The 144,179-nt window shown below is 39.3% G+C and overlaps 5 protein-coding genes across 6 annotated transcripts in view; 1 reads left to right on the plus strand and 4 right to left on the minus strand.

Annotated features, from left to right (window-relative positions):
* The first annotated feature begins 3,565 nt into the window (after nucleotides 1-3,565).
* LOC117485686 (obscurin-like) lies at nucleotides 3,566-47,683 on the plus strand. Its single transcript, XM_034134327.1, has 32 exons — nucleotides 3,566-3,846; nucleotides 5,287-6,393; nucleotides 7,584-7,853; nucleotides 8,656-8,916; nucleotides 9,059-9,370; nucleotides 9,451-9,717; nucleotides 9,918-10,193; nucleotides 10,908-11,183; nucleotides 12,063-12,335; nucleotides 15,834-16,109; nucleotides 19,348-19,623; nucleotides 20,218-20,496; nucleotides 20,684-20,959; nucleotides 21,194-21,469; nucleotides 24,076-24,351; nucleotides 24,810-25,082; nucleotides 25,596-25,871; nucleotides 25,953-26,228; nucleotides 26,514-26,789; nucleotides 26,873-27,148; nucleotides 27,266-27,535; nucleotides 27,654-27,920; nucleotides 28,027-28,296; nucleotides 28,871-29,137; nucleotides 30,204-30,470; nucleotides 31,085-31,197; nucleotides 31,857-32,010; nucleotides 34,750-34,911; nucleotides 35,088-35,192; nucleotides 35,754-36,020; nucleotides 39,557-39,826; nucleotides 46,385-47,683. Exons 2-32 carry the CDS (start codon nucleotides 5,391-5,393, stop codon nucleotides 46,393-46,395), a joined length of 8,397 nt encoding a protein of 2,798 aa, XP_033990218.1. The 5' UTR covers nucleotides 3,566-3,846; nucleotides 5,287-5,390; the 3' UTR covers nucleotides 46,396-47,683.
* LOC117485687 (carboxy-terminal domain RNA polymerase II polypeptide A small phosphatase 1-like) lies at nucleotides 47,641-77,296 on the minus strand. The gene is made up of 7 exons (XM_034134328.1): nucleotides 76,913-77,296; nucleotides 64,494-64,642; nucleotides 60,102-60,203; nucleotides 53,545-53,601; nucleotides 51,864-51,956; nucleotides 50,394-50,579; nucleotides 47,641-49,409 (listed from the first exon to the last, which is right to left on the minus strand). Exons 1-7 carry the CDS (start codon nucleotides 76,983-76,985, stop codon nucleotides 49,281-49,283), a joined length of 789 nt encoding a protein of 262 aa, XP_033990219.1. The 5' UTR covers nucleotides 76,986-77,296; the 3' UTR covers nucleotides 47,641-49,280.
* Nucleotides 77,297-80,432: 3,136 nt separating this feature from the next.
* On the minus strand, nucleotides 80,433-128,553 carry spegb (striated muscle enriched protein kinase b). The gene is made up of 41 exons (XM_034134632.1): nucleotides 127,529-128,553; nucleotides 117,191-117,274; nucleotides 116,632-116,698; nucleotides 114,981-116,470; nucleotides 114,669-114,812; nucleotides 114,372-114,554; nucleotides 113,474-113,640; nucleotides 113,173-113,261; nucleotides 111,103-111,278; nucleotides 110,722-110,982; nucleotides 109,752-109,910; nucleotides 109,382-109,571; nucleotides 109,019-109,248; nucleotides 108,441-108,560; nucleotides 108,241-108,345; nucleotides 107,461-107,667; nucleotides 107,241-107,364; nucleotides 103,339-103,511; nucleotides 102,498-102,610; nucleotides 102,231-102,399; nucleotides 101,986-102,082; nucleotides 101,456-101,656; nucleotides 101,174-101,231; nucleotides 100,976-101,053; nucleotides 100,687-100,859; nucleotides 100,580-100,606; nucleotides 100,292-100,444; nucleotides 99,784-99,826; nucleotides 99,581-99,649; nucleotides 96,786-99,468; nucleotides 96,520-96,669; nucleotides 94,435-94,551; nucleotides 91,745-91,912; nucleotides 91,467-91,589; nucleotides 91,004-91,168; nucleotides 89,386-90,229; nucleotides 85,990-86,229; nucleotides 85,693-85,916; nucleotides 85,156-85,231; nucleotides 84,742-84,891; nucleotides 80,433-83,398 (listed from the first exon to the last, which is right to left on the minus strand). Exons 1-41 carry the CDS (start codon nucleotides 127,944-127,946, stop codon nucleotides 83,143-83,145), a joined length of 10,764 nt encoding a protein of 3,587 aa, XP_033990523.1. The 5' UTR covers nucleotides 127,947-128,553; the 3' UTR covers nucleotides 80,433-83,142.
* Nucleotides 128,554-132,985: 4,432 nt separating this feature from the next.
* Nucleotides 132,986-136,300, minus strand: LOC117485558 (C-X-C chemokine receptor type 1-like). Of its 2 annotated transcripts, none has more exons than XM_034134138.1 (2): nucleotides 136,226-136,300; nucleotides 132,986-134,906 (listed from the first exon to the last, which is right to left on the minus strand). In XM_034134138.1, the coding sequence occupies exons 1-2, from the start codon at nucleotides 136,230-136,232 to the stop codon at nucleotides 133,858-133,860; spliced, it is 1,056 nt and encodes a 351-aa protein (XP_033990029.1). In that variant the 5' UTR covers nucleotides 136,233-136,300; the 3' UTR covers nucleotides 132,986-133,857. The 2 variants fall into 2 exon arrangements, with proteins under 2 accessions (XP_033990029.1, XP_033990028.1); XM_034134137.1 differs by having other exon boundaries at nucleotides 132,986-134,933; nucleotides 136,226-136,287.
* Nucleotides 136,301-139,575: 3,275 nt separating this feature from the next.
* nabp1a (nucleic acid binding protein 1a) overlaps nucleotides 139,576-144,179 on the minus strand; it is a 5,293-nt gene continuing 689 nt past the window's right edge. The window contains exons 1-6 of the mRNA XM_034134504.1: nucleotides 143,851-144,179; nucleotides 143,387-143,525; nucleotides 143,133-143,204; nucleotides 142,631-142,715; nucleotides 141,398-141,449; nucleotides 139,576-140,744 (exon numbers count right to left, since the gene is read on the minus strand). The exon at nucleotides 143,851-144,179 is cut by the window's right edge and continues 689 nt beyond it. Coding sequence (XP_033990395.1) covers nucleotides 140,548-140,744; nucleotides 141,398-141,449; nucleotides 142,631-142,715; nucleotides 143,133-143,204; nucleotides 143,387-143,525; nucleotides 143,851-143,944 — 639 coding nt within the window. The 5' untranslated portion in view covers nucleotides 143,945-144,179 and the 3' untranslated portion in view covers nucleotides 139,576-140,547. The remainder of the gene's footprint in view (nucleotides 140,745-141,397; nucleotides 141,450-142,630; nucleotides 142,716-143,132; nucleotides 143,205-143,386; nucleotides 143,526-143,850) is intronic.

Here is a 144,179-nt window from a genome sequence, read left to right on the forward strand (position 1 = left end):
GCAACTAAAATGCAGAATGTAAATTATATTAGCAAAAATGTATGAGAAAAATATATTAAAAAATATGCACAATAAAAAAGTTGCAAACAATAAGTGAGAAGTGTAGGAGCATTGTTTTTAGTATTTGCCCAGAAAAGCATAAATATCTGCTGTGGCAAGTTGCACTTACACAAGATGACCACCAGAAGGCGCAGATGGTGTTCTTTTCTGCAGAGGAAACATTTGCTTATAGTCTTTTATGATTTTTAAATGCACTGCTGTCCCACTACAGTATACACTGTTGAGGGAACTTGGTTGTATCTCTCTGTGTCACGTCTTCCCCGCATCTGTGTGGAGTTTGTGATGCTGAAAAAAAGAACAGCAATAATGATGCTAAAACCCCAATACCTTGTTAAAAATCCTGAAAAAGTGTGTTGTTAGTCTTTCAGATGGATTTGAATGTTTTTAGGTCAGATACACCAAACCAGGACAGAAAGAAAAAGAGGATGAAGCTAAAAGTAAGCACTGTTATATATATTAATCTCAGTTTTTTGCCACAAACCACAAAAACGACTTGATGCCGCAGTTCTACGCATGCGCACTGACATGTACTGTTTGTGTACTGGTAATTTAACACATGGTTTCAACAATGTAACTGTACGTAAATGAACCAGGTATATCCTTGGAGTGAATAAGGTGAGTTTGGCCTCACAGGTGGAGGTGTTGGTTTAAGTGCTCTGGCTCCATGCTGCATTAGCTCTGTGTGCAGGCTGCTGTCTGAACAAGTCCTCAGATCTGTGGATGTCTACCTAGCTCACATTCCAATGTCAGGGAAAAGAAAGGCAAAATTGTCAGTTAAATGCTATGTTGCAGGGCGGGACTCTTTCCACAGACTAATATTATATATTGCCAACTGTAGCTCTATAATGAAAACATAACTTCAGTTATTATCATCTGAGGAGCAATGTGTCACAGCTGTAGTCATGCTAATTGTTATGTCCTTTCCTACAGGACGCCGGAAGACTTGCTACCGTACAGTACATGATCATAGGGTATTAAAAGTAACATTACAACTTATTTATTGATAAATGATATAGTCAAGATATATACTAATTGATAACTTGAAATACAAAATGATAGGAAAGCTAGAAAAACATGAAATAATATGGATACCTCATATAAACTTTATTGATTAAACCTTGTAAAAAGGGTCTGTGAGAGGGCGCAGTCGTCTGACTTTTAGGTCAAATCTCCATGCTGTCAGATTCATGTTTTGGAGAAAATAAGAATTGTTTTTCGTTTTTAAATGTTTACATTACATGAATTGACCCTCTGATTTTGCAGTTAAGTGCACCCACCCATTTAGTTCTGGCTCAGAAATGATTGCATGTTATTCTTCCTCTCTTGTTAACATATATTATATATATGTATTTCCTCAATGGAAGCTTTTCAATAAATGCACTTAATTCATTGTAAAATAAATATGAAATAAGGAAAACAAATGCTCATCATCCAATGCCACTTTAGTTTCAGGGTCAAACTCCACTTTGATGTGCTCAATATACAGAAACAGAAACAAGCTCGAAACTTCAAACTCAGGGAAAAGGGATATGTTGTTTTGTCTTTACCTTACCATAAAGTACTCATCTGACATATAACTTAATATTTACAAGAATACTTGCCTCAATTGGTTGAAGAGTCCAACTATGAATTCATGACTTTGTTCTTAATGGACAACTTGGCTTTAGAAATACAAAATAGAATAGGTCAGTTTGAGCTGACTTTCAAAACACTTTTGAAGTATAGAAATATGTTGGCATTGTTAGATCTTGAATGGCAAAGCACCAACATGTCATATTGCCTCTGTTCTTCCAGCAACCTTGACACACTTATTGATCCCTTCCATATAAGTTCACAAGCTCCAACAGACTGTGCTGCTAAATGGTGCAGATCCTGATGGCCGGATTGAACCCGCTGTATTTACTTGGCAGAGTCTTTGTTGATGGAACAGTGTTCGTAACCAGGTCGTTCTGCTGATCCTGTCGACACTTTTCACATTTAAAAGCTTCACACCATTTCCAAGTCCAATGATTTACTGCTCTTGTGATAGCTTGACCCAACGTTGTTTTCCATCATAACTTCAACAAAGCTTTTTTTTCTATTTGTTTATCAATCAACTGTTTCAACTCAAGGCAGAAAGCATTGTCAGCAGTCCTTTTACTTAAGCTTTTAGCTTAAAGACCAACAATTAAAACATCCCAACACTTTTGTGTACAAACCTGAGAATAACAAGAGAGTTATAATTATATGCAGATCTTTTCGAAATATTTTAGCCTATTTAAAAAAATGTACATTTAAATGTGCCCTGAGGACATTATAAAGAATACCATCATCAGCAAACTATGAAAAAATTAAATAAATAAATCCACAACCTTTTGGGTTCTTGGAAGTCTATGATAGCCATTCAATAACATATTAGCTGGAACTGATACAACGTGGTGCAACATTAAACACTTGAATCAGGTTTTTAGTTCAGGATATGCAATGTGCTGATAAAATAACAACTCTTTAAGTTGTTGTTCAGTCGTTGTCACGAAACGTTTCATAACCAGCTTCAGGGTCTGAGTTATATCGGATTACTTCCAACAGCTGAAATCAGGAAAAGGGGGGTGTGGGGCTGTGGAGCCAATAAACAGCTGAAGGGACACCGCAGCCCACGCTGAGACTCACTAGCACACAACAGACTCACACCCAGGTCCACGTGTTGTCCAAGCCCCTCACCACAAGGCACAGGATCAAACACTGCCCGTTGGCTCCTGCAAAAGACGGAAAAGTCAGGTCACACTGCATAACACTGATACTGGATTGAGAAATACAAAACCCATGTTGGCCCCTTGACCCTATACATTACATACTGTAAATAAACTCTTTGGTTTGATTCAAACTCAGTGGTTTAATAACTTGACTGCAGCTTATTAAAAAAAGATCCTTCTAGGCACGACATTAACCTTGAAAAATCACCAATGAGTTTTTCCTCGTAATTATTCAGTTATACGAGGCTGGACTTATTTTGGAACTTTACATGCCAATAAATATAGAAATGGTCTTCAAGAATCATGAAACAAGATCAGCTGATAATTGTAGGAGGCTGCTTTTTTGCTACTCTTCTGAGCTTTTCAGTATCTGGTAATATCTACAACCCTAATGAGAATGCACCATAAGGTGAGCCATATCTATCCAGTTTACAATCTCTGTTTCAAAAACATTTGCTTTCTCACTTTTCGACAATGTACATTTTGAACAATTTATGGATTGAACAAATGTTGAAAACGTATTAAAGATGAGCTTTAAAATATTTGGAGACGAGAAGTGTGTTTCTTTCCTTGGAATGTATTGCAAAGCCTCAAGTAAGCTAAGCAGCCTGCCATGCACTGGCCACCTGAACTATCTTTAGCCCCTGCTGGCAAGTGAATGGAAGTGCCTGACTTATCTTCACTGCTGTCATCGAGGCAGCCAGTATTTTTAGGGGACAGCAGCAGCTGCAAAAGCATTTAACGGTATTCCACGAACAATGACACTTGGGGTGTCTAAGGCTTCAACGACAGAGATTGGGGGAACACTGAAGTTGTTCAACAGGAAGCTTGTGTGTATACTGAAGTTCTCTTTTCTGTTCCTCCTACTGGCACACGTCTATGAAGATGACCTGGAGTACAACTTGGGACCCTTGAGGAGAGCATGTTTCTGAATCTGAAGTCAACTTGGGACATTACTCAGCCTTCAGGAGACGGGTGGCATTGCTTCTTACCTAGAAGAGAGATTGCAAGTGAGGAATGTATGTTGACGGTCGTTCCCGGCGACTGAAGCGAGGTAGGTCATGTGAGGGATACACGGCACAGCTTCACAAGGGGCAGAGGTCATTCCAATTAAATCAGACAAGTAAACACAGGGGTTAATCTCCTCTCTTTAAACCTCCGGAGGGAATATTGAAGACACTTTCAACACAATGTCCAAACTGTGCTAATTAAACCTTTTGCTCCGTGAAAAACAGTTTTTAAGCAACGTAGCAATTGTAAAGATCGAATTAAGATGAATATAATATTCAAGATTGACACAAACAATGTTTTCAATATTCAGTTCAATTTTTAAGTTAACAAACGGTGTTGTTAGGTTAATCAATACTATATTAAATTCAATGTTACCTATATTGTACATACCTACAAAGTTTAGGGTAAGCTGAACAAACTATAAAGAAATAATAGCTTTATTTCATTTTGAGTCTGCATGCATAACACATAAAGATGATATGACAGTTCTTTAAAATTGTCAAAAATACAAGAAACTATTGCTCAATTTTCCAGTATTTATTTGACCAAGAGTATTTTATTAACAAATGAACATTAATATATTGTTTCAGTGAAAAATATCCTTCAAAATAAACTTAATTTAATAGTATACGATGAACAATTAAGTGGCTTCATAAACATCCTAAGATTACATTTTTAAAGAATTGAATCCTTGTTCCCTGCATCCAAGAGGACTACGTTACAACACTCTAGGGGGTCTGTCCTAAAACACTAAAACTCAGTTTACTTGTGAATATATTTTTCCAAGTTGAGAGGCTATCCAAGGAAACTTTCAAATTGAGATTACACAAAGACAGAAAGAGCTGCCAACATAAATGTGATTTGGGGTCTTTTAAAGAAACGTATCTTTGAACTTCAGTGTTAACATTTTAATATTTTTTAAATTAAGATAATTTTAACAGTGACATATGCTCAACATATTTTGACTACAAGGCCTCTGGGGTGGTAGACTGTTATTTCGGCCTGTGTTTGTGTGAGCACGCAGGTTTCAGAACCTTCTTTGTGATACCTGACACACACTCCATCGCAGGTCTTTATTTAGGGCATACTATATTAAGCACTTTCCCATTGAAATACAGCACCAGCTGTACTTGCTATGTGTTGTGGCTGCTGTTGCAATAGGACTAGGCTTTCCCCCCTCTCACTGCTCGCCTCATGCAGACAGATCTAATTCAATTAGCCCTAATATTCATACCATCCGTTTGCGCTGAAACAGATGCTCATAAAGGAGGCTGAGGGGTTGTCCATTAGGGTTCATTTTCTTTATACAGGAAGTCTCAAAGTATAACTTTATTGCATACTTTATCTGATTAATCATACCGTTGAATGATAGTTACATTTCTAAAACAAATGACAATTTAGTTTTATTGTTTTACATTTTCTCATTTAAATCTCATGAGCCCTTCGATATTAAAGTAACCCATCTGTTGTTTCTTTTTTTTAGAAATTTGCAGTGCAGAAGTTGGACCGTCTTCCCCCAGAGAATAACTACCACCTATTACTCTCCTGGACTGCTAAAGGTGTAGTAAAGCTGACAACAAAGTAGAAATGGATGTATTTGGCGGTGCACCGCGTTTCTTCGCCTATCCAAGACCTGTTGTGGTCCAAACTGGAACTGATGCAGTCCTAAAGTGTCAAATTGGTGGTGATCCAAGGCCTGCAGTCATCTGGGAGCGAAACAATGAAAAGATTGAACCACAGGGGCGATACAGGATCTTTGAGGACGGAAATGTTTACAATCTCATCATTTCAGCTGTAACCATAGAGGATAGTGGTCAGTACATATGCAAAGCAAAGAACAGCATTGGGGAAACATATGCAGCGGCCACATTAAAGGTGGAAGGTGAAGCACAAGAGTTGGAGTTACGAGAGGAAAATAAGCCACGATTCCTCATCAAGCCCCTCTCCACTCGCGCCGGCCGTGGGGAAGATGCAGTTTTCTCTTGTAAGCTCTGGGGAAACCCACGACCAGACGTTGTCTGGGAAAAGGATGGGAGAAAACTCAATGAAATATTTGAAAGCACACATTTCAGTGTGGGCTTCCAGGACGGTGGATGGTTCCAGCTCAAGATCTTTAAGACTCGCGCTCCAGACGGTGGTGTATATACGTGCAAAGCCAGGAATGAGTTTGGAGAAGCGTTGGCAGGAGCTGTGTTGCTGGTTGATGCAGGCCCAGGACATGAGGAAGAGGGAAATCGAAATAGCTACACAAATGGCCAATGGAAAGCTCACCAAGGAAAACAGAGGAGACAATTGCCAAACCGGCTCAAAGACGACACAATGTCAACTAAAGTCAAAATGTTTGCAGTGACAGAGGGTAAACATGCCAAATTTCGCTGCTTTGTGACTGGGAAACCCAAACCAGAAATCATTTGGAGGAAAGACGGCAGACTGATACTGTCTGGAAGGCGTTATTTGTTATACGAGGACAGAGAAGGATACTTCACACTTAAGGTTCTGTACTGTAAGCAGAAGGATAATGGAGTTTATGTTTGTGCTGCATCAAATACTGCCGGGCAAACCCTCAGTGCCGTCCATCTCTCTGTAAAGGGTAAGTCAAGATCATTTTCATTAAGTTCGAATCTTTTTAAATGTAGGCACACTTAAAAGCTGCATGAGTAAAGGAGTGAGGGAGGGTGTGGTGTGTTCTTGGATCAGATTTCTATCCATGTGATGCTAGAATGATGTCAGTGAGATATCTCCAAAGATGTACTCTGAGATCATTTATTGGGGTAGGGCCAGACAGAGAAGGCTAAATTAAACGCTGAAAACGTTTTATGGCGGTAATATGATGCTTTAAAAAACTGCTATTTTTTTCTACTGATATTGATAAGAGAAATGTCAAGTATATGGCTGGTATTGTCATCCAGTTGAGCCACAAAAAGAAAATGCAGATCCGCAGGCCAGTGAGCTTCACATAATCAGTGGTAAAATCATATCCAACTGCGTAAATGTAATTCAATCCTGGTTCACTGGAGTAATAATAATATGAAATTCAACCTGAGAAATATCTAAACAGGCAAAGTTCATCAGCTTGAGGTGGATTCCAAAGGCAGTATGATGTCTGCAAAGCCACTTAGCTTTTGAAAGGGGTGCGTCCATGTGATCGAAGTCTTTGGGAAGGGGATCATGTTTCTCACATGGCCACATGAGAAGTCCACACTCATGGCACCAACAGAGAGTATTGTACTGTGTCTGTCAGACATACACTTTAATATTGGGAAAGGATATCAGTGGTGGTTAGTGAGTAGATTTGAAGGCAATGTATTTATTGTCTATGTGTTTGATTGGACTAAATCATTGAGGAAATGTAGCGCTTTCCACACAGACTACTAAATACAGTCCACATTCTGTTGTTTACAACTGTCTGGTACCGTCTGGTGGTGTCAGTGACAAACACTTTATTTCCTATCTAACACCCTATGTGTTAATGACCTTATCATTCCTCAACTAAATGAGCCACTTGTCTCGTGATTTTGCCAATTGTGTTTGCTTCTTTGGAATTTACTGCCAAATATATTTCAATTTACACTGTGAACTAAAAGCTCATAGATGATGTGCTGTGTTTTCGGAGGGTCGTCTTACCTGAGGAATTTATAAAGATCAAGTAACACTAATGTGTCTTTATGATTAGAAGTAAATAGGAATATCTTAAACTAGATTTCCTTTTTTTTCACATTTTTAATTAGGAGATGTGATATAAGCCTATTCAAACTTTTGTTTCCTCCTTTTTGTTGCCAGAGCCGCCTGTGAGGTTCAAGCAGCCTCTCATTGATCTAGAAGTATGGGAACGAGATTTGGCTGTTCTCGAGTGTGAAGTTCCAGAGGACTCTGTTTCCATCACATGGTATCTGGAGGATAGACGACTGCAGCCAGGAGCCAAATATGGAATGGAGGAGTGGGGAACAAAACGGCGACTAACTATCCGTGACATTGATGTTGACGATGATGGGATCTACCTCTGTGAGATGCCAGATGGGGGCAGAAGCATTGCAGAGGTAGCAGTAAAAGGTAAATCAGGTTGATCAAATCAAATAACTGTGGTACTTTACGATATTGTTTGTAGGAGACATTTACTGTACATGTATGCTTAGGATGATCAGAAACAAAGCTTATCAGTTCTGGGACAAAAAACCTGCACTACCCTCTGGCTCTCCAGTTTCATTCCTTTTATCTCCCCCCTCCTAGCTGGTCTTGCACCTAAGAGACAAAGTACATATTTTAAGATGAAAATTGTATTAGCAGTGAACATAAAGTCTGTGTCTTCATTTTTGTCAGGTAACTTGGGGAACCACTCATTGTGTGTTTGGTGTTACATGTAATGCTTGTTTTAAACAGTGCCATTTAGCAAACACTATATTAAAAGGTCCAAGTCAATTATGACTCTTCTTCCCAGAGAAATGACGGCATCAGTTGTTTAGGAAACAACAAATGTGTATGTTCAAGTGAGAAACTGTGCAGCGAAGTGGAGGAGATGAAAGTTGTTAGACATGTCAAAAGACATGTCAACAGTGTTCATTTTAACTGTGACCAAAATCATTCCTGAACCCTAACACAGTAGTTTCTTATTTAACCATGATAATGAAGGTCACTTTATATTAACTATTTAAAGTTGTTTTTAACAATGCCGATTCAAGATGATTTTGGGAATCACTTAAAAATGATGTCCCGACGATGTGTTGTTCCGACGGTCAAATGACATACAGTATATTGTTGTTTAGTTTGTCGTGTCTTTGTCTTACATTAGATAACCAATATCCTATATATGGTAATGTGCTAAGAAGTCACTCACTTTCTACGTGTTTTCTTGCAGGGACAATTTTGCGGAAGCTACCAAGAAAAGTGGATGTATTGGAAGGCGAAAATGCTGCCTTTTGTGTTGAAGTGGAGAATGAAGAAATGGACATACATTGGTACAAAGATGCCCTAGAGCTGCGTGAGACACATCAGACCATCCTTAAGTCCTTTGGTCGAACTCACATCCTGGTTTTTGTCAACACAATGCCCCAAGACTCTGGCCTTGTGACTTTCCTTGTAGGCAGATCCAAGACATCCTCTCAGCTAAGAGTGAAAGGTAGGGTATTACAAAATTCCAAATACAGTATTTGCAAAATAAATATTTAGATTGATTAATTCGTTTTGGTATTAAATCAACATTCATCAGTTATTCCAGTCCAAAGAGACATTGATGTAGTATGGGTTTTCTTCTTTTTCAGAGGCAAGACATTGCCCACCCAGTTGTCCAGTGAGTGTGCAGATCAACACAGAGCGTGCTAATGCAGCTCTTCTCTCATGGGCTCCTGCTCAAGACTCCCGAAAGAACCCTCCATCTGGATATGTACTTGATCGACAGGAAGTGGGCACTGGTTCACAGGAGTGGTTACAGTGCCTGACCACTGACTCCGCAACCTCTGTGGAGATCCTTGGTGACAGTGTACCATGTGAAGCCGATTATCGATTTCGCATCTGCAGTGTAAACAAATATGGGAAGAGTAACACTGTGGAATTCCCTAGAGCTGTTCATTTGGGTAATTGCTTAAGTGAATTCATCACATTGTTTGTTGATATTGCTTGCTAAAATCATGTATAAACATGATTATCTTTCCAGTTCCAGTTGCCAGAATCCAAGCTCCCTTACAGGATGCCTTGGTGCCCGAGGGACAAGATGCCCTCTTCTCTATTGAGCTCTCTGCTTCAATAATCGGGACATGGTTCTTAAATGGCGCTCAGCTTCAGGAAGATGAACGATATTCCATGCGTCGTTCACGAACACACCAATCTCTTCGCATTCGAGGAGTACGTGATACAGACAATGGAGCTGAGATCACATTTATTGCCTATAGCATTCGGGATTCTGCTGCATTGTACATTCAAGGTATGTATGGGTCACTGTCATAATTTGTTCATAAGTATGTATTATGCAACACCTCAGATGTATTCCGTTTTTTCTTTTGAAAAATGTGAAAACATTGTTTGGCATCAACTATGTGAAACGAAACTAAAGTACTGTATCATTCTGTTAATTGTCCTAAATAACAAGACTCAAAACGTCATTGTTTTTTTTAACATTTGCAGCTCCACTTGTCAAGTTTTCACCAATGTCAGAAATGGATCGAAACAAATTTGTAGAAATTGGAAACCCCATTGTGCTCTACTGTGAGCTGTCAGACCCTGCAGTTCCAGTCCACTGGTACAAGAATGGGGTGGAATTACAAACAATGGAGGGTCTGCATATCCAATCCGAGGGTACCATGAGAAGAATTGTCATCCAATCAGCAGAATTCTCACATTCGGGAGTGTATTGCTGTGATGCCATTGATGACGTCATCAGATTCAATGTGGAAGTAGAGGGTGAGTGGAATGAGTTTTTTTACAATGCTGGTGTCTTTCACTTACCTTATCTTTATTTGTATGCCCATTTTCGTTTCTTATTGAAAAAATGTATTTAGTCTTCTTTTAAGTCAGATGTATCAAATGGTATGGCATTTACAACTGAATGAACCATTGAAATATGTAAATATCCATAGCCCCACCTGGGAGGTTTTCAGCAGTTCCGGATGGTGAGAAGAACAAAACATTTGAAATCGGCTACCCTATTGTTTTAAGCTGTGAGCTCTCAGATCCTTCTGCCCAGGTGCACTGGTACAAAGATGGGTCAAAGCTCCATCCTCAAACTGGAGTAGATATTCTAACTGAAGGCTTGGCAAGAAAACTGATTGTCCATTCAGCAGAATTGTTCCATTCTGGATTATACTGCTGCAAGACAAAGGGTGACACCATCTCGTTCAGTGTGGACATCAAAGGTGATTTGTTGTACCTTAAGCAATGTAAATCAGTAACAGGCTCATCCTTAGCAAAAGCAACTAACTCCGATTCCCTTTTGTATGTTGTCTATTGTCTTTCTTCATAACACTCATTAGAAGTGCAGCTAAGCTGTCGCCTTTTCTTTGACTGCATTACAGCATGTTAGCAATTTAGTTATCATCTAATAGATTAGTATGAATAGGCTTAAGGGCTGTCATGAGGTTGATATAAGGTTGACTTAAGATCTAAACATATCTATAGCTCCACCTGTGAAGTTCTCAGCAATCCCCGAAGAAAAGAGGACGAGGTCGATCGAAGCAGGCTGCCCTATTGTACTCCAGTGTGTGGTGTCGGATCCTGAGGCCCATGTTTGCTGGTACAAGGATGAAACTCAGCTCATTTCAAACTCTGGATTAGAAATCCAGTCAGAGGGCAACACAAGAACATTAGTTGTTCAGTCTGCAGAGCTGAGCAACTCTGGTGTGTACAGATGCACCACAAAGGATGATACCATGGAGTTTCAAGTGGAGATCAAAGGTGACTTTACACTTTTTATCTTGTGCGTTAATATTATAACCCCACATCCTTTTTTCTAGATGCAACTAATTATCCCGCTTGTACTGTATGTGGTTTGAAATACTGTTTTGTGCACATAACCTTAAAGAACTGTTAATGGACTAGGTCATTTTTAGTTTTAATCATTTGTTTTGCGACTGCTATACTCTGAATTAAGTCTCCAAATCCCCTTTTGTTCTGCTCAGCAGTCACATTTTTGCAAGGTATTTCCCCAGTCTTGGTTTTATTTAGCTGTCCTGAATTCCCAATGCTAGCTATACCAGTGACGTACTCTACTATCTTTGACGTTGAGAGAACCAAGTCACTTGAAGCGGGCAAACATTTGGAGCTGGAATGTGAGGTTGCAGACTCTACTGTGCCCGTCTGCTGGTATAAAGATGGTGTACAACTCTCCCTGCAAAATGATTGGGATATACAGAGTAAAGGCACATTGAGGAAACTCATTATCCCATCTGCTGAGTTCTTGCACTCAGGGCTATACAGCTGTGAAACCTGTGATGACACTTTTCACTTCACTGTGGATATCAAAGGTGATTTCAATTTAAATTGATTCAATCTTAATGCAAATCATAGAGCGTTTTGATGACTAGATGCACCTGACACTTACAAAATGCATATCTGTCTGTCTGTCTGTCTGTCTGTCCGTGTTTTGTAGTGTTTTGTGTGAACTTGTAACAGTTTCTTAACACATGGTTAAATTAACTGCTACTGACTAAATGAACATATCTCTGTATTCCTTGAAAGTTTGGTTCCCTGTTTGGGAAAGCTGAACCTATAACCCCTTTCTTTATCAGAGTGTTAATATGCACTGTCAATTATAATATTAATCATCATCTTCAGCTCCAACGTTGCGGTTGGCGCCCTCACCAGATGTTGTGGAGACACAGTCACTTGAAGCAACCAGCCCATCTGAACCAACATGTGAAACCTCAGAAACTGCTTTACTGGCGTCTTGGCAGAGGGACAAAGAACATGATTCTAAAAATGAGCCTGATTTAGAAATGGGAGGCATCAAGAAGACCCTTGTTATTGAACCAACTCATCCTTCAAACTCTGGAACATACTATTGTGCAACAGCAGACGATGTTGCACAATTAATAGTAAACAATCAAGGTGATTTTGCAAATGTGTTTTCAATTTGAGTTATGACTAACTCTTTGTGTAGCTTTCTGTTTGTCCTATGTTTGATGTTATAATGCAGTGCTAATATCTGGGAAAGATTTGACAATATCACTTTGAAGTCACGTTTTTAACATCTAGAATGATGTACACTGACATTATCCCTCAAATGATTGTCTGTAGTGTCACCTCCGACATATCTGCTTGCTCCAGATGTTGAGAAGACTGAGTCTGCTGAAGTGGACGGCCAAATTGTTCAACAATTTGAGATTTCTGATCCCATTGCCAAAGCCTGTTGGTTCAAAGATGGAACCCAGATCTACCCAAAAAGGGATGCTGACTGTGAATCACAGGAAGACAGCCAAACAGTGCCCCTCCAGTTACATGACTTGTCTGGTGGGGGGAGGTTTGGTTGTGAAATATCTGCTGATGCACAGTTCAATGTTCACATGAAAGGTGGTGTTCCACATGGTACCTGCACAATTCAGAATCAATTATTTGGTGACATACGTGAAGCTATCACCCAGCTCATTGTTTTCTTTTTGGCTTTGTCCAAACAGCAGAGCAGTGTCACTATGGTGACGAGATTGGTGAGATAGCTGATGCCTCTGCCCAATACACTGTGGATGTCAAAGGTGATTTGATATATTTCAACATCAGTCATCCATCTTAACCCAGCACATAAATACCACTAACAAAAGTGGTGTATTTTATTGTTCCATCATTTGAGGCATCTGCATCTTTTTTCCTTTAGCAAAGTGCTTTTTTCATATTGAATCCAGATCTCATGTCATTTCATGCAGTGATTGGCTGTTAATCAAACATGTGGGTGTTACATAGCTGAGTAGCTGCTCTTCATACTAACATATGTTTTGTTTGTCAATTAATTCTTCATTGTAACAGCCATCTTTGCTTGAACAAGCAGCTAACCTCTCTTAAGTTCATCTTTGTCTTATTCATCACCAGATCCTCTCATTCACATTGCTGCCCGAACATCTCACCGTTGCAATGACAACGAACTCTTATCTAAGAAAGTAAATTAACTGTTTAGGTTTTTAAGACCTTAGTAAACATACTGGTGGTATACCAGTTGTAGGAGTCGGTTGAAAGGGGAAACATGGGAACTCAATCTCAGACCAAACCTGGTCGATCTTCTTGTTTGTCTTTGCAATGAATTATCCCATAACTCCATTCTAACCCACACTGATGTAAAATTCTGTTATGAGAAGAAGTATTGAGACCATCAACCAATGAAAACCTTTCTCTGTGTACATCACAATGCTTATAGCTACATCGCCAAGGCACTCTTCTGACCAAGAAAAGAAGTCCAATGAAGAGGCCTATCCTGTTGAAGTTGACTGCATGTCCTCAAAATGCAATTCTGGTAGCTGGGACGAGAGAGGAGATACACAGACAAATGAAGAACATTCCAGGCATATGCCAACTTCTCAGTCAAAATATGAATATATGACTGACTGGAATACGACTAAACAGTCAAAGGAGCTCTACGGCAATCAACGAACATCTCCAGCTTTCTGTAACTCTGTAAAGCCACCAATAACACAATCTGACACACACCATCACACTAATAAGCCCACAGAATCACAAGGTGAGGATTTCATTTACTATCTTCAGCATGCAAAAGCCCCATCTGAAGAGCTTGATCATTCCAAGCCGACAGCTGTCCGAACAGATGAGTTCTGTAATTTTCTACAAACTGCAGCTGTTGGATCAGAGGAATGCCCAGTCAAGACTCTATCTGTCCAGTCAAAAGGGCTACATAGCCCAATACAGATGCCAACTGTCCAGTCAGAACTAGGTAATCCCCAACAAACTTCAACTGCCCAGACAGAACACATTACTAACCACCAACATATTTCAACAGTCAAATCGGAAAAGTTCTGCAACTCCTTAAAAACTGCAATTCTGCAGTCAGAGGAGCCCTTTAAATGCTCACACAATGCAACTGTCCAACCAGAGAAGCTATATAAACATTCACACACTAACGTTTTGCAACCAGAGGAGCCATTTCAATGTTCACACACTGCAATTGTCAAACCAGAGGAGTCTTTTAAATTATTACACACCGCAACTGTCCATCCAGGTGAGCCCTCTAAATCTTTTCATACTAGAACTGTCGAATTAACGGAATCCTTACAGTCCTTACATAGTGCGATCGTCCAATCAGAGGAGCCCTATGCATCTTCACATATTGCAACTGTCGAACCAGAAGAGTCCTTTAAATCCTCACATACTACAACAGTCCAACCAGAGGGGCATTCTGAATCCTCCTATATTGCAACTGTCAAACCAAAGGAGTCGTTTAAATCCTCAAATGCTGCAAATGTCCAATTAGAGGAGCCCTCTAAATCCTCCTCACACAATGCAACTGTCCAATCTAATGAGCCATCTAAATCTTCACATACTGCAACTGACCAAACAGAGAAGCCTTTTAAATCCTCACAAACTGCAACTGTCCAATCGGAGGATCTTTGTAGATCCATACAGATGCCAGTCCTGTCGGAGAAGCTTCTGCATTGCTTACAAACTGAACTTGTCCATTTAGAGGAGCCCTGTTACTCCTTATGGACTGCAACTGACCAATCAGAGGAGTTGAACAGACCCTTACAGACATCAACTGTCAAGTCAAAGAAGCTCAGTGGCCTTCCAGACACTGTATCCCCTCAATCACTGGACTTGTATAACTATAATGAGGCAGAAACAGCACAAGCCAAAAAAGGATACAACTTGCAACAATCTGCGCATGACGGATTGGATGACCTCACTCAAAAGGAACAATCAATACCGAACCATTCAGAGGTTTTGTCTCATTCCATGCAAGCAACAACAGTACAAGCAAAGTGTCATCTCAACATGAAGGCATCAGAAGACGAAGTAGACATCAGAAGTTACTCTGGGCAAAGATCACCTCTTCAGTTTGCAGAGCCTCAATATATCAAGCAGGCATCTACTTTCCAATCGGAAGAGATCTATCTATCAAGGACATGTGACAGTCACTGGAGTGACAGTGTCAGAGCAAATAAGGTGGCGGTTGAAGGTGATTTAAATGGTTAGCATTATCAAACCAAAAATGGACGGGCACAATGTTGACATTGTGTAAAATTAAGAGATTGCTTTTGCAATCCTTGACATTTTGACAATTTCTACATTAACTTAAGTAGTTTTTGTATGAACAAACTAAAGTAAGTAGTCAGTGTAAAACTTTGAGCTTGAGTGGTCTGTGAGGAATATTAAAGAAAAGTATGTTTCAAATCCTAACTTGAATGCCTAGTTATCTCAAGTCTAACCAAAGATACCTCTAGTTAGATTACTAATAATGAAAAATACATATATTTTATTATTACTTATTTTAACTGTTAAGATTTATTGGCATGACTAATCTTGATTTGAGACTTTGCTCTGTTATTTTCGCTGTAGTCCGTATTAGTGATGCAATTTCTTTTCTCTTGATGTTACCTCAAACATCCCCAGCTCCACCCGTGAGAATTACAACACTTTGTGAGGCTGAAAGGAACAAGTCTGTTGAAGTCGATGAACCCATAGTGCTGCAATGTAAGATATCAGATCCTAACGCTCAAGTTAATTGGTACAAGGATGGAATAAAACTTCTTGAAGCATCTGGGCAAGACATGCTGGTGGAGGGTTCCATAAGAACGCTGGTCTTCCAGTCAGCGATGCCGTCTCATGCAGGGATTTACAGCTGCACAACAACAGATGATGCAGTGCAGTTTCATGTGGATGTTGAAGGTGACAAAAGTTGTTTTCATCTGTTCTGAAAATAGATTTTTGTCAGGTTCTGTGTAATTCAAATGCATATACATTGCTTAGAGAAAGTAAGTCCTCATTATTTTACTTGGATGAAGAATAATCTACCTCTATCAATAAACAGAAAACCAGCATTAATTAAAACACTGCCATAGCGTTTAATACATAACATTTTCATTTAGTATTTAGATTACATCAGTTTAAGGTTGAAGTTATTACATGACATCTGTACAGACTAAGAGATCTTAGGTACATGCTGCTATTTCAACACAGTCTCACGGCATTTCGTGTTATAGTCACGAAATTAATCTATTGATTCGTGTTCACCAACACGATTTTCGCATTTTTTTCGTGTCACACAGAACGATTTTAAAAGCAATGTAAATAATAACAAATTTGAAGGAAAAAGATCTAAAAAAAGTTACAGATTTCAGTATTCTGACACAGAACGATTTTAGAAGCAATGTATTTCTATTGGTAGTATATTTCGTGCCTGCACCAAATAATAACAAATTAGAAGGACATTTAAAAAAATAAATACAGATCTCAGTATTCTGAGGCTCTTTGCCCCATTTATTTTCCTCGCGGACGGCAAAAAAACTCCGACATTATACAATTTAAAATAAAAGGGTTAGGGTTAGGCTTAGATATTGAGTAAGACATTTTTTTTATGAACCACACAGCTTCTGATCTTCCAAGACCCGACCGGACAAAAAGACGTGTTGCAGGCACGAAATATACTACCAATAGAAATACATTGCTTTTAAAATCGTTCTGTGTGACACGAAAAAAATGCAAAAATCGTGTTGGTGAACACGAATCAATAGATTAAATTAATTTCGTGACTATAACACGAAATGCCGTGAGACTGGGTTGGCTATTTGTGCGGTTTGCACACCAAAATTAAAGTGTTTGAGTATTATAACAACTTATAAACAATGACAAAGAGCTATAAGTGACCACTTGTGAAAGTGTGTAAAAGACTGCAGAATCGTTGCTCGCTAGCTCAAATATCTAAATCAATATACCCCTCCTGACCGCAGGTCCCTAGCTAAAATCGACCTACATACTACAGTAAAGACATTATAAATTAAGCTAATCACCCTAGCTGTGGTAAAACATTATGCTGCGTTCACACCAGATGCAATGCGAATATTCGCTTCGCTCTAATCGCTCCTATCGCATCGCTCTAAACGCTCGAGTTTCACCGCGGCTGCCAGCTGTGTTTACTCACATCATTCAAAAGAGACGCGCTGTCTGATGAACATATTTTACCGTGATTAAATTGTAATACACGTTTCTAAATTATGCCGAAGTAACAACATACTGATACCGGTTAGTAAAAACCATGAATTAATGCTTGACAAGTCTGCAGACAAGACGGCAGGCGAATAATCTTTTAAAATGCTTGTTTTCTGAATGAAGATCGGGTCGACCAGGCTAAGCTAACGTTGTATATGCTCATTCCACACTCATAACAACGACTTACAGACATAAATAAACCAGCGACTGTATTCGCCATGACACAGACAGTCTGTGGTTTGTACTTGTTTAACTTTTGTCCAGTTTCTGAACAGATATGAGGAGCTGTGAGCTCTGAGGGCTAACTGCTAACAGCTAACGGCTGATGTTGTGTGGTTGAACGTCAGTGACGGCAGGCTGAGATCCTCACCGCTGATTGGCTTCCGCGAGAACGCGTCACGTGAATTTGACGCTCGAGTTGAAAAAATGGAACTCTCGTGTTTAATGCGGCACCGTTCAATCGCTTCAATCGCGTGATTCGCGCGGCGTCCACCGCTTCATGCTCGCCGTCGGAGCCAATTCGTGTCTGTCCGCGTCTCTGCATTGACTTTACATGTAATCGCGCCGCCCCCAAACATCGCATCGCGTCCGGTGTGAACGCAGCATTACACGAGACTGCATTGCTCCACGTATTTTCCCGTTTTTGTGTCTAAAAGGTAGCTATTTAGGAAGCTTGCAATGATTCTCACTTGGCAAGATAATTAGTATGAGGGAACAACTCTGGTTTCTGTTGTTAAAGTGGTCATTTTCTGAGAAACAATCATGAATTTGATCAGATATTGAAGTGGTTAGTTCACAAGAAAGAAAAAAATGTACGATAAAGAAAAGTTGAATATTCCCAAGTCTATTGTCTATATCATTATTTTTTAGACTATACAATTATAATTTTTTTGTAAAATCAAACATTCTCTGAAATTGAAGTCACAGATTTACGAGAAAAAGTACCTTTACCTACCTTACCGAATAGGCAACTTGGGTGAAGGTATGACTTGCAATATGCTGCTCCTTTTGACTCCTACTTTCGTTAGTTGGATTTGTCGGTTAAGGTTAGACATGCCGGGTGGGATTGGTAGGGAGAAATTCAGTCAGAAAAACTGCAGATTGATTCATGCCCTCTCCAAAGTATAAAAAATAAGTTTTCAGACAAGGTAGATTTGTTAGTCCTAATGTGCTTCTGTTTGTGTTGGAATGACATGCTGTTGGACAAATGGGCTTTTGGTCCAATGGGACTTATTTCTGACAATTTGGGTTTTGGAATAATAGGCTGTCGAAAAAATTGCATGGCACTGAATTTTCTTCTTGCGAAATCCGATTGTGAAATATACTTTGACTGTGAACTTTGACCAGGTAGTGGTGTCTTCCATAGCGAAGTGTTCACTGGTCCAACTGTTGCGTGGCAAAGATGCCGATCATTATATGCAAAAAGTTTACAGTGTACCACACTCATTGTGCACTGCATTTGTCCGTACTGTACTTCGTATTTGGACGACTTGTGCACTCAAAATAGCAAATGTGAGTTCAGATATATATGAATTGAGACGCAGCAAAAAAAAAGATCTCAGAATATTACCCACTTCCCGGTTTTAAAAATGTATATATATTTTTTTTTACGCCTTACATAAGAAATCTAGGAAGAAATGTTTTATTTTTTCATTAAGAAATATGTGCTGCATCATCCTACAAGCAAATAACCAACATTCTGTATCTTTTACTTTGGGTCTACCAGGAATTCAATGTTTGTTAACTGAAGAAAATATAATTTAAAAGCTAATAAGGTATACACAAAAGATTTGTACAATATTTGCAATGGTTGAACATGCTGCTTAAGCATTTAGCTTCAGGCTTGTGCTTTGCTTCCTTTCGCTGATACCAGTGTCTGTTTTATTGACCAATTCTATTTTTACATTCAATCCTGTAGCTCTACTTCTGAAGTTCTCAGCTTTATCTGAGGGTGACCAGAAAAAGACGGTCATGACGGGCTCTCCCATTGCACTACAATGTGAGCTGTCAGACCCCACTGGACAAGTCAGTTGGTACAAGGATGGAACAAAGCTCCTACCTCAAAATGGAGTAGACATCCAGTCAGAGGGAAATGTCAGGGGTCTAGTTGTCCCATCAGCAGAGCGGGCTCACACTGGCATATACCGCTGCGAGTCAAAGGATGATGACATCCAGTTTGCTGTGGAAGTAAAAGGTGATGCTCAGGAACTCTGTAGCGCTTTCACTGTCTTGCACGGCCAACTTACTGTAACAGCAGGTGATTAAGTCACAATTGTCTAATCATCTAATAGAAAATGGTTATCTAATTTGGTCAACTAATTCCTAAAATCTATTGCCCCTAATCAATGTTTTAACAGTGTGAAATGAGATAATATAGGACTCCTCTCCAAAATCTGTTGAAGATGAGCAGCTTCACAATGCCGCTTCTGAATATGCATGTCCAATATCTGATGGAAAGCTTTCGTCTTTTTCATTTAAGACACTAACGGAAAACTTTATCACAAACAATCCCATTTTTGTTCTTATATGTGCTGTTTATTCTGTAATGTTTATGTAAGTCTACAATTACTGGATATCTTGGACATTCAGATATCGATTCTTGCTCTTCAAGCACTATGAAATGTGTTTTACTCATTGTCCTCGTTTGTGTTTCTGTTGTATGTTGTTGTGTCATTTTGTCTTGAAACTCTTTCTAATTGAATACAGTAGGTTGGATATTTAATGATCTCAAATAATAACATTCATGCAGTTATTAAGACACTCTATTTTCAATATTTGAAACCTATAGCACTACCTTTGAAGTTCTCAGAGCTTCAAGAGAAGGACAAGAGCAAGTACGTCCAAGAAGGTTCTCCCATTGTCCTCAGCTGTGAACTCTCTCATGATCCTTCTGCCCATGTGGATTGGTACAAGGATGGAATGAAACTCCTACCACAAAACAATATGGAACTACAGTCAGATGGTCTAACAAGAACTCTACTCATCCACTCAGCTGAACATATGCACTGTGGCACCTATGAATGCTCAACTTCAGATGACACCATCACATTTAAAGTGGACGTAGAAGGTGATTTATGTCCTTCCTTTCTATCTTCTTATCATACATACCACATCAATCTTGTTCTATGGTGTGAGTGTTAAACAATTTGTCGAGTTTGTGTTGAATGTTCTGGAGAACATGGTATGACTGTCTGTTTTGTCCACTGTTTGAGTTCAACTCTTATTCAAAACCCCTTGTTATTCCTTTCTCTTAGGCCGATCGCCAAAGATCATGCCAATCCCCCTGTCAGAAAAATACAAGATGATTACAATGGGTGGTCAAATTGTCCTTCAGTGTGAGGTCTCAGACCCTGTCGCCCAGGTCTCCTGGTTTAAAGATGAGGTTGAGCTTTTTTGCAAAACTGGCCTTGATATGAAAAGAGATGGCAGTCAGAGAAAATTAATGATCCATTCTGCTAAGGTCTCTGACTCTGGTCTCTACAGCTGTAGCCTCGCTGATGATGTTGTGACATTCCAGGTGGACGTTGAAGGTGATTTTCTTGAATTGTGTTCAGTTTTAAGTAGAGCTTCCAGGTTTTTCCAATTGCCTTTAAATGTGCACTACTTATTTGCTCAATTACATCCAACTGTAACTGTCTTAAAACACAGAACTTTATCAATTATCTATACTGCGCTAAAATAACCCAAAAGTTTGATGAACAATACTTAAATGATGTTCTGACAGCATAACAACAGTGCTTTGCAAATCTTATTTTACCCTCCAGCCTCTCCTGTGAGGTTTTCAGCACTTCCAGATGTTGCAAGAAACACATTTGTTGAAGCAGGCTGCCCACTTAAGCTGCAGTGTGAAGTTTCAGAGCCAACTGCGCAGGTCTATTGGCACAAGAATGGCAAACAGCTACCTCCAAAGAGTGACTGTGAAATCCAAACAAAAGAAAAACTCAGAGCGTTGGTTATTGCATCAGCAGAAGTCAGACACTCTGGGGTGTACAGCTGTGAGGCCGCAGATGACCATATAGAATTCAAGGTGGATGTTGCAGGTGATCCAAGTATTTTGAGCTTTGTCAGAATCATTAACTTCTTTTAGTGAATGCTTGCCTACTAGATCAACTTATTGAATTATAATGTTCTAAGATTGGGTGTACTGATGCTTACATTTGTACTTCATATGATTTGGGGGACATATAAACCCTAATAGAAAATATGTGACAGCTTGCCTAAATGTAATATATTATAATAATGGATATGTTCATTGGGGATCAGGCATTATTTAATGGTGCCAATTGTTTTTATAAGCAGCAGCAGTGATACGTAGCTCAATGTAGTTCTTGCTCTAACATGCTAATGCTTAAAGGCCATTTAGACTGTGCAAATCCAAAATGTTAGATTAACAGTGGATCAAATACTATGTGCAAAAGTGGTAGAGGTAGCTGGAAATAGCAAACTATAGCAAGTTTCAACCAATTTTGTAGTTTATCTTGGCCCCACACAGCCTTTTAGTGTTTTTCGGCACATTGTTTTGGTTTTACAACCAGAAGCTGTATCGTTTGGCTGTCTCACTGCCCTCATCGACCCTGTTGTAAAATGCAGCATGCAACTATTTAAATAACAATCTTTAATACAACGACTTAATGCTATTTGCCTGGCATGGGAGGCTAGCTTAATAGCCTGATATTGTAATCAGGAATTGGTGGAGACCAAAACAGAGCTAAAAGGACGACCAACACAGTCTCACGGCATTTCGTGTTATAGTCACGAAATGAATCTATTGATTCGTGTTCACCAACACGATTTCGCCATTTTTTTCGTGTCACACAGAACGATTTTAAAAGCAATGTAAATAATAACAAATTAGAAGGAAAAAGACATTTAAAAAAATACAGATTTAAGTATTCTGACACAGAACGATTTTAGAAGCAATGTATTTATATTGGTAGTATGTTTCGTGCCTGCACCAAATAATAACAAATTAGAAGGAAAAAAAGATGACATAAAATACAGATTTCAGTATTCTGAGGCTCTGAGCCATTTCTTTTCCTCACTGACGGCAAAAAAACTCAGACATTGTACAATTTAAAATAAAAGGGATAGAGTTAGGCTTAGGGTAAGATATTGAGTAAGAACATGTTTTTATGAACCACACAGCTTCTGGTCTTCCAAGACCCGACCGGACAAAAAGACGTGTTGCAGCCACGAAACATACTACCAATAGAAATACATTGCATTTAAAATCATTCTGTGTGACACAAAAAAAAGGTGAAAATCGTGTTGGTGAACACGAATCAATAGATTAAATTAATTTCGTGACTAATAACACGAAATGCCGTGAGACTGGGTTGGGACGACGGGCCAAAAACGCAACTCCTAATGAATAATACATTTGCTCTGTGTCTACTGCGTGTGTTAATATGTAGCTGTTTGCTAACATGTTTGCAACTTTATAAGATGATAATATGTGAACTTAAATAATGAATGCTGATTTAATAACTCAGTGCACGGGATCAGCAGTGGCTCCTAATTTTTGACCCTCGTCAAACTGTACCCCTTGTTGCAGGAATCAGAGCAGATTGTTGCGTTTTCCACTGTGTGACTATGGCAAGACTTGGATGAGTTGCATGCACTGCGGACTTCCTGGTCTGAAAGTGCATAAAGGCTGTGCAAGTTCTTTGTTAACAACTCAAGTTAAATTAACAAATAGACAAGTAGCAAAAAACTGTTACTTTCAGCTGACTCACTGTTTGCATCTGAGTCCATGACTCTATTACTGTTTGAATACCTTTGTCAACCTGTGTACGCAAAATCTTTAACATACCAAATAAAAGGTCACAACGTCTGTTCAACTTGGACTAAAATGTTACATTTTACAGCCTTCAGCATGAAAATTCAAGTATTACATAGAATAGCCAATCTGATTACTATCTGGTTACTGTTCAATGAATTGGAATTCCTATAGCACCAGTTTGATTCTCAGCTGTTCCAGAGACTGAGAGGAGCAAATCTGTTGAAGCAGGCAGCCCGACCAATCTGCAGTGTGAGACCTCAGACCCCACAAGCCAGACCTGCTGGTGTGAGGATGGAATAAAACTCTCACGGAAATCGGGAATAAACATCGAATCAGAGGGCAATAAGAGGACACTTATCAAGTCTGCATCTTCTTCATGCTCTGGAGGTTACAGTTATAAAACTGATGATGATTCAGATTTCAACGATTTCTATGAGGAGGTTAAAGGTGATATGCTTAGCTTTTCTTAGAAAGATGTTGTCATTGCTGAGTCTACACCTTCATCACCTCTAATATCGAAAAAGGAAGCAAAACCTTATCATCGCCATCATCATCATCATCATATTCATCATAGTAGATTTGCTTCTAAGTGTCCTAATTTCATTCAACATTTATTTGCTTTTCCTATGTGCTTCACATTTAATAGCATGTCTTTTGATGAGTCTAATGGTTTGTTCAACACAACTGTGGTAACAGCTTTTCATCAGTGCACTGCTTTAATAATTAATTTCACTTTGCTTCAAAAGTGGATTAACATTCACGTGTCTGGGCTGTGAAATCCGATGGACTACTACATGCATGAGCATATAACAAATTCTACCTTCAAGCAATGACTTACTCCTTTTGTGTATTGTTTTTTTGCAGAGCCACCGGTAACGTTTGCTGAGATCCCAGAGGAGGACCTTTTCAAGAGTGTTGTGGAACAAGAACAGCTTGTTTTGTCATGTGAAGTATCAAGGGCTGGCAGTGTTGTCCAGTGGTACAAAGATGGAGCTCAAGTGCAACCATGCGACAATATCACAATGCAAGTAGAGGACACCAAAAGGAATCTGACAATACATGCAGCCCAACTGTCCGATACAGGCACATACACATGCCGTGCAGGAGACAACATTCTAATGTACAAGGTTAACATACGAGGTAATTGGTTAAAAATTGCTTAAAGGTAGGGTAGGTAAATTTGAGAAACCGGCTCGAGATCGCTAGAATTTGAAAATACACAACCGGAGAAAATCTGCCACTTCCTTACAGAGCCCCTCCTCCAACACACACGAACGCGCACATGACCAATGAGGGCACGAGATAAGTTTGTGCACAGATGGAAGGCTGACAGGCAGGTAGGCCATCCAGTTATTTTAGCCTGATTGGTCGTGCTTTTTACAGTACTACGGCTTCCACAGATGACATTTTTTTATGGATTTTTTGTCAAAGCACTTAAGATATTCATTGCTATCGGGATGTTAAGAGCATTCCATGGAATATAACAAAAAGTGTATCTCGAGCCGGTTTCTCAAACTTACCTACCCCACCTTTAAGAAAACTTCATTCTCAAAATACATAGTGGGTATCGTTTGATATTATGTTTTCTTCTTCCAAAGAACCTCCGGTAATGATTATCCACCCCAAGGAAGATGTTCACCTTGACCGTCATGTCCCCGAGGAAATTATTCTGAGCTGCGAATTGTCTCGTCCAAATGGTGTTGTCAGCTGGTACAAAGACGGACAAAAGCTGCAAGAGAGTGAGAACATCAAGCTCAAGATTGAAGGCCCTTATCGACGACTGAAGATCATTTCTAGTGGAGTAGAAGATTCTGGAGAATACGTCTGTGACACAGCCGATGCTTCAATATTCTTTCATCTTAGTATTACAGGTAAAATCCCTGATTCCACACACAGTCAATTGCACATTTCTATATATCTAGGTATCTCAGTATTGTAACAACCAAAAGCACAATGAGTTGCATGTGGTACTAAATGCAACAGTATACAGTACTTTTAATTAGGAACTTTGTGTAAGCTAACACAAAAAGTGATGGGATTACTAAAACAATTGTTTGTCCCCCGCAACTCCTGGCCAATTTCTACGTGACATGATTTGTTTGTTGGGTTATGGACTACAAAGTTAGAAAAAATTAATTGTCACATGACCAATTTTATAGTTTGAAATAAGGGTAGGAAGTTTAAGGCAATGTTTGATGATCTGATAGCACTTTTGCTTGAAGCATACCATCAATGTTATCATTGCAAAAGTTAGGGTTTATCTTTCAACCAGGATCAAAGTATGCCAAAAAGTTCTGCAAGGAATAAACATAACAACTTTGCAGATATTTTGTAGCATTCATTAAAGTAATGAGTGATGGCTAATGTTTACCGCCTCTTTCCAGAACCTCCAGTCCGGATTGTTTCCCCGAGTCAGTCTCAAATGGAACTGTGCCAACAGACCTCTGAGAGGATGGTATTGAGCTGCGAAATCTCACGGCCCAATGCAGTAGTGCGCTGGTATCGAGACGGTCTTGAAGTGGAGGAGAATGAGAACCTTATCCTCGAAGTGGATGGTGTCTACAGAAGACTTATTATACCAGAAACTACTGTCCAAGATTCTGCCGAATATGTCTGTGACACTGCAGATGACTCCATGACCTTCTTTGTGAACATAGCAGGTGAAAAAATATGTTTTCAATGTAATGCTTGGGCAGTGTTTGTTAATCCATTTCTAACACGAACATTTTCTAAATTCACAGAGGCTCCTGTTCGTTTTGTACGTCCGAGGAAGATGGCAGGTAGAGTAGACAAAGTGGTTGGGGAGACTCTGGTTCTAGACTGCGAGGTTTCAAGATCAAATGCTGAAGTCACCTGGAAGAAGAATGGGGAAGAAGTAGAAGACTCCAGAAATATCACCATCCTTGAGGATGGTGTCATGCGTCAGTTAACTGTTCACTCACTAACAATGGAAGATGCTGGCCAATATGTCTGCGATGCTAAGGATGATGTGATGGATTTCCATGTAGAAGTGCAAGGTAGGTTGTTAGCTATAAGCTATAACTCCAAAATAATAGGGAGCTCCTTATGTCCCGAAAGATGACATTCTACGGTATCTTTACGAGTAATGTGTATTGTGCACTCAAGATCCAGCCAATAGATCCCTAACCAAGACACTATGATAATAACTTCTGGGTACAAAAATATCATCTTTCAGGAGCGTCGGAGCTCTGTACTAGATAACAAATAATGATAATAATAAAAATAAAAACAGAAAAAGGTTCCATTCCAATAGAATTCTGTACTATTTTGTTTGTTTTCAGAATTGCCTGTAACAATTCTTGGAAAAACGGACACAAAAACTGAAAAGCAGTTCTTGGTATCAGATGACATTATTCTAGTGTGTGAACTATCAAGATCGAATGCCTCAGTCAGTTGGTACAAAGCTAATCAGCTAATTGATGACACCGAGCGATACTGTAGCGAAGAGCAAGGGGTTTTCCGCTCACTGGTTGTCCTTAATGCTGGACTTGAAGATTCAGGAGAGTACACCTGTGATGCAGTGGATGATAAGATGGTCTTTTATATCACTGTCAAAGGTAATCATATTATCAAGCAATGTAAATGTTAACTGTCTGTCCTTCAATCAGGATGGAAATAATGCATTGTCCTTTGTGTTCAGAGCCTCAAGTATCAATCATCGGAAACTCAGGCCACCCGGAGCATCATATGCTGGTAGAAGGAGATGACCTCATTTTAGAGTGTGAAGTGTCTCGGCCAAACGCAACCGTCCAGTGGTTATGGAATGGCGAGATGCTGAAACCAGACACTCGTATACAAATTGACAGCCATGATGTTGTACGGAAGCTTGTTCTCACTGGACTCCAGCCCTCAGACTCTGGAGAATACATTTGTGATGCCATGGATGACAAATTGACAACGATTGTTGAGGTTCAAGGTGAGATTTAAACTACTTTGGAACAGGCTTTTGATGACATTTATTAGTTTCTGTTTGATTACCTTATCGCTTCATGTTTACACATGAAATTCATGAGAAAATCTAATTTTTTCTCAGAGCTACCAGTCAAGTTTGAGAATAAAAAACCAGCTAGTAACATCACAGCCTATGAAAATGAGAGTGTTACGCTGTGTGCCACTGTGAGCCGAGAAATAACTAATGTTCGGTGGCTGAAAGATGGCCAACTATTGAACAGGGACAACATTCACATCTCCAGTGAGGGTAATACCTACAAGGTCACCATTAATCCCTTGCAGCTGTCAGATTCTGGAGAATATGTCTGTGACATTAATACAGATCAGATGCAGTTCAGTCTTTTAGTCAAAGGTAAGACTTTGGCAATCCTAAATTAAATGTGACCACTATTTCCAAGTAGCAGTAACTTGATCCTAACTGTTTCGAAGCTAACATTTTTGGATTATTGTTTTTTTATTCTACTCATCAGAAATGAAAATGACATTTACCAAACCATTGGAGAACATTGTGTCTCTGAAAGGTAGTATACTTATATTACGATGTGAGATCAGCAAGCCTAAAGGAGATGTCCAGTGGCTTAAAGATGGCCACGAGATCTCTCCAAGCCGTCGGCACACAATAAGGGCACAAGGTCGAGAGCGAAGCTTTACCATCCAGCAACTAGAGGAAGAAGATGCTGGAGAATATGCCTGTGAATCCACAGATGATAGGACCTCAGCTACTGTAAATGTACAAAGTAAGTCAATTTAAATAATAAAATAAAAGGCAAAAATAATGTATTAATAAATGTTAAATAATAAATAATGTTTAACATTGTCCATGTGCCATCTTAATATGTACAGCTCCCCGTGTTGTTGAGTTCATTGCGGAGCTTCGTAACATCACTGTCCGTGAAGGAGAAGATGCAGTATTTAAGTGTGTGGTTTCACCAGAGGACACTCGCTTGGTGTGGTGCCTAAATGGCAAGCAAGTAGCTCCAAATGAGCGCACTGTCATTTCAAGTAACGGACTATGCCACATGCTCTGCATCCACAACTGCATGGTATCAGATAGCGGCAGAGTAACAGCTGATGCAGAGGGGACAGTTTCAGAGGCAGAACTCCAAATCCAAGGTGAGTTCCATCCATTACTACCGTGACTAAATACTCATCACAGACAAACACACACATACAGTAAATACATTTGTCTTAACAAATCTCAGAAGTTACAACATTTAACAATCAATACTTTTCAATAACCTGCTATCTTTTTGGTAGTCCTGACCATGTTTTTTTTACCTATGAGCTATTATCAGCAACACTGGAGTATAAAGTATAAAAATGGAAAGTAGTAGAGTTTATATGCCTGAGTACCATTGGCACCACTTAAGTGTGTATGCAAAATAAAGGCCCATTCAGACAAGTTTCAATTGTTGAAGAGGCGCTTTTGAAGGCTAGTGCTTAGCAGCTTCTCCTGTTGGAATTCCTCTGGTAACTGAGAGGAGAGTGGCTCAGTGGTTCTGGTTTATGTGACACTGTTGGGGGCAAAGATCCTCCAAGGTGTACTCTTGCTCTATGTGCTTGAACTTGATAACTCTGCTGATTGTCTCTCTTTCTGTATTTGGTATTTTGCTTTGTCTGGGATTGACTTTAGAGTATTTTTATGAAAAATTAATAAAGAAGACATAAATATATTTAATATATTTAGAGCAACAGGTGCTGTTCACCAAGAAAATGACGCCAGTTGTCGCTGAAGAGTACAGTGAGGCAACTCTAGAGGTGGAGGTAGGTCTGGATTCGGGAGAGGTGCAGTGGATGAGGCAAGGGGTACTGATCCACCCTGGAGCCAAGAATACCCTGAAACACAAGGGCCGCAAACACAGTCTCACCATCCACAGACTTGCCATTTCTGACCGGGGCAGCTACAGCTGTGAGACCCTCCACGACCGCACGCAAGCCCAGCTCACAGTGGAACGTGAGTGTGCACGTGTTCTCACTATGCCCTCTTGTTGTTTGTTTACCGCCGTTGCCGATGACTCCACCTCTTGCACGCCCTCCAACGCTGCTTCTCGTGAAGGCAAATCCCAATTAACTGAGTAGAAGTAATTTGAGTGAGTGGGGACCGGGGTGGCACTTGTACTGCAGCATGATGGCAACTAACAGGTGATAGCCTTACAGCCCAAGCTGACTTTCAGACAAGATTTTCTTTATTGACAAAGATCAATCAGGCCCTGATGATTTAATTAGCAATGTCAACGGATAATCAGATTAGTTTTAAGGGAAGTGCTTTATAATTAACTTAAGATGCCACTACTACTAGAATAACATTTTGCAACCATAATAAAATGTTCCTATGAACCAACAAGACTTACATTTATTGAAATAGCAATCTTGCCACACCATAAAATCGGCATCTTGTAGTGACATAAGCTTGTTTTTCTTTTTACATGATTCTTATATTTCTTAGCCCTATGATTCAAAGGCCGTGGGTGAATTAAAGGCTGTTCTTTCAACACTACTGTGGGTGGGACAGGGAAAGTTAGGACTTCAGGCTGCTGTTGGCACCTCCTATGAATTTGGATCTCCTCCGATTGCGTCTAAATTTACACTCTGGCCTTCAAAACTAAGGTTGCTGTCATCAGGTCTCCAAAATAAACACTCCTTTTTTTCCACAGGGAATGTGCGTCTGTTAGAATAAGTGAAAAATGTTGGCAGTTTCAAAGCGGGCTTTTGTGTAAAGCCCCATACTCAAATGACTAAACTATTGGCTTGTCGATGTGTGCCAGCTTGTATTGTTTAACTGCAGACTGATGTGTTCAGAACAGACTCCAAGCCTATACTGTAACATAAAAAGGGACACCATGGTCTATCTCAGTGTTAAAGTGGAATGCAAACGCTTCTGACTAAGGTCAATCTATTAAACATAACATTTGTTTAACTATAATTTTCTTACAATGGACAGTGACAATGCACACTAAGAAGCTGCACTTGTTGGGAGTATTGTGCCGCCTTTTTACACAGGTCTGCAATGTTCTTTACAGCTCGAAGGATCACAATCAAGAGAGGGCTGACCGACATTAAAACAACAGAGAGAGAAACTGCCTCTTTTGAGGTGGAGCTCTCTCATTCCAATGTACCCGGCACCTGGATGAGAAACGCAATCAAGCTTAAGCCGACAAATCACTATCGTATGAGTGCCAAAGGACAAGTCCACAGCCTCACCATCTATAACCTGTCAGTAGAAGACACCGGCAGCTTTACATTCTCTGTGGAGAATTTGAAGACGACTGCAAGGCTTGTTGTGAAGGGTGAGACATTTAAGAGGTTTTGCCAATTATTTAACACAGTTGTCTGATAATCCACAGTAAAATAAGGGCGTTCTGGAGGAAATGTACTTTTAACAAGGCGTCTACTTTTGTACATTTTCAACGCACAAAACCAGAGTACACTAGACTGCAGTATTACCAAAACAAATGTTACTGTAAATGTGTGTTGTGACTTCAGACTGGTAGCTAAAGTGGTCCTCTCACAGTAGACCAGATGCCAACCAGTTGAGGCATGATAATAGAATAGAGCGACGGCTCCACTTCTGTTGGCTTTATCCGGGCTCACGTTACAAACACAAAGTAGTCTACCCTGACCCAGTGACAAGCGGTAGCTCTGTTCACTCTTATCTGTCAGGGGCTAGTTTAACCTCATGCTGTAAAATAATCCGCTTCATGCCGAGTCACTCAGGATGCATCATCCCTTTGAGCTACAGCGATGACAATTGGATGAAAATCTCATCACGGTAAATGATTCCACATAACTGAACCGTATTTCTTCTTTGAGTTGCTACACACATACTTTGTGCATTGTTTGAAGTGAAGACAATTAAGATGTTCTTTTAATTGCCTAACTTTTAATGTTTTTTGTCCACTAGAGCCCCCTGTGACCATGTTCAGAAAACTGGAAGACCAGAAATTCCCTGATGGGGCAGTAATCTCTATTGAGTGTGAACTGTCAAGACACAACATTGATGTGAAGTGGATGAAGGCAAGTGTTGCATTCTTGTTTTCTTTTCATAACTAACAACCAAATCAAAAACTATCTATGACAAAGTGTCACATTACAATGTGTTATCACCTCAAAGTAAAACAAAAAACCATAACATTATAAAAAACTTAACACACCCTCACTTTGCATAAGAAATGCTACATAATTGAAATGTAAAATGAAAGTCAGGGGCTAAAAAAAATAGGAAATCCACCTCCTTTTCGGAGATAAACATACAGCTATTTAACCATGGGTAATTTGGTTTTAACGGCATCACTCTTTCAAAATTAAAGCACTGCAATTACAATGTGGCAGCATATTGTGACAGGATAAAAATACCGCTTTATTAAAACACCTATGGTTTACAAGATGATACACCCATGTCTTACCATACTGTAGGTAATTTACACAAAGCCAAAATCATTACGAGTAGTGCATTACACTTCTAACCATCAAACAACCTAGCATTTATGTTTTTTTGACCAAATTCTTTAGGTCAATCCTGAAGTTATTGTTGTTTTTTGTTAACTTTGTGATAATCAATACAGAACAAAAAACTGAAATAATTGCATAATACTTCACCTAGATTCAGATGTTTAAAGTGATTAAATATACTTGAATTGAAATCAGTTTTTCTTTTTCTTTTTTATCCCTCCCAGAACGGGGTTGAGCTAAAGCCGGGCAAAGAATTGCGCATTTACTCAATGGGAAGGAAACGGTTTCTTCAGATCATGAAATGTCACGTCAGTGACTCTGGCATTTACACCTGCGATGCTGGAGATGCTACTACATCCTGCACTGTGGAGGTTTATGGTAAGGTTGGCCGTCTAAATACCATAAACTTCCTTTTTTCTTTCTGTGAAATGAAGGCCTTCAATTTCACAGTAGCAATCACGTGGTGGCCTTAATGGTGTAGTACTATTTAATATAAATGTACAAATAACTAACAACAGATAATTCGGGAAATATTAAAACAGCAAAAGCCCAAACTGTGGCTCAGACTATGACACATCACCATATTAACAAACACTGCACACCATTTGTATTCCTTTTACAGCACTTTGCATCAGTTGCATCGGGTTGGTCATTTATTCACAAATGACATGGTGATGCATGTCAATCATGAGCAATTCTAGCTAATGTTGTTCAGAATATTATAAATTAAACTCAACAGTAAAACACATTTTTTAATGATAAACTAACACTTAAAAATGTAAAAAAACAACTCAAAACAAGTATATTAACGACAGACAGGCAGACATTTATTTTGAAATAGGAAAAAACACAGATATAATTGAAATAATATGCATTCACTTTATCATTGCTTGTATGTTTGACTGTTAACTGTGCTTTTGTTCAATTCATTAGTTCCACATCAAGTCATAGTATTGGCTTTTAATAAGGTATGAGAAAGACTGTTGTTAAAGAGAAACTAAAGTAAAGTGAGCAACCCAGTTTAGCATTTAGTATGAGCATAATGTGAGAGAATCAGTGTGAGTTTGTGTGACATAAGCTAGCTGTGGTTCCACCACACTCCTACCAAGCAAAGTTAGCTTTGTGACAGCAACTCACATTAGCTACTAGCCTAGATATATTTACTGAATGCTAACACCTCCAAGGAAGTAGGCCCACAAGGATCAATTTGGGCTAAACAAAAAGAGAAAAGAAAGAAGAAAGTACTTACCACAGACTCACAATGCCAGATAAGCGCTGCCATCTTTGTTGTTGTTAGCCACTGTTAGCCACTTCTTTGTTACCAGGTGTTTCTTCTTTTAAATGTTAAGGACTTTATTATTTCTCCTTGCCAAATGTTATTTACATTTAGCAAACAAGTACGTTTTCTCACACCGTTTTCAGTCAATTAAAAATAAATAAGGAACCAACCACATATTTAGACTCCTGGATTGGTGAAGTGCCAGTTCACCCCAATATGGTGCACATTCATTTCAGGCTTGGTCCATCCACACAGGTGATTTCAATTCTGGCTGATTACACATATAATTAACACTCTGGGCAGGAACAAACTGACCTGGATTGACACTCTTTCTCTAATATATCTAAATTACTTTTTATAGAAAAATTGATAATATACAAGGATTATATATATATAAACAATAGAAGCACAGAGAACAGATACACATAAAATAAAATATGAGAATTAAAAAGTGAGAGCATTAAAAGAAAAAGTGATATACATGTATATATATATATATATATATATATATATGCAAAAATAGAAAGTGATTTCATTCATTTTAAGGGTGTATTATTCCAACATTCGTACCAAGCACTTATACTATAACAGTTTCCTCTCATTAGTTTTAATGAATATATTATTAGCAGTAGTAGTAGAAGGATTATGACCTACTTATAGTAGGTACTGCTATTACTATAGTAACACTATTAGTGGCTGGAGTGTTAGCAGTAAGCAAACAGATCTTTAAATAGCACATTTCATTCCAAGTGGAAGCACAATGTGCCGCACAATGTGTCAGCTACAATGGTGGTTGCAGGCGCCAACACTATGTGGATAGTGAACACAATAAAAGAGACACGTAAAACAAATCAAAACCGTTACGAAAAAAGGATCCATAACATCAAGTTGACAACCGATTATTCAAGAAAACCAGCATTACAACATAATTGCACTCAAGTTATTTAGTTGGAGTATACAACAAAACCTCAGAAACAACAATAATACATGAAGGTAGTAACATTGCATTCATACTGTAAATAATATAAATTAAAATATAATAATCCTTTTAGAAAATACAAAAGACACACATACAAACACACATACACCCACACAAAGGCCTCTTACATCATCATCATTGCTTAAAGTGGACCTATCATGCTATATTTGAATAATATAGTGTAGGACCATACCTATATAAGGCATATTTATACTTTTTTTTTTTCAAAATACCAAACAGATCATGCATTTTAGCCATGCCTCATTTCGCTCAATTTGCACTTTTTTAGCTCTGTTTTTGCAAGGGCTGATTCTGTGAGAACAGCACCATCTACAGGCCTGGCATATGTACTACAGCGTCTCCAGCGCTTTCGAACGGCAATGGCCGTGGCTGTCTCCTCCTGATTGGTGGAGTTGGTCCAATAGCCGTAGCGCCACCGTCCTGACGTCAGGACAGTGTTCAAATCTGGATCAGTTTTTATCAGATCCGTTGCAGACCCTTTTTTAGAGATTTGGGTATGGAGGAAAATAGAGAGCGTTGTGTTTTCTGACACTTGGTGAGTTCCCTGGAACACCGGGGACACATATTCATGTATAAAAGACGTACAAAAGTGCATTTTGCATGAGAGGTCCCCTTTAAGTCCTCACCTCTATGCAATGGGGTAGAGAAGGCGTAACAAGTATTTACCGTATGAGGCATATTTCTGCGTTGGAATGATAAATAAAATAACAAATATTGTTCTTATTTTCAGTTCCCCGGGTAATTTCAAGGTTATGTATTGGTCTCTTTAGTTATTTTACTTTGATATTGTGAAAAAATGCCCATTTTAACATCCTTTAATGTTTTATTCTCTGGGCAGAGCGTGAGCTGCTGATCCTGAAGCGCCTACAGGACGTGGACATCCAGGAAGACCAGAACGCCGTGTTTGTTTGTGAGATCTCAGTGGAGGACCTGCAAGGAGAATGGTACAAAAACGGGGAGAGGATTCAACCCACCAGCACCATCAAGATCCGGCAGGAAGGTCAGCATAAAAATCACAAACATGTGATGCTAATAAATACCATTAACGAAATTAACAACACTCTAAAACTGTATAATCTCAACAACAAAAAAACATTTGTAGATCCTTAAATAATATTTGGAATTTCTTATTATCTGTACTGTTATTTATCTTGACAATGTTGTTTCTGATTTTAGGGACCAAACATTTTCTTCTGATGTGTAATGTGAAAGCAGAGGACTCTGGAGAGATCAAGTTTGTCACCAGACACGTTGAATCTGTTGCCCGCCTGGAGGTGGAAGGTATCACACATATGTATTTATGAAAAATTGATATTACGGACGATTACTGTTAATATTTAACTAATACTTTACGAGGGTTGGCCAATAAACCGTGATTATTTTTAGTCCCAACTTCATGAAGTAATTGAGGTATGAGTACGCTCATTAGAATTTTCAATTTGCTTTACCCACAGTTTTGTAGATTGAATCAGGAAAACGTTTTTCTGTGGATACATACTATAAAATATGGAAGCCCGTTTCTGCCAGTAGAAAATAAACATAATGAACTTGGGGTTGTGATGAGAAAAAAATATACTTTCTTAAAATGATGAAATAAGTAGGTCATTATTTCTTATGAAAGTCCCCAAAGTTTATTTTAAGATAGGCAAGTAATTATTTGGAGGGAAGTTATCCATATTTGGAACAAGTCATATTTTTTTAAATGTTCCCTTTTTCTTTTTTAAAGGTTTATTATTTTGCGAAACAATTTTTTCAGGAAACGTTCTCCAAAATGTGGAAAAAATTGAAGTCTTCTATCAAGTTTATATTGATCAGTCTTAATATAATTGTTTCCCATTGCAGAGCTTCCGGTCAACATTGTGAAGCCTTTAGAGGATACGACCGCCCTGGAGAAGACACGTGTTCTGCTCGACTGCACCGTGTCCAACCCCAGATGTAGCATCCGCTGGTACAAAGGCAGCAACGTTATCCTGCCCTCTGAACGCTTCGAGATCTGCAGCGAGGGCTGCTACCGCAAACTGATCATGCAGCAGGTGGCGCTGGATGATGCGGGCACGTACAGTGTGCAGGTTGGAGAGTATACATGCTCTGCAAAACTCACTGTGGAGGGTAAGAAGTCCATGACCAATTTCAAGCACTGCTAAATTTAAATGTAAAGTAAGTTTATTTTTTTCCGTCTCACAGTGAAATATAATTTCACTTTAATTTGATGATATAAACACAAAGCAGTAAGGAAAGATAGGCAAACTGACTTTCAATAAATATCTTAAATACAAATGTACCAGGTGCTCTTTTTAGCAGGATATTACATGTATTACTGCTGCTCTTGTTTTATACCCAGTATCAGAGGTGGGAGAAGTACTCAGATCTTGTACTTGAGTAAAAGTAGAAGTACCAGAGTGTAGGAATACTCTGTTACTTACAAGTAAAAGTCCTGCAATCAAAATGTTACTCAGGTAAAAGTACAACATTATAAGCATTTAAATATACTTAAAGTACCAAAAGTAAAAGTAGTCATTGTGCAGATTGGTCAATTTCAGAATAATATATATGATATGTTTTGATTATAATTATTGATGGATTAAAGTGTTATCAAAGCTGGTAAAGGTGCAGCTAGTTGTTGAATTTACTCAAGGTGTAACTAAAGTCTGATTTATGTGTTGCTTAACTTTCACATCATTAATCCAAAGTACAAAGTTTAAGTACAAAGTAGCAACAAATTGAAGTACTCTAGGAAAGAACAAATACCTAAAAATGGTACTTAAGTACAGTACTTGAGTAAATGTACTTAGTTACTTTACACCACTTCCCAGTATAGGTATTATTGACAAATGCCAGCTCTTAGTGTCATAGTCCAACAACACACCCAAAGTCTGGTATAAAGACAACAGTAATGGCGCATTTCCACTACAGCGCGGTTTAAGCATGCCGTGCCGTGCCCGGCCCGTTTTTGATTGCGTTTCCACTAGGCGTAGTTCTAGCGGGTACTTTTTCCCAGTTTTCTGGCTCTCTAAAATCGAGGTTCTTTCCGGGCCAACAACCGGGCTGAGTATGCTAAACTAGTGAGAGAATCGCTGGCAACTACAACAAAATGAAAATATTTTACCGTGATTTAATTGTAATACACGTTTCAAAATGATGCCGAAGTAACAACATGCTGATACCGGTTAGTAAAAACCATGAATTAATGCTTTGACAAGTCTGCAGACAAGACGGCAGGCAAAAAACCTTTTAAAATGCGGGTTTTATGAATGGAGCTTGGCTAAGCTAACGTTGTATACAGATCTATACAGACATAAATAAACCAGAGACTGTATTCGCCATGACACAGACAGTCTGTGGTTTGTACTTGTTTAACTTTTGTCTAGTTTCTGAACAGATATGAGGAGCTGTGAGCTCTGAGGGCTAACAGCTAACGGCTGATGTTGGTTTTGTGTTTCGCATTGAAGATGACGTCACGGCTCCGCCTACACTGCGTTACTAGATACTACCCCGGTTCCTAAACTGTAATGGAAACGCAGCATAAAGTGAGCCTGACCTAACAAGGCCTAACGAGGCCTAGGCATACCGTACTAAGCCGAGCGAGGCCCTGCAGTGGAAAAGCGCCATAAGAGACCCCTCTGTTATGGTAATACAACAGAGGGAGGGGGGATCATCGAACATAAGCTCAGAGCTCCATCTCCTGGCAAAGCAAAGCTACTACATGTAATATAGCCTCATGGAATGGGACAACACAAAATGTACCCCCCTTTCCACATTGCCATTTTCATTTAACCCTTGGCTTGATTGAACTTAAAGTTACCATCATCCTTGATTTTATTTTAGATGGCTGTTTATAGTTGGTATCACCTCACATATGGAGGACTAGAGCCGCCATTGCAATAAATAGTTAAATAAATAAATAAACACATAAATAAATGCATTAAATAAGTTATTTATGAACTCAATTATTACATTATAACATTACACGGTAATATTATTTAAAATCGGATTATTAAATATAAGGCTGTTTTGGTGCATGTCTGGTCTATTTAACACTGTCGTGGCTGACTGGGTCATTTAACTTAAATAGAACAGATCCAAGTTACTAGTTCAACCAGTAATTTTTCTACTGTGAGAATTGTCAGTGTATGCTGTGAAAAAGGCTGTATATGCCTAGGTAAGACAGGACCTGTGTGTCCATACCCATACTGAACTACCCTAGTATCAAATATGCCAACAAATATGCAATATGTCCCTATACATAGTATGACAAATGCAGTGAGCCAAAGACACCAGGCTGTCTTCCTGCATCCTATCACATTTTGCAGTATGTCGCTAGCATGCTTGCCTGCCTATTCTGACCCACAATCCAATGTGCAGAAAAAAACAACAAGCAAGAAGGTCAAAGTTCAAGGCTCCAAGTTAGGTTAGGATAAGGTAATATGTCCTTATTTATGCATACTACAGGCAACAGTACATACTTACTATACTGAAAGGGCAGCAAGCAGTACATACTAAGAGTATATGTTGGCATACAGACGTACTGAATATTTCATAGTCAATCTGTATGTACTGCACATTGCATACTAAATGTAACGACTAAGTATGATTACTCCAGCAACATGTCTTTATGCATCCCATGACTGTAACGATCACAATGTAAAAGTTGCTAAATTAATATTGTTTGTCACAAAGTTCCCTCACTCAGTCACTACATTTTATATTACTCTATTGAGGGGAGTTAAAATACCCAGCAGTAATATTCGTTATAATGCTGATTTAATTATTATAACTTCCAACATTGGAAAGTCTGAAATGCCGCAATGCATTGTGGGGCGGTTGAGATTGTCTAGTAAGCGCACTTGTCATGCTTGGAAATTCTTTTTGAATGTAGTTTCCGGCATCTCATACTTTGCATTTGGAATGAACTACAAACAGAGCTTTATTTAACACCTGGTAGTAAAAGCATGTTAGTATGATATTTCAAACAGCCCCAAGTTAGTGACTTTACCATGAGAATTAAAGGGGCCCTATTACTATAATTTTCATGTTCATATTTGTATGTAATGCCTCTACTGTGAAAGGTCTCTATGCTTTAATGTTCAAAAAGCTCTTTATTTTTCTCATACTGCCTGTGCTGCAGCACCTCTTTTCACCCTCTGTGTGAAACCAGAGCCTAGTCTGCTCTGATTGGTTAGCGGGCCGGGTCTGTTGTAATTGGTCAACCGCTTAGAGTTGTTCTGCCCCTTAGCCTTTCCTGCTAAATGTATTAGAGAGTTAGCCAATAGAAGCGCGAGGGTTACATAGTGATGTCACTATGTCACGGAAGTAAACCAAAGGACTCAAATGGAGGTGTTTCAGACTGGGGGGGGGGGGGGGGGGGGGGGGGGGGGGCGTGGAACACAGAACTTTGGGGGTTTTAGCCTTTGCAGACCATCACATGCACAAAAACTTATAGAAGACACGTCAGGAAAGTAAAACCCCAAAAAGCAGAATAGAGCCCTTGTAAAGACAACCAAAAAACGGATTCTGATTTGAGATATTACCTGGGAGATATCTACCTATCACCACCACTGAGTACAATACATTCAAAAGCTTTCTGACTGACAAACTCCCCAAACTCACACTTCCCTAACCTCTTCCTCTGTGTTCTTCCTGAGCAGCCCAGCCACAGCTGCTGGTCCGAGAGCTGCAGGATGTGGAGGTGAAGACCCCCGGGGAGGCCTGCTTTGAGTGTGAGGTCTCCGTCCCCGTCCTCAAAGCTCCGCTGTGGACTCTGAACGGGGAGCCGCTGCTGCCCAGCGCTCAGGTCCTGCTGGAACAGATGGGCACGGTGCACAGGCTGACCCTCAGACACACCTCCCCCAGCATGGGGGGGGAGGTGGAGTTCACCTCCGGGAGAGCAAAGAGCAGAGCCCAGCTGCGGGCGATCAGTAAGTAAAAGAACAACCTGCTGTTGGCAATTCTCTATTGCAACAGCTTACTTGACATTCAATTGTCATAAGTCCATAAAAGACTGTTGTGAAAACTTGATTGTAAACTTAACACAAAAAGTAAGCCAATGTGTGTTTGGTAGATGATTTCTATGTTGTAACAATGCTTTTCGTGTTAAGATTTTTTTAAATCTTGTACCTTTGGAAAGCCTGTTTTCTTACCTTTTCAATGGAACCACATTTGTGAGGAACAAGCATGTGTGGGATGAGCAGCAGAGCTGAGTATGTGGGGTGCGCCCATGAAAAATGTGACAAATTTCCTCTGCCAATGCCAAACAGCTTTTTTTCTGCTGACTCTTGTTTGGTGTTGTTCGGTGGATTGGATGATTGAAGTCTGATAAATAAAGACATATTGGCAACAATTGATTTATTAACAATTGATTAATTTAACAAGCAGCCTCAGTAGCGTGTGGAAGAACCAAACACAGCCACAACAGCCTCTCCTCCTCATGCTGTCACCAGCCTGCTCACACTCTGCTGTGGGATGGCATCCCATTCTTCAACCAGCATTTGTCCCAGGTCAGCCAACGTGGTTGTGTTGGTTACTCTGACAGCAGCCCAAGTTGATCCCAAAATGGGGTTCAATGGGGTTGTGTTGGTCACTCTGGCACGGACAGCAGGGCCAAGTTGATCCCAAAATGGGGTTCAATGGGGTTGAGGTCAGGACTGCAGGGGGCCATCCCATCCTCTCCACTCCCACTCTATCGGTGCAGCAATCAGCAAAGCCTTCTCTGCGTCCTCTTCACACTGTGACCCTACAATCCAATGTTCCTCCACATGTTGAGGTTCCAGTGCTCTGAACATAATGTTCCTCCACATGTTGAGGTTCCAGTGCTCTGAACATAATGTTCCTCCTCATCCCACAAATGCTTGTTCCTCACAGATGTGGTACCATTGGAAAGGTAAGAAAACAGGCTTTCCAACGGTATAAGGTTTATTGCCAAAAAGCATTGTTACAACATAGAAATCATCTACCAAACATAAATTGCCTTACCTTTATATGTTTGAGATTTGCTTAAAGTGCTTCTGCCTTGGCCACAACGAATATTTTCCTCAGAGTCCGGCGCACTTCCTGGGGGCTTGGAGGGAACCCATGCGCAGCTTACTTCCGGGTTTTAGGACGCGTCACTGCACCTCTCTCGTCTCCTCTTCACACACTACACTTTTCGCGGCACACGTACTTACAGCCAATCAGCTCTGAATTATGTGAGATGACGATTCACTTACATGGGGAAAGAGACGTCTGTAAATCGTTGGATAATTTTTTTTAAACTAAATATACTACCCAGTATGAACATTTGTATAGCCCTTATTAAAAACATTCGGTCCTCAAGTTGTAAAATGTGCTAATAACGTTATTCTGAGAGTTATTTTCCTCTGCATTATGAACGCGGATCTAACCCACAGGACCGCGCCGCCCGGCACGTTCATGTAACGTGTTCAGTACTACATGAGTTTTACCTTTACCCATGGATGCACAATAAGAACGGATTATATGATTATATGAATACTTTCTTGACGTTTCGCTCTCTCAAAAGTTGGGCCATTTTGTCTTCATGCGCCAATGAGCAACTCTCATAGGAATGAACGAGGCCCCGCCTCCCACGCTGTATCCAGTTCTTATTATACATCCATGATGTCAGCACAGTGCCCCTATGGTGATTATTTTTTTGCTGCACACATTGAATAGAAAAAGACTCTGAGCATGCGCAGTGTAGTTTTTACAGCACCCATTCACTTAGACAGTGAGAGAGAGGGGCTTGATCGGGGCTTCACCCACGTCGCTCAAAACGGCTCAATAGGCACACACTGTAGACACTAATTAGAAGAACACAGACTAAAACAGCAATGTACAGACGAATCAGATGATTAAACATGATCGTAAAATATATTTTAAGATGTATTTTTTTTACATTTCTTTGTAATTATTATTTTAATACTTTCTGCTGACACTAGGTCAGCAGAAAGTGCCCCACACTGTTTCTTCAACCTGATGAAAAAACATGTTGATTAGAAATTGAACTTAATTGTGTATATGGAAGCTAATCAAAGTGTTTTTCCATGCATTAAAGCATATTTCAGAATATAACTTTTCAGCAACTGTTTCTCGAGGAGAAATAGCTTTGCCATAACTCTAACATATAATCATTGTAGAAGAAGAGCAAGTTTTTCTTTTTGAATTGGGGCTGAAGGCTGCAAGATTTAAGAAGGACAACATCTGGGTGTGTTGAGAGAGCCCCCTCCTCAACTTTGCTTGAGGCTAGCAGCGAGACTAACTTTCTGGTACCAGCAGAACACACCTGAATCTCCAACGTAACTCTCTGGAGTTGTTGTGAGTGATCGGGTTGGGACACTGGTCATTAGAAATGAATAGGAAAACATATTGTATCCATGTCACGTCTTGAGAGGGTTATTTGTGAATACACTACGTTTTGCCCTACGACCAACGTAGCTATAACACGTTTTTTTGTGAGACTGGGTTGGTGATCTCGACACCGGGTTTTGAGGTTGGGTTTTTCAGCATGTGATTCTGCTGCTGATTTAGATTTGGTCCCCTAGCTCCTCTGGAAACACCAACCATAATTGTTGTTTGTAGCTATTATACCTTTTGGGGACGGGATATTTATACGCAGTCTTCTTGAAGTCTTGCAACTCCAACAGCCTAATACTGTTGAATATGTGCAAAGGAGATGTGTTCTGCTCAATGTGTTCAATAACTAGATTGTACTGAGTGGCTATGTGTGTCACCAAGTCATTCTTTTTGCGGGATTACGTGATCAAAGCTGATTCCAGTATGCTCCCACACAGCAGCAGCAGCAGAGGGTTTGGTTTATAACATTACCTTTTATAGAAAACGACTTTTTGAGCATGGAAGTATGGAACTCTATTCCATGCATATACTTTAGGTTTGGCAATTGTATTGGCTGGATACAGTAGACCTGCATGAGACAAGTACATTTGAGCCGTGCACGTTCAAAACCGTCTAAAGTACATCTCTAAATAGGAGTGCAATTACACTGAAAATAAACTGAAATGTTGACTTAAATAAATGTATTATGTAAAATGACACATATTTGTATTAGGTTCGTTGAAAGCAATAATATTAAGTTTAAATAATAGGTTTACTACTGCTTTCCTAACTAACCTATTCAAATGATGTGGAACCTGTTGACATAATACATTTAATTAAAGTAAATGTGTATTGTTTTCAGTGTAGCATCTGTGCATTGGTGGAAAAAGTGTTTCAATCTTGAATTAAGTCAAATAAGCAATTCCAAACCAAAGTACATACCATAATGTACATCACAATGTCAGAGCTGTCAGTAGTAATATGCTACTGTCATTGATTCAATACCAACGATTGAAGTCAGACCCAAACCATGAATAGACACAAAGGTTTGCCAGCAGCATACTGCGAAATGCGATCGAGGGCCGTAGGACATTTTGGGACACTGCATTGGACATATGTATTGGGACATGCTGAATATTTATCTGGCATAATGAATATTTTGGTTGTGTGGGTATTGGAATGTACAGCATGCACCTAACATTTTAAAATGATAAAATGTCACAAAATTCGGTAATAACACCCTACTTTTTCATAGTAGTAATACTCAAGTAAGACTAACGTTACTAAAGAGGAAAGTGATTCTGTTGAAAATGGGAGGTTATGTTAAAATGCAAATAAAATAAAGAACACTTTTAGCGGTGTTCCAATAATATATGGGCCATTCTGCATAATGAGTATTAATTATTTCACTTGTTTCATCTGTTAAAGTACATTTTGATGCCATTACCTTTTTAACTTTAATTCGGTAAAACATGTAAACATGTGTCTTGTAACAGATCTTTGGAGTAAAAGTAGAAGTACCAGAGTGTAAGAATACTCTGTTACAAGTGAAAGTCCTGCATTCAAAAGGTTACTCAAGTAAAAGTACAAAAGTATTAGCATCTAAATATATACTTAAAGAACCAAAAGTAAAAGTAGTCATTGTGCAGATTTAGCACAATACTTGAGTAAATATACTTAGTTACTTCACACCTCTGCCTAAGTACCAAGTCTGAATTCTGTCCAGCACTGATGCCATTCAAACAACAACCACTAGATGGAGCTAGTGACAAAGACTTGAGTTTGCTGTTTGCCTGCAGACACATCACAAGCAGTAAAAAAAAAATTAAAAAAACCCCATCACAAGCAGTGCACGCGCATCACTGCGGGTTATTACACATAATGTCTGTTATATCTTTCCACGAGGCCCATGTCTATAATGAATTATAAACATACTATGCATTATATTATGCTCTTCAATCACTTTATAACCATACAGGAAACAATTCGTTTTCTTGAGATAGCATTACATTATTGAAATGTAAATGTCCATTGTAATGTTTTTGATAATCAAAATTAAATTAATAATCCATTAAAGTTAAATGAGTGTACTCAGTGAAATAAATAAATTAGTTTGTTGGGAGTTGTTCATGCATAGATTAATTGTATTATCATTTACCAAATGACTTACTTAAAGCACACAATGACCACCAAGAGTAACTTGTGCATTCATTTTGCATTATAATTACTATCACAGTGCTTTTTAGTGTTATAAGTTACTCTCTGTGTTCATTTCTTTGTAAAAATACAAATGAAACACAATTGAATCTATTCAAGAACAACAATAAATAAAAGGTACAATTATTGTTTTTGTTCATCTGGCCTAAAATAAATTGGGGACTCCAACTTGACACAACTCAGAGTATGTTAGTAAAAGGCAGCGGTGAGCTTAGCAACAATTAACTGTGTTGCATTATGGGTAATGTAGGCAATCGGGGGACCCCTTTATGTTATGAATCACTTTAACTAACCAGTGCTACAAGACGATTACAAAGCATCATTTAGTATGTTTATAATATTATGTTTTTAGATATTAGTGTTGCGGAAAGTGAAACCAAATGCTAAACTCTTCAAATAAAACGCTATATCTGCATTCGAAGCACCAAAAAAAAAAGAATCCACCATAAATCCATCAGACTGATTTGAAAGTGTCAGGGTGGCTTGTTAAAGTGTGTTGCATGACTTGGCACTGCACATGCACTAATAAATGTGTTGGCTCCTAGAGTTCTGTAAATAATATAGGGTGTTTATGGTCCTACTGAATGTGCAGGCATGCAGGTCACAGAGCGCATCCCAGAAACGTCTCCAGATATTAAAAGTGGAGGACAGTCAACTATTTTTAGTTTTATAATGTTGGCTTTTAATGAAAGAGTATCATGTTCCACCATCTGGCTTAGCTTGTAAACCTGTTGTGTAGCAGGACTCACGCTCAGGAAATTCAAAATAAATTAAAACCTCTTAAAGAGGCCTTATTATGCTTTTTGGGGGTTTTCCCTTTCCTGTGGGCTGTTATGTTTTAGTGCATGTAAATGGTCTGCAAAGGCCAAAATCCCTCCGGGCGTTTCTCTCCCAAAAACACTTGCGCTTCTATTGTCTAGACCTCCAACACATTGTATGTGATAGGAGGCAGGACATTTCTCAGCGGTTGACCAATCACAACAGAGCAAACCAGTTAACCAATCAGAGCAGACTGTGCTCTGGTTTCAGACAGAGGGTGAAAATGAGTGCTGCAGCACAGGCAGTATGAGAGGCGTGTGGCGCAGTGGACTAGTGCGTTGGTGACCCCACTGCAGTCAGCATGTGGTTGTGTCCCTGAGACACTTCACCCCAAATTGCTCCTGTGGGGATTGCCCACAGTATTGAGTATGTAAGTAGCTTTGGATAAAAGCGTCTAACAAGTGACATGTAATGAGAGTAGGGACATTTTTAACTAGATTTTACTCTGAAACTTTCCAATTAAATAACTTACATTGACATAATTTTTTTGTATAACATGTTTCAGAGAAGCTATGTTTAAATATGCAAATGTGATAATTTAGATAAAACCGGTTTAAGTTTCAATTTGATGACATAATACATTCGGATATGTCTTTGTATCATTCCAAAAAACAATCGTAAACGTAAACAGCCATAAATTAAAAAAATTACATGTTTTTAAGAATAACATGTAATATAAATGGTACTATAAAGGTTGTTGACCTAGGTGAATAGAGTAAAAACCCACACATTCTTTATTTTTGTATTCCACATTTTGTGAAATATTATGCTTAATATGCAGATGAGGCATTATGTTATGCTTTTTTATTTATTTTATTTTATTGTCGTTACGTAGTACATCCTAGTGTTAGGAGCAGTGGGCTGCCATTATGAACGGCGCACGGGGAGCAGTGTAGGGAACGGTGCCTTGCTCAGGGACACCTCGGTAGCACTTGGTCTTGCCGGGACATGAACTGGTGACCTTCCAAAAAAGTGATTCTAATAATCGGGATTACGTAAAAAAATCCAGTTTTTAATAAATAATTTGTAAAGGTATGAGGTGAATTCAAAGAAATGAGGTGAAAAGTTCTCTGCTCCTCAGTCTAACATTTTTCTCTTCTTACATTTCCCAGGTGAGCCATGAGTGACTTCTTCTATCTTTCATCACTTTATTGACATGGACTGAATATTATGAAAGGCTTTTAACGTTGTAACATTGACATTTACTTATATATTTAACAACAGTATGTCTATAAAAGTGGTTTAAACAGGGTTGTGATGGATTTTCATGTGTCGTCGTTCTGACATTCTTTGTTCATATAAAACTCGTCATAGTAAAGTGTGTGAATGCATTTGAAGCAGTACCGTTATCATAATAGAAAGTTTGGATGTAAATATTGTCCCATGTTATAGAGGTTTCATCTGTGTTGTTTTGCTGAAAAATATATCATTTTAATATATATATTGTTAGAATAAATGGAAGGATGGATATTCTAAGTGAAGAGTTCTAGATAGTTTTTATTAAATATCGAAAATTGTAGAATTACACGCTTAATGTGCATGTGGTCCTTGAATTTGAAGATATTTACAATTTTTGAATTCACTTTTTTTGTTCCAGACGCCATTTTGGTCTATTTAGAACCTTAGTTTATTATAAAATATATTCTGATCTGCACTCAGTGTGTACCAGATTATATTTCAATGGTGTTGTGTGGCTGTTTTGACAGTGACCTAGATTTGAAGTCTTCAGTATTAGAACAAAGAAAAGAAAAAGTGAGTATATTACAGCCATGTATTCATATCATCATCATATCATCAGAATACGGAAGAGGATTAGGGCCACATGTTTAAACCATTTTGAAATATGACAAAAAGTCCACATTTTCTTTGAGTTCTGAGATTTAAGTCTGAGTTCTGACCTTGATCCCAGAATTCTCACGTTTTACTCAGAATTCTCACATTTCACTCAATTCAATTTTTTTTTAAACTTTTTGTGAGATATAAAAAAAAATGTCATGTTGTCCTAATCCTCTCCCATAGGATCGATTAAATACAAAATATCTTTCATCGTTTATACATTGTATAGAAATCGTTTTTTAATGTTTTGATGAAAAGTTTGAATGAAGAGAATTATGTCTTGCAGCAAAGGGCTTGTAATGTAAATACATTGGGCCAAAAATCAGGTGATTTAGAAGAGAAATAGATAAGAAAATTACTTGATAACCTTGATTGATAATCAGGGAATGCTAGTTTTATTATGGAGTGGGTATAATATTTCAACTTAGCCGAGAATGATAGTTTTCATATAAAACGTGTTCCATATTCCATTTGCCTTGTTTCCACCTCCGCCATGTTGTGTTTGGGATGTGAAAAAAAAAAACTACTGTAGTGAAATATGACATGTTTCAATAAAACATGCTTTATTGATGCAAGGTAAAAATATCTCTACTTGTCCTTTTTTGTCAATCCTAACAACGATCAGCAGCAATTTCAAAACTCTCCTTTACTCGAGTCACAACGTTAATACTCTTGTTGCATACAGTAACAAAGTTAAATCATTATTTAAAGGCAGGTTATGTTTTTTTTCATGTCAAATCATCTTTTTTTTGTGTAAATCTTAAACCAATGTAAATACTCACACTGACGCAGCCACACTAAAATCCACACACACTCGCTCCAGACTGAGGGAAAGTAAATCAGGACAGATCCAACATGTCCGACACAAGTTTCCATCTGAAACTGTATTTATAGCTCGATAAGGCTAAAATCCTAACTGCACATATTGGATTGCATTGTTGATGGGCCGCACACTGAGGAGGTGTATTCCAAAAACTTGAACAAAATAATATAACATTAGGTAAAATAACCTTAAAAACTAATCAAAATGATTGCCTAAAATCCAGATATTTGCACTTTATATACAAAAATAATATCACCATTTTGGGAGTGGGGAGCTTTCCATGGCTTTCCAGAACTTTCCAAAAATCTGCTTTTTTCTGTATGATGCTCAAGACAACATATCAAAGGGTTAATACACATTAATAATTAGATGCCAGTAATATAAGAATTGACTAAATAAACCTTATCAGTCATGTAACATGTAGTGGCTATGGATTCCATTTCTTCACCATTTAAAGGCAAACGCTGTAGTATATTTTTTGAGAAAGATTCTAAATGAAAACTATGACTGTGTGTTAAGGCCACTATAAGTGAATAAATAAATAATACAATAGTACAGAGCTGGGGGGAGGGGTTATATTCAGAGATAAAACTCCGTCATTTTAGATTCAAAACGGGTATTAAAAAAAAAAAACACAAGATTTATGAAAAAAAGCACTTGAGGATTCTCTGAGATTATTGAGTCATAAAGGTTTTTTTTGTCAACAACGCTTCAATTTGCAACGTTGGACCAACATTATCACACCACATACATACAGGAAGTGCAAAGTATTTAAAGCACATTTAAAAACTTGTTATGTAGTGAAATGTGCCACAACATTTTATAGAAATTACCAAGAATCCCTAAAATTAACGATTGTCTTTTACTACATACAAATTCGGCCTATTAGGCAGAAGAAAAAAGGAAGTTATTGGGGTTTAAGCAACAGTCTTCAAGGACTTATTTGAAATACTATTAGATGCGATACTGAAATGAAAAGGATGGTTGGTTTGTAGAATGGCACTGAACAACTGCTCACAAAATCTACCGCACACATGTCGCTGCTGTCACATCACGACAACAGCAACACACTAGCTGCACTGCAAAATACACCTACACAAGTCATTCAACCTCATACTCTTTATCACAGAAAAAGGAAGGAACCTTTGGATTAGCGTACTTTCAATACAGAAGTATCAAAGCCCTGCTGGAAGATTGCCTTCACTTTTTTTATGCGATATACTGTAAGAATACGGGATTAAATGAGGCGTTTTTTGCAGTGTGGTCCTTGTAGTTGGAAGCAGCGTAGAGCCGGTGGCCCCCCAGCCTCCGTGGCCCCTGATAATATTTATCCTATTGTCCTGCCTCTGTTAACTGGAAGCACTCTGCGGCTGGAGGACTTCGTAGACGTCTTCCACTTTGCTAAGTCTCTCAAAGAAGGGGATCAGATCGAGGAGCTCGGTGTCTGACATGTCGTCAAACCAGGACACGACGGGAACCTGGAGGATGAAAAAGGTAGGGTATTGAGGAATTAAAACACCTTTTTAAATATCACATATTCCAAAAGTATAGTATTTAAGTTAATCGTACATTATTGCTGTAGTTAAGTAATCATTAACTCACAAAATGATCATTTGAATATCAGTTACTCACCGAAGGTGTTAAGTAATTATTTGAGCTATGTGCTATCTTTTAGTATATGTATATATTAATAGTGGTGTCAATTGTTTAAAAAATGTAATCACAATAATAATAATCTGTGATTAATCATGATTAATCACAAGTTTAAAATACTAGTATGTCTTGTATAATGGGGGAGTTATAACATACGTATGAAGAAATGCATGACAAACTGGTGAGAGGAATCAGACTTGATTTCTGAATCATTGGCATGAAGTTTGATTGAGAAAACGATTACCGACACTTCGCTAAAGCATCAACAAAGCCACTGTCACTGAGAGCCGCTGTGATCACCCTCTGTATAACGTGTGCTAAACAGAGAATAATATGTATATATATATATATATATATATATATATATCTCCTTTTTTTCAGAGCATATTATATCAACCGCTTTCATGCTGCTAGCACTATCTGTTCCTAGAGTGGTGTCGTGTGAGGCCTCACACGGGGCACCAACCTGCCACGGTTCCCTGTCTGCTAGTCTAATTATTAACAATGATTAATGATAATAAATATAAATTAAACTATAAATATTCAAAAAATCATATAGTAGTAGTAGTAGTAAAGCTCAAACAGTTGTGTGAGCTTTTGTAAATGGTTGTTGTAATATATTTTTGCTTTTGTTAAACGCAGCCCCCATTTTCTTAAATTGATCAACATTTCTTGTGTAAAACTTTCTTAAAGAATTGAGTGAACTTGTGGTGAGTAATTGATATACAAATGGTCATTTTCCCCAAAACAATTTAGTGAACAACAAATAGGTATAGCGTAATATAGAGAAATAAATCAAAATAGCATACTGCGTTGTCGGGATGGAAGACGTAGGAGGCGGGGGAGTTATCGATGATGATGACCTTGTTGAGGTCTCTCCCTATACGGCTGAGGTCCTTCACGTAGTTCCCTTTGTGGAACACACAGGACTCCCGGAACAGACGGTACCTGAACGCCCCCCACTTATCCAGCAGGTCCGACACAGGGTCCGCGTACTGCAGCAGCAGGGCAGAATCAGGGGTGAGACATGGTGCTATGCATTTCTATGGCTATCGAGCAACTATATATGGGTATGGGTATATGTTGGTCATTTAAAAACACAAACTAAAGAATATTAAACTTAATCGCAGAAACTAAGTTAGAATAAAGTCCAAACTTATTGCTGTTTACGATATTATCCTGACAATCTTAAAAAATATCCTTCAATTCGTTAAAAGGCACTGACCCATACTGGAATCATTTCATTGCATCACAAATAAGAGAAACATATTTTTTGTGAAAGCAAATTATCTTAAATAAGGATATCATGACAATATATTAAAATGGTTACAGTCCCCTTGCATATATAAAGGACAACTAAATAAATCAAACATAGAATCAGTGTCAGTTTTTTTCTTCAATTATGCTGAATCATTCCCGTCTCTCCACATCTGCAAGTCACTCCTTAGTGGTTTTCACGATTATCAAGGAACTTGCGAGTGATTTCTATTCCCAGTCTGCGATTAAATGATTTACTCTCCAATCCCTAGCTGTAAATCCTCACAAGGTAACAAACTAAACAACACTTAATTACTTACTAAAAGTTAAAGTTGCATTAGCTGTTTTTTGCCACTTGGGGGCAACAAAATAAAGTTATTAACATATCATTAAAATATTAGTCAATATGTAACAACTTAAAATGTGTACTTTATTAGCAATCAAATCCCTTTTTAGAAGATAAACACACAGCTACATTAGCAACTATTTAGAGTTGTGTTTGTTTGGTCCTGAACTACATTTAATGCTTATTTAAAAAAAAAAAAGGTATTATAAAAAGCTTTAAGCTTTAATGAATATATATTATGAATTTGAGCTTTAAGTTCCATTTTGGCCTCCACCCCCTCCAGAGGGAATAATATCTCTCGACTTCGTTCATCAGCTAGTCGCTAAATGAGTTTGTTGTTATGATGCAGTCTGTTTGTGCCGTAGACAAACAGCAACTAAAACATAGTTATTCAAGTGTGGGTGAGTCATAAACGAGCGGATACCTGAACAGTTAAGTTAAGGTGAACACAGAAGTAAATGTGAGAGGTCAAAATGTCTGACAGGTATCATAAATAGAGTTGTATATGTGAGGGGGAAGTCTGAGGTTGCAGTCTGAGACACGGACACGGTGCTGGGCTTCCAGTAATTCTCCAACAGGTGTCAAGTGTGATTGTGTCAATCTGCCAACTGCCAACCTCTTTATAATGGGTCACATTTGACCAATGCGTTACACCGAATAGGAACAGGAGGCTGACCTTGGATAAGCTTGCAGTGAACAAGACGCACTCGAACAATTCTCCCATCCTCTTGAGGAATTCGTCAACATGGGGTCTCTTTAACACATACACCTGGGGGAGGAACACAAAGGTATAAGAGAATACAAATCAAAAGTTGAGGCACATTTGAAGCGCATGATCAGGAACACAAACTACTCATTGGGAAAAATATAGAAGTATAAGAAATGGTCCTTCTGAACAGATGTTCTGAAGACACATTTTGTCACATGGCAGGTTATTGAAACATGACAGAGAAATCTATCTTCCTGACCAAATGTAGGCTTTTTTATATTATATTTAATATATGTATAACAGTCTCCAAAAAATGAAGTTCTGTCATCGTATTGGTTGACATGGACTAATCTACATTTGATGGTGTTACCCAGTGTGAGCATTCATTTCCTCTACGATAAATGGGATCATTTGGATGTTTTGAAGTGGGGTTACTTATACAAAGTACCATGTTAATTGTAACTAATTTTAGCCAACTAAAATAAAGACCCACCTAAACAAATCAATGTTTGTTGAGGTTTACGCTACACGCTACAAAATATGTTCACTGCTGTACTTTGCTGTGAGAATGTCTATGTTCAAGAACTGAAGCAGCTCTCTTCTAACAGACTCCTTTGAAAAAAATACTTATTTTATTTGCAAAACCTGAAAGTTGCAGATTTACCTTTGCATCAAGTGGTTAGTTTGTGTTATTGTGTGACTTCAAACAAACCAAATATCACACAATAACCCGAAAAAAACCTTAAGTGGTTCAAATATTCGAAATAAAAGCCTTTTATAATGGGTTTCTGTTGCACTATACGATACTATACTCTGGTATTTCCTTTAAACTCGGGACGTGCTGACCATTATCTTCTCAAGGTAATACATACATGATTGATCAAATCTGCATAAAACCCCACTTCAAACAATTTAAAGGTTCCATTTTAATTTCTGTTTGTATCTTGATAATGCTACAGTGACATTAAATACATCCAAACTTAAAGCTGTCATATATTTAATCCAAGGACACTTCATGTAAACACCTTGGCAGGAATTTCTATTTACTTCCACTAAGACGCCGGCGGCCTTGTTTCTGAACCAAGTCATCCCGTATAGGCTTTCCCCACTTTAACAAGCCTATCCTGGATTACTTGAAACAGACCCAGGCCCTCTGGACCACAAAGCTCATCTGTCTTCCTGGAGGCCGAGCACAACAGATCGCGGTTACCATCCAACGGCTGCTGGAGTTAGTCACTCCCATTCCCCAGTGCCAATGAGCAGGACATAATATGTGAGTGAGATTGATGGCCAGCAGTTTCTGAGAAGCCTGCCAAGGTTTCCTCATTTCGTCAGGCCACGTAAATAGCCACCTGCTGTTTGGAGCCATCAACAGGGCGGGCTGCAGCACTGTCAGGGAGCTAGCAAGCAAACCATGGAAGATTTTGTAATTTTCCGCCCTTAGTGTTGAATTTAACAGTTCATGAAGCGTCTTGCTAATCAGGTCCGATCAGTGTAAAGCACATGTTTTGTTTAACTGTGTGTGTTATGTAGAGTAAAATGATGGACAATGCATTTGAAATGGTGATCTGTTTAAATTCTGCATTGGCTGCTTGGTGCTTTGACATTGTGATGATGGGATTGAAGCAACTGCACATTTAGTGCTTACCTGGTGAACTGTTCCATCAATTTCCACTGGAATTATAAAATCAGCATTGTTCACTGGCTGTTGAAAGAAAAAGTAAACGTGTTAAACACACATCCAATCATATTGTTGTGATCTACCCAAAAATGATCAAACGTTCCCATTTGAGTTTTAGAAACAAATCTAAAGTGGGGGTGATATGTCCAATAGACACAAAGGTGCCACCTCAGCATCTTCTAAATAACACAATACTGTAAATAATATGACTTCCATAGTTGAAATATGGCGGCAGCAGAAAGTGACAAGGGTAATAACATATCTGATTTATTTAGGCAGTTCTCACATGGGAAATATGCTTCTCAAATGTTAGTATCACCCCAAGCAGGTTCTATATAAGGCATTACACCATGGCCGACATTGGTATACTATGAGGTAATGCAAGTAAGACGGAATCGGTTTAACATCAATCATGAACAGAAAGTGTGAGTGTGCATTTAGGGTTTATCAGCATTATTTTTAGAATCTTGACTTCCCAAAAATGTACTGTGCAGGGTGTGGTACACGGTGAATACAGGAACAAACAAAGAAATGTTTTCCCTAAACTATTGATTAAATTACTGATTTACCGTGTGTGAAAGGATTTATAAATATATACACTATATATATTTATCCTCTTTAAATGAGGGTAAATATGGAAGTATCGATCTACGGATGGGTATATGAATTGGTGGTTGATGTCGAGTATTTAACATTTTATTTTATCCTAATACATTTGTCTTCCGTGTCTAAAATAAAATGGATTAGATATGATAAAATGCTTGATGCATTTGCTGATCTCCCTTAATATCAACATATTCAGAAACACATAAATACAAAGTAATAATATTAATAATAATAATCGTATTAATATGCACAGTATTTTTGACTGATGCACATTTTGCAGTGCCATCAGTACAAATGCTCATCCAGTATTCAAAGCGGTTTAGTTCTGGTTTGACCGGCCAACTCTGGCTCTCCTTGCTTCACTTGTAACCTGCAGCCCAGGTTCTCTATCTCCTTCTGTTCACAATGAGCAACAAAGTGTGTATTGTGGGCTGTACGACCACTATTTATTTGCCTGTTGTTCATTTTTGTTCACTACTTCCACAATCATCTTCAGACAAATCCTTTAGATCTGGGTTTAATACAGTCAAATAAGATGATAGCACCATTGTGGAAAATGTAAATATTAAGCATTGGTATAATGTATTTTCTTAGAAAAAAATGTTTTACTGAGAGAAAAATACAATTTGGAGACGATAGATATGCTCTTTGGTATGGTGGGATGAAGTTGGTAGCTAATGAATATTAGCTTTGGGAGTAACATAAAGTATTTATATGGATACACTTTTTTTTGTATTATATTACATTTCATGTTTTCCTTTGTCTCCTGTATGGTTATATCTTAAAATACTATAGTGCAATAAATATATATATTCTATTACATTCTCCTATCCTATGCATCTGTCCTCTACTCGTCATTGATTTGAGCAATTAGGATCTTTATTCTATTAACAAAAGTTCAGAACAAAAGCAAATATAAATCAATTATTTGTTTGAATGTCAAGCCGCTTGCTATTACACTACATCCTAATGAATACATTTTGATTTAGAATTTTTTATCATCATGATAAAATGCTCAAATTAGAAAAAATGTAGTGCAATGTACTGTATTTTTTGTATTTATTTTTGGGTTACATTTATGACTTTTACAGTAGAAATAGAACATCTGGTAAAGTACTTATATTGGTTATGTGACTAACAGCTTTGTGTGGCTTCTTATAGAAAATGATTTATGTACTAAACCAACCCAAAACAGGTAATCTTATTACTCTAGGAAGGTTTGAAAAAGTTGTTTAAAAGTGATATTAATACTTGAATACTCTGCGGTTGTACACCAATAAACTACATTTTTATCTGTGTGTTAGTTTTATTTCATCCTGTTCTTCAATTAATATAATATTCAATATTCAATTGCATATGAAAAGCTTTAAAAAACGAGTTCACAGCACAATGGCTTTTCTCTGCCTTTCACCTACCACCTACTTCAAAGCCGTGTTACCTAAGGCTATTTTTAGTATGTGTGTCAAAGTAAAAGTGAGTTTTATTATCCACCTTGTGTTAAACATGGAGTTCACAGAGTCTGGCCCTGTTTACACATAGCAAGTGGCAATATCCAGTGACAGCCTTTAGGACAGTCTGTGACCTGAGAAGGACTAAACACCACATGGCATACATTACATAATTTGTCGTGACACAGGAGCCTTGACTTCTGGCATTGACTACTTTGTTCACTAAATGCTACCTTAAAAGGTATCAAACTGATCAAAAGACAACAGGTTATTTGTAGAAACAATGTTACATTTGATATTCATAAGAAAGTATTTCACAGTATATTGATACGGAGAATAAATAAAGGTGTGTAGTGTACCATATTGCTGATCCTTTTTTTATTGACAGTATTCAGTTACATTGCAGTTAACAGTTAAATATGAAACTTTGATTTGAATAACGTTTTTAACGTCTTACTTGGGTTTTAGGGTGCAGGTAGGTTTTGCTTCGTGAAACCAGAGCACCCATAAAATAAATGGTTCATCTTTAAGTGCCACATGAGCCTGGTCCTTTACGATAAAAATAAATCATGGGCATCCTAAAAATATGCAACATGATGTAGTGCAAATCCTATAGCTATTTTTGCCTTGGCAAGTAGATTGTTTATTTTAACAGTCAACATAGAAGCATAATAGCACATAGTCAATGAAAGGGTACTAGCTTTTTGATATACTTGATGACCTTTCAGTAATTAAAGGCCACAATTATTTAAAAAAGAAGGTTATAGAAGTGCTTAAAACCAAATGAAACAAGTGGGAAAAGACTAGATGCTCACTAATTTAGATGGTCATTTAGATTTTGTTTGTTTGTTTTTTAATCTTAGTCCTGTGTCAAATGTCTGTGATGTGTTTTAAAGGAGAGGTGTCATGCTTTTCCGGTTATTACCCGTCCCCTTGTGTGTTATGAAGGTTTTTATGCATGTAAACGGTGTGCAGAGTCAAAACCCTCAAAGTACACCCTGTAGCGAGTAAAACTCTAACACAGAAAATACCTCCCCAAAACGCCTCGTTGGAGATACGTCACTGCCCATTTGATTCTTCCGGGTACGGCATGATGTCAACCCGTACCCGGAACGAAATGGACCAATCCGTGGAGGCGTTACGTTACGTCCGCGGAGCCGTTACGTTAAGCCCCCGCTGATTGGTCCAAATTGACCAATCCACGGACTTCCTCACACACACATCTGTGTGCAGGGAGCAGGCAGCTCTGCTGATTTCTCCTCCCTGGCTGCAGGCTGATAACAGACAGTTGGGATCGCGGCGAAATTCTTTCTGCAGACCCATTCTCACAGCGTTTATCAACCTTTTTCTTACTCAATATCAAACCACACTTATTGTTTTTACTTCGGCTGTGAGTTTGTGTGTGCTCAGGATGAGTTTGGCTGTGTTTCGCTATGTATCCTAAACAAGGAAACAACACCTCCACGGAGCTCAGCGCGATTCACAACGTCCCGACCAATCAGAGCACACTGTGCTCACAGGGAGGGTGGGGGCTGGAGCTATTGGAGCTACAACGAGCCGTTAAAGGCAGAGAGTGAAATTCAGTGAATACAAGTAGTTTACAGAGATGCTGTATGCGAAACCAATGTGAGTTTGGAAAAATGCACAGTATAAATCTATTTTAGTATACCTCAACAATGGAATTATGATCAGTGGAAATGGCCATGACACCTCTCCTTTAACATATTAACTTAAGTTTAGTATTAGTTTACTAAAAGTAAAGGGGCATTTTAGTTTTATCTTAGTCAAAGAAAGTCATGACATAGTTTGATATAGTTTTCCTCAATGAAAACTGTTGACATATTTTTTTTAAATGTAATATGGACTAAAATATGACTTTGTTTCTTGTTTTCATTGCCAGCTTTTACTTAAGTAAATTGATCTGTGGTGCTTGTCTAGTACTGATATAGTGCGGGAGGAACAGGCATGGATATATTTTGGGAACTCGATAAGGCTTAGCTTTGCTTTCAATTTGACCTAGTGGCCATTCTGGGCATTGCAGCAGGAAATCCCCCTGAGGCCAGAACATTATTTCCCCATAGATCACCATTGTAAAATGTCCTCTGTCAACATCTGTAAAACTGTTGACAGGACACCTCAAAAGGTCAATTATGACTCGTTGCATCATGATTTTCATCGATGGAGGTATTTTATTTGTAGAACTTTCCACAAGCTGAAAGGAGCAATTAAAAATGTGTGACATCATCACAATGTAAAGTCTACAGGCCAATAGGGAACTCAAAGTACTAAGAACACTACTGTGCATAATTAGTGGGCTGAATAAACAGGAAATAAATCAAGAAGCAAGGGTACTTTTTGGGCAAACACTAGTTATTTTCATTGGATTGAATATGCGTTTGGATATAATACCAAGTTCTTATAATAGATCCATTAGCAGAGTACAGAAAACTGCTGAATTCAAATAAATTAAACAGTCTACAATATATAAACTCCCCTTTTTTTGTCAACAAAAATGAAAAGAGATGTTGGTTATTTATGATTTATAAATTCATTTTAATTTTGTTTTTCTTCATCAACAATGACGATGGGGCCGTCTCATCAACTCGTATGAAATATGTATGTGAATTTCAGTCTTGGTATTATTTGATCTTAGTGCTGCATTTGACACTGTTGACCACAACACATGTGAATGCTACTCAAATGACATGGACAACTCATTCTTTCCATAAGTAGTAACATATCTGAGCACACAAATATGACATTTGGGGTTGCTCAAGGCTCCACCCTGGGGCCTCTTCGCTTTAACATACTTTATAAGCTTCCACTGGCTTAGATTATAAAACAAAACAAAAATAAGTTACCATAAATATGCAGACCTTAGATATATTATCACCTAAGAATACAGGATTAAAGGACTTGTTTCTCAGCAGGATTTGGAAAACATAATGGTGCATTTATCTTTAGTAGAGATCGTCTTACTTAAAAATCCATCAGCAGACTTATTCATTAGCTGCTGTTCAAGTCCTTACTAAAACCAAGAAAGTGGATCATTCTATTTTAGATTGTTTTAATTTCTTGGCATTTGAATATATTTAAATGTAAATTCATAATGTGTATTTTTTGCATTTTATCTTAATGCTTTTAATGTATTTTGTAAACACTTTGAATTGCCCTGATTCTGAAATGTGCCTTACCTTACCTTTAATTGTTTCTATTTATATAATTATTTATTTATTTTAATCAATTTGTCAAGTGCTTTTGGGAAGTAGTTGCTCTTACCTGTATGTTTTCTTGTGTTACATGTGTTTCTTCCTTAAAGCTTCGATTTAAATAAGGAAGTAATACTTTGAAATCATGAGTTTAAAATATGACAGACAACATTTCATGACTAACCGCCTCACACAGATCCCTGGGACACTAAGATGAAAATGAACTAAGAGCAACACATATACCGCAACTTTCTTCACTAAAGCTATCAAATATTTCAACAAACAAAAATCATACCATCTGAATACTTTAACCCTCCTATTGTCTTCGTTTTCCCCCCCTTACTTTGGTGTTCGCGTCAAATTTGACCAGTCCTGTTTTAACTGCTATTACATTAACACAAAAACCATTAATCATCACCAAATTTCATTTAACACCCTTTCAAACTGTAAATATTGTATCAGACTACTGGTATACATGAAAAACTGCAGTAAATATACAAAGAATAGACACTGAACATGTATTGCGTGTGCCAGGTGTGATCCATGTGGGGGGATGGGCACATAAGAGCGGGAAATGTGTCAAATTGTTCTGTGTGTGTGTGTGTGTGCCAGGTGTGATTCACATGGAGGGATGGGCACATAAGGGGGTGGGGGACACATCTAGAGTGTGTGTGTGTGTGTGTGTGTGTGTGTGTGTGTGTGTGTGTGTGTGTGTGTGTGTGTGTGTGTGTGTGTGTGTGTGTGTGTGTGTGTGTGTGTGTGTGTGTGTGTGTGTGTGTGTGTGTGTGTGTGTGTGTGGGGGGGGGGGGTGTTTGTGTGTGGGTTTTATCTGATCCGGATGGTTACTAATTCCTTTTCTTTATGGACCGGGAACACCATGGGTGTTACAAAGTTGACTAAATCATCCAAAATGCAATGAAAGTGGTGATCAGCCATTTTATATGTTCAAATGTCTACTGTGAAGGATATCATAAAGCCTTAATGCAATCGAATGTAAAACAAAAAAGTTATGATTGATGAAAGTAGTAAATCGGTCAGATTTGACCCGAAGACAACAGGAGGGTTAAATGGTGCTTTCACCACATAATATCCTACAAATAGTGGCACATATTATCTGCACGGACATGACAATTATTGTTTCGGTTTTGGATCAGCTTATCTTTTAATTATGTCTTTAAATACATCTCTTTGATTGTTTGTATATCTGTAAACAGAGCATTAATTATACATATGAGTAAGTGTATCACACAGGCCAACTTACCTTAAATGAACTATGCACTAGTGTTTCATCCAAATCAATGACCACACAGATCTTCCCTGCATCATTCGATTCCATCCGTGGGAGTAGCGGTTGTGCTGGAACCTGAAGACCAGAAGAAAGTTTAGACCTAATGCTCAATGCTTACCCTAAATAAAAATGTATTTTAACTTTCAACCCTAGAATACAAGGAGCAACATAAAAGTAGTGACATTAAATGTAAGACTTTACCATCCCAATTTCTCATGTAGAACTTACAGCTCAATGTGTGTTTCTTGTCACTTAAGAGACTGATTTGTGTTGTGGTGTTTGTGTGAGGGGTTACAGGAAACCTTGGATGCTACAGCTGCTGCCGCATTGATAGAGCATGTAAATATCATCACAGTGTGGCTCGTCCCTCAACATGTGGTCAGAGATCGGTGTTTGTTGATGCTAAAAACAAGCTGGCACAACTAAACAGGCTTCCTGTAACACTGATGCATGTGTTTGTCCTTGTAGAGTGAACGGCCAATTGAGGATAATGGAGTTTGACCCAGATACCACACACTTTGCTAAGCTAAGATCTCCTATAACTTCTTCCCTGCTACAGTTGGTATTACAGTCTTAATGATTCAAAAATAGACCTACATAATTAACAGACATATTTGGGATCACACAGCTCTCAGAACTCAACTTTATCCACTCCAACAATTCACAGCCTAGGTGCAAATAATTATTATACCTCCTCTATTGGTGGAATGCAGTGCTCGCATTCACAAGGCTCAGAGGATTCATCGTCACTCTGCTCCTCTTCTAAATCGGCGCTTTCTTCAGAGGCCTCATTTTCCTCAGTCCTTCTGACCTGTGTGTCGTCCTGTTTCACAACTCGTGAAACACTGTGAATGAGATCTAAAGTAGGTTGGATTACTCTTGAAATGTCACGGTATCCACAGTCATCACCTGATTCTGAGGATTGTTCATCTGATGTTTTTTCAACAACACAGCCGTTTTCTAAATCCTCCCTTAGTTCAATAACTTCAGTAATTACAAGTCCAGGGTTAACTCGTAACTCAGTCAAAAGAGCATCTCCTTCAATCCTTGAAGCATACCCAAGGATTTGATCGGACGATCTTCCGTCCATAATGAATCCATTTAGGGCTTGTTCAACAGATGTCTGTAGGCTATGAATCTGAAATGCGTAATAATCCTCAATACCAGACTCAAACATTTCTTCATTTTCCTCTTGATTTACAAGTGACCAATATGGTTCCATTTCTGAACATGCCATACATATTTCTTCAGGCTCTGTAACAATAGCTGTCTGTAAATGTCCAATGGTATAAAGACATTCCTTATTCTGAGCAACAGAGGCTTCATCTTCATAAGCATCACCTTCCACAGAGATGTCCTCTGAACATGGCGCACTCATATTATCCTCATTACCAGAGAACAGGCAGGCCTCAGTTTCATCATTATTATAGAGATCCTCATCACACTCTTCTTCCTCATTGTTCTCTGCGTAAAGATCGTCGGCTTCCAATTTATTTTCTTCATTTTCCTCCCCTGCTAAACTTGATTCTGATTCTACACTCCAGTATTCTTGTTGTTGCTCTGACCCTGAAGACACGTCATCTCTCTGACTTGCATCTTCCTCAGAACTATCTTCATATTCTTGCTCGTCAGAAGCATCAAAACACGTATCAGTTTCCTGGACATGAATATCCTCATTGATTTCATTAGATCTGTATTTCTTGTTGGCAAGTTTCTGTGCCTCGGATGTCGCCATGCTGTCGTGCATATCTCCGCCATCAAAGCACGAGATGTAACGTTGTTTTTTGGCGAACGCGTGTCCGTAATGGTCACCACTGTCAAATAGATTGAAGTATTCCTCAATAACAATATCAGCAGTGGGTGTTTTCTTAATATCTTCATTAATTTCATTCATATTTATCTGATCCATTTCTTCATCATCTTCAAAGGATTCCCACTGTGTTTGCTCATCACTTCCTTCGTCTTCATCGTTTCCATCGTCTTCCCGAGGTTCTTTTTCGGATTCCTCAGATAAATCGGAGCATTGATTTGACGGAATGCTGCAATCTGGACAAGTCTTAAAGGATTTGGTTTCAATAGAAGAGCAATCTGAAGAATCATCTTCGGTGCCAAACTGATCAGTACACTGCATTGAGGAAGCACATTGTTGATTTGTTTCAGAGTAATCCGTTTCACACATTTCAGAGTCATCTGTGGACATGTCTAGTGCCTGCAGACAGTTGTCTTCAGTTAGCTGTTGAACCGCACAACATTCGCTTGCAAAGCCAACATTTTCACAATCATCAAAATAAGTGTGAACTGGTGTGTCAATGTCAGAGGAATTTGAATCCTCTGATAATGTGGAGGACTCATCATCAATAGTCTCTGTTTCATATTGCTCGTCGTCTTCTTTAGGTGGACATCTCTCCTCATCTTCATCATTTGCGCATTCATTGTTCTCACAAAGTTCCGTGCCACAGTCCAATAAGTCTACGGAGTCAGAGATGTCGGGTGTCAAACCACCAGTCATTTCACATTTCTCAGAATCCTCTGCTGATGTGTCTGGCTCAGAGTCAAAGCACTCACTCTGCTGATCTGAGGGCTCGTATTGTTGAAGGAACTCCAGGTGGTCTGTGCATTCAGGTGTGAAATCAGACATTTCACACTGCTCCAAACTGTCACAGTTCACTGCCAATTTATCTGGCTCAAAATCAAAAGCCTCCAACTGTTGGTCAGAGGGTTTGCATTGCTGAAATAATTGGAGGTGTTCTGCACAGTGTTCACAGCAAGAAGTACACTTGGGAGCTAAGCTATGATTATCACAGTGCTCAGAGGACTTGAGAGGTTTAAAACACTCAAAGTCGTCAAATGATTGGCTTAACCCCGAAGTCTCACACTGATCAAGGACCTGGTGGGATTCAAAAAATCGGTCTGGGTATTGCTCAAATCCCTCAGAGTGTCCTTTGCAATAGGTTTCAGTCTCATCTCTGTCCATGTTGCAATGTTCTAAGCAAAGGATAGAAGGGTCAATTTCTTTGCTGATAACAGTCTGCTCAGTATATTCCACAAGGACCTCCATGCCAAGTTCAGCACTTCCCTTTGAGGGGCTGGTTAAATCTGCAGCCTCTGTTAATTTTGGAACCTGGCATTGTTCCGCAATCATGGCCCGAGTAGACGGCTCCCCCTCCCCGGGGACCTTACTTTGATCGGAGTTTTCCAAATACATCAGGAAATGATTTCTCAATCTGAATTGTGTTAGTCCAACGGTTTTACTCCATGCATTGGTTCCTGATCATGCCGAGTGTAAGTCCAAATGACTGGCAGGTAACTGGAGGGTCCATTCAGAGTGGATATTCACTGTGCTGGTGGGGGGAGTCACTGAGCCCTCAGCCCCCAGAGAGAGTAACAGCAACAGGAGCAGCATGCACGTTGATATGACTGCTTGTCACAACCAAAACTGAGCCTAGCACTTGACTCGACCCTCCCCTTTGCCAGAGACCAAGACATTTATTTTGGGGACTTGGAAAGACGTGACAAATAACTTCTGGAATATCAAATCTCTATAAAAGGCTGAACTAAGGCATTAATCTGACACCTGAAAATGCCTTGACCACTTGATCCTTAGACCATAACTGCCAAAAGTCATGCTGTTTTCCAAGAATATCTTCAGTAAAACCACAGGGAGTATTGTCAATTGTCCAAAAATGTAACGTAATGTGATAGTGGTCAATCCGGGATAGAGGCCCTCTAATCGTTTTAGCATATGTAAACATCTTAATGATTCACATGTGGCAAATTTAAACAAGTTTCAGTATGAAGATTATTTCATATTGATGATAATTGATAGTCTCCATAGTTAAACCAACATGAATCCAGGAGGTAAAGAGACTAAAACTGACACAAGCTCTTCATCACAACTGATGATAAGTGTAATCTGCCTTGCTTGTGACACATCTACAGTAGATGTTTCATTGCTCATTGCGATGCAGGGATCTTCCGGTCACATCTAATATTTACACTATTTCTTTCCGTCTTGTGTCGTCCAGTCATCTTGACAGATGTCTGAACATGGGGTGCTTTTCAACACTGCCACACTACTTACCTGCCAAGAAAAGATGCTCCCGTAAACAAGGAAAGCTTTGAGCCAAGAAAACATGTTTCATGCCAATCAAGCTGACCACATGCTGTTCAATAGCGTGAGAAAGTTGATATCAAGAGGAAGAAGGGGAGAAAGGAACTTACATTGTTTTGCAGTTCCACCTTTATTTGACAGAGGACAGTATAGAAAATGAGAGATAAGGGTTTGAAAGGTAACAAAAGTCTAGAAGAAATAAATGAATCTAAGCTAGAGTTAGAAGGAATCCAATTCCCCCCCGGAAAACTTACTTTTGACAGAGTCCCATTTTCTTCTACCAAGAGGGGGGCATTGTTTTTCAGTGGAGGTGGCTCAGATTCCTTGCGACATAGACAGCAGAAGAAACTGTTGAAAAGGCCTCTGCTGCGGGGCTTCTTTGAAGAGGAAGCTTCACTGGCACCTGGAACAAATTGACAGAGAAGAAACATAAGGAATGACGCTCATACTGACGTAGATGGATAAAGCCCACTTAGATGGAAGTAGAACCAGTCAAACTGCAACAGGTTATTTTGATTTAGATATTTTCAATAGAATTGTTCTTTATGCAGTTGTGATTCAGTTCCAGTGACATCTGGCCAGGACTCATTCCGGTTCATGATGTCAGTTTTTGGCAGTCATGCTGTTTCGGTATATCTGATCTGTGCATCGCTCTGCAGGGTCTGTCAGCAGGAACCCGTACTGTGCTCCGTCATGCTGTGTACGGCTGGACTATGGCTATTTCAGTTGTACAGCAAAAGGTTAAAAGACATTGCATAACAAAGTACAGGTGTACATTACATTCCCAAAAATAGTCAGCTGAAGACATCTTTGACAAGTTTTTGCTGTTCGAATACCAGGAATTTGTTCAAGGGGAGGAAATGCGGGTGGATAGATTTCACCTATTACCAAGAAACCAGTTCATTACCAACATTAAATACGTTTTCTAAAATATTTGGTTTAAATAGGAAAAAATAAGCATCGTGTACTCCTACCTTTTGGGAATTTCGTAGAACTCTAGAGGTTGTCAATAAGAATAGAGAAATAAACATAAATGTATGTTGGATGTTTTCTTCCCACTAGTTTAAAAGAATGTTAGGGAAGCATAAGAATCAAAGTGCACACTTTAAATAAATGACGCTAATATTAAACACATCTAAACATAGGCAACATTTGTTATAAATATTTCGTTTTTTTACTGTATTGCTGGCTAAGCACCTTTTTTGTGATCATTTTGCCAGTTAATGTCACAAAATGTTGTCTTCACTGGCATAGCAATACTGTTTTAAAGAGGAACAGCAGATGATGTTTTCTTCAGTGATACACGGACCACACATGTGATGTTAGAGTTCTATTGGGTTGCCTAAACACATGAAGACATTCTCTAAATGTGTCAAAACCGCTGAAAATATATTTTTTTCTCACATTATATTTAGTCTTTAAGCACAGCCAAATCTATATATTTTAGCAACAAAACAGTAGACCCATGAGCCTAAAGACTAATTATAGTATAGTAAAGTTGAGATATGTACACATATGAAAGACATTTAATACTAGAACCGCCAGAGATTTTTTTTATACCTAAAACCGCTACCTGGGTCAAATTGACCCGCTATTAGAATGCATTGATTTTCAAGGTAAAATTCTTTTATTGAACAGAGAGTTTTGATCGCACAGGGATGAAACGTATACCAATATAATCTGTGGACTCTCAGGGCTCGACATTATAAATGGCCCGCTGGCCCGGAAGCATTATTTAGACACCGCGGCCAGCATAACTACTTTCAACTTGCCCCACAGCTGTTTGCTGCGGAGCGCAGCGCGAGCAGTCTCCCGTGAGCGGGAGCACACTCCTTCACTACAGACTGTCTCTATCTCTCTCTCTCTCTCTCTCTATCTATAACTATCTATCAATATATCTATCCATCTATCTCTCTCTCTCTCAATCTATCTCTCAATCTATAAGGAGGAACCGCAGTAGACAAAAGGCGTTGCTATAGCAACACGTCATGTTTATATGAAAAGGGGTGGGGTCAATATGACCCGCTTGGCGGAAATAGGTATAAATGGCAATTTTTTTGGGTGATTTCTTCAATCTGACTTCATATTGACAATTTTTAACAACAGAGGGTGGTACATAACACACTTTCAGGAAAAGTCACGGACTGGGAGACTTTAATATTTTATTGAAAAAAAGTTACATCAAATATAAAACAGCTCGGGGTCAAATTGACCCCGTTGGCGGTTCTAGTGTTAATATAAACATGGTTATGGTTATTCAATTTTTTTTTAATCATGACTTTGAGAATTGATATAAGTGAGAAATGTTATGTGGTCTAATGTATTTGACTGAAAAGATATACAGTTACATGATATATATTATATAAAGTATGACTGTAGCAGTTTAATAGCATTTAAACCATAGACTGTATATATAAAACCAATGGGTAAAGTGTTGTGCTGTTTTTTTCTTATTATAAATTAAACTTTACGCATAAACATTTTAATAATCATGGATTAGACTTGAATTCTCCCCTTACTCAATTTTTTTACATTGTGCACTACAAACCGAATATATTAAAGTTTGAAATAAAAAAAGATGAATACTGGTGACAATGTGTTATGACTGTATTTGCATTAATCCACACTGACATCACAAACCGGTGTAACAACAGCTATCGTCTCACACATGTGGCGCATGTGCAAACACCTCATCAAGTGGTGTTAGAGTGATGAGAGAGTTTTCTAAAAAAGAAAATACTGACAAATTAGCTGAGAGTTGATGTGCAGTCGGAGCTGTCAGCTGAGGCATTAGCATGCCGCTCAGACAGAGTCTGTTGCTTCACTGTGAACCACAGAACGGACCCGTCAGCTTGCTGCAAATGTGTAATGATTGTGAAATAGCACAGATGGGCAATGGACTGCTTGTGTTTCTGAAAAACCTTTTCTAATGTGGTGATATTGGAAAACAGGAAGCATTCAAATTGTTAATAAATTCCACTCTGAGATATGACCAGTGATGGAACGGTGCCTTCTGTGGCTATTAGTCCTGACGGCAGGAAATACTAGTTGTGGTGTTGTCATTGTCTACATTGTCGCTGTATTGTATAATTATTTGTTTGTTTTACTTTCCTTTTTATGGTTTTTTTTCATGGCTCTGTTGTTTAAGTTATCTTGATAAGCATTTTTTGGTTTTGCTGTGTGGGCATGTGCGGGTGGAGGGAGGGAGGGGGTAGTGTAGTGAGTGTACTGTGATATTACAATGTCAATGAAATGGCATCGATTATTGTACACTATAATGAAATAAAAAGACTTTATGGGTCTGTTGAGCAATGTTATGTTAATTTAATTGAGCAATTCTGGCTTTTTTTTTACCTGAACATACACCTTACAGTATTATATACATTATAAAAAAGCTAATAATAATAATTCAGGTTACAGGTGGCAAATTCACCTGAATACATAAAACATGGACAAAATGACTCAAAAGTCATTGAACAGTGTAAGAATCACACAAGAGAAAATGGCACAGCTACTTATAAACACAAAAACTGCTTTTAGAATAACCTTTGTAATCTTTGGATTCCAGCTGTATCCACAAACAGCTGACCGACTTTGAAGACCTTTCTTTTTGATTGAAAAGTTTGTTCACAACATGAATGTATTATCTTTAGTTTATCGTCTTTTGGGATAACGAAAACACTTCTCTTAAGTGGCTAAATAATAAATGTATGATATCAAATCAAATCAAATCAAATCAGGTTTTATTTATAAAGCACATTTAAAAGCGATTTTTGGTCGAGCCAAAGTGCTGTACATGTAATAAAAACACATTACTACAATCACAATAATCGACAATAAATTACAACAGATATATCTTAAAAACAAAATAAAAATAAAACACAGGGAAAAGTCAGGAGTCATGCTCCGCTCTAACTAGAGGGCCAGAGAGAAGAAGTGTGTTTTTAGTGTAGATTTAAAAAACCCTATGGTCTGGGCCAACCTCACATGGAGGGGCAGAGTGTTCCAGAGCCTAGGGCCAGCTGCTGCGAAGGCTCGGTGCCCTCTGGTTTTTAGCCTGGTCTTGGGCACTACCAGCAGCAGCTGGTCAGCAGACCTTAAAGCTCTGGCTGGGGTATAGCGCTGGAGCAGTTCAGCTATATAGGCCGGAGCCAGCCCATTTAGTGCTTTAAAAACAAATAAAAGGATTTTAAAATCAATTCTGAACCGAACTGGAAGCCAGTGCAGTGAGGCCAGAATAGGGTAAATAAATAAATACTACTTAATTTAGCAACTCCGGCTTTTTTATACCAACATATAACTAATATTTTCTAAATAATGAACCTCATACTAATTAAGGTAACAGGTTTACAACACACCTAAAGAATTGCATGAAAATACTATGGACAAAACGACACAAAAGAAAATGGCAATGCTAATTATAGATACTACGGAATATGACTAACGCCACATGTGAATCAGTTTCTGAGATCTGGGCAAAAGTGTGTTTCATTTTAGGTCAGAATTTTGAGAAGAAAGTCAGGGCTGACTTTAAACTCAGAATACTCACTTTTTCCTTCTTTTGACGTTAATCTCAGAACTAAAAAAAGGTACTTTTGGGCAGATCTAAACAATTATTAACATGTGGCCCTATTCCTCTTCTGTAAAATACAAAGGAAGCTTTTATAGTAACCTTTGTATCCTTTCTATTCTAGCTTCACTCAAGAAAGCATTGACATTGTTAATCAATTCTGGCAATCAAATATATTATTCTCATTATAACAACCATAACCCATAACAGTAAGAGTCAAATAACACATGACATATGGAATAAATAACTCAATGGTCATTATACATTGACCAAAATCACACGAAAGAATATGGCACAGCTAAAAGAATCCTACTTTATGACCTTGCCTTTCAGGCTAACAAGTGTGACCTACTTTCAAGAGTTTTTTGCAATGACTTTGGCCTGTTGACTGCTTCATTCATCGGTGCTGAAAGTGGATGCAGCCCCTGTAATGCTGTCAGTAAGGGCTGGACATGCTTGTTGAGAAATGCCTATCTTAGTCCCAAGAGTAAAGGTTTGTGTGTTAACATGTGTGAAGGAACTGGGCAGGTGAAGCTTGTAGTGTTAAAAAACATCACGCTGCTCTGAGCATTAGCTCTTCTGATATTACACATCGCAGCGCCTGAAATAGCCCGGCAGATAACCCGCTGACAGCGGTTAATGACAATATTTTATGTGTACGTATATACTGCCGCATACTCACAGCAGGCAACAAACTGTATGTGTACACTGCAAAGAAAAAAGAACTAAATTAAAGGGCTGTCACTGTATACTATTCCTAAAGACCACAGCGCGCATGAATAGTGTCACAGACAGCACATGGCTCCATCATACGTAAAAACCACAAGTCATTTTAACGTTTTTTTATGTACAATTACATTTGTTTCTTAAATGCTAATAAAGATAGGCTGGATAATGATCTGATTAGGGCTGGGTGATATGAAGAAAATTAAAAAAAATTTGACTAAAAGTTTAATTTCATGCTAGCAGTTTTTCTTGCAGCTATTAGAGAAAATATATTGTATCATTGATTGTGATTGTAAATAGGATACAAATTATGGTTAACCCATTATGTACTTCAACACATGATATAAAAGCATTTCCGCCGTCTGTGAGGCTGTACTGTGCCTAACGAGTGGTACAGTAATGACACATTTTTGTAGGCCGACCGGGAAGTTAGCATCGCAAGGGGTCCCTTGACGGGAGAAAACACTGGGATTTTACAATTGGAATTGGCAGGAGTGAATAAAGAACGACGTTCACATAACTGAAAGTCACCACCGCTAAGCTAAAGGTGGCTGATGTTTAGCTTGATAACATTTACCAGTCTCATTTAGTCCCTTCTTAGCAAACGCTGTTTGCACGTAAAAGCTTAGGCCATTTACAAGTGTGGTACTTACCAAGGTATTTTATGTCATACACCAACATGTGAAAATCTCTTAAGCTAGTGTTGTCTGACTTCGAGACAAAATAACCTAGAAGCTCAAATTAGCTCATTTGCAGGTTTAGGACTCATTTCTGCCTTTCTCTATATCAGGGTTGCCAACTTTGGGTACCTGGCTGGAGTGAGATTTTGATATCATGGGTTTAATTCGGTTTAATTACACATATGCGCACGAAATGACTGCTATCGTGTCAGCAGTCTCCCCCAGGAGATTTTTTTAAATACTAACATAAAATACACATTCTGGTACTCTCTTGCGAAGAAAAATAAATACATCTATTACTACACGACATATTTAAAAAAATGAATGCCATTTTAGTTTTTTGTGACTTTGTTCTGAAAGCTGAACCTGCTGCTCCTCACAGAGAGAAGAGGGAAGAGGCTGTGTGAATTACTTTACATTGTGGATAAGGGTGGATAGCCCCCATTGTTCTGTGTGTCAAAATGAAAGACAGCCCACACACCTATCAATCATCAAACCGTGGGGTCTTATTTCATTACGTGTTGATTTCTATCAACACGTAATGTTGTATCGATGTATAGAGATGTACTACAGCAAAAGTATTCTCCGTCGGGACTTCCTGCAACAACACCACGCCGTTATCGTGATTCTGATTGGCCAGAAGACATTATCAAAGATGTTCTATTGAGAAGACGATCACTACGTGACAAAAGTTTTCAAAACCGTTTCTAGTCTTCAGTATTCTTGTTTTTGGCGTGAGAATAGTTTGGGCAGCGTGAGAGCGTGAGATTGAGAGTGAAAGCGTGTGTCACACGCCAGATGCGTGAGAGTTGGCAACCCTGCTCTATATGCACAGCACAAGCTACATGCTAATATTCAAATGCTAAGAGCTCACAATCACGATGTTAACATGCTAAATAGCAGATACTGTTGATCAATTATACCACCTCAGTTTAGCATGTTAGTACTTAACATAGAGTAGAGCAGTGGCTGTTGGAAATGCCATTAGCCTGCAGATATTTTGTCAGAAATTAAAGTTTTCAGAGTAAAAATAAATGTCCTAATGATCATGCAACAGGACAAGCCTAGGGGATCAGAACAAGTGTTACACTTCATCCTGAGATGGACATGAATGTATGTCAAAGCAACTCATTCAACAGTTGTTCAGTCAGGACCAAAGCAGTGGACTTACCAACAACAGTTCCATTCCTAGAGCCCCGACACTATGGCGGCTAAAAATAAAGTGGGAGCGTGACTTGGCTGTAGCCATGCATCAACACAAAAGGATGAATTCAGTTTAAAATACTTAACAGCTATTACATCGGGTGGGATATAACATTTTACAAATATATATAATAAACTGGGTATAAACTAGCCTGTAAAAATATATTTAAGCAATAGCTCACGACAGGCCGTGGTATATGCTCATTATATCACAGCTAAGGGGCGTGGTTCGGCCTGACGCAAAGCGGAGGGTCGAACCCTAACCCTAACCCTAAATCCTAAAACCTTAGATCGTATATTTAAAACTAAGGTTATTACTACTGCTCATTCTTCTAAATCTATTCTCTCTCTACTTCTCATACTCTCTACTTCTGTAATCTATTTATTCTATTTTCTCTTTATCCAAACCTTTCCCCTCTCGGACCTCTCTGGGTTCTGGTAGAGGGTAACAGGTTGCAGAGAGGCCTATTCCGGCCAGGGAGTGTTTAGACCGTATTCACAGCGTACCTCCTTACCTCTCATCAATTCCAATAAAGGTTCCAGTGGGGACCTTTCTCCCTTTCCTCTTTCCTCTAAATGTAATTATCTATCCTACTCATCAATAGGTCTAATACCTAACCTTAATCTGACCACTAAAACCTAACCACTCGAGCTCTTCTGCCTAATCCTAAATGTAATATCCATCAATAAGCCTACTATCTTACCTTTAGTTTAACCACTAACCCTAACCACTCTGGCTCTTTATCTATTCCTGAAATACATCTCCACAAATAGCTTTACTATCTAACCTTCAATTCAAACCACTAAAATTAACTATTGTTGCGCTTTTACCTAAATCTCAAAACTGGAAATTAATTTATAAAACCACATTCTCGCTACTCACTATTTAATTATGTTCTTTCTTCCTAACCCCTTGCCCTCTCAAGCCCCTTGGGGTCTTTCAAGAGGATAACGGGTTAACAGAGAGACAGCCATTTGGCAGGGGAGTTTTCGCCGTGACCACAGTTTATATCCTCGTCTCTGTTCTTCAAGCTTAATTTACCTTGTCCACTTTATACCTTTCATATTTATGACTCAGTCAAAGTGCAAAGCTAGGGTTAGACCCCAAACGCTATGCGCCGGCCCGTGCCTTTCCTTGGATCTCTGTATAACCATGAAGTCGTCGGGCGACATGGGGAGATCTGGTGGCCTTTCCCTAACCTAACCCTAACCAAACTGCAGGCAGTTTGCTTTTCAGCCCAACTGTATACAGTTTTTCTCAGACGCGGAGGGATACTGACTTGTTGTGAAAAGTAACTACAATTCTACCCGTGGTATACGCTCAGTATATCACGGCTAAGAACCAATCAGATTGCTTGATTTGACTTGTCCATTTTATAAATATATATATATACCAGCAAAAATAAAATGGTGTCACGCATTGCACAGCATGTGCAGCATCCACAGTTTTTCTCTGAGCTGCCCTTTTTAACATGTGCCTTTTGGATGGCGATCTGCAGGTGGGGCGTCTACATGACACGCTGGAGCGCGGCCAAACACTGACACTCCGCTGGAATTTAAGAGCTATACACTTATCATAGTTGTCTGCACCCAGATTTTAAAGAGCACGGGGGAGATTACAAACTTAGCTTAGACAAGTTGAACACGAACAACGATAGCAGGGGTTCTGGCGAGTAACCTAATTCAAACATCAAAACATTTAGGAAAATTCACATTAAAGCAAACGTGGCTTAATCATTAGATGGTGGAAGAAATGTCCATAAGTAATAGAAGCAATACTAAATAGTACAAATAATAAAGGTCCTGCACTCAAAATTGTGCTTAACTAGAAGTAAAAAAGTATTGGTATCAAAATAAACTTAAAGGGTAGGTAAGTTTGAGAAACCGGCTCGAGATACACTTTTTGTTATATTCCATGGAATGCTCTTAACATCCCGATAGCAATGAATATCTTAAGTGCTTTGACAAAAAATCCATAAAAAAATGTCATCGACCAATCATTTTAGCCGGCCCGGCTAAAATAACTGGATGGCCTACCTGCCTGTCAGCCTTCCATCTGTGCACAAACTTATCTCGTGCCCTCATTGGTCATGTGCGCGTTCGTGTGTGTTGGAGGAGGGGCTCTGTAAGGAAGTGGGAGATTTTCTCCGGTTGTGTATTTTCAAATTCTAGCGATCTCGAGCCGGTTTCTCAAACTTACCTACCCCACCTTTAACAAACAAAAGTAAAAGAAATCCATACGACAATTTTTTAATCATATGATTATGAACTTGAAATTGGAAAGAATAATTAGTTCAGATTATCTTGACTGATGACTCATGATATTATAGAGAACAACCATTTTTGAAACATTAATCAACAATATCATTGAATAATATGTTTGAAATGATCATGGTTTGATGTTCTGTACCACGCAAGGATGTGTTTTTAGTCAGTAGAATAAGGGGACTCTTCGGCAGTATCACAATACTTCATTCAGAATTCAACTTACTCATATTGTGCCAAATGTGATTTGGATATCACACTAGTCCATATTGCAATGACGACAACACTTAAATTATTTGTGCATCCTTTATTAATCATAAAGCTACATTGGAAATCTAACATTAGTAAAGGTGCAGACATATAATCATCAAAATATACTTTAAATACCAAAAGTAAATTAGCAAGCAAACAAATGGCCCCCATATGTGATCATTTGTTGTATATTTGACAATATTATATTGTAAATAAAGTAGCATTTCACTGTTGTAGACAAATACACAAACTTTTTATTTGTATGACTTTTTTTCCTTATGTTGTACCGTATATATTCCAATATATGAATGGTAGCTCAAACATGTATTCCACTTCATCTTTAGAGATGCATCATATTACAAGTTCATCACGTATATTAATGCAAAAATGTTGTTAAAGTTACTCTGAAAAGTAACTAAAGCTGTAAAACAATTAGTTTATAGGTCAAACAAACTGGAAATGCCAAAATACTTCGGAAAAATGAGGGCAATATAAAACACAAATGTGCCAAAACACATGCAAATGAAAAACATGTGTTCACTAAAAGCGCTGCAAAAAGAAATAACGCTGAAAGAAGCTATTGGCTTATTTCAACAATGTGAATGCATGAGTCCTTCCAATATTAGTAGCTTAGCTAGATTAGAAGGACACTGTTGTGCATGTGTTGTCAAGTTGGCTAAGAGGAAGACATGGGTTGCATGTGTTTTCGCACATTTGTATTTTGATATTTGCATCGTTTCTGAAGCTGCATCGCGTTCCTCCAAATGGAAATGTTGTGGGCCATTAAAGCCAGTTTCACTTCTCAGCCAGTGTAGTAGTTGACTAAGAAGTCAAATGTTGGTTTCTAAAAATGTAGTGGAATGAAGGTATAAAGAAGCATAAAATAAAAATACTCAAGTACAAGTACTTTAAAGTGGTACTTAAGTACAGTACTTGAGTTATGAACATGCCACCATCGATTTGACACCAATTACTTGCCCCTCAGCTCTTCATTTAATCGGGCCCACATGTATAATTAGGCAGCAGAAATGGTAAAGAAGGAAAGTATACGGCCACATTCCTCACACCTCTCCCCCCCGAGGCTCAGACACTGATAATGAGGTTACAGCATATCCGAAGGGGCAGCAACGACCTCGCGCCACATCAGCAAATTTCAGCCTACTTAGCTGAAAGCAGGCTGATCTGGGACCCTTTCAGCCTGGGCACAGCCATGCCTCTGTAGTTGGCTGCTTCTATTCCTATCCAGACACAGAAAGAATGAGGCCTCCCACGACCGACTTTCCACCGCTGCGACACCCGACACTCCGCTACAATCTGACAGCTCGCTTCACACCCGGCCACGGCAAATGGTATACCAGGTTCATGGTAGACGAGCTAGTCAGGTCACATCAAGATTTATACATTTCTGCATCTAAAAATATTCCCCTTACAGACTGTCTCATGACAGAAAAAACGACTTCAGTAGACAGGAAATGTGTATTTTGCAGAGAATTATCACATTAAATAAATATACATGATTAATAGCTAAATAAACTGCATATTAGTTTTGCTCAGGTGACTTGGGATACATTTGATATCAATGATAAAATAAAATAAAGTTAGAACTTTGTAGAGGTTTCCTGAAATGAAGCCTATTCGGCTGCAGCAACTTGATCTACAGGCTGACCACAGCCCCCACTTTCCCATGGAACTGGCCCCTCACTTCTGGGTAGCAGCCATGTTTTGGACTCATGACCTCTTGGCCAGGAAGAACAAAAATCAGAAAGCAGGCTGGAGCTAGCTTGTACCAGTAAACTCGACAGGACTGCCACCTTCTGGATACTAACGGTCACAGCAGAATCTGTTCCTAAGCGATATTGATTTCTAGGACATCATTGACCCTGTTTATGTACTGTGACTTTACTCTAGTGTATGAATGTATATTGTTATCTTTTTGATTAGCAAGATCTAATCTAAATAATGGAAGAGAGCTAACATCCTGCAGCTGTATTGTTTTTAAATTGTTGTTATTGATATATAATCCCCTCCCAGTTGAGGGATTCAACCTCATTCAGCAGACTGAAAACAGAACAATAGTATATTGGCATTTGCTCAGTCGGTAGGAGATTGGCTTGAACATTAAAAAAGACATTGTGTGGAGTGTTAGCCATCACCTCCTGGGCACTGCCAAGGGGTCCTTTAACAAGGCACTTAACCCCCAACTGCTCCTGGGCACCTAGCATCACTTTCGCTCTAACACTGCTCCATACAAATGCGTAAAGTGTTCATAAACAACACAGTATGCCTTCTATTTCTAAAGATAACAAGAGGATTAGAAGGTTTCCTGATGCTTAATACAGCTATACTTACACTTCAAATGTCCTATTAATCCAAATGGCATAAAGAGATTGTGTAACTTGAATGTATGCTTTCCAGACCTCATAGACAGGATACAAGTAGTTAAAGCAAGCCCATAATGATTGTAATATAGTTATATGTTCATATACTTAAAAAATACCTTCTTGTCAGAACTCTATGAGTTAAACAGTAGCAGCTTGAACATCAAAGTCCAAAACAATAACAGTGAACTGTCAAAGTGACCACGCCCCCTTTGAATTGAAACATTATATCTGCGGTTTTATAGCATAAAACCGTATTAAACTCTGCCAAACATTGACATGTTAAGTTTAAATAGTAATTCAAATCAAAATGCGGTCTTTGTTGTACATATGAAGCCCCTAAACGGCTTCCCACTTCGACTTCGGCCTACCCAGAATGCAACCACTATCAAACTTAGTCAAACATAGTCAAATGTTCACAACAATGTCAGCCAAGGACACGCATATATTCTCGGAGTGTTAAAAAGACGAGTGGAGCTCGTTCACGGATCTACAGTTAGCGTTAGTGCCACAATGGCGTCCTAAAAACACCGCTGTCCTGTGCCTCACTGACAGTCATACACAGCTGAAAAAAGTTCTGAAAAGTTTCCCAAACTCACCGTCCTCTCGATAAGTCGCATTTTCCTCCTCGTCTCTTGTTACTTGAGTGATTATTGACGGCGAATGGTCCATTAGGTCCGTCACTCAAAAACAAACACTGTATTTCTGCGGTAAAAAAGTTAGTTCGAAGAGTTGTGCAAAATAATTATTTATATTTTGCCACTCCCTGTCTGCAAACGGGCATACTGAGTGCAAAACGAAAGAGAAGCTCTAAACGGCGGAAAAGCTTACAAAACCGAACATATCCGACTAAACTACTCTAAAATGCTAACGTTTTAAAGTATCTAAAATAGTTGTTTCTAAAAGTTACGTTGAAGAAGTTAATCAATTTGACCATGCAAACATGGAACTTGACGGTTTCAAGGAAGCCCCATTCTTAAAGCCACAATGCAGGATGTGAAGCTTTTCACTAAACAGCACTGTACGTGTAACGGGTTACTCGTCTACTTGGGGGATATTATTTTGGGATGTTTCAATACGTTTGTTGCGTTTTATTTTATTGTGGGTAGGCCTATACATTCACCAAATACAAGTGCTACAAAAAGTATAAAACCGATATTCTTGTTATTGTTTTTATAGTTGTGTGGCGTTTAAGAGACGTTTCTTGCGAGTGACGTATTTTTTAAGGTTACTTATATAGGTTAGTTCATGCACAACTTTTACGTTTAACGGGGGCAGCCTTGAAACCGACCGAGAGAAAGAGGAAGTTAGGGACTGTCTTTAAAGTGCCCACATCTAAGATCGAAGTAACTCTCCTCTGTGGGAAACATCTCCAGAAATATCCTCCACTATGTAAACAAGGATGATTACAACATTTTTTAAACTAGAGCTGCTATTATTTTGAATATATGCTATTGTTATCGAAATATAATAAGATAGTAATAATGTATTGCATGTATAAAGCAGTTTACTAAAAGACAGTGAGTACATTGACATATTTAAATTATAAAAAGAAAACATTTCTGGAATACAAATTATTTTTATTTGATCAAAAAATGCTCCATATTTTTATTGTTTTTATGTTGGATAGTTGTTGTTTTTAAAAATAAATGTGATAAGTTGAGGATCTGTGGGGTTTATTCTCCCAAAAATATAATTTACAATTTAGGCATTTAGCAGACAAATAAATCAATGTATGGGAAACACTGCAACCTGTTATAATAAAGGATAATGTAGTAGAGGCAAACTGATCCACTTTGTGATACCTATGTGACTATATCAACTAAAGCTGAAATCTAACCCCTTGATGCAACTTTCTGTCTATATTTACTACCCTTTCACACCAAGGCTTTTCCCGTTCTAGCTCCGTGCTAGAGCTTTTCTGGTTCAGAACCGGTTCTTCGGTTCAGCTCCCGCTCTGTTCACACCGCTCAGAGCCCGACTGGTGCTGCCGCTGCTGCGTCATGACGTCGCTGATTTTCTCCCCAACGGAGCTCACAACAACAACGGGCCGGGGACTGCGTCGGGTCGATGATCGTGTTGCTTTTAATCATACGAAGCCAGATTAAATTAAATAACGACTTCTCCAACCTTATACTTTTCTCCAGAGTGCCGTGGTTCATTGTTTATTAATGTGTTTCAGCGGCATTTACCGACCGCTGCAGTGCTGGCTGCTCTTCCACGGGAGTGTATTCTCCCGTTCGCTCCGGGTTAGCTCACACGGCTCTAAAGTATTCACTGTCTGACTGTCACACAAGCAGCTGATACATATCCCCAGTTCCCCTTAAGTGAATGTGTGTCAGTCTGAATTGACGCTGTTTGGTGTCAGTCTGAATTGACGCTGTTTGGCATCACAACGCTGTTATGAAAGTTTCTCTGGTATAACATGGGTGATGTTAGCATAGCAACCGAAGCTAAACTGACTACTTGCTAAGCCGTTTTCTACAGGCACTTTTTACCGGCGTATTTTTCATTATGATTCTACTTGTGATAGTCGTATTGATTCCATCCGATTGCTGCTATAATAACAAACAAAACGTCTGCCTGCTCTCCACAATGATCAATAACAGCGAACGGATGGTCAAAGTAAGGTACAAATAAACAGAATCACACGAAGCCTGGTTAGTGTTGCCTGACTTTATAAAGCGTGTTTTTTTTTTTACAAGTGTGTGGTTGCGTTCTAGTCACTTTGCTCAGCATACTGCTTGTTACAACTTTTATTTGCCGTACTCGCCTTAACTGTTAGCTCAGGTTAATCTCGCCCCCCTCCGACGTAAGCGTGACGTATGCGGTTCTTGCTTCTAGACGGACAACTTTTTGGTGCTCGAAACGAACCGGATTCCGGAGCTTAGAGGCTGCTCCGCTGCGGTGTGAACAGGAAAACCCGGTGCTTTTCAAGCACCAGATCCGAACCGGCCCTGAAACACCGTTGGTGTGAATGGGTAATCTACAATCAGCACACACACAGCTGAGTCGAAATGGTTTCATACATGTTACAAGTTGTAATTCCTGTGACCACAGCGAGATGGTGCTGTCTGCAAAAATATCAGGACTATACACATAATCAATTCCATTCAGGTTCACCTTTTCTATCAAAATACAAAGTATATATATTTTTTATTAATTTTGAAAATATACAGAAGATAATGTGAATGAACACTTGTTGCCATTGACTATCGGCATGCAATTAATAGAATTTGGTGCAGATAACATGATATCATCCAGATAGGCAAAATGTAGTAACCAATCGATAGATGTGAAATGTTTCAGTGGACTTCAGTGATCGTTAAAGTCACATTCTACACGTACATATTCGTTTGTCTATTAATCCTATTTCCATTGTTCATTGTCTTTTCCGCCAAAATCAAGCATAACAACTTTTTTTGCGACATTTAGCGATATTTAAAGAATGTGAATGTATTAGGCTTATTTTAAACTGCGCATACTAACAGGTGGAAGGTAACGCAACAATACTAGACTTTTGGAAACCTCTTATCAACTTTAGATTAGACAATCAATACCAGTCTCATATCTTTCCTGTAAATATAAGTCTACACTCAGCAGCTGTTTAGCTTAGCTTAAAGACTAGAAATAGAATTTTTTTATTATTACATTTCTTACCTTGGAAACCCTCGAAGTTGCACTCCTTCAGATCCACTTTAGTCAGCACCCCAAAACACTTCAAGCTTAATATGAAAAGGTCCTCAAGGATCAGTTAGAACATGTCATCAAACAGACGTTCGTTTCCCTTCTTTGGATATCAGGAAATACTCAGCTTGATGAAATGTATTTAAGACGTGCACCACGTTTTGGAGATAATTTCCTGTCTCTATAAAGCCTTCATATCAAATACTCCTGAGCATTTCAAGCGAGTTTGTTTGCTGTTGAACAGTCCTCCCTGGGGAGAATATACACATAATTCGACGTCAGGGTCATCCGAACTAAAAACATTGTATGACAATAACCTAAAATCATTTTATTTTATATTTAGAATGGTTCATATTAAATTCATAGCTCTGCTCCACTTTTCCTATCACCCTTCCATCCACTGTAAGAACAAAATGGACCGTTGTATCCATATATTTTTGTCACATTTCCTTTATTGTTCATAGCCATAAGAGCTGTCATGCCTTTTTTCCATGCCAGATTCAGAAGGATCACAAAATAAAAAGCAGCAGCTTTAACAAACACAGTCACTCAATAAATGAACAAATTGCGAAACACACACGAAGCAGTCACATTCATATAATCCAAATAAAGAACTTGTCATTCATGTAACAAATCTATTTTCTCTGTGGGTCTAATATCCATAAGGAGGCACTGCAACACATTCCACAAAATACGGCATTGTATTACAAAATGTGGAGCATTAAAAAAAAAAATTCTAAACCCTGTTGTCTGCTTATAAATAGTTGCAATTTGTATATGATTAAATAACGTAATACATTGCACATGTGTTATATTGACGTTGAGAATTGAATGCAAAATTGCACTCTCATGCTGATCGTGCATGTTTTCATTTAGCTTTAAAACATTACTTTGCATATAGGAAAATGAAAAAAGAGTTGCAGAGAAGGGCAGTATTTATCTTGCAATAGCATACAGAAGAGGATGAGGCATGTCACATGTGGCACTAATCATCTTCCGTACCTTAGAATATATAGAACTAGCTAAATCATTTCATAGAATTACAAACATTCTTTTAGTCAATGCACAGATTCAAACATATCTTGATTAAGCTGGATGTATGAAGCAGTTTTATGTAGTGTTGTTGTGAAAGTCCTTTTTACCTTCTTTTGTATAGTCATATGTCACGGAAATTAAGTCATGTTTAGTGTGCAAATCTGTACCTTATATAAACACAAAGTGATCAGAAATCTGACATTTGTGCAAAAGTTTCACATGCTGGTTTTAAAACTGAGTTTACCCTCACAAGGCAAAGCAACATGAAAGAAACAATACAATTTAGCCGTTTGATGACCAGAGAAAATATCACTGATTCATGAAAAAAAAGTTATAGCAGATGTGCTGGTACCGACGCCAGAGGATAGAATTCCAGAACAAAAGTGGATATTAGGCATTCACACAATTGTTTTTGGAACAGACATTAAACACCATATGCCGCAGAGTCATATTCTACTTTCAATCCAACCAAAGAGCCAATATCAGTATGCGTTTGATTATAATCTTCAAACTTAGAGGTCAAGTTTTATGCTATAAGGGGCAAAGAGATATATATATATAATATTTAACCATTCTGCAACTGTTAAAAAGTAAATCTCTCATTTCTATCCTCTTGAAGATGACACGTTTTTTTAACAATATTTATTTGAAGGTAAATTCCTCAAAATATCCCATATAAAGAGTGTGGGATAAGAGTAGGTGTCTCTTACATATAATAATGATATTTCCTAGAGCTGCATGTATTGATATTTATGTGTGGACCACTGTGTTTGGTCAATTGGATGGCCTCGTAAACAAGGTGTATGACGCTTCATTTAGGGAATAACAATTACATTATATTTTTTAATTGGATTATCACCATTTTCAATCTTACCTAACTTTATTTATACAAGATTTGGCCATTTATAAAATCTAATTAAATCAAACCTTTTTTTAAAAGCGGTAGCTGTTAGCAATTGAATATTACAGCTAAAAAAAGAACTAAACCGCTTGCTTGTGTCTTTATAAACTGTCTTTCTCAATGAATTGGAGAGGCTATTTTTTATGCTAACTGGTTAAGGGCACTTGGAGGAACCCCAGTATCACCAGTGGGCTTCTAAAGTGATTCACTTTACAACTAACCCCCCTGAATAATTAATTATGACAATGATCTTGGATAGTAGGCAAAGTGCTGTATGCACAGTCTACAAATACACTAGCTGACTGACTCAGCAAACTTGTAAACTTCATATTAGTAAACTCAGAGATGGGATAAATATAGCTTATCACTGCAGATTCTTTCAACTGGGATAAGTGGAAGAACTTAGCTAAACTGGAAGCTAATTTGCCAAAATGAAGGTCTTATTACAAATTGCAAAACAAAAATCAGATTTTCAATGATCGAATAAATAACATAAGGGGAAGTGTTTTGTGCTGATAGTAAGAGTCATTTTTCTAATAGCCCTTGTAAAAAATCTTCTCATATGTCCTCTGAATTTAAAAAGTAACCGGACATGCTACAATCTTCAAGATGCTACAGCAGTATAAAAACGTAGGTACTGTAGCACAGATAACACTGCTTTAGTGATTAATCGTGGGCGTAGAATTAGCCATCATAGAATGAACCCCTGGTTGGGAAACATTTGAATATGAAACTAAGAGTAAAGGGAAACAAGGCATCAATTGTTTTAGCACTCCAGGCTTTGAAATTGTGCTTCATTATTTTGGAAAGTGGTGAAAAACGTAACTTAAGTAAAACCTCAAACTTCTATTTCCACTCTTTCAGGCCTTCCACGGTGGGTCTATGTACCAATATGCATTCCCTCTAGCAAGGTTGACGGTAAGAAAGGGTTTATCCAAAATGTTACAAACCTTGAGGTACTAACTTGAAGACAACATCCTGCCTTGTGTGAACAAGGTCCACCATATAAAAATACAGTCAGGCTCATGTGACTTTATAAGAGTTCCCTTAAGTGCGTCTCTGCTGCCACTGCTGGTTTCTTGAGTTTTATTTTCAAGTTCAACGACTCCATCCTGAAGGGACCATCCCATCCCGCGGCCCAAAGTCTTGTGTCGCTCTAAGGATGCCCCCCATCCCCTCCTGACATTCCGTGTTGGAAGCCTGTGTTCACTGGGTGACAGTTGTGGTGGGTGTGGTTGGCACATTTGGCGTGGCGGGGCTGGTGGGGGTATGTGGCGAGCTTTGGTAGGACCGCAGGAGGACTTTGTGCTTGGTGGCGACCTGCTCTCGCCTGCGCTGCTGGTCGGCCAAGAATTCCTTGAGGCGGGTGGTGGTGAAGGTGAGGGTCTGCCTGCGGAGCCGCATCAGGTACGCGTCTTGGAGCCAGGAGTTATTGAAGCAGTCCTTAATGGAGGGACGGGCCCTGTGGAAGAAGAACATATTTGGAGATTTGAGAGAGACTTATTACAGCTTTTATTTTGTCATTGTCCTTGTGTCGTGTCCTCGTCTTTGTTGTTATGTTTGTCTTCCAAAAATGCGCAATAAAATATTACTATAAAAAAGTACTTAAATATATTTATAACACAGATTAGTAGAATATTTTATTCTGATTGGTCAATTTGGTCATGCATTGCTCTGCTCGTTTTCCATAGCACACTGTTGCTAAGGATAGCAGACTGTTATTTGTTTAACTGTCTTATTGTTTTATGTCCTACAGACTGTATACTATGTTGCACTGTTGGAGGAGCTCGGGATTTAATTGCCATAACTACACTGGAGCTACTCTGCATATGACAATAAAGACTTTGAATCTGTTGCTATGGATAGCAGACCGTTGCTAAGGATAGCAGATCGTTGATAAAGTTAGCAGACGTTGCTAAGGATAGCAGATCGTTGCTACAGATAACAGGCCGTTGCTATGGATAACAGCTTGTTGCTAAAGATAGCAGAACGTTGCTAAGGATAGCAGACATTTGCTGAGGATAGCAGACCGTTGCTAAGGATAGCAGACCGTTGCTATTGGAAGCAGTCTGTTGCTATGGATATCAGACTGTTGCTTAAGACGCTCTAATGAAGAGTCTGCAGTCATAACAATCCGTAAAAAGAAATCCGGTCAATTGAACGTTTAGCTGTGGCACAAATTCGTTTTTTTTCAAAAAACATAGTGTAATACTCTTTGAATAATCATTTATTAATTTCAGAAGCGCAGCAGTCTTTGGATTCATGATGGCGTAACGGTCCCCAGTAAATAACTTAAAGAGTACAAATAAAAGAAAACAAGATAAGGAAAGAGGTTAAAAGACACAGAGAGCTGGACGACAAAGTAAGTAAACATTTTTTCTTTGCGTAAGCAAAATAATACATTTTAAATGAATATGCTGCTTCATATTATTGATGCATTTAGTAACTTGCCATGTATTAAGCAGGATCATGTACAGTAAGCTGGGTATTATATTGAAAGAACCCTTTAAACCTTTCCACTTTGTGTCGGGGTCATATCACCCTGTTGAAGTTCCTTAAAGAGGACATATTATGCTCATCTTCAGGTTCATATCTGTATTGTGTGCCTCTACTGTGACATCTTTCCATGCTTTAATGTTCAAAAAGCATAATAGGGCCTCTTTAATCTAATGAGCGACTTGCAGCATATTATCCCTTACATATATATTTTGTGAAAAAAAGTGATGTATAGCTATGATATAGCAATAGGAGTTGATAGATATTCTTTACAGTATCTGAATAACAAAGCATTCACGTTCAGCTTACCAGGGGTAGCTACAGAGGATCTTTTTAAGAAACAGAGAGGCACTTTGGGACACATTCTGGTAGAGTTTAGACAGGTCAAACTTCGCCGCCTGGATCCTGGCTTCAGTCTCCTGAGGCTCAATTTCAATGAAAGGCGACTTGCCGCTCAACCTGGAAAATCACAGAGGGGAATTCTAGACATTTACAAAACCCCTCAAAACATGTCAACAATGCATAACAAAATACAGTTCATTAGGCTAGTTGTTAATGAAATGAATATCACAAGAGCAACAGGCTGTTAACATGATGTGTAATTAGAGTATCCTGAAAAGATAAAAAATGCTCATTTCAATCGTATAGGCCTTATATCACATAAAGAACACATTTCTATGTAAAGACGTATTGCTGGGTGGAAGCTGTGGAAGCAGGGCTCACATGATGAAGGTCAGCACGCCCACGCTCCAGATGTCAGCTGGAGGACCCACCACGTCCCCCTTCAACATCTCCGGAGCTGCACACAGGAGAGAGGAACAATGCACAGCCTTCATTATTTTACACAGAACTATAATGAAATATTTTTGTAGCACACAAACACTGCAGTTCGTGACATATTCCCTATGATTCTGTGTTTATGATTAATAGTGTGTGATTGCAGTTTAAGTTGGTTCAAATACTCATGTGCTTTCATAGCTGCTGCACCTCCAATCACAAAACAGAAACCATACACATTCATTCTGTATCAATACTCTCAAGAGAATTAACGAAAAGTGAGATCTTTCCATTGTTCTATATTTTACCTGAGATATTTCTGTGTTATAGAATATATTATGAGTGTTTTCTTCCTAATAAATTAGCACAGAAAGATATTTAAAAATCCACACTCAAGGTGTAAACTATAGCTAACATAAAGAAGTATGACTTATATCAGGTGTATCTACACTCTGATAGGTCTGTGTAACCAAGAGCTCTTACACATATACTCCAGTGTTCCAATAGGAGGGCTGAACTGCTTGAGGAAGAGCGGGTTGTAATTCTGAGAGCTGCCGAAGTCGATGATCTTGATGACATTCATGTAGGTGATGATGATGTTCTCCGGCTTGATGTCCAGGTGGAGGATGCGTCGTGTGTGGAGGTAATCCAGACCCTGGAGGATCTGTACGATGTAGGTGACCACGTCATCCTCCGAGTAACGGAACCTGAAACACACAGCTTGTTAGAGGGAGAATATTTGAAGGCGCATTAATGCATCTGAGCATCCGTTGTCTTCACCTGTCTATGAGGCTGAAGAGCAGCTCCTTCCCGCTGCAGTACTCGGAGATGAGCACCAGGTAGCGCGGTGTGACGTAAGCTTCGTGCAGAGCCATGATCCTGTCATGGTGAAGGGATTTGAGGATGTCGTATTCCTGCAGCACCGTCTGCTTGTTGTCCGCCTCGTATGGAACGATCTTAGCCATGAAGAGGTTTCCTGTGGCGTTCTCCCGGCACTCACGGATCACACCAAACCGACCCCTGTGTGAAAAAAACCCATTATATTACATTTTGAAATGCTTTACTGTACGAGCACCAGTGACGTGCGGTGAGGTTCATGGCTGGTGAGGCACTGACTCTTTCAGAGTCAGATTTACAAATATTATATTTTGACCTTAATCGAAATATTCGGTTATTTTCAAAAGCTTTTTTAGTCTGATGCTTCGATTCATTTTAAACAGACCGTTCAACAAAAGGATACCCAAAATCTAAATATTGGATTGTTCTTTCTTAGCAAGATCCCATTTTCATTACAAATGTGGTCTTACCTTGACTTGAAGATGAAGTCCATGCTATCCTTCTGGACAACAATCTCTATTACTGTTTTGTAAAAGTCCTCCTTATCTCTCTAGTTTCAAAAGTCTAGTTTGTTGTTTGCGTCTACCGTCTCTTCGTAGAATAACAGTAGCAACAAGAACCTGTGGGCTCACGTGCGCCCCCTTCAGTGCGGCAGAGGTTATGGCTGCCTCTCCTGGTGCTTTTTTCATTGCCGTTGTACGATGAGACCAGCGAGCCTAAATATCATATATACGTGAAATAAGTTATTTAGAGACTATGGATGGCGAGGATAAATGTAATAAAGGGATCTACAAACATTACATTGGTGACCTACAGTAAGATGGTAACAGGCATGCGCTTAGGGCCCGCTTTCCAGACAGTTTCTGTGGGGTGACGCATTCTGAAGTGAGGCAGATCTCATCTGTGCCTCACCTTACCCCACAGTAACTGGCTTGAGCGCGCTCACAAAATAAGTGGCCGCGCTAAATTAGTGCCCGCGCTCCAGCAAGTTACTGTGGGCTTACGAGAGGCAGAGCTCGTCCCTGCCTCACTTCTCATCGCTCCCGTAGCGGATCTCGGCAAATTTGCTGATTTTGACTATAAAAAGCGATTGGAATCATACATAAATCACATTTACACAAGATCAGTGGAGACATTTCATTATTATTATTATTTAGTTTTTCTTTAATTGTTTTTCCGTTACATTGGAGTATGACAGGTGAGGCTCTGCCTCCCCTGACTGCACGTCGCTGACGAGCACACAGAGATTTTTGAACAGATATTAATGGCATGTCTGACAAAGACGACAGTCTGAATTTGTGTTCCAATCTGTAAAATAAAAGAAGAAAAACACACTTTTGAAAAGTTGTCCCTTTTGCTCCGCTGCATACTAGATAAGCGTGTTATACAGATGAGACATGTTTAATGTTAGATCATTTTTTACTCCTTTTTTACTTAACCTTGTGTTTATTGTATTCATTGTTTCTGTTTGTGTTTTTCCATTTTTGTGTGACTGAATACAGCAACTATGTGTGGTGATAATTGTATATCATATGACTGTTAACAGCTGTATTTTGCATTGTTATACATTTACATTTTTTAAAACATCCTCTTTTATTCAAATTAAAGGAGACCTATCATGCTATATTTGAATAATATATTGTAGGGCCATACCTATATAAGGTATATTTATACGTTTTATTTGTCAAAATACCAAACAGATCATGCATTTTAGCCATGCCTCATTTCGCTCTATTTTGCTCTCCTCCACCCTGTCTTTGCATGCGCTGCAGCTGACCACGCCCCCCTGCAAAGGAGGGGGCCGAGTTACGAGAGTCGTGTTACCATGCTGTTACCATGCCACGGCAACCTCTCATTCCCCTGATTGGTGGAGAGTTGGCCATATAGGCGGAGCTCCTCGTCACTGACGTCAGACTATTTTCAAATCTGGATCAGTTTTTATCAGATCCGTTGCAGCCCCGTTTTTAGAGATTTGGGTATGGAGGAAAAGAGAGAGGGTTGAGTTTTCTGACACTTGGTGAGTTCCCTGGAACACCGGGGACACATATTCATGTATAAAAGACGTACAAAAGTGCATTTTGCATGATAGGTCCCCTTTAAGTAAAAAATTACGAATTTCAACATGTCATATTAAAGGCTAACTCTGAAAGATTATGCTCCTTTAAAAATGTTTTATTAATAAAGCCTGTCTTTGTTTTCTTTACTTCCCAACAGTTTAAGTTTAAGAATGCTTATATTTTACTTAAAGTGGACCTATCATGCTATATTTGAATAATATAGTGTAGGACCATACCTATATAAGGCATATTTATACTTTTTTTTTTTTCAAAATACCAAACAGATCATGCATTTTAGCCATGCCTCATTTTGCTCAATTTGAATTTTTTTAGCTCTGTTTGTATAAGGGCAGAACAGCACCACCTACTGGCCTGGCATATGTACTACAGCGTCTCCAGCGCTTTCGAACGGCAATGGCCGTGGCCGTCTCCTCCTGATTGGTGGAGTTGGCCCAATAGCCGTAGCGCCACCGTCCTGACGTCAGGACAGTGTTCAAATCTGGATCAGTTTTTATCAGATCCGTTGCAGCCCCTTTTTTAGAGATTTGGGTATGGAGGAAAATAGAGAGGGTTGTGTTTTCTGACACTTGGTGAGTTCCCTGGAACACCGGGGACACATATTCATGTATAAAAGACGTACAAAAGTGCATTTTGCATGATAGGTCCCCTTTAAGTATAATTACCTAACAAACACGATGAATGTACTCCGTAGCATATGATTATAATTGTTGTGTTTGTTGCATTTTACTGCTGTAGAAGTTGTGCTCATTTTTACTCAATATACTTTGGGTAGTCGAATCTACAGCAATGCACACATTCTTTAGTTGATGTGTCGATTGGTTTAGCCTTTGTACAATTGTGCAGCTTTGCACCATGATGTATTAGAGAACTGGATACAGCTTTGGGGGCGGGACTCCGCTCATTCCTAAAGTAGCTCAGTGGTGCATGAAACGGTCTCAGCGCAGTGAAATGAATGGAGAGGGAAAATCATTTGGCATTAATGCATTCGTCCTGGGAAGTTAATTGACATAAAAAACAATTATCCTCTAAATTGACATACGTCTCTTTTCCATTGTAAGTCATGGCCCGATGATGTCATGTGACTGACACAGAAGTTGTAGTACCAGTGTTTGGCCACTACACACATTTGCTTCAACTTCCTAAAGCGCTTGCTTTACGGTCTAAACGTTGCTGTCTCTTGTTTCTAAGGTAGAGTTTGTTCAGTACGTTTATTTGATATTGTTTTTGTATATTAAATTCCGGTCCCTACAGTAGTCATTACCTTGCTTTCTCATCCATGAAGGTGTAAGGCTTCTGTGGGACTCCCTGGCGCAGGGATCCCTCTCCGGGCCGTCCCAACGGCGTCCTGCGGCCCGAAGGTGTTGCCCGTCCTGATGGTGTGACTCGTCCTGATGGTGTGACTCGTCCTGATGGGGTACCTCGGTTGTCCCCTCCCTGCACTAGTGGTGTCAAGCTCTGCACCACCACTACGGGCGGGGAGATGGTCACGGATGGTGAGACGGTCACATGAGGTGAGACGGTCACAGGGGTAACAGTAAGGGTGATGGTTGCCGGGGTGGAACTAGATTGTGAAGGTGCAGTAACACACGCGGTCACAGCCGGCGCATACATTGGAATGGAAGAAATAGGTTTCCCTATGGCAGGTGCAGGTGGTGGTAGAGGAGAAGGTGTTTTCCTGGTTGAGGGGGGCACAGGACTTTGAGGTTTGGGTGGGACAACAGGGGGAGGAGCCAGTTTGGTCTGGGGCTTGCTCATGCTGATACTCAGGGTGCTCTTGGCTTTGACTGGAGCAGCTGTGGTGGTCGGAGCTGTGGTGGTCGGAGCTGTGGTGGTCGGAGCTGTGGTGGTCGGAGCTGTGGTGGTCGGAGCTGTGCTAACGGGCGGAGTAACAGCAGCAACCTTCACAGTGGTTACTGTAGAGGCAGATTGAGCCACAGATGGAGCGGGAGCTGAAGTCGAGGGAGGGGCAGGTGTTACCGGGGAGGATTTATTGGAAGCAGGTTTGATGGGAGGCACTTTCATAGATGACATCATCACCACAGGGGCAGGAGGAGTCGTTGATGGGACAGTCTTCACCACAACAGTAGCACTGGACTTAGCTGGTTCTAAGGAAAGACAAAGAGGACAAAACTCAAAGACTTGATTTGATATGTGAACAAGACAAATTATAAAATGTAATGATCTATGACTAGAATGCCATTTTTTACCTCATTGGGTTTGAATAATTTCTAATGTGCAACAAGCAATACTATCAACATACAAATTCAAACCCAATTATGCCTTGAGCAAAACAAAAACTACACTGAAACAGAAAACGGTCATTTTCGGAATCGGAACACTATAATTATAGTTTTTGTTTTTTTACAGTTGCTCATGTTTAAATGTGAAATAAAATAAAGTAGAATAAAATATTGATATAAACATAAGAAGTCAAAGTAAAAATGTCCAATAAAAGACTTAATAAAAAAAATATATAAACATAAGAAGTCAAAATAGAAATGTCCAACAAGACAACAACAAAAATTAATCTAATAAAATATTTATATAAATGTAAGAAGTCAAAGTAAAAAAAATCATGTGTACTATGTTCTAAAATATAGATCTATAACACATGTATTACTATATATACATACAGTGTTGTATAAGTATTAATAAGATATGAATGCTGAATTGCACAGTTAAAGAGGGTGTGTCTGCTGATGGTGAAGTCAGTCAAGTCTATTGGGAGGAGTTAAAAAGTGTAATGGCCACAGGCAGAAAGGATTCCTGTGGCGCTTTGGTGCATCTCGGAAGAATGAGTACATTTTAAAGGACATACATGAATAAGTACATTGAAAACCAAAACAAAATACAGAGATTTGTTATACTTGAATACATACCTGAAGCATCCAGGCTTACTATCTCTGAGAGGTTGCTGTAAGGGCCCTGTCCAGCTTTGTTTACACATGCCACCCTGAACCTGAAGGCGCCCCCTGCTGGCAGGTCAGACACATTGAAATAACAGTCTGCCACCCCTGTAGCCACGATCAGCCAGTTGGTCTCACCTGGGGAGGAAAAATAAGATCAGTCTCATTCATAACACCAGAGATAGAGTTTATTATACACTTTTGTGTGATTACTCTAAATCAAATTCATGCACATCTGGTGTTGCTATTTATAAGCTAGTCCCATTTCTGTGTTGACGTATAGATTGACCAAATGGAAAAGCCCTATTTGTAATCCTTTTAGAACCTATGGTAAACAGTAATAATCATTTGAAGGTGCATTTGTGGAAATCGGACAATAATCATTTATTTAAAAAAGAAGGAATAAAACATGAAGTAATTGTTAGTAGAAACTTACTCTCTGCTTTTCTCTCCAGAGAATATGTGCAGGGGGCCATTGTGTCTGAGGGCCTCCACAGTACCAGAGCTGTATTGTTGTACTTCTGAGGTATTTCAGGGGTCCCGGGACGGTTGGGCAGACCTGTATAAACAAATATTGTCATTATAAAGTACATCATTTACCCATTGTTTTTTATTTTTTAGGATCTCTTGTTGTCTACCCTGTAGCCTATTACATCACTTGTTACTATACCTTATTATATATAATCTGATAATAAAAGTGATGTCAGTTCTTACGAGCAAGAGATATTGTGCAAGAGCTGGACACTGCGGCCAGGGGGTTCGTAGCAACACATTCATAGACCCCTGCATCCTTTTTGGTGGTCTGCATGATCATCAGTAGCTGTCGGCCATCAGGGCAGGCGATCAGGTTCATCCTGGCGTCAATCTCCAGGGGCTTCTTATCTGAGGAAACATTCATTAAAAAAGTATTTTATTATGAGTTTATAATAATGATGATGTAGGTTTATTAAAACAATTTAAGGGTTGATTCTTTAATCTCTCAAAGTTCTGCTACTGTAGGGTTAAAAATAACATGTGTACGAACACATAACTGTTTGAATCCATTTCATAAGTAATAAGAAATCTTATCTCCTCTACTATTGCAATATATGCATATGCACGCCACATTTATGCCTCTGCTGCACTCATGCAATCATGAATAATTATGTATAGTATTGTAATTAGCAAGTGAAGTGATTCTGACCAGCCATCTGTGAGACCATCACTTATACCCCTTTCACACCAACGGTGTTTCAGGGCCGGTTCGGTGCTGGTGCTTGAAAAGCACCGGGTTTTCCTGTTCACACCGCAGCGGAGCAGCGTCATAGCTCCGGAATCCGGTTCGTTTCGAGCACCAAAAAGTTGTCCGTCTAGAAGCAAGAACCGCATACGTCACGCTTACGTCGGAGGGGGGCGAGATTAACCTGAGCTAACACTTAAGGCGAGTACGGCAAATAAAAGTTGTAACAAGCAGTAGTGCTGAGCAAAGTGACTAGAACGCAACCACACACTTGTTAAAAAAAACACACTTTATAAAGTCAGGCAACACTAACCAGGCTTCGTGTGATTCTGTTTATTTGTACCTTACTTTGACCATCCGTTCGCTGTTATTGATCATTGTGGAGAGCAGGCAGACGTTTTGTTTGTTATTATAGCAGCAATCGGATGGAATCAATACATGGGCTGCACAGGTTGTCATGTCCGACTATCACAAGTAGAATCATAATGAAAAATACGTCGGTAAAAAGTGCCTGTAGAAAACTGCTTAGCAAGTAGTCAGTTTAGCTTCGGTTGCTATGCTAACATCACCCATGTTATACCAGAGAAACTTTCATAACAGCGTTGTGATGCCAAACAGCGTCAATTCAGACTGACACCAAACAGCGTCAATTCAGACTGACACACATTCACTTAAGGGGAACTGGGGATATGTATCAGCTGCTTGTGTGACAGTCAGACAGTGAATACTTTAGAGCCGTGTGAGCTAACCCGGAGCGAACGGGAGAATACACTCCCGTTGAAGAGCAGCCGGCCAGCACTGCAGCGGTCGGTAAATGCCGCTGAAACACATTAATAAACAATGAACCACGGCACTCTGGAGAAAAGTATAAGGTTGGAGAAGTCGTTATTTAATTTAATCTGGCTTCGTATGATTAAAAGCAACGCGATCATCGACCCGACGCAGTCCCCGGCCCGTTGTTGTGAGGTGAGCTCCGGCGTTGGGGAGAAACTCAGCGACGTAAACTGTGACGTCATGACGCAGCAGCGGCAGCACCAGTCGGGCTCTGAGCGGTGTGAAAAGAGCCGGCGCTAAACCGAAGAACCGGTTCTGAACCAGAAAAGCTCTAGCACGGAGCTTGAACCGGAGTTGCGTTGGTGTGAAAGGGGCATTAGGCCCCACTCACACGGGAACGTTTGCGTTTATGCACAGTATGCGTATTCAAAAAAGTCTTCCGTTCACATGCATTTGTTTCATTTAACGTGTCTGTTCAAACGAGGCCGCTGGAAACGCTGTAGTACATATGCCGGGACTGTAAGTGGCGCTGTAACTTCCGCCAAAATACACCAAAAGCAGCGAAGAAGAGCAGCCCGAGCAGCCCCGCAGCAATGTTGCCATGGCTACCCTTCTGTTTAAGCCCCGCGGTGTATTTAGCAACATGTAGTTCATGTAATTCTCCATGTCCACTTGTTGCTGATGGTTGTGGTAGAGGAGCTGTAGATTTTGCACTAATATCTGTAGCATGGTCAGTAGCAGTAGCACTAGCAGTAGCTACTGACAGGAGGAAGTGTGTGTGGCGATTGCTGGTATTCAGCGGGATATAGTAATTTCCTCAGCATGTAAATATATGGATAAATGCAACGGGGAAGTTAACTGAAAGAAACCGAATCTGTGGATATTGCATCGACCGACCAAGAAGCACGTCTCCGTGGAGAGGACGCGCTCAGAAAGAGAGATATTCTCTACAAACACCGGGTGAGATCGCTCCTTTGTCAATATAATGGATCAATGCATGAAATCTGACTCTGTTTATTTTGTTTAAGGAGTATATTGGGCGTTAACAATTCTGGTTTGCCTTTTATAATATTATTTCATTCAAGAACCCCTTGTGCGTTTAATTAACACAGCTATTTTTGATAGTTGCTACAGCAGTGAGCAGGAGAGGTGGGGAGAGGTGGGGCTATCGTTATTTTTTCAGGAAATATTCGTATAGAGGTGATTACACGGACTCGGTTGACCCCCCAGAGCGTTTCGTTTGCAAATCTATCCACCTTGGGACCCGTTATCGTTTGTGGGGTCAGTTTCTATCGGCCTCGTGTAAATAATAGGGCTATACGCACGCGAAACTATGCAGATACAAGCAGTTTTCTCCTCGTGTAAATGGCGCCTTAGGTAACACTGCCTTATTTACATCACAGACCCTTACCTTTCATCCAGTGGATGTGTGGGTGGGGGCTGCCAGCTGGCAGACAGCTGAGTGTGACTGGATCTCCTTCCAGCAGGACATGGTCTCTAAGCTTAATGTGGAATACTGGAGGGAAATCTGTGAGGAAAGACATATAATCACTTAAATATTATGTCCATACTGTTTTCTTTATAAGCACAATTAAAAACTATGATTGACTGTACACAGTGAAGGTTAAGACAAAAACAAACACTATAAACACTGTGCAACTTCTGGCATAACTGGTAAACTTTGTTTTATTTCATTTCTACAACTTATCCCTATTCATTTTTGCTACTGCAATGAAGAACTCCACTTTTATGACATACAAAGGCATCACATGTGTTATGGTTTGGCAGGCCATTTATGCAGTGTTTTAGTAGGGGATTATGTGGCCGGCTATTTGTAGACCAAGAGCAGTCACTTCCTGAAGTGCTGGTTGCCTGGACATCTCACGGTGATGACAAGAGCAACTGGGTTTGTATTCTTTCTGCTAAGCTCCCTATATTCAACAGACAGATACAAGGATGGTCTTTTTTTATCTAGTTCTCGATAAGATAGAGAAAATTGCACCTCCCAAAATGTCTAACTATTACTTGCTACCAGGCTTGGAATTTTGTCATTTTAGGGGCAAGGCCATTTGGCCTTTGGTGTCACCATTTTGTTTAGGGCACAAAGGCCACATGCCAGGGCACAAAGGCCACATGCCAGGGCACAAAGGCCATTGAGGGAACAATTTGGATTTGGAGCTTACAAATAAATAACTTACATTTTCTGAAAAACACACGAATGACATGGAAAACAAATCACTTTTTTAATATCAATAATGTCAAACATTATAATCATATAGGCCTATGCCTCCTTAGTATTACCGTATATAAAATGAAATACTCTACTTTGAATAGTGTGTTTGGTATGGTTTCTAATCTACTACTTCTCCCATTCACAAATCCGAAATCAAATCAAAAAATCTAAAATTCTATTATATGTAACAAATATATTCCATTTCAGAGCAGAAGAAAAAGCCTTCAAGGGTCAAACTCTGCACATACATCATTCAGCAGTGCACAGTGAAGCTCCAACATTCAACTGTATGAACAAGCAATACTTTGAAATGCAAAAGTCTGTGTGTGTGTGTGTGTGTGTGTGTGTGTGTGTGTGTGTGTGCGTGCGTGCGTGTACGAGAGTCTCTTTAATAAATGTTTCAACTCGAGTGTCAAATTCGCGTGACGCGTTCTCGTGGTAGCCAATCAGCAGTGAGGATCTCAGCCACTGACGTTGAATCAGAAAACCAAAACATCAGCCGTTAGCTGTTAGCACACAGAGCTCACAGCTCCTCATATCTGTTCAGAAACTGGACAAAAGTTAAACAAGAACAAAACACAGGCTGTCTATGTCCTGGCGAATACAGTCGCTGCTTTATTTCTGTCTTTAGGACGTTGTTGTGAGTGTGGACGGAGCAGCTACAGGTTAGTTTTGCCTGATCGATCCAATCTCCATTCAGAAAACACGCATTTTAAAAGGTTTTTCGCCTGCCGTCTTGTCTGCAAACTTGTCAAAGCATTAATTCATGGTTTTTACTAACCGGTATCAGTATTTTGTTACTTCGGCATCATTTTGAAACGTGTATTACAATTAAATCACGGTAAAATATGTTAATGTTGTTGTAGTTGATTTCTACCACAGTATTTACATGGATATAAGCCCCGCCCCCTCTCCAGCGCGTCCTGTTTGAATGACAGGAGTAAACACAGCTGACAGCTGCGGTGAAACTCCAGTGATTAGAGCAATGCGAATATTCACCGGTGTGAACGCAGCATAATGCAGTTCAGAGACCAGACCACTGCTCTGACGCTTTTAAAGCAACTTCGAGATTTTAACAGTGTGAGGGGCACAAAGGCCATGGTGGCCGTAGGACGTACAATTATTTGTGGGGCATCACGGCCAGACCGAGGGGCAACGACGGCCATGGCCGTCATGGCCACAGTGAAATTCCTACCCTGCTTACTACCCTACCCTTGACAAGTGCAATCACAATCTATTCATACACACTCTTGTGAAACTTACCGGAAGCCAGTTTGGAGTACTGGCGTGAACGTAGGGAACTATTTTCTCTGGAAATTGCTGTTGGTATGTCGGGCTGTGATACCGTCTTGTCACGCCTTCCTCTGGTCAGGCCCCAACGATCCCATCGTGATCTGCGCTCACCCTCTGCAGCTGAACGAAAAGAACACAACATATAGAAATCGTCATGTATTTAAGAACGTGCAATTGATAATACTCTAGTTAAACGAATACATTTCCGAATAAAGATGTATAAGTTTGCTTCATACCCTTTGTTTCTGACTTCAGGCTGGCCATAGAGTCTAGAGACTCTGAAGATGCTCCATTACTGGCCTGAGCTGCCAGCTGGTTCTGAGGAACACTGGCAACTTTCGGAGCTCGGCTTTCTGATGTTGCACGACGAAGCATGGAAAAAATGGGCGTCCTCTTGGGGTCCTTGTCCTCTGATGCTCTCCTTTCCTCTGAGAAGCTTCGAATTCTTGTGGAGATCCCAGCCACCGTCGATTCAATCTTTCTGCGCATCGCCAGGACCGGTGATTCATTAGGTTTCTTGAGCTCCTTATCATCTTGTTCCGACAACACATTACCGTCACTATCTTTGTGCGCCATCTCCACTTCCTTCTTTTCCTGTGACCCCCTTCTGCCGATAGTCCAAGAAAGCCTACGTCTTGAAGAATCTTCTTCTTTGGTCGCTTCCTCCTTGCGTTCAGCTGACGGCGCTCTCTTCAGGCGCATAGAGAGCCTTTTCATAAAGCCTTGGTCCTTTTGAGCTTCACGAAGGTCCTGGACTGACTTACACTTCTCCTCAAGTCTCCTCGGTGCTAATTCCAAAGGTGCACCAATCGGCCCAGGTCTATATATCTCTTCGCCTGACTCTGCGGAGTCCGATGATATCGCTTGTGATTTGTCCTCATGCTTTGACCGTGACAGAAACTTTAGACTTCTTGACAGGGAAGACTCACGTTTTTTGAAGCGGGCCTCAAAGACCTCTTCAGAGGATATGTCCTTAAAGTCAACTCCTGCTGGGGTCTCTTGTTGGGATGAGGAATGTGTGGTAGTCCTTGGTGGAGTGGGTTCTTTTGTCATCATTTCTGGTGACGCTACCCTGGAGAATACAGCAGGGTGCTCAGTGGTTGATATGATGGTTAGCTTTGGTTGACCAGGTAAAGCAGAGGACATGCTGGCTGGTGAATATGTGGGTACACTTGATACTGAGGGTGACATAATGGCTGGAACCACAACAGGTGTAGAGGGGCTTAAAGGTTGGTCATTTAAAGGCTGAACTGCAGGGACCATGATGGTCTGCATAATGCTTGCATATGCTGAAGTCCTTCCATCTGGAAGAGTTACTACAGGAACAGAGGATGTAACATAAGTAGGCAGAACCATTGCTGATGGATGGGAATATTCCTGTGTTGGTCTCACCATAACTGAGCTTGTGATTATGATCATATCAGAAGATTGAGCAGGCATATTTTCTCCTTCAACATTTCCTTTGACAGTACTGACAATTATTTCTTCTTCTTTCATCATCTCTTCTTTTTCTTCTTGCACATCTTCTCTCACTACTTGTTCTTCCATTTTCTCTTCTAGTGTAGAGCTTTCAACCGCAACAGGTGGTGTAGCAATTATCTGGCCCGTGTACTCTGATTCAGTCATTGTTTCTTCTGATATGCTCATGTCCTTCTCTGAGAAACCACTAGTGCTCGATCTCTCATCAAAATTACTATCTGTGGTCATCCCTTCCATCTTTTCATTCATGTTGTCATCAGGCTTTATCTCCTTCTCCATGAAAGATTCTTCGCTTTCCGCTTTGATTGGACTTTCCTGCATAACAGACTCTGGTGTTGGCGGTTTTGGCGAAGGATCCCTGGGAGTCACTGGACGGGAGTCTAGCTTGATTTGCTCAGTGAGAGATGACATAGATATAGCCTCCTTAAGCCTTCTCTCTTCCACCTGTGCCAAGGGAATCTCCAAGGGAGCTCCCAACCGGCGGTGTAGAGCTATGGGTTCTGAATCACCCTGACTGAAAGAAGCAGTTTTGCGTAACATTTTTGGTTTTGGATCATCCTCCATTGCAGAATCGCTGGATGAAGCTCTAATTAGCGGGGGTGGGCCCAAACGTGCAGTACGAGAGTAGCGATCTGAAGATCCTAATGTTTCCAATAGAGGTCCTCTTAGTCCACTCATCTTTTTGTCTACAGAGCCTCCACGAAGCAGCCGCTGTCTCATCATCTCCAGTTTAAGAGCGTAGTCTTCTTGACTCATATTGGCAGTTCCTGGACTGGTGCTCCTCCTTGGTAGCTCCATAGAGACGGCTTTCTTGAGAACTCTCCTTCCATCCTCTTGGATTCCTTCTCCAGTTCCTTCCTCTGGTGTAATTTTTAGCAGCAATGCACTGTCGGCAGAGCCTCCACGTCTTAGCTCTCCTCTTCGTCGTCCACCTTCTGGTTTGTCTGGTTTGTCAGAGTCCATACTCGAACCCCTGCGTAGGGGTTTTCTAGTCACCTGTGACTTTTGTGGCAATTCAGCGGGTGATTCTTCATCTGAGGAACCTTTATCATTGTCTTTTGGCGACCTTTTACGCAGGCGACCTTTACCTGTTATTTCAACCCCTTCTTTATCCATTTCCTTAGTGTCACACTCCATTGCTTCCTGGCCTTGAACAGGAGACCCAGACAACTTACTCGTACCATCCTGCTTCCCTGTTTCTTGCTCATTGGTTTGGATGTCATTCAGCGACATCCTTGATCCAGAAAATTCCATGTTAAGAGGCATTGGAATAAATGGCAGTTCATCAATGTCTTCATTAGAATCTGAAGATGACGATGGCATAGGTGAACTTTCTTTGAGGTTCCTGGGGACTGCAATGGAGATATGGCTGGAGGAATCATTCAGCAGCTCAGGTATGGACCTCATGACCATTTTTGATTTATAGCTGATGAGTGAACGCTGTATGAGAGGAAGTAAGAAAACATTCAAAGATGTGACCATTGAATGATTACTAGGCATTCAAGGTATAATGCAGTATAGAAATATCCTATAAGCAATCAACATCTCTCACCTGCCATTTTCTCCGAGATACAAACTTCCTCAGGGCCTCTGTACTTATGGCCTTCCCCTTGCTAAGTATCTGTAAAAAAAGACAATTAATGTGATTTAAAAAAGTAGAAATGGGGCCTTTCAGTATCGTCAATAAGTATTTACTGGAGAAAGAGTTAAGTATGGTTAACACTGAAGAGTGAAGTACCACTGGTCTTGTCTTACCTTGAACCAGGGGTGTCTGAGACATCCTTGAGTATCAGGTCTCCTGAAAGAAAATGATGGCAGATTTTAGTCATCAACTTTATGCAAATTAGTTTTTTGCTATCTTGAATGAATATCACCAGTGGATTAATATATGAAAGTTGCAGATAATAATGGACTATATGAATGCTAAATGTTCTTAATAAGCATCTCATATAGAGATAAATCATTAATATTAGAAACCATTTATTAGGATTCAATCCATAAGAAACAAGATGTGGTGAAAGCTGTGACATCTTCCAGAGCTGGTAAAACAGATTTAAAAGAAAGTATTAATTATAACAAAACATATGTTTTTAAATTCAGAGTAAAATAAGTAAAATAAGTAAAACAAATTATTTAAAAAAACCTGTATTTAAATGGTTTTCTTTATAATGTCCCGAATGACACTTTTGAATGTATAGATATATTTTACACAATCATTTTACAAGAACAGATCTTGACATAGAGACCCAGTGATGTGACTCACAGCCTGTCTGCTACCAGCAGCTTTATGATGAAGCCTTTAGCCTCTCGGCAAAGGTCAGCAAACATGCTCTCCTCGAAAGCCACGTTATAGTTCCTGATGTTCAGCACGGAGCTGCGATCATTCTCTCCAGCAAATGGAGAAACTCCTGTCAGACTAAAAGCAGAAACAAATGCTTGCATTTAATAACAAGCCCACGGGTAGTCCTGAACAGGCCGAAAACTGACATTGATAATCATCATTCTGTAATACATTTCATAATGAATGCATAATAAGAACAATTTTACTCACAACAGGTATGCAATTACTCCAATTGACCTAGGAAAATAAAAATAAAATTAGAAAAAGGCAATGTGTTAAGACAAAACAAGCAAAATGTTGAAGTAAAGCTATCCTACCAGATGTCTGTTGCTTTTGACACAGGCGTCTGACTGACAATTTCTGGCGCAACAAATTCTGGTGTGCCATATTTGCAGTATTGAGCCTCGTCGGGTGTGACCTGCAGTGCGTTGCCAAAGTCACAAATTCGGATCTGATCGCTTTGGGAGTCTGCCATGAGGATGTTATCAGGCTGATGAAAGAATAAAACAAGGATTTCATAACATGTTCTCAAATATTAAGGGCTCCAGTGCACTTAACATATAAACTCAGACAGGACAACAAAGGACAGTGAGGATCCATATGTACCTTAATGTCCAGGTGTATAATGTTCTGATGATGAAGGTAATCCATGCCCTCGAGCATTTGTCTTATACATGAGCGTACCTGGTGGTCACAAAATGAAAACTTAGCCGTATAGCAGTATATTAGATCATTCAATGATGTACATTTGGTCATGACATTGATATTGAAATATTTAGTATAGGATTGCTATGCAGGACTTACATCAGACTCCATTACAATAGATTTCCTTGTGAATCTGTCAAGAATCTCCTCATGGCATCTTCATATATTTATTAAGGTATTTCTTACTGTGACTTTAGAAGAAGCGCTAATTGTTTGTAATACATTCATAGTATGTATTAAGCTTAAAACAAAAAATAAAAAGCTTTTCAGGAAAGCACAAAATGTATGGCTACAGCATATAAAGAAAAAAAGCATTTTATTTGTATATTTTTGTATTTACTCTCCAAGGCTAATCGTGCACAAAGCTTGAAATAAGGATACAGTTCAGTGATGATAATGACTGCATTCTTGTTCTCAAAGGCGTCCTGAAAGTAAAGGACTCTCTCGTGGTCCAGCTTGGAAAGCAGGTTCATCTCTCTCCGAGCAGACTCCTTCTTCTTGGCCCGTGTGGAGATAAACTTTGCAGCATACTCCATCTTGCCAACCTTCTGGGTCACGCGTTTCACGTAGGAAAAGGCACCTCTGGAGAAAAGAAAAAGAAAAAAATAAACTTAAATGTGTTCAAAATAGTTAGATGAAGGGATTGAAAGGGCCCTATCATGCTAATTTTCAGGTTCGTATTTGTAATTTGTGTCTCTGATCATGTGACGTGGTTCAATGCTTTTATGTGTGTGGGAGAGGGAACTTTGGGATTTTTCGCATTTGCAGACCATTTAAAAGGCACAGAAACGTATATAACACACTACAGGAAGGGAAAACCCTTTCCGGCATTCTATTAAGATGGTTCCAATACAGACAGTGGTTCTCTTGCATTATATTGAATCAAAAAGACGGGATTTAAAATGCCTTACCTTCCAATTTCCTTGTGAATGTCATAGTTATCTGTCAGTCTGCGCATTTTCCTTCGAATCGTCTCCTCGTCATCCTTTGGCTCCTGTTTATGTGTAGCTGCAATAATAAGCACGTTTTCATTAAACAAAGGGACTTCCAAAGAATCACAAGATAGAATGGTCATGTTTGTTCCATTTCTACGCTTGTTAGCCATGCAGTCAATATTGTTAGATTTTTGTATGGCTCCGATAGATTGACCTCTCACCTTCATGTATTGTGAGTTCGGCCTTACAGGACACAGATCCCGCCAAGTTCCTGGCGGTGCAGGTGTAAACCCCGGAGTCTTCAGGGCGAGCGTTCAGGACCACCAGGGAACACTCATTATCATCGTACACAAATGTGTAATGACAACTCTCCGACAGCAGGATATCATTCTGGAAGCAAAAACGGTACATATTGATTTGATCTTGAAAGATTTATACTCTGCTGTAAACACTATTAAACTTATTTGAATGCTAAAAAGGATGAAAACCTTGAGCCAGAGGATGTCAGGAACGGGTTTGCCCTCCACAACCACAGCAAAGCGCGGAGTCTCCCCGGCACAAACCTCCAAGTCCTCCATGATTGTTTCAAATGTTGGTGGAGCTGTGGATACATTGCAATACCAAGTTAGATTTAGCTCTATTTATGTATATAAATAGATAGATCTGTGCCCCTGTATTAAAATCAGTTGGATGTCGCATGGATTCATGTCAAAAACGTCTGTTTTTGTCATTTTGGGTTTTTGGTTGATTCTAAACAAACAAAGTCTTGGCTTTCAGAAGTTTTATTGCTTGTAGAGAAAGGGATGACATCTTCATCGGTCACCATTAGCTCCCACTCTGATCGAATTTGGATATTAAATATAGCGTAGAAGCATGTAAAGGGACTTCAAAAAGCAAACGGAGAAACTTAACAGCAGCGGCATTACAACAGGTGGTGTGTGCTGTGTTGAATTGAGTTAGCCTAATTGATATGTTAGGTCAATGGATGCTTACTGTTGAACATTATGAGAGGCACTGCCTGCTTACAAGCTTTGTTATAGACTCACAAAGATTTAAAAATCATAGCTAATCCGGTGGGCAAGGGGTAAAGTCCCCTCATGATATCAAGCCTGGAGCCCTCTTTTAAAATAAAGTTGGCCAAAGAACTGTCAGCAAACAGTCATCATGATACGTGCAATCTTTTTCTCACTATTTGGGAGTCAAAGATATAATTGGAAAGCTTTCAAATCTCATCTTTTCAACAGTGTATGCAACTCAAAATGCTTTTCAGGGTCAGTGTGAGTGATTGTGATTGAGCAGGTCATATATATGAATCAGTGTCCCACCCACCTGCCAGCTCCACGTTGAAGGTGCAGCTCTCACTGCCGAAGTCGTTGGAGGCCACGAACATCATCTCTCCGATGTCAGCACTCTTCACTTTAAGCAGCTTCAGCGTTTGCTGGTCATCATCTGGCATGGTCATCTCGTACAGGCCTGGCTTGCTGGAGAGGACCGCTCCCCTCCTGTGGAGAAGGGTTTATAAGTTATATTTAATCATGTCATAGTTAGGAGAGCAGTGAGTTAACAGTGGGCAGGTGAAAGGGGTCTTCTTTGAGTGCAAGTCAGGACACAATAATAGACTTCACTGCTCTGGAATCTTTGATATTTAGAATCAAACAGCTGCCTGTATGCACTGTCATACTGTATTCATATTGTCAGTCATACTCCCAGACTATCCTTTCATGCACTCAGCCCACAAGTTGGAAGCCTTTCTACCAGATACCACCTGACTTGGTTTAACAAACTCATCATGTGATAACTACATGGATGTAACTATGAATACTTCATTTAAAGTGGACCTATCATGCTATATTTAAAGGAAACCTATCATGCTATATTTAAATGATATATCGTAGGGCCATACCTATATAAGGTATATTTATACGTTTCTGTTTTCAAAATACCAAACAGATCATGCATTTTAGCCATGCCTCATTTCGCTCTATGTGCTGTTTGCTGTCTACGGGTCTGATTCTGCTGACCACGCCCCCCTGCAGGAGAGGGGAGCCATGCTCTGATCAGCTGCTGGGCTGTCAGAAGAGGGGGAGAAAAAGAGATCTCCGTCCTCCGTGTTATATTATATAGAGTCGTTATTCATTTGTTTTAAAGCTCAATAAATAACAAAGAAGACCTTTGACCGGCACTTTTCTAATTTTGTCCGGAAGATTTAAACTTTAACGGACATCTTGACCGGCGAAAGTAACTGAAACTGAAACTCTGCCGCACGGTCCCCTCGTTCCTTGGAAGAGGCGGAGAGGTGGGTGTTTGTCACCTGCTGGTGGACTAACCGGAGAGAATTACAGTGCTTGCCTCGACGGGGAGGGATTGCATTGCAGCGGGAGCAAACGCTTGCCTCGGGGAGGGAGAAAGAAAGCCACAGCGGAGAATAAACAGAAGGGTAACCATGGTAACTATGGGTGGGAAGTCTTCTTCGCTGCTTTTGTGGCAGACTACAGCACCACTTACAGGCCTGGCATATGTACTACAGCATCTCCAGCGCTTTCGAGCGGCAATGGCCGGCCGTGGCCCAACCCCACATTCCCCTGATAGGTGGAGAGTTGGCCCAATAGCCGTAGCGCCACTTCTGTGACGACATAGAAGTGTTCAAATCTGGATCAGTCTGTATCAGATCTGTTGCAGCCCCTTTTTTAGAGATTTGGGTATGGAGGAAAATAGAGAGGGTTGTGTTTTCTGACACTTGGTGAGTTCCCTGGAACACCGGGGACACATATTAATGTATAAAAGACGTACAAAAGTGCATTTTGCATGATAGGTCCCCTTTAACAAATGGTTTGAGATTATTACGTTCCCTATTTAATATGTAATAAAAAATACATTTCTTTACTAGTTCTTTAAAGTAATTTTTATTTTGATTGCTTTTTTAATAAATGTTTTCAATTGGTAAATAAATCAATAAAAAGTCCTGAACACAAAACTGAAATCAGTGCAACAGGCAGTACTGAACACTGACCTTTATTACAAGTTTAAAATATAACATAATGTTTTATTGTGTTATGTTCACATTTCGCACCCTTTGGTAATGTTCGGGTCAAATTGACCCGGGACATATTTCAGGGTTTAAAAAAAATACAGAACTAAATTCAACATGCACAATTCCTTATATATATTGTCTTTAACTCATTCCCCAACAATATAAATTAAATATATGATTAGTTTTTGAAAATACTCTTTGCTAGATCAAATTTAACAATGGAAGTGTCCATCGTGTTTTGTGTTAAAAATGTAATTTATGTTAAAAAAAAATACACTGTAATAAAAACTAAGTTTACATTTTGCTCATGCTTTTCTAGGACAAATGTAAATGAAACATTTTTTCATTAATGTTTATTATTTTTAATCTGTCATATACTAATCAAAGCCCTGAAGGAAATAAAGCAATTTAACAGCAATTGAAACACAAGAACCACACATCCAAAAGTATTTGGCTGTGAAATATATAGAGATGATGAAACATCCATATAAATGACATAGAACAGATATAAACACAAAGCAAATAAAAACAATTAACAGTCACTATTCATAAAATACAGTATATCCGAAAAATATATTGATGAAGTGACGCTGCAGAACATCATGTGAGTCAATGGGCAAGTCCGTTTAGGAAACACATGATGTACAGAACTTCTTCGTGTGTATAGCACAGATGTAATTGTTGCAGTTGCTGCATGTAGTCTGTGTCTTGGAGTCTTCCAGTAGCTGGCTGTGGGGGTCTTCTTGCGGCTGGCTGTGGGGGTCCTTCAGCGGCTGACTGTGGGGGTCTTCCAGCAGCTGGCTCTGAGTCAAGTTGATCTTCCAATTCGCTGTCAAATTCTGAGTTTACCTCCACATTATCCTTATCTTCAGAAATGTCTTCCTGTTCCACTTCACCGTGTTCTTCTAATGCATTCCACTAACTCTCATCCATTAGCTCCAAGGCTCTCTGAGCAGAATATCTTTTGGCCATTTTGCTGGTAGATAATTGTAGTTCTGCACTATACACTGTAATGTGAGGTTATGTCTCTGTTTAGTCCCTCCTCCGGCGTGCAGGTGCGAGGGGGACAGTGCGAGAAAATGTAAAATGTTTATACATTTCTGGAAGATCTAAAATGTTTATAATGTTCTAGGATAGTTTTGTGTACACACTACAAAGGGTATAGATCAAGGGAAAACAGGATCAAACAGCTTCTCTATGCATACCATTTTGTGTGTGTGTGTGTGTGTGTGTGTGTGTGTGTGTGTGTGTGTGTGTGTGTGTGTGTGTGTGTGTGTGTGTGTGTGTGTGTGTGTGTGTGTGTGTGTGTGTGTGTGTGTGTGTGTGTGTGTGTGTGTGTGTGTGTGTGTCTTTAGTTTCTGTGTTTCTGTGTGTTTTTCTCTGTCTGTCTGTCCTGGTATTGTATCCGACCCGAACCTCTTATGAAGGACATAAATGCGGTTGGGCATTTTTTCATAAGTGGAAAAAAATAAAAACAATTCCACATGTCCTTCACAATAAATAAGCCCCGGCCATTGAGTTTCAGGTTGAACGAAAATATCCTTATATTTTTTTTTATTCATTGAAAATGGAAATCGGGTCAATTTGACCCGAACACCACACAAGGGTTAATCTTTTGACTGAAAGGAAATTCAACTTTGTAATCAGTAACATTTTGTTTAATATTTCAATTACATATTTTTACTCAGTAATGACGATATATGTTATTTTATATGTGTCCACATTATCAATACTGTCACTTGGATTGTCTATGTTGTAGTTCTATATATTATACTGTCATTCATGTTTTGTTGATCTGTGAAAACTGTAAAGCTCCCTGAGACAAATGTATTCTTTGTTATATTGGGCTATATAAATAAAGCTTCATCATTTAATTTTGATAGATTGCAATAACATTTATTTCCTAATTGAATTACATAACGCCATAACATGTAACTATGTTAGCCCCAAACTCTGTGGAAAACGACAAATACAACAGCATTCCAGTGTTTGTATACACCTGTGGGTATACCAGTTGAAGCCTTTTACAATTTGTATTTGATTTGTAATGTTAAAATCACATTTTAAATAAAACAATGCATGCATATAAATATATAAATTATTTATGGTGGAAAGAAATATCACAGGAAAATTGCATGCATGTAAAATAAATGTAAAATAATATATAATAGTAGAAACTTGACAAAAGAGACACTGATACCTCTTCCAGAGGACGGCAGCGTTGACATGATTGAGGGTCACAGTGATGGCGACCGACTGATTTTCCATCACATACACAATGTCTGGCTTATCAATGATCACTGGAGCCTCCTGGAGATAGGGGCCTAGAAGAGAACCAAAGTGTACAAACATATATTTAAAAAACGGTTTGAGCGCACTGATGAATGGATGGGTTCTCATAAAGAAATGAATGAGTGTACCTCGGTCCAGGAGCTGCACTGAGTCGGTGCTGGGGGAGGGCTTGCTGAAGGCTTTGGAGGTGATGGTCAGGACCCTGAAGGCGTAGCGCACCCCTTTGGAGAGGGTGCTAAGGATGTAGGTGGTCTCCTTCAGGCCAGAAGCTATGATGGTCCACTGGATGGAGCCCAGGGCTTGCTGTTGGATGGCATACATCAGGGAGATGGGATCTGTACAGAAAAACAGTTAGTCTTCTGAACCTTACCGAATGTTACATCTTTCACAATGTCTATGTTGTATATGCTTAACAACAGACTCTGTGACCTTCCAGTGTACTTCCCTCACATATAGATGTATGCATGTATGAAGGCTAAGAAAAAGCATCTTATAAAATAACTACAAATGTACGGGCTCTAGTGTGGTTTGCAGAGGTCCAAAGTAAACAATGGGATCAATAACACATTAAAACATGTCTTACCTGTGTCTGTTTTTAAAAGAGATGAACTGACCGTCTTCCTAGTATCTGGGCCCCTATTATCAAGCTTCAAATAGAATTATCAAGATGTGCCATTTCTTTTAGTTTTGTGAATAAACTGAAACGGAAAACGAGTTTGCAAAATGCAACAACACAGTGTTCACAACTACTCTGGTTCAATCCAACAACAACAAAACAATTGCGTGACCTAAACTCCCAAGGAAGCTAAAAACAAAATCCTTTTTTTCTATATTTATCATTGAAAAGAAATTAGAATTGACACATTTGATCTGATAAACAAAGAAATATGATCATCTTTCTTGCGTACCGATGGAAGGGTCCAGCCTCCTTGGTTTCTTCCAGCTTAAGGTGATGGTTTTCCCGGTGATGGACTCGATCACTGGGGTGCCATCCGGAGGGTCAGGGAGTATATCTGGAGATGATGACAGTGGAATTAGAAATGTTTCTGATCCGCCTTTGTCCGAAACAAATGTGCTTGTTCAAGTTGTTGGTTTGCATGAGAATCACCTGTGACATAGAGATGAGCGTAGCAGGTGGCCTTGCCGACTTTGTTAGAGATGACACTCTTGTAGACTCCGCCGTGGGCGTGGCACACGGAGCGGATGACCAGGCTGTGGACGTCACGAACTACAGGAGGGAAAGGAATTTATACGAAGTTGGTTATACTGGCCAGTTAGCATCTTTATCATCGTTTTTATATACAGTATTCAAATATATGTAATTCATTATAAATTCAATACAGTACATTTTCTATTTATTCTTATTGATCCCAAGATTATTTGTCTAAATTATGGTTAGTATAAGTCTGAATATTATACAGTTCATACTGACATAAACCTTTATTTTTATTTAATTACATTTATTTGAGAATGAAATGTAATATAATGTTATCAATATGTTAGCTAAAATTGTTACAGTTATAGTTTATTTTCATTCTTGCCGAAAACATTCTTGTAATAATAAGAAAGCTAAATATGAGGCATCTGAAATAGATTACCCAGAGTGCATTTGCTTTGTGAAGGCTTATGTACCCATTACAGGCCTGAGCATTGGCTGAATGTTAACCATTTTTTCAAATCACTTACACTGTGTCATCTTTCTGTCCTCGGTGCTCTCAATCCGTTTGCCGTTGTGAAACCAGACGATGGTGGGGTACGGCAAACCAGCCACTTTACATTTCAGCACCGCCTCCTTCCCCTCGATCACATCCAGGTCGTAAAGCGGTTTGATGAAGTCTGGCATCGTGAAACGCTCCACCTCATTCTCTGGGACCTCGGGCTCCTCCGGGATCGATGGCATCTTCTCCAGTTTAGCCCTAAAGGGAAGAGAGGATGAAATATCCCTCTTGTATACCTCAGTAATGTCTCTTACTGCATACAATAACATTTATAGACAAGTCAATGGAATACACAAGAGCTATGGCTCAGTATCCAAAGAATAACTCTTACATCTGTGAGGAGATAGCGGGCCGCGGTTCTTGTATGTAAAGTTCGGCTGAGCTCTCTGCCTCTCCGAGGTTGTTACGGGCTATGACGGTGTAAAAACCCTCATCCTCATTGGTCACATGAGAAATGAACAGAGAGTGGCGACCGCCTTCCTGAAGAATTCTAACGTCTTCACTCTCTGTCAGCGGATGGTCTGAAAAGAAGATAAGAGTCTGTATTAATACATCCCTTTAGATAGAAAGTGTGTTACAAATCACAAAATCAACAGAGGCAGAGATAATAAAGAAAAGGGTTGGAACAGATCATTTCATAAAGGCTGGGTTAAGATGATATGTGATACAGCTAGGTGCATAACTTATGAAGTGCATCGTACCAAAGTGGCTCCAGATGACCTTAGGAGGCGGCGTCCCGCTGACTTTGCAGTCAAATCGAGCGTTACGCCCCTCAATCACTTCCAGAACGTCCAGCTTACGGGTGAAGAGAGGCTCAATCGAAGGGATGACTTTGAGTTTGCCACATGAAGTCACTTCCTCTGGAGAGTAGTAATGTCAATTCAGAAGAAGCAAAAGAGACAAACTAAAGTTAGTTAATGCAGGTGGTAAGAAAGCAAGGCAATTACATAATTTTTGTTCAAAAAACTTCAATATAATGGAGAAATATCTACACACTTTATAAGTATCATGTATACCTATAACCCTATTTAATCCTTTTGAACAATTAACCAAAACCATTAAAGTCAGTTTCTATTCTAGAGATACATATAATTGGTTAAATGAGATAATGAAAGTCAAAATAGGTTGGTGCAGGAATGAGTCCTAAAACCTGTAAATCAGTTGACAATTTACACCATTCGTTTCCCTTAAAGTCAATGGTTTCTTTAACGCATTTGAGGTTTAATGCGTAAATAAGATCTGTGGTTAACACAAGCTTGAGAGATTTTCACGTTTTGTGCTACAACATAAAATATGTCAATAAACACAAAAGTAAACGTCATCATGCAGAACATTAGCTTCCTTTAGCTAAGCGGTAGTGATGTAAAGTCAGGCAACCATGATGTGGTTAGTAAATAGCCTAACGTTAGCTTTTTAATGCTGACAATTGCATTAATTCATTCTCAAATCCAATGGAAAAAACCCATTGGCTTTTGCAGAGGGACTCCTTGCGATGCAAAAATCCGGGCCTGCATACAAAAATGCGTCATTACTGCACTAATTAATTATGGATTTAGTTTGAGTAATCGGTTAGTAAAATCTTACTAAACTTTGATTTGAATTGTTGATGAGAAATCGTCTTTTTTTCTTTTTCTCATTAGAGATATTGTGAAATGTATTCCTGACACCTACCTTTAGCGGTGCTGAGTTTGCACATGTATGTGCCGCTGTCGTCCTCGTGTACGGAGTTGAGCAGCAGCCGGCACTTTCTTCCATCAAAGTGCATCTTACAGTTGAGCAATGCGGGCTGGATCAGTTTCCCGTCGGAGAGCCAGTCCACGTCAGTGTCCTTGGGTCCGATGACATGACACTCGAACAGAACCGTCTCCCCGGCCTTGGCAGTGATGTCTCTGACCGGGCGGATGACAGCCAAGCCTGGCTCAACTGGTGGAGCTGGGAGCAAATACAGGACATTTTCTAAAGAGTGCTGTTTGGTGATACCTGAATTGTGTCACTGGTTATGATTGTTTTGTACGTTCTGAATAATTCCTGGACTTTTGAAAAGAAGCGTACCTTTTACCTCGAGCCTTCCTTCACACTGCTTCGTCCCATACTCATTAATGATCTTACAGGTGTAAATCCCAGAGTCCGATTTCACAGCCGACTTGATGGTCATCTCGAAATTGCCGTCTTCTGTCTCTCGTACAATGTGGCGTGGGCCTGTTTTTACTGTGACTCTGTCCCTCAGCCTACAAAAGAGTTGAAATAGGGGAACAATGGCTGCTTTGTTTTAAAACAAGAGATGAATCACGCATAAACCACTCAGAGCTTTTTTTAAACTTAATTTATATAATGAAAGATGACCAAGCACATGCTTATTTAACAACATGCTCTCTTCTGGCTGGTATGAAGGGGGTGGGGTTGGGGGTGGGATACATTATCCTGCCAACAATATGCTTAGCAGGTTCTTTTTTTGCTATTGTCTCGAGAGAGTCATGACTAACTCCAATGACAGAACCTGCCTGTGTGGTCCAGCCTATTCTTGTCTGCTATATTAAAGCTACAATTGAAAAGATCTCTGCTTCTTCTCTAGTGATAGAGCAGTGTACTTTTTGGGATCTCACTTCCCAGAAATTGGCGATGGTAATTTTACCTGGGACTGTCGCCACACACAAACCTGCTTAGTAATACTGCTAATGCTTTCTTCCTTTGGCCGTAGGCTCTATCAACATTGGGCTTCCTAATCCAGCAATAGATGGTGATTTAACAGACATTTATTCAAATTAACATTGTGTAAGCATCTCCTCATATCACTTGTATGATGTCTGCGAATGACCTCAAATGTGTGAGCCCAGTTTGTCAGCTTGTCTCTCCTATGAATGCTGCTACTTTTCATATTTAATTCATTCCATTAGTGAGAACAATTCAATATTAAATACTTATATCATAGGCATTATAAATACCTTTTTTTCCCCCCGAATTCAATTCTCAGTGTGGGAAGCACTGTTTGTCAGACCCAGTGTAAGCCCTGTTAATGATAAGGCAACAGGGGACAACTTCTCAGCAAAATGGAGAAAAGTAGCAAGCTGTGCCCAATAGATAATCAAGACTGATCATGATCATTTTCATTCCACACTAAAGACTGTCCACTAGTGAATATTTACAGCAGCAGAATGGTGTATGTGGGATTACCTTAAAATCAACACCTATACGAATGAGAGAGCACCTGTTTAACAGAGTGGCTTATTGATGTGTTTTGAATTGTTTCTTAACAACTACAAAGCTTTATGGCACAGAGGAATAAGATATATGAGGCTTGGGTCTCTTCATGGGATTTGTTGACAATAATACAAATATAGAAGTAATGCCGGATGCTGCCCTATAGCGGCTAGGGCTGCTCGATTATGGCAAAAATCATAATCTCGATTATTTGGGTCAATAATTGATATCACAATTATTAAAAACGATTATCCATTTACTTTGAAAACATCCATTTATTGAAAAAAAAAATGTGAACAGTATGTTTTTAACAGTTGATTACCCTGAACTTTAAGTATAATTCAACTGAAAAACCAAAAAATAAATTAAAATAAAATAAATAATCGTTTTATTTCGATTATGTTGTTTTCGTTGCAAGCCAAACTCGTAATTGCAATTAAAATACGATTAATTGAGCAGCCCTAATAGCGGCAGCAATAAAGTACCACTGGCTGAATGAACACATAAGGAAGCATCCTACAAACACTAAAGGACAGCCATTGTAAGGAAGTGCAATCCCCCTTGTTTCTTTTTTGGATGCCCTAAGCATTGCATGTGCAGTCTAGATAGTTGTCTAGGAGCTTATTAGTTTAACAAGACATTTGTGTTTCTGTGCACTGTGCAGCTCCACTGACTGCAAATGGAGAAAGTGTGTTGTTATTCTTCCCTTTTTCCTATTAGGACTCTCTCTGTCAGCCTTGAGAGTGTGAGGCAATAAACATGAATCTTCCACTTCCTTTATAACTGATGCAATAAAGCAGCATGCCCGAGAACAAACTATGCACTCCAGCAGGCTTGCTCGGGGGTTTATGATACAGACGAAGTCTTTTCTGTTTCCCATGCAAGCAATGTGATGAAGTAGTTGGATGAAGGAGGGGCACCTACCAATAGAGCATGGGTTTGGGTTGTCCACTCATTCGGACAGACATGGTGACTTCCTGTCCTTCAATGACAGCTTGATCACTCATCGTTACCTGTTGGACATGTAATGCAAGTTAGAAGGTGAAAGATGCTTTCTACCTGAACATTTTATGAAATTTGAGTGTCAAATTTCATCCCTTGATATGTTGCACCATACCATCAAAATGCAGTTGAGTACATATAAATGCAAAAAATATAAAAGTAATAAGCTAAAAGGTAAGGTCAATTTTAATATTGAATCAGACTGAGCTCTGTGCAGTCTCACCAGGAATGCAGGGGGTTTCCTGAATCGTGTGTCAATAGTTTTCCTGAGCTCTGGCCCTCCAAAATCCATGCCTTCCTCCAGGGGACTGAGATACTCCTCATCAGATGTGATAGGGCTGCTGATATCCCGAGGCAAGCCCAGGTTGCCCCTTGGCTCCTGTGCAGACTCTGTAAAAGCAACAACATTATTTATCATGTTGTTGTGTTTTTCTTATCTATCGGCTTTTTTCAGTTAAACTTTATTTTTGGTGACTGAGCACGGCGTAATGGAAAAACAGTTCAATGACTTTATCCATTAAAGAAAACAAAGCGGTCTTTAAAAAGTAACTAAAGTCTGAGCTGTCAAATGTGATCTTCAAACAATAGTGGATTCACAGTGGGTGGAGCCAGCAAGCTTCAGTGGGCAATTTATAGGTTCAGTTTTGCCTCTGAGTTGCTATGGTAACTATAAGTGAGGTTGTTCAGCTGGAATATATGGCACAGGCATTTTGCTCAGTGAGATAATGACGAGGGAGCAGGAGAGAAATCATCTGAAACACAATGCATTGTCAGGAAGATACCACCAACATGTTTTGTTAAGATCAAGAATTCAAAATTATTATAAGGTTAAGTACACTTTTTTTTTATGTAGGGTATTTTAAAATGTCCTTATGGGGGGGGAAAGTGTTTGATTCCATTTTGGCTGTAATACAAATGATCAGTTTATGATAACAACTGATTTCATCCAAGTGGCGTGGGCAGACATCAGTGTTGATAATAAAACAATAAAAAACATGTCATTATTTTAGTTACATGAAAATGATAATTTTGACAAACCAAGCAAAATAAAAATAAACCACCTTATAACAGTACTGTGTATAGGGACCTACGTTTCCTCTGATATCCCAGTCGTAACGTACCTGCTTTGATTAGAAGGACGGCGCTGCTGGTCGCTCTGCCCGTCTGATTAACAGCAGTCACACAGTACTTCCCACCATCACTCATTTGAGCTGATTTGATGAGCAGAGTATGTCTTTCCCCCTCCACTTTTACCATGTAATTTGCAATGCCGGTGATTTCCGTATTCTCTTTCGTCCAGGTAACTTCAGAGAGAACAGAGAACAGAAATAAAGCTATTTGTGTGCTGATTGCCTAAATGAATAAAAAAAAAATCTATGAGGTTATTTTTAATTGTTTAAACACGAACGCAACAGTACCTTCAGGAATTGGGGTGCCAGCAATGATGCATCTTAATAGCACATCTGCACCAGCAGATGCTACAGTGTCCTGCAGGGGAAACTCAAATACGGGGGCCTCCATTGGGTCTTCTTCAGCAGACACGTAAGAATCATCTGAAGAGTCTGTTAAATAAAGACAATCCAGGAGTCATTTCATTCCCTGTGATCAAATCAGAGGAAATTCCCCTCTGGTAAGGAATGAGTTATTGGTTGATTAAACATGAAAAGCAAGCACACTGGATCTTCACACTACAACAGACAGCCAAATGAAAGAAGCTCAACAAATCTGACCTAACTCTGGAGACAAGGGTCGAGTGCGACGGTTCTTCCCTTTGGTCTTCTTCTGTCGTCCCTCTTTGCCACTAGCAGTGATCTGCTGAGGCTCACTTGTCTTCACAGGAACATCCACCTCCATCTTTTCATCTTCAACAATAATGGCGGGGATTCGCATCTTTATGGCAGTTTTAGCTGGATCCACTTCCATTCTGTTCTCCGTTGGAGTAACTGGGGACATCCTCGGGGGTTTCAAAGGAGGTTGAGGAGAGAGCTCTTCCACAATGTCGACTATTTTTTGCACCAGTGGGCTTTCAGGTCTGTTGTCAATTCTTCTCAATGCGACCTCAATTGGCGTCTTTCTCCCTGAAGTCTCATCTTTTTGAGACCCGAGAGATTCTTGGAAGAGCGGGGATTCTTGCAATCGAGATACTCTTTGTACGAGTGGACTAGGTGGCCTTCGTTCAACCTTGCGAAACGGCGACTCTGCCCTTTGTTGATGATATAATGATGGTGACGATGATCTCTGAACTATTTCCGTTACTGGACTGACTCTACTTAATTCTCTGACTGATCGTTGTCCTGGTAAGTCAGATAACTGCATGGACTCTGGGGTGCCTGCAACTTCTCCAAATCTACTGATGGTTACAGAAGTTGAACCTGTTCTTGCTATCTTTTGTTGTTGCTGAATTGGTTGAGAACTGTGTTCCTTCTCTTTCTGTTCCTTTGCCCACTGGGCACGCTCCCTTTCTTGGAGCTTCTGAAGGACTTGTGGTGGAATAGGTTCGATTTTCCTGAACGGCTGGCGCTGTTTGCTCTTTAGGGTGAGCTGTTCAGTTGAAAACGACTTCTTCATATGAGGTCTACCTACTAGTTTCTTAATGCGCTGGAGCTCCTCAGTGAACTTGTTCTCAATGTCTTGAACTTTTTGGGTGATGCGAGGTTTGTCCTCGAGGGAAGCAGCTCTCTGTCTAAACATAGATCTCCGCTCAGCGGCATCCTCTTTCAAAGCCTCCCTCAGATCTTCCCTTGAACTTTCTCTAGAGATACCCAATCGACTTCCCCCATCATCTGAATCTACAGATCCCGCGCGATTGAAGCCTGCCCAGGATCCTGCAGAGATCGAACCCTCTGGAATATCAAGGCTTCTTCTCCGCTCTTCTAAACCACGGACCTTCTCAAAAACCTTTGAGCTCGCCCTCGTAAGCTTTGGGGACGGTCTGAGATTAAACTCTTTCCTGGAGTACTCGCTCAGTGGAGTCTGAGATCGTGACTCATGGGGGTTACTCTGAGACAGAGATCTTGGTTGCTTGACTTTTTCTTCAAACTCCCCGGGAACTGTGTCTTGGTAATCAGTTGGCAAAGTAGCTTTCTTCCGCAAGTTGACAGGTGTAGTTGAACCAGAGCGACTTGGCATTGGAGAGGTGGAGGGACGTTTGATGAGTCTTGGCGATGGGGGTGGGAGGGCTTGTGGGGGAGATTCTCTTGAAAAATGCTCTGATTGGCTCCTGAAATAGAGGATTTGAAGCAAAATCTGTTGGAATCGGTAGTTTGTTACTTGTTCACTATCTGCTGATTATTGTATTTTAGTATGGAATTTTTGTCCAATTATACAATCAGCACATTGACGTCGTTGAAAATGACTATTTTATTTGCATGTCTTTCTTGCCTGGTTGTGTTAGAGTGATCCTCATGTCCATGTGTTCTACTGTCATCTTCTGCACATGTGTCCATCACTGCATTTCATGTAAAGAGGAAACATTAAAGCAATCAGGTTCTTGCATTAAGTACGAAACAAGGCACATCTTTTTTCAGCCAAAGCACAATTTAACTGACTGTACATTACTAACCCAGCACCAAATGCAGACAGACAAACCTAGTATGGTAAACACATTGGAGTAATTAGCAGCCAAAGAGCCAGTATTTCCATAATAAGGCAAAAAAGGAGAGTGAATTAATTAAATGAATGAAATACATACAAATACCATTACAGGTAAATGTGAATAATATAACATCTTTATCATAAACACTTAATAGAGTGATAGTCACTGTTTGCAGCCCACACGTGGCCAGGTAACCCTAACCCTAATCCCTAACCCCCTTACATCTCAGGATTCTCATTAATGTCTATAAATGTTGAACTATTGTAGCATTAATGGTCATTAGTAAAACAGAAAGTAAATCCATAAATCTAAAGTATTAATTGCATCTTAAAACATGGTGGATACCTTTATGCACAGCCTGGTCCTCAACATCCCAACTATCTTCTTTGGTCTCGTATTGGTCACCTTCATCCTCTGTTGTTTCAGAATCTGAAAAATATAGAAGAAAATCATAAGAAATCTATTCTCCCAAGATTATATTTTGACTGGAGAAAGGTTTGAAGATGACTATTTGTTTCCCCGTCACTAGTAGAAACCCAGGAGTCCATATCTGCAGAAAGGGAGCAAGCATGCTGTTACCATGGGAACCAATACACTACATTATCCTTCTCACTTTACTCTTTATTAGTGTTTGGTGAAAGGAAATTGAAAAATCCCACAGCATATTCATGTTGAAGGTGATGTTTCAATACAGCAATATCTTTATAACACAATCAGCTATGAAAAAAAACCACTTAAGTTTTCTGTTGCATTGGACCTCATCTATATTTGAATATGTCATTGGACTTAAAACGCTGTTTCCCGCAGGGTCTCATTATCACAGCTAAGCTAAATGTACTCAGTTTGTTGCAGCTGAATAGTTGCTGAGTCTTTATTATTCATAATTTTCTCATCAGCATCTGCAAGTTAAATTGAAGGAAGGGAATATAACACTGCACATAGAAGCAACACCATTAAAGAGACAATCCTTATTTACATTTCATCCCCTAAACATTGATACAAATTGAGTGAAAATGCAGTCATTGGTAGAACTTAAATAGAAAAGCCTTATTGAGTCATTGGCATCCCAGCAGCTCTCATGAGGTATTTGCTCAGTAGGTGGACTTATTTATAAAAACAGCAGCTATGTGTTGTTCCCTTGCAGTAAGAGAACACATACTGTTGGCCATATAAACACGGTATTGTATAACCAAAAACGATAAATTCACAAATAAGTGTTTTCAACACAATTGTTTTCCCAGAATTACCCAAAATATCAACAAAGCTTTATTCATGGGCATCAGCAGATTTTATCCAAGTCTCACATTCGTTTCCAATATCCATTACAGTAACCAGTTCTATATCAGAAACGTCATAAAATGTCTAATGATGAAACAGCGATTCTAATAGCAAGCCATTTGTTAGTTTGATTATAAAAATAGGATGTGAAAACCAAAAATGGTCCTGTCAGTTAGCAAGGAAAAGTGTCTGTCTTCACTCTGCCTTGATTAAGTACACAAATTGTAGCCATGCTGGTGTTGCTTGAGGGATGTCCCACCAATTCAGTCCAAACTGAAAGAAAAAAAAGAATACATGGAATCATTCAGGATGTGTCTTACTTTGGGGTTCCATGAGGTTTCATTAAAGAGCCAGGTCAAGTCTCCACACATCAAATGAAATATCTAAACAACAACAAGGTGGATGGCATTATATTTGATACAGACATTAATTGTTCCCAGACCATGTATTCTAATGACTTAAGTGTAGCAATAAAAGAAACAAAAACATCAATGGACCCGAAACGGCAAAGAAGGTAGCACAAACTGATGTAAACAAATGAGGTTAAAATGTTAACATAGGTTCAGGAGCATGGCCACGCCTAAAACTCCGCCTCAAACCACGGCCACCCCTATTTATATCCGGCAAAACTTCCGGCCACTGCTTGTCTCCATCCTTTCAACCCACCCTTCCTCTCCCTTTCTACCTATACAGTTCCCCTTCCGTCTCATACCGAGCAATACATCCATCCATCCCTTCTTCCCTCCCTCCCCTCAACATCCCTACATCCCTCATCCCTACATCCCTTCATCCCTACATCCCTCATCCCTACATCCCTTCATCCCTACATCCCTCATCCCTACATCCCTCATCCCTACATCCCTTCATCCCTACATCCCTCATCCCTTCATCCCTCCATCCCTCCATCCCTCATCCTTCATCCCTACATCCCTTCATCCCTACATCCCTCATCCCTACATCCCTCATCCCTACATCCCTCATCCCTCATCCCTTCATCCCTCATCCCTACATCCCTTCATCCCTAAATCCCTTCATCCCTCATCCCTACATCCCTCATCCCTACATCCCTCATCCCTCCATCCCTACATCCCTCATCCCTTCATCCCTCATCCCTACATCCCTCCATCCCTCATCCCTTCATCCCTTCATCCCAACATCCTCTGCCCATCACCATTTATATTTAAACGGTGCATATTTTTATACTGTGTATACTAACATTCAATTCCAGGTATAGTCTGGGGGCCCGTAATCAGCCCACGCAGATCATGCCGGAGACGGAACCCCCACTCTGAGTCTCCCACTGCACGGACCATAGCTCGTCCTCCCAGATCATCCCTTCACCCCCCTCATATCATTCACATGTTACTTCAATAAACTTACAAACATCACACTGTTTTGGCGTGGTTCCTGCTAATGAAAGAGGTTTCAAAATAATGAACATTTGTCATCGCAAAAGATTATGAAAGAAAATGCATTTAACACACACATAAGGTTTTTGTGAGACACTGAATACAATGCAAAACCTTTAGCAGCGGCAGAAATTCGATTGACTAATAACATTTTTCCTTACACAAACCCTAGTATCTTCCTTTGGGATTCTGGTTTTCACATTGTCTGAGAAGCAGTGCACAATTAACTTCGTTAACATATTAGAGAGACTCTTTTCAATAATAGTGAAATGTGTTTATTAGTTTTTAATTACTGAACAGAAAATGTTTTTGAGTAGTAAGCAAGTTCCAGAAGAAGAGACATCATCACACAGCTCAATTAGTTATTGGCTTGACAGGTGTATGACGGCAGCACATGGGGTATTAGTGTATACATCCCACAATAATCCCAGGGAAGTATGGTTCATAAAACGTTCATTGGAATCCCTGCAGAAAGCCACATAGCTCAAGTGAAATCCCCCAAAAGGAGCTTTATACTTTGTTGAGTACCACTTCAATGTCTTAATAATGGTAATAGTTGTATAACTTGCATTTGTTTGAAGTAAGTTCAAGGCTGGAGCATTGTGCTGAGCTTGGTGATTTCTAATTATATTTTCTTCTGGCCAAGGTGATTATATTCCACTGTAACATTGGTATATTTGTTGTCTTTTGATTAAAGCTGTACAGAGAAGCTTCATCTCCTATTAACATTGTCATTGTATCTGATATTGTCAGTTGAGAAAACATTGAGCGGTCAGTTCAGCAGTAATGCTAATAAAATGGTCCACATTCCACAAAATATTTGACTGTATTGTTGTTCTACATATAGTAAATGGTTGAATCAGTTGATAATAAACAGTAAGATGATCGACAAAGACAACATTAAATAGCACTTGCCTGATCTTTTCTTTGGTCTGGATTTTTTTTCATGGTCACTGTTGGTATGTCCTCAAAAGGTATTTTTTGTCTCGGCTTACATTCGGCAGCAGGGTATTCCCCGAGATACGCTGGGGGTTCCGAGCCATTACTACACGCCTAAATCAGGACGTTTTCTATCAAAACGCCAGCTACTAATATCTGACTCGTAGGAAACAGCTCCAACTTGTTATATACTGTAACGTGCAAGTAAAAGCTTCTCAATCAAATGCAAAGGGAAATGGAAAAAGGCACTTTGGTCCATTATATAACAAGTTGCACCTCAGAGTGGCAGCACTTCTTCAAAAAGAATCCGTTTCTGAAAAGCACGGAGCATAGATCTCCATCCGCAGGTAGAAATGTCTGTTGAATGCATATCATCCACTCTGAGGGAGCCCCCCCCTGTCCACACAATAGCCAGCGACAGTGTAAGCATCTTCCCCCGCTGTGTTCCACCCCACAGGCAGTGCACACCGATAGGCAGAAAAACCAGTGGGAGTGATCCAGCCCTCTAGAGATCACTGCTCTACAGCATTGGTTGACATTTTTCATTTTTCCCTTCCTCCCCATGTGTCTGTGTCTTATTCTTCAACTGGTCTAACGAGCCGATGTTGTGTTGTCGGCAAGAGAAAGGGGGGGAAATCGCTGCAACAGCTAAAGGGACCTCCTCGCTGCTCTCTGCATCACTCAAACACTGTTAGCTCTCACAGCAAATGTGTGAGCTGGCTGCTTAGACACAAAGCAATCATATGTCCAAAGGACGTGATGGATTTAATTGCTCTACTCACTGCGCTACACAAAAAGATAATAGATACATGACAATATCAACTGCTGCTTCTGTTTGATACATTTGGTGTAATACATTTTCAATTTTCTAACATGCTACAGTTTGAATGACTCAATATCTAAGGATTCTTTCTCCTGAGAAAAGGAAAAGGCTTACACATATTATCACCGCACCGAATATAAGCCAGTACACTATATACATACGCTTGGAAATGGCCTTTCAATTCACTTAGCAGCACACTGTGCTCATGACAAAATGTCAAAGCTAGCATGCTGACTGTTTTATCAAACACTGTACCTAGGTACATTCACATTTTTTTAATAAACCTAAAGATCTTTGTAAAACATAATGGTACATTCATAATAACTCACAGTTAAAAAGTGAGGGTTACAGCCGCAAAATGTTGTGTTATCACTTTTATAATTCCAAATACAGGCTTAATTCTATAAAAGTTATCTTATCTTAATTACATGATTTGTGATTATGTTATAAAGGACTATGGAGAGGGCTGTTTCTTTCCTTGGTAGCTGTACTTAACTTATATGTGAATTGACATTATTTTACCCAACTGGAGATGTCATGATTCTCTAAATTTAGTATGCATTTAAATTGATATTGGTTTTTAACGGTGGCAAAATAAGTTACGTTTCCCCTCTAAACTGGGAGCATGCCGACCGCCATCTACAGTAGGTAATACATTAACTATGGATAAGTACTCCAATAAAGTTAAACTAATTACAGTTGGTTATATTGGTTATTTCATTTTGATAAATGGGCAGTGAATTTATACTACATACAGAAACTGATTATAGGTTCTCAACAAAAAATGATTAGCATTCAAAAAAGGTAAAAAATATTCCTTAAAGGAAACCTATCATGCTATATTTAAATGATATATTGTAGGGCCATACCTATATAAGGTATATTTATACGTTTCTGTTTTCAAAATACCAAACAGATCATGCATTTTAGCCATGCATTTCGCTCTATGTGTTGTTTGCTGTCTACGGGTCTGATTTTGTGAGCTGCAGCTGACCACGCCCCCCTGCAGGAGAGGGGAGCCGCTCTGATCAGCTGCTGGGCTGTCAGAAGAGGGGGAGAAAAAGAGATCTCCGTCCTCCGTGTTTTATTATAGCCTATATAGAGTCGTTATTCATTTGTTTTAAAGCTCAATAAATAACAAAGAAGACCTTTGACCGGCACTTTTCTAATTTTGTCCGGAAGATTTAAACTTTAACGGACATCTTGACCGGCGAAAGTAACTGAAACTGAAACTCTGCCGCACGGTCCCCTCGTTCCTTGGAAGAGGCGGAGAGGTGGGTGTTTGTCATCTGCTGGTGGACTAACCGGAGAGAATTACAGTGCTTGCCTCGACGGGGAGGGATTGCATTGAATTAAAGCAGCGGGAGCAAACGCTTGCCTCGGGGAGGGAGAAGAAAAGCCACAGTGGAGAATAAACAGAAGGGTAACCATGGTAACCATGGTAACCAAGTCTTCTTCGCTGCTTTTGTGGCAGACTACAGCGCCACTTACAGGCCTGGCATATGTACTACAGCATCTCCAGCGCTTTCGAGCGGCAATGGCCGGCCGTGGCCCAACCCCACATTCCCCTGATAGGTGGAGAGTTGGCCCAATAGCCGTAGCGCCACTTTCCTGACGTCAGTAAAGTGTTCAAATCTGGATCAGTTTTTATCAGATCCGTTGCAGCCCCTTTTTTAGAGATTTGGGTATGGAGGAAAATAGAGAGGGTTGTGTTTTCTGACACTTGGCGAGTTCCCTGGAACACCGGGGACACATATTCATGTATAAAAGACAGATAGGTCCCCTTTAAGCTCTCCTTATATAGCTGATTTGGCAAACCGAACATTCTGCAATTTGCTGCAATGTTTAGCTATTGTTCACCCTTAAATTGTACAATTGTTTTCAAAGTATTTTCCCTAATCTAGTCCTTAATTCAGATTGCTGTGATTATGACAAAAGAGCCTGCTACTAAACTCTAACAGACTCCATAATCACCTTCTTACACAATAAACAACGTTCATTTGTTGATCTTCTATTATCAATTCTAACTTCCTATTAAAGCAACATGGGCGGCAGGGGATTTCCACAGCAGCTACACCTGCTCAAACACATTAATGGTCCAGGAGGAGGACAACATGGTGAGGAAACTATCTGAACATACTGGAAAGGTGCCATGGTCATGCTTAGTTGTGACATCTCCAGTTCCCTGTATTAGATCTCTCAAAAGAGTATCTTACCTACAAGCTTTAAATCTGCATTGGTAACTTTATTACAAAAACACTATCATATTTGCTTAGACTGTCACTATATCCCGAAGTGCATTAGACAGAATCTGGTGGGGAAACCAAGTTCACCTCTCCCCCCGCCCCCCCCCCTCAGAGCTCCTAATGACATTCACAAGATTCCAGCACGCCAGCAGGAAATCCACCAATCAGAGCAGAGGAGTCTCTATCGCAGTGTCATCCCTTCTCGTGAACTCCCATCAAACTGCCAAAATATATATCATAATTACGGTTCTGCAATCACTATTTCTTACGTCCGAAACATATTTTAGTGTACTGTTTAGTTGTTAAATGAGAAATGTTGTGACGCAGTCGCCATGTTCAAAACAGTCGAGCCAAAACAAGCCCCGCCCACTGGGTGGAGCAAACTTATCCAGGTATTCTTTTTGGTTTTAGGGCCTCAAATTTAGTTTTAGTTCCCTTTCTTTAAACTGAATTTAAAATGTAGATTGATTATGTTTATTTAATTTTAGCTTTGATTTCATTATTTTAACTTTTCCATTTTCCTTTTTTTTTTGTCTTCATAATCAGCTGAGCGCACATCAAAAGCAGAACTGTAAGCCTATAGAGACATTATTCGGTGAAAACAATACAGATCGTCAAAGATGCACGACTTTCGAAATATGGGAGACTTATTTATGCTCCTGCGTTTTTAGTCGATGTTCTGGATTCGGAATCAGCTCTTTTGACTGATCAGTGGAGGGAAAAATAGTCATAGAGGGCCGGGGCTAAAATTAGCAGTGATGTCTTCCTGTGTAATAGGAGAGACGTTGGCCTGCTAACATCACAAAAATCTAAGGCCTGGCACATTCCGCTGTATAAATAACTATGGAGAGTTGGTGGACGAGGGGGGGCGGTACAGAGGGACATTTTCAAAGAGGGAGAGAGAGAGAAAGGGTTCAAGCAGTTTCAGAGAGTGATGGGACAGCTGGAGATACTAACATGGCAAAGCAGCAGAGAGCTGAATCAAACTGAAGGTTAAAATGGAGAACCAAAGGAAAACTTGTTTTCTAGCCACGTCTAGAGAATATGATATGAAGATTATCACTACTGAATACTAGGAATACTGTCGGGCTGCCACTGCTTCTGAATTCCCTATAATATAACCTGTGTTGCTAAAAATCGGTCTAGTTGTAGATAACTTTGCATCTACCACAAGTAGGGCTTCATAGTTAAACAAGTTTTGATCAAAATCACATTATTGACTAGTGCAACATCCAAATCGTAGTGAGCGCAACATTGAGTAAAGGCCAACATTTTAAAATATTTCAAATAAGCATTGTGTTGCTGCAGAGAAACTGGCCTATAAACGGTATTCTACAGACTGAATGAAAAGCCTTGTTTTTGTACGTTCCAAAAAATAATCACAAGATAAGGTGAATGTTTCAAAATGATCAGTCACTCCATTGCTAAACATATTGCAATTACAATATCACTCAAAATAATGTATTACAGGAAGTCGTAACACAGAGCCATGGAAATCTTTGTTGCTTGGTTTTTTGGAATGTCTTCAGTGAACTGTGTAAATATGATTACTGCCATCATACAGTATCACACGGTTGTGGTGAAATAGCTCTTTCATCTTACTTCTCTATTTTATGTATTTCAAAATATAGGGGCTCACCTAATGGGACGCACGCAATAATAGTATATATGAAACAGTGATGGTGTGTAAACAACACATTTCTGCCATAAAATATTTGAAATTGTGGATCAAGGGTGAAAGTAAATGTTGTCAAACTCAAGATAGATACTAACCAATGAATGACTATTCGCTAAAAGAAACTGGTATTATTTTATTATTAAAATGATAGGCTGCTTCATTTTCTAATATGCAATATTCTGAAAAAAAAGTTTTTTAAAAAGTATTTTACAAGAAAATAACTCAATTACTTTCCCAAGACCCACCCTGAAATGGCATCTTTTTTGTAAACTAAGCAAGTCGTTCATGTGGCAGTACTGAATTGATGGTGCATTGTTGGTGTGGACTCTATCCAAGCATCCCATATTCATACTGTTAAGAAAATGTAACACACTGTGGTTTCTCGCTGCCCACACTAAAAGGAATCCTTGTCATCACGTTGCCCAGTCTGCAGTCATCACCACTTTTTTATCACCAATTTCTTCTCCTGAGCTTGCACTAAGCAGATATCAATATGTACGCAGCCAGTCCTTTATTCTACGTCAGAGAAAGCAGAAACTTTACTCGTGTTAAACTGCATTCAGCAGTGAAGAGTCTTTACATATCCTCTCTCAGCAAGAAAAGGCTGTTTTAAATTGAAGAGTGAGTTTCCTCTACGCATTCACACTGCGGAACAATGACAGACTACTTGAGCTGATATATGAGAGGATATTTGTGGAGCTGGTATTGTCATTTTTCAAAGCAACCGAGTTGGCAAAACGCTCTCAGGTGAGCAGAATTTAGATCAGTGCTGGAGATCACAAGATGCTGTTGATCATAGTGGACGTTTTTTTTAACCGAGCTACAGAGGCCTTCGGAGCTCCCTTGAGTAATGGGACTGTAATACACTCAAAATCTCCCTTTGGCCGAATTTGCAGTGCATGTGTTAAAAAATGATTTATCAGCGTCTCTGCATGGTGGAAGTATAATAAATGTTCTGCTCAAAATGTTATTCGAAACTCAGTTTTATAATTCAAACTTCAGAATATATTCTATATTATCACTTGGATATCTAATAGTGTCCCGTATATACTTTGTTTATTATAATGATTGAAATACAAACAATTAATTAGGAATCTTATAGGCCTCCTCTGTGTCACTTGTGTGTTACAACAACCATCTTTCTATCCTCTGCACGATGGAAATAACAATCATTGACTCATTTTGGATAAATACCTGACCCTATTCAACTATCAATTTGTTCAGTATATGGTTATCCATTCACCAAACTGTATAAGACACCAGTTATTCAACTATAGTTTCTTGCTGATAGTGATGTCTCTGTATAATACCAGTTTACCTATGCTTGTAGCTTTTGTCCACATTTTCAGATGTTTTAGGACAACTAAATCTAGCCTCTTTATTTGTATATGTGAATTAAATTAAACAAATGTATAAAAGAAAAAAATAGTAATATACATTTCATATAGAGCAGTTGTATCTAAAAACAATGTACATTCTTATACACTTTGTTTTGAAGCATTCAAACAAATACAATTCTGTCTGTGAATCCAATCAAATGTGTTTTTCCAAATAACTTGGGGGGAAAGGTTTTGCATTAGCTGGCAAGTACCGCAACAATTAAAGAAACAATTTAGCCCATTAACAAACTAAATAAAAACTGAAAGTATACTTTTTTATTTTATGTACAAATTGCACCTAGGGGTCTTTTTTTTCCTATGTTTATCAAAATATTGTATCCTATTTGTTTATATTATTATTTGTTTTTGTAAAATTGAGCAACTGTCTGAAATACAATCGCTCCCGGAGTAAAAAGTATTCTGATGATTTGTATCGTTAAATATGATAGCATTAACATAGGTCTCAGTAGTAGCTTGTATCCTGGTTGGGATCAGAAGAAAACACTTCATGTCCAGCAAATGGAGCAGGAAGCTACAAATGACTTTGGAATGCTGGGTAATTTTCATGGAAGTTAAAACAAAATATGTTGTAGTTAAAACCTCATTGTTAGCTTTAAAATGACATTACTTATATTCTTAAATACATGGAACAATGCAGTAGATCATATCAGTTATATCAGAGGCTATCTACATTATTCTGAAGGAGGAACTGTTTTCTAGTCAAATCCATTTACTTGCCAAATTTCTGAATACATTAAGTATAATATATTTAATTTCATGATAAAATATAGCAAGTGTCACAAAACCCAATTTCCCCCAGGATAAATAAAGTATTCTGATTAAGCTTCATTAGTTCCTTACACTAATTCATTTAAAACCGAATAACATTTTAAAATAAGTGTGAAGTGTTGAGTGTGTTCAGCAGTATTACCTTCCCCCAGATCCAGGACAGCCAGTACAGCGCTGCTCCGTGCCTCTCCCACGTGATTATTGGCGATGCAGGTGTAGAGGCCTGCATCACTTGGTTTGCAATCCCTAATCCAGAGGCCTCCGTACTCCTGGTTCTCCATGTTGAGGAGTTCATCATTGTGGTACCAGTACAGGGATGGCTGGGGGTCTCCGGCCACAGTCACCTTCATACGGATGTCGCAGCCCGTCCCCACAGCGGCGTTCCTCATTTTGCGTGCAAAAACAGGTGGAGTTTGGTTGGGATAGCCGAGTCCTCGAGGGTCCGGGATAACTTGCACTGGGCCCGCTTTGGACCGCTTTGGTGGGATGATGGGGCTCGGGGGTGTAGCAGCTTTATCTTCCCCCTTTTTCAGGGTCATTTGCACCTCAGCTTTCCTCATGGTTGAACTTATTGGGTAGACCCTACAATGGAATCTTTTACTGTGTATATCGGGCTACTGTCCCTGTTCAGAATTTGTTTTAGAACTCTAAACCAAAATCAATTGAGGACAGTGAGTCTATGAGAAGGCTTCACATATAACTTAGTTAACAAAATGATCACATTTTAAAATGTAAGATAACTTTCTTTTACTTGGAAAACCGAATTACAATATATTGAAACATATCTCTTCAAATCTTTGTTCTCTAACCTCAGTTTTCAAAAGAAGAAAAATAAATAAGTGATTACCAAGTAATTAAGCAGATAGAGACTGCTGCCACTCTTCTGTCCTGAGGTATTTTTAGGGCAAGACCCACTGGATCATGTTGCATTAACAGCTCCCTTGCCTTGACTCTTCTCTTGGAAGTGACGGCCTTCCTTTTTCCGATGTTCTTTGACTTTTCAGCCTTTTAAAACCATTTCCCATCAGCGTGTCATTTCTCCTCAGAACAAGGTGATTCTTCAGCGAGTTTTCTCTTAATTCCCAGCAGCTTTGAACTCTGTTTTTGCTTGTCTTCTGTTTGAATGCAAGCATCAAGTCCCATCCAGCAAGTTGCACAGCACCCCCCTCCTTGTCCAATGAGCTAAACCACCCCACTCATGATCTCCCCCTACCACTGCCAGTCAGTCCGAAGGGGGAAATGACAGTCACAGCCGAGCAAGCCGTACAATGACAGCTGCATGGTGGTCGGTCTGCCCACTCACTGTGAGGCTCCCGCCCCCTTGTCATTTTTAGCCAACCTGAGGTCAGTAGAACATGTGAGATGGTGCAACACTTGGCACAGAGGAGAGGCTGGTTGGTCTGGGACAGATATTTAATTTGTAGGTCAAATGTAGGGGCTGACCATGGCCTCCCAATTTTGTTGAGGTGGTCAGATATCATGAAAAACGAAAATATTATCACTGCATCAACATTGCAAGCTGGCAGCTGCGGCCCTATCATAGATATTAAAATGTTCTTCTAAGGTTACCAGCACACATGATGCAGTAGACGTCAGAGTAGTTCTATCCATTGAAAATTGGTGCTTAGTTAGTGAAATACCTGAAACACAAGAAACAAATGAAAAAAGCACAAGGTATGCCTTCCCACAGTCATTCTAATAAACTGACATATTTCAATCAAATTAAAAACAAATTAGTGCAGATACAGCTCTCGACAATTCAAATAAACACATTTTATCTTCAGGCCATATTCCAATTAATCTTGATTTTAAAGACTATGATAATGTCTTTTCATAGCTAGCTGCCTAGCTGAAGTAGCTTGAAATAACTAGCATAAAGTAAGTCCGACGCACAAACCATTGCAAACAAGACTTACCTTGAAAGAAAGGCAGAATATATGAACAATTATATAAATAAAGTCAAAACCCTTTTCATAAATCAAATACAATTTCCAATGCTATGCAACTATGGAAGTGTAGTAATGCTACACGCAATGGTTGCTTGTTACTGACCAAACGTAAAAGATGCCTAGCTAAAATAGCTTGAGACAAGTAGCTTAATTCAAACATGCAAATGTTGTAAAAAAAACTTACCTAGAAAGAAAAACAGAAATAAAAAAATGGCAAGAATATGATGTCAAAATACTTCTAATAGCTCAAATACAAATGTTACTATGGACATTTAGTAGGCCTATTTCTACACACACTGCTTGCATGTTGCTAACAAAACTTATTCTAGATGGCTAACTAACGTAGCTTAAACAAGTAGCATAACGCAAACGTCATTAAAAAAACAAACACCTTACCTTGAGAGAAAAGCAGAGAACTTGAAATTAGTCCAAGAGATATCAACAATACTGCCACAACAAGTCGATTCAATAAAGTATGGTAAGCAGAAAATAAGTCAGGCATGGCTAGCTCAGTTTAGCTGGACTGAAAATACGTTTTTTGTAGTGACAAGTTCATGCACCAATATGGTTGGTTAAATGGCAAGGTCAACTATGAATATTAAGTAGAATGTATGATGTTAAAAGGCTAAGTGACAGGATAAATGTATTCCAAATCACTAATGGTAGTAATAATAAAAGTAGTAATAGCAATAGTTTCATTTTATTAAATGTAACAATTAATATGTAACACTTAACTATTACTTCTATATATATATATATATATATATATATATATATATATATATATATATATATATATATATATATATATAACTATTATTGTATTATGCACATTTGCTTATTTTCAAGGAGGAGTAGAATGATGAAGCTAGAGAACTTACAATTACACATACAACCAGCATAATATTCAATGAATAAACAATTGATCTCTTTAGCCCTTATTAACCCCAGTGAAATCCAGTGTCCTTCAACTCATTTACCTCACTCAAGTTGAAGAGGAATAAACCAAATAAACCAAAATAAAAATAAAAAACAATTAGGAGATTTGAAAACAAAACAAAATATTAAGTCAATGTTCATCTACCAGTGTGTTTTTTTGTGTGGGTTTGATACGCGTATCTGTAGAGGAGAGGGATTGTTGAATGAAGTAGTCCTCTGCAGAAATGATCCTCCTCAGCTCTTTTTCTGTTGAAGTGGATCTCCAAACAAACTTTTATTTTAACTCATAAGATCAACTGGAGAAAGGAAACATTTTCAGCTCCAATCTTCTCCCCACTTGGTGGTTCTTTGTTGGTAACTTCTTGGGAACATCAGCCATGCAGCGAACAAACTAAGGCCCCGTCCACACGGAGACGAAACGGGTGTTATCCGCTATAGTTCTTTATCGTATGGACGGTTCGTCCACACGAGGCCGTAACGGAACCGCGGAAACGGAGCCCTCAAACGATAACGCATCCCAAAGTGGGAAGGTCTGGTAACGTAACGCTTGCGGCACCGGGTGTACAAAGTGTGGGAAGGTGAGCCTCCCCTCAGAGAACATAAGAACAGCCGCGCCCCCCCTCCCAATTATTATTGCTATTATTATTATTATTGTTGTTGTTGCTATAATGCAGGGGTATTATAATCCAGTGGAATGCCCTTACCTACTGGCCTAGTTAAATCAAAGTGGTTACTTTTTGCTGGGCAGTGTAGTTTTACACACCGTCTATTTGACTTTCTCAGGACTTAAAACTGTTTTTTGGGGGCAGACCCCCACAAAGAAAAAAAAATATTTACACACGTAAGGTCATCATCTTAACAGTTGTTTATGCTCATCGAGTCATCCGTGAGCAGAGCATCAAGTTGGCATGCCTATAACAGCTGAATGTGGCGATTACCATCTTGTTCAGCAAAATGCCTCACAAACTTATTAAGATCTAAAGCTTTAGTGCGTTTTGATTCAATGCTGAGTACAGCCAAACTTGACAGTCTCTAGTTCTCTGTCATTGTAGACCGCAAATACCTCATTCCTTCCGTCTACTTGGGTCCAAATGCTTCTCGTTTTGCGCCGTCCCGTTCAAATGAAATTGCCGCCAATCACATTTCCTCGCTCGCGCCAGGGCCGGAGGAGGGGTTACAAGGCTTGCGTCTTGTGCTGCATTCACTTGCACTCGGACATTAGGGATTTTCTCTCATAAATGTCCGATGAGCCACAACTTTTATTTCAAAACAAAGCTGCCAACTGGGGTGGCAGCTAGGCTATTTGCCCCTTTTGCCCAATGCCACCCCGGTAGATCCACCCCTGCTTGACCGGTACTTGCTTTTGATCAAAGTCAATGCGGAAAACCCGCACTCACACAGGTAGGCGGAGGTGAAGGGAATGAGCACTTTTACAGCCTTTTTGGCGAGGTGGGGGAACTCGGTCTCCACAGACAGCCAAAAGTGTGCAAGTGACGTTTTCTGCCAGACGCTGTCTCCTCTTTCACTTTAGGTAACTTCACTAAAAATCGATCCATGTTGCCACTCGCATAAAGTTAGCTGAAGTTAACTAGCTAGATTTCACTGTTTCTCGTTATTTTTTTCTCAAACTGCGCCTCCCCTGAAGCTCTGGCTCCCCCCAGGGGAGGCACGCCTCACACTTTGAAAACCGCTGCCCTAAACGATCATAGCCCCACCTCTCCTGCTTACCCCCGCGTCACCGCGTCATTGCTGATGCGTTTCGCCAACAACAACAACAATGGTGGATCACAGGGTTGCGTTCGTGCTCCAGACTCTACTGACCATGATACAGATGTTAGTGCAAAATCTACAGCTCCTCTACCACAACCATCAGCAACAAGTGGACATGGAGAACTACATGAACTACATGTTGCTAAATCCACCACGGAGAATAAACAGAAGGGCAACCAGGCAACCATGCTCGGGGGGTCTTATTCGCTGCTTTTGGTGTATTTTGTGGAAGAAGTACAGCGCCACTTACAGGCCCGGCATATGTACTACAGCGTCTCCAGCGGGTCGAGCGGTCTCGTGTGGACGGACACGTTTCTTGAGCTGATTCCGTGTGGACGGAAGACTTTTTTGATATCGACCTCAGTTCGTTTTCGTCTCTGTGTGGATGGGGCCTAAACTCTGCTGAATGTTCTCTCTGGCCCCCAGCGGACACATTCAGCCCAATTAACTAATTTGCCTCCTGCTTTTCCTACACTCTTTTTCTACCAAATAAATTAAGACTCTATTTCCCCTCTGCAGCCGCTCCACTTGCCCTCAACTGGAGCTGCTGCCTTTTGCAGAAGGAAAGAGACTGACATTTAACTCACTCTCATGGTGTGTTTATTTGAGTGGGTAGAATAATTGCCTGTAATATAACATAGAATATGTTTATTAATGTCAATATCTTTCATAGAAAAATAGAAGAACATTTGAAATGATTTATATACAAAATGTAGTTTCCTTAATTAAATGTGTAACAAATGCATTAGCCAAAGCTAGGCTACTGCAAAAATATTGTTCTGCTTTTAAAATAGCAGTGGTGCCTGTCAGCTGAACTTCCCTGGGATCATTTCGTAACCAATCAGTGCTTTTTAAAGATTATTTTTCCCCATATAGAGCAGCAAATCTTGCCTCTCTGACTTAAAATGATTGCTTCAGTGTTGCTTCTGCATTCATCACAACCGAACTAGCAGCTTTGGCTATGGCTATAAATATATTTTTTTAAAACACATTACTCGTCTTATCAGCTTTGGGACATATAAGGTGACTCAAAAGAGTTATATAATATTCAGAAACAGAGAGCAGTGTATATGTTTAAAATACTTTTATGATGATTGCAACTTTGCAAAGAATACAAATTGTGTGGCATCTCAATACAAACCTGCTGTCTTCAGCTTACTGAACCAAAGAAATGAACAGACTTACTTAAAAAAACGTAAATAACCCTACATTACCATGAACGTGTTTATGGATTTATATACACTGTAGGTGTAGTGCAGTATGGTTTGACGCAATGGATGCAATACACTTTTAGCTGGAATCATAGATTGAGATATCACATTTATATGTTATTTTAAAAAAAAGTATCTTAACTCAATGTCCAATTCTATCTTTTTCCAGAGATATCAGCTGCATATAAAGGTGTTCATATGTGGATGTCTTAATGTTGAGACATTGCATTAGTTACACATGAAATTGAAACTTGACAGAATTGTCCTCACAACTAGACATGTCTGAGGAAAGGGATTTTCTTTATGTGTACAGCTTTACCAAATTTCCCTCAAAGATGTCTCATTTAAATATGTATAAAAAGAAGTAAAACAGAAAATATATTTTTAAAATATAGGGTAAAAGTCCATGCAAGAAAGAATATAACAAAGCATGACCAAATATACGTATTAATATATATCTATTTTTTTTGAGTGATTGAGTTTCAAAAGTCCACCAATGTTGAGTTTTAATAAAAATAGAGAGGTATCAAAAATAGTTATTTGTTGTCCAGCAGTGACAAGATTATTTCCTGTAAATAGTTTGAAGTGTCTCTTTGGGTTTATCACATAAATGTGGAGGTGAGTTCTGACGACAGTGAAGACCTGCTGCTTCTGGTCAAAGACGGTCTTTCCAGGATGCGCATCTTCCTCAAGATCTGCATAAAGCTCTTCCTGAACTTCTCCCCCACGAAGGCATAGAGCACTGGGTTGACACAGCTGTGGAGCAGCCCCAGACTCTGGGTGGCGAACATGGCCTGGTCCACTGCCATCCTCGCCGAGCACTGGTACAGCGCTATCTTGGCCCTGGAGAGGGTGTCTGCCATCACTGCGATGTGGTACGGCGTCCAACAGAGAAGGAAAGCGACCACCACAGACACGATCACTCTCATGGCTCGCTGCCGCTGAAACCCTCCACGGATGTGAAGGAGGCGCTTGATGGTTACTCCATAGCAGGGCAGCATGATGGCCAAGGGGATCAAAAAACCCAACGTGTGGCGAAAAATTCTAGTGGCCAGACGCCATTTGTTGGCACTAGTGGGATCATACTCTTCAGAACATTGCATCTGACTGGAGTTATGAGATTTGAAGGAGGAATTAAAAAGCCCCGGCAGAGACAGAAGAGCTCCAACAGTCCAGACGGCAGCACACACTCCCCAGCTGACCAGCTGCCGGTTCGCCCTGCGGGCCTCCATGGCTCGCACAATCACCATGTAGCGATCCACGCTAATGCAAGTCAGGAAGAGGATGCTGGAGTAGAAGCTCAGCTCTTGGACGACGGTGACGACTTTGCACATGGCGTCTCCGAACACCCATCCCTGCGTGATGGAAGTAGCCCAGAAAGGGAGGGTGAAGGCCAGCAGGAGGTCAGCGACAGCCAGGTGGAGGAGGTAGAGGTCAGAGGGGGGCAGCGACTGCTTGCTCAGGCCGATCACCAGCCCCACCACCAGGTTTCCAGGAATGGCCAACAGGAAGATGAGGATGTAAAACACGCTGACGACAACCATGGCTGCATTTGGGATGGAGTTGGCTTTGCAGGGCTGCGTGTCGGGGTCAATGATGAACTCCGAGTCGTTGTATGTGACGTTGTATTCCTCGTAAAAGAGGCCGAAGTCTATAACAAAGGGAGATGTGTTTTGATCTGAGGATAGCAATCAGGATAACATTTTAGTTATTTAAAACAACTACTATAAAGCTGTTAAAGGTGCAATGTGTATTTTTACATTTCACCTTACTATAGGTTCAAATAAAAAATTACTCTCATCCTTTAATTAAAAAAAGACTAACAAGAATATGCACAATTACACTGAAGTGCTTAAATTCTGTATATATCTCTCATAATACATTGACACCTTTGACTCTATAACCCACTGGTTTCCAAACGTTTTCACTGAGGGCAACATACAGAGAAACATAGGAAGGGCTGGGCCACTCAGTAGAGGTGAGGTATATTGCCTCATAAGTTAAGTGAGCAAAATCAATCAAATGTGGGTAAATCATGCTTGATACGTGAATATGCGTTAATAAAGAAAACAGCCTACATCACAGCTCTCCATAGGGTTTCATTTATTTTGTTTCAAAAAGTGTTAGCAGCTCATTCCTTAAAACAGAAATATAAAGGGTATATTTCAGGTTTGTTATGCAAATAAGTTATTGGGCTTCTTTTGATCAACTTGTTAGAAAGTGTTTTCAAATTAAATGTCTTACACATTACACCTTTAACATAAACACGATAACATGAATGTATTATTTAACAGATCTGACAGGCTGCATGCCGTAGGCTGAACACACAAAGTCACAGTGAGTCAGCAGAGCACAAGCCAGCGGTGGAAGAAGTACTTTGAGAAATACCACAGTGTACAACTACTCTGATAGATGGGAAAGTCCTGTATTTAAATTCCTACTTAAGTAAATGAACAAAAGTAGCATCATTAACGTATACTTCAATTACCAGAAGTTAAAGTACTCATTATGCAGAATAGTATTATTTTATTGGATTATTACTATTTATGCATTTAATAATACAGCCACTATGGGTGAAGCTTTTTTTCATGACTTCATATAGGCAGCTTTATCTATACAAATAAAGTATAATGTATGAATTAATTTGATTTCAATGTAACTAAAGAGTAATACAAAGCTGTATACATTGAAAATACTCAAGTAAAGAACACATACCTACATTTTTCACTGAAGTACAGTATTTGAATAAATGTATTTAGTTGCATTTCAACATTGGCACAGACGATATTAATGTTTAAACATTAGTTTGTTACAGTGTTGTTAACATATCCTGTAACTAGCATGAAACAATAAAACTATGTTATAATTATTCTACAGTTTTGAAAGGAATGATAAATCAGTCATTTCTTTACATCTTTTCAGAATTTCAATCAGGATAATAAATTGTATATTTTAAGGATGACTACTCACCACTCATTGTGTGTTCTGTGTAGGAGGCTCTGAGTATGTCATAAAGGCACCGGGAACACACACTTTAGCCAGCTTCTCTACACCCCTCCCATCACACACTCATCACACACTTATTTTCCTGTTTGCCTCACACACACACACACACACACACACACACACACACACACACACACACACACACACACACACACACACACACACACACACACACACACACACACACACACACACACACACACACACACACACACACACACACTTAGATTTTGCTCAAGATTTCAAAAAGGAAGATATCATTTCACAGGAAGGTTGTGTTTAAGGTGTTATATTCTGTAGATTTAGCCCACTCCAAAGACATTTTATATATTAAAATACTATTTGGTTAAATGAATAAATGTTGTCAAGACCTAGATATTGTTTTTTCAGGTGTTTTGCAGTTAAATCTCACAATTTTCAATAATCATAGTTTGGTTATTCCTTCACCACGATACTTCCCCGTAAACAAACCGGAGCTCAGTCATCTGATTCATGGCAGTCATGAGATGTGTTGTCACTGTGTGTGCCAAATCACAAGAGAAACCATACGTTCATGACAGCTTTATGAATTCATTATAAACACTGGGTGTATATATAAAAGATATACAGTATTTTAAAAAGGTATCTTGTTTATTCAAATTGTGCTAGGTTCCCTGCTTTTCCACACCCCGTTTAATCAGTGCAGGTAAACTGGGCTTTATTCTTGTCTAGATAGTAAATAAATGTATTAAAAAAGACACATGGATAAATACTTGCAGAAATATTGTAAAAACAAGTTAGTTGTTAGTTAAGATAAAAAGACCTTACTTTTTTGTATGTGTGCTGTGTTTTCAACCATCTGTTTGTTTATTATTTCAAAAATATTTTTGTACAATTCATCTTGTCTTATTCTGTAGGGGGGTGGGGGGGTTAACAAAAAATGGACAACCTGCAATTTTTTGTCACTGAAACTAAAACTGTATGTGTTGTTTAAGAAAAAGGAAAATAAAGTTTAAAAAAAAAAAAAAAAGGTAAAATTACCTTTTCTATATTGATCCCAATTTGGGAATTTATTTTGTAACAGCAGCATGTAAACAATGCATTGTACATGAGTTAAGAAAATAGAAAATAATCTAACATAATATACATATGGACAGTTAATATTTTCATGTAAGTTTTAAATTATGTATGTTTACTTTTTGTAAAATGTTGTTATTTTTCTCCATCTGTCATATTCTTAACTCATATTTTGTACAAGTCTTATTCTTGTATTGTTCCCTGCCTGTTTAATGCAGCAACATTTCAATATACCTACTGAAATGTATATGTGATGTACAAATTATTAAAACTCTTGAAGAAAACCCGTAACAGGTTAAATACTTTTCCTCTGCCTATTATTACCAAGTGAAATATAAAAAAAGACCACATAGCCACATGATGCTGTTTCTGCTGAGAGGAAGTTCCCGGCTCATGACATGTCTGTCGACACATGAGGCAGGCCTCACATTTCCTGCCACCACTTCTCATGTGTTTCAACTTCCAGTGTCACAAGTACTGTAATAGTCATAAGTGGAATTACATCAACATGTTGAGAACGTATGGGGAGGACAAATGATTGGGTTTCCAAACAACAACACTGTTTCTCGTAACTTCTAGATAGAAAGTTCCCTACTTCCCTATCCCATGTGATGGTGACACAGCAGCACACAAGCTAATGCATACCTCAACAACTCAATACATGTGATTAAAATGTTCTTTAGTTTGATTTAGAGTTTTGGTGTGAGGTATAGGCATACAATTACCTAGATACCTTAAGTTGTTTTATGAAAAGTTTGTCCATCTTATCTTAACGTACAATAAATATGATAGCCTTAATTAGTAAGTGCTTCCTCCATGCTAAGCGGCATGCTTTATTATTTATTGCCACTATTTAGACAGTGTCAGGGATATATCATTCTGTATTCAACCCTTAGATGCATAAGTGGGTCTTTTTGGACCCGGTGAGGTGGTTTTCTTGAAGTATCTTTGTAATTACATTTTTTTATCATTTCATATTCCAGCTATTCCTCAAAAAACATGTTTTGGATATCATGCCATTCACATTTCAAATGTACATTCTAAGAAATTGTATTACTACCCCAAGCTTCCATAAGTGGGTCAAAAATGACCCGCATGCATTTTCTATGGGATCCTCTGGGAACCTTTGATTCTTATCACCTGTTGCTGTCAGGAATACATTCACTGTAGACCACACAGACTACATCACAAGTGGCACCTCTCAGGAAGATTATTTTACACAGCAAGATCTGATACCTGTCAGTAGAATAATAATACATTATATTTTTATAGGGCTTTTCAAGGACTCAAAATCGCTTTACAATATAAGGGAAGGTTAGGGTGGGGGGTATAGGACTATCACACTTGATCAACCCGCATGGATTGATAGGGGGGGGCTATGAGTAGACAAGAGAAGAGATGAGTTTTGAAAAGGGACTGGAATACCGTGAGGGTCTCAGAATAACGGAGATCTTTGCATCAATATATTCAAAAGTTTTTTTCAAAATGTAAAAAAAATGTCTAAAATTATAAATAGTGAAAAATTAAATATAAAATATTTCTCGTGTGAACCAAAATATAATACTAAATATTATACAAGTGATGACAAAAATGGCATAAAAACACATTATTCTAATACGGGTCCTTCTAGACCAGTCACTCGTGCATCTAAGGGTTAAATGGAGATAATCATTTCTATGGTTAAAGGAAAGCCTTCAAAATGTATTTGGGAGACTTTCATTGACTTTATAGTAAATACTGAGATGTGTCTGAAGCATGACAGGAGGTGGTGAGAGGGAGAGTGTGTGAGGGATTGATGGCTGGCTATAAACGGGTAGAAAAAGTGACTTTTTGCTCAATTTATGTATTTGTTTTAGATATTTTGTCTCAATATCCTTCCTCACAAGAGTATTACATTAATGTATTGTAGGTAATGTCTTGTCAGTTGAATCTGTCTATGTATAAGATGTTGGCAATGTTTCTTTTGTCTTCACCCTTTAACCTTTTTAAAAAGACAGTCATAAGAAAAAAGTGAAATGGGGTAACATGGACAACAGGAGGCCTTAACGTTGATGTGCTTGGTGCAACAAAGGATATGAGGAAACAGGGTTTAGTATATGCAATGAGTTGCTTCAAAATGAAACACAAAGGCTTTTGGTTTGCACAAGTACAAATCTTAAACTTAATGTTTGATTAATTGTGTGATTTTTGCCACAACCTGATAAAAAAGAAAAAGAGGCGGCACACATCAGGTACCACTGAGATAAAGCACATACATGTTCTGTACTTAGAAATGCAGTTTATTTTAATAGGCACTAGATGGTGCCATAGTCAAAACACCACATGGAATTGAATGGTAGGCTTATTTTAAAATGTGTTAGCGATAGCATGGAGGTCTAAAAGATGGTGAGGTGTGGAGTGCTCACTCAGAGGGCTATATACTGTTCGTGTGTGTGTGTGTGTGTGGGGCCACAAGTTAATACTTGTGGCTAAATGTACCTGCGGATAAAGTTTAAAAAAAAAAAAATCCCCTCCAAAAAAAGTACTCTAGCAGTCACAATGTGTTTGTTAAAGCCATATTGCATTAGGGGCAGTATAATCAACTCGACATGCATTTGACAGACTACATGTGGCAGCTGAATTATAATAAAATTTATTCCGAAACATATTTAAATGGTCCCACCTTGATTACGGTACAATTAAATGGCAAAAAAAAAGTTATCTATGAAAAACTGTTTAATATCGGTCTACCTACTTATCATTAAAAATTCTAAACTAACACCTTTCCTTTGAGAGTCACTTCAGATACAGTTCTGTTGAGGGAGGAGACCCTTTTGAAGAAGTTTGCTCGTGCATTCAGTCCATTTTCACCAACTTAAGGCCTTTTCCACCAAAAAGCAGAAATGGGGTTTCCTGATTTAAATGACAGCCAAGTTTGCCCCGACATAAATTAGGAGAAGAAAGTGCATCAAGTGTTCAAGTAGGGTGTGTAGAACATAAATGGGTTTTGGACAGTGTATAGGGTGTGGGGGGGCACTGGCAAAAAACTGGCAATTTGCAGTGAGATGACAAGTAAAGAAGGCTGAGTACCACTCGACCACTAAGGCTTCACGACATGTCCATAATTCATAGTTTTGCAAGCCAACATGGGCTGTGATGGGAAGGGGCAGAAATGTTTATACATTAAAAAAAAAAAGCAGGGGGAACTGGGCATGTTTATATTTTTCCCACATGACCCCCCGACCGCGATCTCATCTCTTGGCACGCCGTGGGTCCCTGCCGTTGCTAATGGTAACTGAAGACTTTGTTGGGGGTCCTGCTGCAGTGGCTGGAGGTGCTCCGTTGCCAGGTGACCGACCGTTGGGTCGCCCCATGCCCCCGTACGTAGGGTCACGGGGGGGACCGGGTGATGGGTTGTTGTTGTTAAACGACGACAAGGATCCATTACCTGTCGGTAGAGAAACACAGGTAAGTACTCACAGAAACATCCCTAATGGGTCTTTGGAGATCTCACAGGTGTGATTAATGAAAGCTGCATTTCATTGGCTGCTTTGGATTCATGGTCCAGTTATTGTTAAAGCTGACTCACTGTCAAACCATCATGGCTTACTGGGACACTTCAAATGTTTTAATTTTGTCTATTGAAGCATATTTTAATTTATTCAGTATTTTTAAAATATTGTTTATACATTTTCTTCCAGATGCATTGATTGACATTTTAAACCCATGTGTAATACCCGTTACCTTTCTGCTGCTGTAGCAATTTTCCAATTATGGATGATTTAGTATATCTAACCTAAATAATGCATGTCACAATGTGTGCTGTAAAAAACGTTTGTAATCCTATCACTATACTGACATGCTCCAGTCATTTTGATATTGAATACTTTATTTGAAGTGGAACCATTTGAGAATTAAAAAAAATACTTGTACAAGCTAAATTGAAGTTAAATAGTGCAATAAAAGTCCTTGTAGATGAACGGATACCATTGATGTTTACCACTCCACAGTTCATGCACGACTGCCATTTCCTATGAATGAGTAACAGGTAGAGCTGTGGTCATTTGCATGAATAGCTATACCGACCTGGGGCAAGTGTACCTGAATTCTGATTGGGTGGAGAGTTTCCTCTCTGATTCTGGTCTGGTTTACCCTGTAAGTGGAAGAGAATGTCAACGTTAACACTGCGTATGGAACAGTATAGGACTTTTAAGTGCAGACTGCGATAAAAAAAAGGTGTTATTTTGGTGAACTTCCTTCATCAGGACAATTAGGTGTATCTGCAGAAGGTGACTTATTAGCTTTCTTACTCTAATGGCGCATTTCCACTACAGCGCGGTTTAAGCGTGCCGGTCCCGTTTTTCGGGTACTTTCTCACAGTTTTTCTGGCTCTCCAAAATCGAGGTTCTTTCCGGGCCAAGAACCGGGCTGACTATGCTAAACTAGTGAGAGAATCGCTGGCAACTACAACAAAATGAAAATATTTTACCGTGATTTAATTGTAATACACGTTTCAAAATGATGCCGAAGTAACAACATGCTGATACCGGTTAGTAAAAACCATGAATTAATGCTTTGTCAAGTCTGCAGACAGACGGCAGGCAAAAAAACCTTTTAAAAAAGCTTGTTTTCTGAATGGAGATCGGCTAAGCTAACGCAGTATATGCTCCGACCGTCCACACTCACAACAACGGCCTATACAGACATAAATAAAGCAGCGACTGTATTCGCCATGACACAGACAGTCTGTGGTTTGTAGTTGTTTAACTTTTGTCTAGTTTCTGAACAGATATGAGGAGCTGTGAGCTCTGAGGTCTAACAGCTAACGGCTGATGTTGGTTTTGTGTTTCGCATTGAAGATGACGTCACGGCTCCGCCTACACTGCGTTACTATAGTTACTGCCCCAGCTACTAAACTGTAATGGAAATGCAGCATAAAGTGAGCCTGGCCTACCAAGGCCTAACTATACCGTACTAAGCCGTGCGAGGCCCTGCAGTGGAAATGCGCCATAACAGTGGAGAAAAAGACTCTAATTAAAAAAAAAAACTAAAACAGTAACTATTGTGAAAGAAAGATTTATGCAAAAATAATGTTCCCACAAAAAAATAAAATCTGTGTCCAGTATACATATTTTAATAACAAGGATCATATGGGGAATAGCACTTATTTGCTGCAATATAATAAGACATGAAACGTTCAGTGTATTAAAGGCTGGATTAGGTGCAATTTGGACTGATTTTCTTTTTGGTGAATATTCATATGTATGATCACTATATTTGCTAAATACTCATTATGTACACATTTGTTGATGAAGTGTTTGCATGGCTACTCACAGACTTGTTTTGCTGGTTTGTTTGGTTTAGCAGATCTGGGTTTGGTTCACTGAAGTTCGGCACTTCTGAATACACCATGCAGAACCTGTGGAGACAAAACCAGAGTTATAAGAGAACGTTCAGAAATGGTGTGGGTTTCATTGTGTGACCGTTTTAAGATTTAGATCATGTATTTCTTAAATAAAACTGTATTCTTTACAGGAGGATGCATCTGTTCTGTAAAAACCAGAGTGCATGTTACAGAGTAGTACATATGATTTCCTGAGATTACAGGTTATATTAACAGAAAAAAGCAGATAATGGAATTATTCAACAATGTCTATTGTCTATGTTTACATGATAGAATACATAGGTGTGTATTGATATTATTTAAACCATCCTATTCCTGATGTAGTTTGCAAATTGCTTTGGTCTTGCATGCTGCTTATGGCATTCTAACAGGCATAACAACTTTACTGGTGTATGAAGGTTAAGAAAAATGTATTGATGGCCAGCTACTCACTCTCCAATCTTCTGTAGATCCCCTCCTCTTCCAGTGTATAATGTCAGGCAGCCTTTCCATATGGATGCATAGCTAAAAATAAAACATCTCAAATTAAACTTCGAAAAAATACATTATTCATGAAATGTGTAACATCTACATAACCACCTGAACATGAAAGTAGTTATCTGCATTGGTCGGTCAGTTAATAGTACAAAGTCAACTGAGCCAGTGCTGTTCATGTCACCAGTGTGAATGCATGAGATCTCTCCTACCCTCTGGTCAACTTGATGATGTCCCCCGGCTGGATGAGGCTGCCCAGCTCGTCCCACACAGAGATGGCAATGCTCCCGCTCTTGTCTGCCACCTTGCACGAGCGCACCTCATGACCATCTTTCGTTTTGGTTACTCTTCCTAAGGAGAACAAACAAGAAGAAGTTAACATTATAATGTATGATGTTTTATAATGTATGATGTCCTTTATTGTTTTATGTTTCATGTGGAACCTATTTGCTGCAGGTCTCCCTTGAAAAAGAGATCTATGATCTCAATGGGACCAATCTGGTTAAATAAAGGTTTGAAATGAAATGAAAAAACATAGTTCAATTAACAGAGTGATAATACATGTCCCCATTGGTGTTACATTTTACCGACATTTCCGCTGGCCCCTTTAATAAAAAATACACGCGTTGATGACATGGATAGACTCCTTAAAAGAGTCACGGTTCAACTAACTTACCTATTTCCAACACGATGAAAACGATGTTCAAGTTTTTTGACCCGGGCTTCACATCCTTTAGCAAGAACACGGCCTCGCCTGTTGCGGTTGCCATTGTTTCTCAAGAGGAACAATAAACACTACTCGTCCCCTTACTGTCACTTCAACTCAGTGCTCACTGTTTGTAGCTACAACAGAACAGCGTTAGCTTGAGCGTAGCTAACAAATTAGCCTTTAGCCAAATGCTAACTTCACCCTACTCCAAACACTAACGTTAGCGCAAATGTTTAATCACATGGGCCGGCTTCTACGGTAGTCGTCCAAGTCAAACACAATAAATACCGACACTG

The sequence above is a fragment of the Trematomus bernacchii genome, unplaced genomic scaffold (assembly GCF_902827165.1).
Source record: "Trematomus bernacchii unplaced genomic scaffold, fTreBer1.1, whole genome shotgun sequence".
Taxonomy (NCBI): domain Eukaryota; kingdom Metazoa; phylum Chordata; class Actinopteri; order Perciformes; family Nototheniidae; genus Trematomus; species Trematomus bernacchii.

Bases quoted from the DNA above. Each gene is read 5' to 3' on its own strand.
- LOC117485687 (XM_034134328.1), bottom strand. From the start codon at position 76,985: ATGGACCATTCGCCGTCAATAATCACTCAAGTAACAAGAGACGAGGAG. The intron at 60,204-64,493 runs GTAAGTTTTCCG...TCTGGTCTTCAG, and splicing joins AAAATGGGACTCTGTCAAAA to GTTCCAGCACAACCGCTACT. The intron at 50,580-51,863 runs GTCAGCCTCCTG...CTGCTGCTGCAG, and splicing joins TCACTGCAAGCTTATCCAAG to TACGCGGACCCTGTGTCGGA.
- spegb (XM_034134632.1), bottom strand. From the start codon at position 127,946: ATGAGGAAAGCTGAGGTGCAAATGACCCTGAAAAAGGGGGAAGATAAA. The intron at 113,262-113,473 runs GTGAGACTGCAC...CATGTCCAACAG, and splicing joins GGAAACCCCCTGCATTCCTG to GTAACGATGAGTGATCAAGC. The intron at 84,892-85,155 runs GTGAGCCCTGCT...GTGATTTTCCAG, and splicing joins GGCGTGCTGACCTTCATCAT to GTTGAGCGGCAAGTCGCCTT.
- LOC117485686 (XM_034134327.1), top strand. From the start codon at position 5,391: ATGGATGTATTTGGCGGTGCACCGCGTTTCTTCGCCTATCCAAGACCT. The intron at 24,352-24,809 runs GTAATTGGTTAA...CTTCTTCCAAAG, and splicing joins GTACAAGGTTAACATACGAG to AACCTCCGGTAATGATTATC. The intron at 27,921-28,026 runs GTAAGTCAATTT...TAATATGTACAG, and splicing joins AGCTACTGTAAATGTACAAA to CTCCCCGTGTTGTTGAGTTC.